The 144,179-nt window shown below is 45.2% G+C and overlaps 2 protein-coding genes across 2 annotated transcripts; both read left to right on the top strand.

Moving 5' to 3' along the window:
- Positions 1-47,066: 47,066 nt before the first annotated feature.
- Positions 47,067-61,709, top strand: SMARCD1 (SWI/SNF related BAF chromatin remodeling complex subunit D1). The gene is made up of 13 exons (XM_088469130.1): positions 47,067-47,366; positions 49,244-49,431; positions 52,356-52,398; positions 52,496-52,618; positions 52,701-52,823; positions 55,164-55,280; positions 56,926-57,027; positions 57,120-57,281; positions 57,370-57,467; positions 57,545-57,680; positions 60,176-60,298; positions 60,372-60,473; positions 60,567-61,709. Exons 1-13 carry the CDS (start codon positions 47,211-47,213, stop codon positions 60,618-60,620), a joined length of 1,527 nt encoding a protein of 508 aa, XP_088325256.1. The 5' UTR covers positions 47,067-47,210; the 3' UTR covers positions 60,621-61,709.
- Positions 61,710-77,217: 15,508 nt separating this feature from the next.
- On the top strand, positions 77,218-140,545 carry GPD1 (glycerol-3-phosphate dehydrogenase 1). The gene is made up of 8 exons (XM_088469246.1): positions 77,218-77,404; positions 86,131-86,308; positions 110,000-110,140; positions 117,156-117,294; positions 117,384-117,496; positions 128,763-128,996; positions 131,974-132,080; positions 139,729-140,545. Exons 1-8 carry the CDS (start codon positions 77,361-77,363, stop codon positions 139,823-139,825), a joined length of 1,053 nt encoding a protein of 350 aa, XP_088325372.1. The 5' UTR covers positions 77,218-77,360; the 3' UTR covers positions 139,826-140,545.
- Positions 140,546-144,179: the final 3,634 nt, after the last annotated feature.

The following is a 144,179-nucleotide window of genomic DNA, read 5'->3' as shown; positions in this document are numbered from 1 at the left end:
AGACTAATACAGAAGTGTGTGCTGAGTCTCCTACAGAAGTGTGTGCTGAGTCTCATACAGAAGTGTGCTGAGACTCATACAGAAGTGTATGCTGAGTCTCCTACAGAAGTGTGTGCTGAGACTCCTACAAAAGTGTGTGCTGAGACTCCTACAGAAGTGTATGCTCATACAGAAGTGTGTGCTGAGACTCCTACAGAAGTGTGTGCTGAGACTCCTACAGAAGTGTATGCTCATACAGAAGTGTGTGCTGAGACTCATACAGAAGTGTGTGATGAGACTTATACAGAAGTGTGTGCTGAGACTCCTACAGAAGTGTGTGCTGAGACTCCTACAGAAGTGTATGCTCATACAGAAGTGTGTGCTGAGACTAATACAGAAGTGTGCGCTGAGACTCAGACAGAAGTGTGTGCTGAGACTCATACAGAAGTGTGTGCTGAGTCTCATACAGAAGTGTGCTGAGACTCATACAGAAGTGTGTGCTGCATCTCATACAGAAGTGTGTGCTGAGACTAATACAGAACTGTGTGCTGAGACTCCTACAGAAGTGTGTGCTGAGACTCCTACAGAAGTGTGTGCTGAGACTCATACAGAAGTGAGTGCTGAGTCTCATACAGAAGTGTGCTGAGACTCATACAGAAGTGTGTGCTGAGACTCATACAGAAGTGTGTGCTGATTCTCATACAGAAGTGTGTGCTGAGACTCATACAAAAGTGCGTGCTGAGACTTATACAAAAGTGTGTGCTGAGACTCCTACAGAAGTGTGTGCTGAGACTCCTACAGAAGTGTATGCTCATACAGAAGTGTGTGCTGAGACTCCTACAGAAGTGTGTGCTGAGACTCCTACAGAAGTGTGTGCTCATACAGAAGTGTGTGCTGAGACTCCTACAGAAGTGTGTGCTCAGACTCCTACAGAAGTGTGTGCTGAGACTCCTACAGAAGTGTGTGCTGAGACTCATACAAAAGTGTGTGCTGAGACTCCTACAGAAGTGTATGCTCATACAGAAGTGCGTGCTGGGACTTATACAGAAGTGTGTGCTGAGACTCCTACAGAAGTGTATGCTCATACAGAAGTGTGTGCTGAGACTCCTACAGAAGTGTGTGCTGAGACACGTACAGAAGTGTGTGCTGAGACTCCAACAGAAGTGTGTGCTGAGACTCATACAAAAGTGTGTGCTGAGACTCATACAGAAGTGTGTGCTGAGTCTCCTACAGAAGTGTGTGCTGAGACTCATACCGAAGTGTGTGCTGAGACTCATACAGAAGTGTGTGCTGAGTCTCATACAGAAGTGTGTGCTGAGACTCCTACAGAAGTGTGTGCTGAGACTTATACAGAAAGGTATGCTCATACAGAAAGGTATGCTCATACAGAAGTGTGTGCTGAGACTAATACAGAAGTGTGTGCTGAGTCTCCTACAGAAGTGTGTGCTGAGACAGACAGAAGTCTGTGGTGAGACTCAGACAGAAGTCTGTGGTGAGACTCAGACAGAAGTGTGTGCTGAGACTAATACAGAAGTGTGTGCTGAGTCTCATACAGAAGTGTGCTGAGACTCATACAGAAGTGTATGCTGAGTCTCCTACAGAAGTGTGTGCTGAGACTCCTACAGAAGTGTGTGCTGAGACTCCTACAGAAGTGTATGCTCATACAGAAGTGTGTGCTGAGACTCCTACAGAAGTGTGTGCTGAGACTCCTACAGAAGTGTATGCTCATACAGAAGTGTGTGCTGAGTCTCATACAGAAGTGTGCTGAGACTCATACAGAAGTGTGTGCTGCGTCTCATACAGAAGTGTATGCTCATACAGAAGTGTGTGCTGAGTCTCATACAGAAGTGTGTGCTGAGACTCATACAAAAGTGTGTGCTGAGACTCCTACAGAAGTGTATGCTCATACAGAAGTGTGTGCTGAGACTTATACAGAAGTGTGTGCTGAGACTCCTAAAGAAGTGTGTGCTGAGACTCCTACAGAAGTGTATGCTCATACAGAAGTGTGTGCTGAGACTCATACAGAAGTGTGTGCTGAGACTTATACAGAAGTGTGTGCTGAGACTCCTACAGAAGTGTGTGCTGAGACTCCTACAGAAGTGTATGCTCATACAGAAGTGTGTGCTTAGACTAATACAGAAGTGTGTGCTGAGTCTCCTACCGAAGTGTGTGCTGAGACTCAGACAGAAGTGTGTGATGAGACTCAGACAGAAGTGTGTGCTGAGACTCATACAGAAGTGTGTGCTGAGTCTCATACAGAAGTGTGCTGAGACTCATACAGAAGTGTGTGCTGCGTCTCATACAGAAGTGTGTGCTGAGACTAATACAGAACTGTGTGCTGAGACTCCTACAGAAGTGTGTGCTGAGACTCCTACAGAAGTGTGTGCTGAGACTCCTACAGAAGTGTATGCTCATACAGAAGTGTGTGCTGAGACTCCAACAGAAGTGTGTGCTGAGACTCAGACAGAAGTGTGTGATGAGACTCATACAGAAGTGTGTGCTGAGACTCATACAGAAGTGTGTGCTGAGTCTCATACAGAAGTGTGCTGAGACTCATACAGAAGTGTGTGCTGAGACTCCTACAGAAGTGTGTGCTGAGACTCCTACAGAAGTGTATGCTCATACAGAAGTGTGTGCTGAGACTCCTACAGAAGTGTGTGCTGAGACTCCTACAGAAGTGTATGCTCATACAGAAGTGTGTGCTGAGACTCCTACAGAAGTGTGTGCTGAGACTCCTACAGAAGTGTGTGCTGAGACTTATACAGAAGTGTATGCTCATACAAGAAGTGTGTGCTGAGACTCATACTGAAGTGCGTGCTGAGACTTATACAGAAGTGTGTGCTGAGACTCCTACAGAAGTGTGTGCTGAGACTCCTACAGAAGTGTATGCTCATACAGAAGTGTGTGCTGAGACTAATACAGAAGTGTGTGCTGAGTCTCCTACAGAAGTGTGTGCTGAGACTCAGACAGAAGTGTGTGATGAGACTCATACAGAAGTGTGTTCTGAGACTCATACAGAAGTGAGTGCTGAGTCTCAAACAGAAGTGTGCTGAGACTCATACAGAAGTGTGTGCTGAGACTCATACAGAAGTGTGTGCTGAGTCTCATACAGAAGTGTGTGCTGAGACTCATACAAAAGTGCGTGCTGAGACTTATACAAAAGTGTGTGCTGAGACTCCTACAGAAGTGTGTGCTGAGACTCCTACAGAAGTGTATGCTGAGACTCCTACAGAAGTGTATGCTCATACAGAAGTGTGTGCTGAGACTCCTACAGAAGTGTGTGCTGAGACTCCTACAGAAGTGTGTGCTCATACAGAAGTGCGTGCTGAGACTCCTACAGGAGTGTGTGCTCAGACTCCTATAGAAGTGTGTGCTGAGACTCCTACAGAAGTGTGTGCTGAGACTCATACAAAAGTGTGTGCTGAGACTCCTACAGAAGTGTATGCTCATACAGAAGTGCGTGCTGGGACTTATACAGAAGTGTGTGCTGAGACTCCTACAGAAGTGTATGCTCATACAGAAGTGTGTGCTGAGACTCCTACAGAAGTGTGTGCTGAGACTCCTACAGAAGTGTGTGCTCATACAGAAGTGTGTGCTGAGACTCCAACAGAAGTGTGTGCTGAGACTCCTACAGAAGTGTATGCTGAGACTTATACAGAAGTGTGTGCTGAGACTCCTACAGAAGTGTGTGCTGAGACTCCTACAGAAGTGTGTGCTGAGACTCCTACAGAAGTGTGTGCTGAGTCTCCTACAGAAGTGTGTGCTGAGACTCATACCGAAGTGTGTGCTGAGACTCATACAGAAGTGTGTGCTGAGTCTCCTACAGAAGTGTGTGCTGAGACTCCTACAGAAGTGTGTGCTGAGACTTATACAGAAAGGTATGCTCATACAGAAAGGTATGCTCATACAGAAGTGTGTGCTGAGACTAATACAGAAGTGTGTGCTGAGTCTCCTACAGAAGTGTGTGCTGAGACTCAGACAGAAGTCTGTGGTGAGACTCAGACAGAAGTGTGTGCTGAGACTCATACAGAAGTGTGTGCTGAGTCTCATACAGAAGTGTGCTGAGACTCATACAGAAGTGTATGCTGAGTCTCCTACAGAAGTGTGTGCTGAGACTCCTACAGAAGTGTGTGCTGAGACTCCTACAGAAGTGTATGCTCATACAGAAGTGTGTGCTGAGACTCCTACAGAAGTGTGTGCTGAGACTCCTACAGAAGTGTATGCTCATACAGAAGTGTGTGCTGAGACTCATACAGAAGTGTGTGATGAGACTTATACAGAAGTGTGTGCTGAGACTCCTACAGAAGTGTGTGCTGAGACTTCTACAGAAGTGTGTGCTGAGACTCCTACAGAAGTGTATGCTCATACAGAAGTGTGTGCTGAGACTAATACAGAAGTGTGTGCTGAGACTCAGACAGAAGTGTGTGATGAGACTCAGACAGAAGTCTGTGCTGAGACTCATACAGAAGTGTGTGCTGAGTCTCATACAGAAGTGTGCTGAGACTCATACAGAAGTGTGTGCTGCGTCTCATACAGAAGTGTGTGCTGAGACTAATACAGAACTGTGTGCTGAGACTCCTACAGAAGTGTGTGCTGAGACTCCTACAGAAGTGTGTGCTGAGACTCCTACAGAAGTGTATGCTCATACAGAAGTGTGTGCTGAGACTCCAACAGAAGTGTGTGCTGAGACTCAGACAGAAGTGTGTGATGAGACTCATACAGACGTGTGTGCTGAGACTCATACAGAAGTGTGTGCTGAGTCTCATACAGAAGTGTGCTGAGACTCATACAGAAGTGTGTGCTGAGTCTCATACAGAAGTGTGTGCTGAGACTAATACAGAACTGTGTGCTGAGACTCCTACAGAAGTATGTGCTGAGACTCCTATAGAAGTGTGTGCTGAGACTCCTACAGAAGTGTGTGCTGAGAATCCTACATAAGTGTATGCTCATACAGAAGTGTGTGCTGAGACTCCTACAGAAGTGTGTGCTGAGACTCCTACAGAAGTGTGTGCTGAGACTTATACAGAAGTGTATGCTCATACAAGAAGTGTGTGCTGAGACTCATACAGAAGTGCATGCTGAGACTCATACAGAAGTGCGTGCTGAGACTTATACAGAAGTGTGTGCTGAGACTTATACAGAAGTGTGTGCTGAGACTCCAACAGAAGTGTATGCTGAGACTCCTACAGAAGTGTATGCTCATACAGAAGTGTGTGCTGAGACTCCTACAGAAGTGTGTGCTGAGACTCCTACAGAAGTGTATGCTCATACAGAAGTGTGTGCTGAGACTCCTACAGAAGTGAGTGCTGAGACTCCTACAGAAGTGTGTGCTGAGACTCATACAGAAGTGTGTGCTGAGACTCCTACAGAAGAGTATGCTCATACAGAAGTGTGTGCTGAGACTCATACAGAAGTGTGTGCTGAGACTCCTACAGAAGTGTATGCTCATACAGAAGTGCGTGCTGAGACTTATACAGAAGTGTGTGCTGAGACTCATACAGAAGTGTGTGCTGAGACTCCAACAGAAGTGTGTGCTGAGACTCATACAAAAGTGTGTGCTGAGACTCATACAGAAGTGCGTGCTGAGACTTATACAGAAGTGTGTGCTGAGACTCATACAGAAGTGTGTGCTGAGACTCCAACAGAAGTGTGTGCTGAGACTCATACAAAAGTGTGTGCTGAGACTCATACAGAAGTGTGTGCTGAGTCTCCTACAGAAGTGTGTGCTGAGACTCATACCGAAGTGTGTGCTGAGACTCATACCGAAGTGTGTGCTGAGTCTCATACAGAAGTGTGTGCTGAGACTCCTACAGAAGTGTGTGCTGAGACTTATACAGAAAGGTATGCTCATACAGAAAAGTGTGCTGAGACTAATACAGAAGTGTGTGCTGAGTCTCCTACAGAAGTGTGTGCTGAGACTCAGACAGAAGTCTGTGGTGAGGCTCAGACAGAAGTCTGTGGTGAGACTCAGACAGAAGTGTATGCTGAGACTCATACAGAAGTGTGTGCTGAGTCTCATACAGAAGTGTGCTGAGACTCATACAGAAGTGTATGCTGAGTCTCCTACAGAAGTGTGTGCTGAGACTCCTACAGAAGTGTGTGCTGAGACTCCTACAGAAGTGTATGCTCATACAGAAGTGTGTGCTGAGACTCCTACAGAAGTGTGTGCTGAGACTCCTACAGAAGTGTATGCTCATACAGAAGTGTGTGCTGAGTCTCATACAGAAGTGTGCTGAGACTCATACAGAAGTGTGTGCTGCGTCTCATACAGAAGTGTATGCTCATACAGAAGTGTGTGCTGAGTCTCATACAGAAGTGTGTGCTGAGACTCATACAAAAGTGTGTGCTGAGACTCCTACAGAAGTGTATGCTCATACAGAAGTGTGTGCTGAGACTTATACAGAAGTGTGTGCTGAGACTCCTACAGAAGTGTGTGCTGAGACTCCTACAGAAGTGTATGCTCATACAGAAGTGTGTGCTGAGTCTCATACAGAAGTGTGTGCTGAGACTCATACAAAAGTGTGTGCTGAGACTCCTACAGAAGTGTATGCTCATACAGAAGTGTGTGCTTAGACTAATACAGAAGTGTGTGCTGAGTCTCCTACCGAAGTGTGTGCTGAGACTCAGACAGAAGTGTGTGATGAGACTCAGACAGAAGTGTGTGCTGAGACTCATACAGAAGTGTGTGCTGAGTCTCATACAGAAGTGTGCTGAGACTCATACAGAAGTGTGTGCTGCGTCTCATACAGAAGTGTGTGCTGAGACTAATACAGAACTGTGTGCTGAGACTCCTACAGAAGTGTGTGCTGAGACTCCTACAGAAGTGTGTGCTGAGACTCCTACAGAAGTGTATGCTCATACAGAAGTGTGTGCTGAGACTCCAACAGAAGTGTGTGCTGAGACTCAGACAGAAGTGTGTGATGAGACTCATACAGAAGTGTGTGCTGAGACTCATACAGAAGTGTGTGCTGAGTCTCATACAGAAGTGTGCTGAGACTCATACAGAAGTGTGTGCTGAGACTCCTACAGAAGTGTGTGCTGAGACTCCTACAGAAGTGTATGCTCATACACAAGTGTGTGCTGAGACTCCTACAGAAGTGTATGCTCATACAGAAGTGTGTGCTGAGACTCCTACAGAAGTGTATGCTCATACAGAAGTGTGTGCTGAGACTCCTACAGAAGTGTGTGCTGAGACTCCTACAGAAGTGTGTGCTGAGACTTATACAGAAGTGTATGCTCATACAAGAAGTGTGTGCTGAGACTCATACTGAAGTGCATGCTGAGACTTATACAGAAGTGTGTGCTGAGACTCCTACAGAAGTGTGTGCTGAGACTCCTACAGAAGTGTATGCTCATACAGAAGTGTGTGCTGAGACTAATACAGAAGTGTGTGCTGAGTCTCCTACAGAAGTGTGTGCTGAGACTCAGACAGAAGTGTGTGATGAGACTCATACAGAAGTGTGTGCTGAGACTCATACAGAAGTGAGTGCTGAGTCTCAAACAGAAGTGTGCTGAGACTCATACAGAAGTGTGTGCTGAGTCTCATACAGAAGTGTGTGCTGAGACTCATACAAAAGTGCGTGCTGAGACTTATACAAAAGTGTGTGCTGAGACTCCTACAGAAGTGTGTGCTGAGACTCCTACAGAAGTGTATGCTGAGACTCCTACAGAAGTGTATGCTCATACAGAAGTGTGTGCTGAGACTCCTACAGAAGTGTGTGCTGAGACTCCTACAGAAGTGTGTGCTCATACAGAAGTGTGTGCTGAGACTCCTACAGGAGTGTGTGCTCAGACTCCTATAGAAGTGTGTGCTGAGACTCCTACAGAAGTGTGTGCTGAGACTCATACAAAAGTGTGTGCTGAGACTCCTACAGAAGTGTATGCTCATACAGAAGTGCGTGCTGGGACTTATACAGAAGTGTGTGCTGAGACTCCTACAGAAGTGTATGCTCATACAGAAGTGTGTGCTGAGACTCCTACAGAAGTGTGTGCTGAGACTCCTACAGAAGTGTGTGCTCATACAGAAGTGTGTGCTGAGACTCCTACAGAAGTGTGTGCTGAGACTCCTACAGAAGTGTGTGCTGAGACTCCTACAGAAGTGTGTGCTGAGACTCCTACAGAAGTGTGTGCTGAGTCTCCTACAGAAGTGTGTGCTGAGACTCATACCGAAGTGTGTGCTGAGACTCATACAGAAGTGTGTGCTGAGTCTCATACAGAAGTGTGTGCTGAGACTCATACAAAAGTGCGTGCTGAGACTTATACAAAAGTGTGTGCTGAGACTCCTACAGAAGTGTGTGCTGAGACTCCTACAGAAGTGTATGCTGAGACTCCTACAGAAGTGTATGCTCATACAGAAGTGTGTGCTGAGACTCCTACAGAAGTGTGTGCTGAGACTCCTACAGAAGTGTGTGCTCATACAGAAGTGTGTGCTGAGACTCCTACAGGAGTGTGTGCTCAGACTCCTATAGAAGTGTGTGCTGAGACTCCTACAGAAGTGTGTGCTGAGACTCATACAAAAGTGTGTGCTGAGACTCCTACAGAAGTGTATGCTCATACAGAAGTGCGTGCTGGGACTTATACAGAAGTGTGTGCTGAGACTCCTACAGAAGTGTATGCTCATACAGAAGTGTGTGCTGAGACTCCTACAGAAGTGTGTGCTGAGACTCCTACAGAAGTGTGTGCTCATACAGAAGTGTGTGCTGAGACTCCTACAGAAGTGTGTGCTGAGACTCCTACAGAAGTGTGTGCTGAGACTCCTACAGAAGTGTGTGCTGAGACTCCTACAGAAGTGTGTGCTGAGACTCCTACAGAAGTGTGTGATGAGTCTCCTACAGAAGTGTGTGCTGAGACTCATACCGAAGTGTGTGCTGAGACTCATACAGAAGTGTGTGCTGAGTCTCCTACAGAAGTGTGTGCTGAGACTCCTACAGAAGTGTGTGCTGAGACTTATACAGAAAGGTATGCTCATACAGAAAGGTATGCTCATACAGAAGTGTGTGCTGAGACTAATACAGAAGTGTGTGCTGAGTCTCCTACAGAAGTGTGTGCTGAGACTCAGACAGAAGTCTGTGGTGAGACTCAGACAGAAGTGTGTGCTGAGACTCATACAGAAGTGTGTGCTTAGTCTCATACAGAAGTGTGCTGAGACTCATACAGAAGTGTATGCTGAGTCTCCTACAGAAGTGTGTGCTGAGACTCCTACAGAAGTGTGTGCTGAGACTCCTACAGAAGTGTATGCTCATACAGAAGTGTGTGCTGAGACTCCTACAGAAGTGTGTGCTGAGACTCCTACAGAAGTGTATGCTCATACAGAAGTGTGTGCTGAGACTCATACAGAAGTGTGTGATGAGACTTATACAGAAGTGTGTGCTGAGACTCCTACAGAAGTGTGTGCTGAGACTTCTACAGAAGTGTGTGCTGAGACTCCTACAGAAGTGTATGCTCATACAGAAGTGTGTTCTGAGACTAATACAGAAGTTTGTGCTGAGACTCAGACAGAAGTGTGTGATGAGACTCAGACAGAAGTCTGTGCTGAGACTCATACAGAAGTGTGTGCTGAGTCTCATACAGAAGTGTGCTGAGACTCATACAGAAGTGTGTGCTGCGTCTCATACAGAAGTGTGTGCTGAGACTAATACAGAACTGTGTGCTGAGACTCCTACAGAAGTGTGTGCTGAGACTCCTACAGAAGTGTGTGCTGAGACTCCTACAGAAGTGTGTGCTGAGACTCCTACAGAAGTGTATGCTCATACAGAAGTGTGTGCTGAGACTCCAACAGAAGTGTGTGCTGAGACTCAGACAGAAGTGTGTGATGAGACTCATACAGACGTGTGTGCTGAGACTCATACAGAAGTGTGTGCTGAGTCTCATACAGAAGTGTGCTGAGACTCATACAGAAGTGTGTGCTGAGTCTCATACAGAAGTGTGTGCTGAGACGAATACAGAACTGTGTGCTGAGACTCCTACAGAAGTATGTGCTGAGACTCCTACAGAAGTGTGTGCTGAGACTCCTATAGAAGTGTGTGCTGAGACTCCTACAGAAGTGTGTGCTGAGACTCCTACAGAAGTGTATGCTCATACAGAAGTGTGTGCTGAGACTCCTACAGAAGTGTGTGCTGAGACTCCTACAGAAGTGTGTGCTGAGACTTATACAGAAGTGTATGCTCATACAAGAAGTGTGTGCTGAGACTCATACAGAAGTGCATGCTGAGACTCATACAGAAGTGCGTGCTGAGACTTATACAGAAGTGTGTGCTGAGACTTATACAGAAGTGTGTGCTGAGACTCCAACAGAAGTGTATGCTGAGACTCCTACAGAAGTGTATGCTCATACAGAAGTGTGTGCTGAGACTCCTACAGAAGTGTGTGCTGAGACTCCTACAGAAGTGTATGCTCATACAGAAGTGTGTGCTGAGACTCCTACAGAAGTGAGTGCTGAGACTCCTACAGAAGAGTGTGCTGAGACTCATACAGAAGTGTGTGCTGAGACTCCTACAGAAGAGTATGCTCATACAGAAGTGTGTGCTGAGACTCATACAGAAGTGTGTGCTGAGACTCCTACAGAAGTGTATGCTCATACAGAAGTGCGTGCTGAGACTTATACAGAAGTGTGTGCTGAGACTCATACAGAAGTGTGTGCTGAGACTCCTACAGAAGTGTATGCTCATACAGAAGTGTGTGCTGAGACTCCTACAGTAGTGTGTGCTGAGACTCCTACAGAAGTGTGTGCTCATACAGAAGTGTGTGCTGAGACTTACACAGAAGTGTGTGCTGAGACTCCTACAGAAGTGTGTGCTGAGACTCCTACAGAAGTGTGTGCTGAGACTCATACAGAAGTGTGTGCTGAGACTCCTACAGAAGTGTGTGCTGAGTCTCATACAGAAGTTTGTGCTGAGACTCATACAGAAGTGCGTGCTGAGACTTATACAGAAGTGTGTGCTGAGACTCATACAGAAGTGTGTGCTGAGTCTCATACAGAAGTGTGTGCTGAGACTCATACAGAAGTGTGTGCTGAGATTTATACAGAAGTGTGTGCTGAGACTCCTACAGAAGTGTATGCTGAGACTCCTACAGAAGTGTATGCTCATACAGAAGTGTGTGCTGAGACTCCTACAGAAGTGTGTGCTGAGACTCCTAGAGAAGTGTGTGCTGAGACTCCTACAGAAGTGTGTGCTGAGACTCCTACAGAAGTGTGCTGAGACTCCTACAGAAGTGTGTGCTGAGACTCCTACAGAAGTGTGTGCTGAGACTCCTACAGAAGTGTATGCTCATACAGAAGTGCGTGCTGAGACTTATACAGAAGTGTGTGCTGAGACTTATACAGAAGTGTGTGCCGAGACTCCTACAGAAGTGTATGCTCATACAGAAGTGTGTGCTGAGACTCTGACAGAAGTGTGTGCTGAGACTCATACAGAAGTGTGTGCTGAGACTCCTACAGAAGTGTGTGCTGAGACTCCTACAGAAGTGTGTGCTGAGACTCATACAGAAGTATGTGCTGAGACTCATACAGAAGTGTGTGCTGAGACTCATACAGAAGTGTGTGCTGAGTCTCATACAGAAGTTTGTGCTGAGACTCATACAGAAGTGCGTGCTGAGACTTATACAGAAGTGTGTGCTGAGACTCCTACAGAAGTGTATGCTGAGACTCCTACAGAAGTGTATGCTCATACAGAAGTGTGTGCTGAGACTCCTACAGAAGTGTGCTGAGACTCATACAGAAGTGTGTGCTGATACTCCTACAGAAGTGTGTGCTGAGACTCCTACAGAAGTGTGTGCTGAGACTCATACAGAAGTGTGTGCTGAGACTCATACAGAAGTATGTGCTGAGACTCATACAGAAGTGTGTGCTGAGTCTCATACAGAAGTTTGTGCTGAGACTCATACAGAAGTGCGTGCTGAGACTCCTACAGAAGTGTGTGCTGAGACTTATACAGAAGTGTGTGCTGAGACTCCTACAGAAGTGTATGCTGAGACTCCTACAGAAGTGTATGCTCATACAGAAGTGTGTGCTGAGACTCCTACAGAAGTGTGTGCTGAGACTCCTAGAGAAGTGTGTGCTGAGACTCCTACAGAAGTGTGCTGAGACTCCTACAGAAGTGTGTGCTGAGACTCCTACAGAAGTGTGTGCTGAGACTCCTACAGAAGTGTATGCTCATACAGAAGTATGTGCTGAGACTTATACAGAAGTGTGTGCTGAGACTTATACAGAAGTGTGTGCCGAGACTCCTACAGAAGTGTGTGCTCATACAGAAGTGTGTGCTGAGACTCCTACAGAAGTGTGTGCTGAGACTCCTACAGAAGTGTGTGCTGAGACTCCTACAGAAGTGTGTGCTGAGACTCATACAGAAGTGTGTGCTGAGTCTCATACAGAAGTGTGTGCTGAGACTCATACAGAAGTGTGTGCTGAGACTCATACAGAAGTGTATGCTGAGACTCCTACAGAAGTGTGTGCTGAGTCTCCTACAGAAGTGTGTGCTGAGACTCCTACAGAAGTGTGTGCTGAGACTCATACAGAAGTGTGTGCTGAGACTCATACAGAAGTGTGTGCTGAGTCTCATACAGAAGTGTGTGCTGAGACTCATACAGAAGTGTGTGCTGAGACTCCTACAGAAGTGTGTGCTGAGACTCCTACAGAAGTGTGTGCTGAGACTTATACAGAAAGGTATGCTCATACAGAAGTGTGTGCTGAAACTAATATAGAAGTGTGTGCTGAGTCTCCTACAGAAGTGTGTGCTGAGACTCCTACAGAAGTGTGTGCTGAGACTCCTACAGAAGTGTGTGCCGAGACTCCTACAGAAGTGTGTGCCGAGACTCCTACAAAAGTGTGTGCTCATACAGAAGTGTGTGCTGAGACTCATACAGAAGTGTGTGCTGAGACTCATACAGAAGTGTGTGCTGCGTCTCATACAGAAGTGTATGCTCATACAGAAGTGTGTGCTGAGTCTCATACAGAAGTGTGTGCTGAGACTCATACAAAAGTGTGTGCTGAGACTCCTACAGAAGTGTATGCTCATACAGAAGTGTGTGCTGAGACTTATACAGAAGTGTGTGCTGAGACTCCTACAGAAGTGTGTGCTGAGACTCCTACAGAAGTGTATGCTCATACAGAAGTGTGTGCTGAGACTCATACAGAAGTGTGTGCTGAGACTCCTACAGAAGTGTGTGCTGAGACTCCTACAGAAGTGTGTGCCGAGACTCCTACAGAAGTGTGTGCCGAGACTCCTACAAAAGTGTGTGCTCATACAGAAGTGTGTGCTGAGACTCATACAGAAGTGTGTGCTGAGACTCATACAGAAGTGTGTGCTGCGTCTCATACAGAAGTGTATGCTCATACAGAAGTGTGTGCTGAGTCTCATACAGAAGTGTGTGCTGAGACTCATACAAAAGTGTGTGCTGAGACTCCTACAGAAGTGTATGCTCATACAGAAGTGTGTGCTGAGACTTATACAGAAGTGTGTGCTGAGACTCCTACAGAAGTGTGTGCTGAGACTCCTACAGAAGTGTGTGCTGAGACTCCTACAGAAGTGTGTGCTGAGACTCCTACAGAAGTGTGTGCCGAGACTCCTACAGAAGTGTGTGCCGAGACTCCTACAAAAGTGTGTGCTCATACAGAAGTGTGTGCTGAGACTCATACAGAAGTGTGTGCTGAGACTCATACAGAAGTGTGTGCTGCGTCTCATACAGAAGTGTATGCTCATACAGAAGTGTGTGCTGAGTCTCATACAGAAGTGTGTGCTGAGACTCATACAAAAGTGTGTGCTGAGACTCCTACAGAAGTGTATGCTCATACAGAAGTGTGTGCTGAGATTTATACAGAAGTGTGTGCTGAGACTCCTACAGAAGTGTGTGCTGAGACTCCTACAGAAGTGTATGCTCATACAGAAGTGTGTGCTGAGACTCATACAGAAGTGTGTGCTGAGACTTATACAGAAGTGTCTGCTGAGACTCCTACAGAAGTGTGTGCTGAGACTCCTACAGAAGTGTATGCTCATACAGAAGTGTGTGCTTAGACTAATACAGAAGTGTGTGCTGAGTCTCCTACCGAAGTGTGTGCTGAGACTCAGACAGAAGTGTGTGATGAGACTCAGACAGAAGTGTGTGCTGAGACTCATACAGAAGTGTGTGCTGAGTCTCATACAGAAGTGTGCTGAGACTCATACAGAAGTGTGTGCTGCGTCTCATACAGAAGTGTGTGCTGAGACTAATACAGAACTGTGTGCTGAGACTCCTACAGAAGTGTGTGCTGAGACTCCTACAGAAGTGTGTGCTGAGACTCCTACAGAAGTGTATGCTCATACAGAAGTGTGTGCTGAGACTCCAACAGAAGTGTGTGCTGAGACTCAGACAGAAGTGTGTGATGAGACTCATACAGAAGTGTGTGCTGAGTCTCATACAGAAGTGTGCTGAGACTCATACAGAAGTGTGTGCTGAGACTCCTACAGAAGTGTGTGCTGAGACTCCTACAGAAGTGTATGCTCATACAGAAGTGTGTGCTGAGACTCCTACAGAAGTGTGTGCTGAGACTCCTACAGAAGTGTATGCTCATACAGAAGTGTGTGCTGAGACTCCTACAGAAGTGTGTGCTGAGACTCCTACAGAAGTGTGTGCTGAGACTTATACAGAAGAGTATGCTCATACAAGAAGTGTGTGCTGAGACTCATACTGAAGTGCGTGCTGAGACTTATACAGAAGTGTGTGCTGAGACTCCTACAGAAGTGTGTGCTGAGACTCCTACAGAAGTGTATGCTCATACAGAAGTGTGTGCTGAGACTAATACAGAAGTGTGTGCTGAGACTTAGACAGAAGTGAGTGCTGAGTCTCAAACAGAAGTGTGCTGAGACTCATACAGAAGTGTGTGCTGAGACTCATACAGAAGTGTGTGCTGAGTCTCATACAGAAGTGTGTGCTGAGACTCATACAAAAGTGCGTGCTGAGACTTATACAAAAGTGTGTGCTGAGACTCCTACAGAAGTGTGTGCTGAGACTCCTACAGAAGTGTATGCTGAGACTCCTACAGAAGTGTATGCTCATACAGAAGTGTGTGCTGAGACTCCTACAGAAGTGTGTGCTGAGACTCCTACAGAAGTGTGTGCTCATACAGAAGTGTGTGCTGAGACTCCTACAGGAGTGTGTGCTCAGACTCCTATAGAAGTGTGTGCTGAGACTCCTACAGAAGTGTGTGCTGAGACTCATACAAAAGTGTGTGCTGAGACTCCTACAGAAGTGTATGCTCATACAGAAGTGCGTGCTGGGACTTATACAGAAGTGTGTGCTGAGACTCCTACAGAAGTGTATGCTCATACAGAAGTGTGTGCTGAGACTCCTACAGAAGTGTGTGCTGAGACTCCTACAGAAGTGTGTGCTCATACAGAAGTGTGTGCTGAGACTCCAACAGAAGTGTGTGCTGAGACTCCTACAGAAGTGTATGCTGAGACTTATACAGAAGTGTGTGCTGAGACTCCTACAGAAGTGTGTGCTGAGACTCCTACAGAAGTGTGTGCTGAGACTCCTACAGAAGTGTGTACTCATACAGAAGTGTGTGCTGAGACTCCTACAGAAGTGTGTGCTGAGACTCCTACAGAAGTGTGTGCTGAGACTCCTACAGAAGTGTGTGCTGAGACTCCTACAGAAGTGTGTGATGAGTCTCCTACAGAAGTGTGTGCTGAGACTCATACCGAAGTGTGTGCTGAGACTCATACAGAAGTGTGTGCTGAGTCTCCTACAGAAGTGTGTGCTGAGACTCCTACAGAAGTGTGTGCTGAGACTTATACAGAAAGGTATGCTCATACAGAAAGGTATGCTCATACAGAAGTGTGTGCTGAGACTAATACAGAAGTGTGTGCTGAGTCTCCTACAGAAGTGTGTGCTGAGACTCAGACAGAAGTCTGTGGTGAGACTCAGACAGAAGTGTGTGCTGAGACTCATACAGAAGTGTGTGCTTAGTCTCATACAGAAGTGTGCTGAGACTCATACAGAAGTGTATGCTGAGTCTCCTACAGAAGTGTGTGCTGAGACTCCTACAGAAGTGTGTGCTGAGACTCCTACAGAAGTGTATGCTCATACAGAAGTGTGTGCTGAGACTCCTACAGAAGTGTGTGCTGAGACTCCTACAGAAGTGTATGCTCATACAGAAGTGTGTGCTGAGACTCATACAGAAGTGTGTGATGAGACTTATACAGAAGTGTGTGCTGAGACTCCTACAGAAGTGTGTGCTGAGACTTCTACAGAAGTGTGTGCTGAGACTCCTACAGAAGTGTATGCTCATACAGAAGTGTGTGCTGAGACTAATACAGAAGTTTGTGCTGAGACTCAGACAGAAGTGTGTGATGAGACTCAGACAGAAGTCTGTGCTGAGACTCATACAGAAGTGTGTGCTGAGTCTCATACAGAAGTGTGCTGAGACTCATACAGAAGTGTGTGCTGCGTCTCATACAGAAGTGTGTGCTGAGACTAATACAGAACTGTGTGCTGAGACTCCTACAGAAGTGTGTGCTGAGACTCCTACAGAAGTGTGTGCTGAGACTCCTACAGAAGTGTGTGCTGAGACTCCTACAGAAGTGTATGCTCATACAGAAGTGTGTGCTGAGACTCCAACAGAAGTGTGTGCTGAGACTCAGACAGAAGTGTGTGATGAGACTCATACAGACGTGTGTGCTGAGACTCATACAGAAGTGTGTGCTGAGTCTCATACAGAAGTGTGCTGAGACTCATACAGAAGTGTGTGCTGAGTCTCATACAGAAGTGTGTGCTGAGACGAATACAGAACTGTGTGCTGAGACTCCTACAGAAGTATGTGCTGAGACTCCTACAGAAGTGTGTGCTGAGACTCCTATAGAAGTGTGTGCTGAGACTCCTACAGAAGTGTGTGCTGAGACTCCTACAGAAGTGTATGCTCATACAGAAGTGTGTGCTGAGACTCCTACAGAAGTGTGTGCTGAGACTCCTACAGAAGTGTGTGCTGAGACTTATACAGAAGTGTATGCTCATACAAGAAGTGTGTGCTGAGACTCATACAGAAGTGCATGCTGAGACTCATACAGAAGTGCGTGCTGAGACTTATACAGAAGTGTGTGCTGAGACTTATACAGAAGTGTGTGCTGAGACTCCAACAGAAGTGTATGCTGAGACTCCTACAGAAGTGTATGCTCATACAGAAGTGTGTGCTGAGACTCCTACAGAAGTGTGTGCTGAGACTCCTACAGAAGTGTATGCTCATACAGAAATGTGTGCTGAGACTCCTACAGAAGTGAGTGCTGAGACTCCTACAGAAGTGTGTGCTGAGACTCATACAGAAGTGTGTGCTGAGACTCCTACAGAAGAGTATGCTCATACAGAAGTGTGTGCTGAGACTCATACAGAAGTGTGTGCTGAGACTCCTACAGAAGTGTATGCTCATACAGAAGTGCGTGCTGAGACTTATACAGAAGTGTGTGCTGAGACTCATACAGAAGTGTGTGCTGAGACTCCTACAGAAGTGTATGCTCATACAGAAGTGTGTGCTGAGACTCCTACAGTAGTGTGTGCTGAGACTCCTACAGAAGTGTGTGCTGAGACTTACACAGAAGTGTGTGCTGAGACTCCTACAGAAGTGTGTGCTGAGACTCCTACAGAAGTGTGTGCTGAGACTCATACAGAAGTGTGTGCTGAGACTCCTACAGAAGTGTGTGCTGAGTCTCATACAGAAGTTTGTGCTGAGACTCATACAGAAGTGCGTGCTGAGACTTATACAGAAGTGTGTGCTGAGACTCATACAGAAGTGTGTGCTGAGTCTCATACAGAAGTGTGTGCTGAGACTCATACAGAAGTGTGTGCTGAGATTTATACAGAAGTGTGTGCTGAGACTCCTACAGAAGTGTATGCTGAGACTCCTACAGAAGTGTATGCTCATACAGAACTGTGTGCTGAGACTCCTACAGAAGTGTGTGCTGAGACTCCTAGAGAAGTGTGTGCTGAGACTCCTACAGAAGTGTGTGCTGAGACTCCTACAGAAGTGTGCTGAGACTCCTACAGAAGTGTGTGCTGAGACTCCTACAGAAGTGTGTGCTGAGACTCCTACAGAAGTGTATGCTCATACAGAAGTGCGTGCTGAGACTTATACAGAAGTGTGTGCTGAGACTTATACAGAAGTGTGTGCCGAGACTCCTACAGAAGTGTATGCTCATACAGAAGTGTGTGCTGAGACTCTGACAGAAGTGTGTGCTGAGACTCATACAGAAGTGTGTGCTGAGACTCCTACAGAAGTGTGTGCTGAGACTCCTACAGAAGTGTGTGCTGAGACTCATACAGAAGTATGTGCTGAGACTCATACAGAAGTGTGTGCTGAGACTCATACAGAAGTGTGTGCTGAGTCTCATACAGAAGTTTGTGCTGAGACTCATACAGAAGTGCGTGCTGAGACTTATACAGAAGTGTGTGCTGAGACTCCTACAGAAGTGTATGCTGAGACTCCTACAGAAGTGTATGCTCATACAGAAGTGTGTGCTGAGACTCCTACAGAAGTGTGCTGAGACTCATACAGAAGTGTGTGCTGATACTCCTACAGAAGTGTGTGCTGAGACTCCTACAGAAGTGTGTGCTGAGACTCATACAGAAGTGTGTGCTGAGACTCATACAGAAGTATGTGCTGAGACTCATACAGAAGTGTGTGCTGAGTCTCATACAGAAGTTTGTGCTGAGACTCATACAGAAGTGCGTGCTGAGACTCATACAGAAGTGTGTGCTGAGACTTATACAGAAGTGTGTGCTGAGACTCCTACAGAAGTGTATGCTGAGACTCCTACAGAAGTGTATGCTCATACAGAAGTGTGTGCTGAGACTCCTACAGAAGTGTGTGCTGAGACTCCTAGAGAAGTGTGTGCTGAGACTCCTACAGAAGTGTGCTGAGACTCCTACAGAAGTGTGTGCTGAGACTCCTACAGAAGTGTGTGCTGAGACTCCTACAGAAGTGTATGCTCATACAGAAGTATGTGCTGAGACTTATACAGAAGTGTGTGCTGAGACTTATACAGAAGTGTGTGCCGAGACTCCTACAGAAGTGTATGCTCATACAGAAGTGTGTGCTGAGACTCCTACAGAAGTGTGTGCTGAGACTCCTACAGAAGTGTGTGCTGAGACTCCTACAGAAGTGTGTGCTGAGACTCATACAGAAGTGTGTGCTGAGTCTCATACAGAAGTGTGTGCTGAGACTCATACAGAAGTGTGTGCTGAGACTCATACAGAAGTGTATGCTGAGACTCCTACAGAAGTGTGTGCTGAGTCTCCTACAGAAGTGTGTGCTGAGTCTCATACAGAAGTGTGTGCTGAGACTCATACAGAAGTGTGTGCTGAGACTCATACAGAAGTGTGTGCTGAGACTCCTACAGAAGTGTGTGCTGAGACTTATACAGAAAGGTATGCTCATACAGAAGTGTGTGCTGAAACTAATATAGAAGTGTGTGCTGAGTCTCCTACAGAAGTGTGTGCTGAGACTCCTACAGAAGTGTGTGCCGAGACTCCTACAGAAGTGTGTGCCGAGACTCCTACAGAAGTGTGTGCCGAGACTCCTACAAAAGTGTGTGCTCATACAGAAGTGTGTGCTGAGACTCATACAGAAGTGTGTGCTGAGACTCATACAGAAGTGTGTGCTGCGTCTCATACAGAAGTGTATGCTCATACAGAAGTGTGTGCTGAGTCTCATACAGAAGTGTGTGCTGAGACTCATACAAAAGTGTGTGCTGAGACTCCTACAGAAGTGTATGCTCATACAGAAGTGTGTGCTGAGACTTATACAGAAGTGTGTGCTGAGACTCCTACAGAAGTGTGTGCTGAGACTCCTACAGAAGTGTATGCTCATACAGAAGTGTGTGCTGAGACTCATACAGAAGTGTGTGCTGAGACTCCTACAGAAGTGTGTGCTGAGACTCCTACAGAAGTGTGTGCCGAGACTCCTACAGAAGTGTGTGCCGAGACTCCTACAAAAGTGTGTGCTCATACAGAAGTGTGTGCTGAGACTCATACAGAAGTGTGTGCTGAGACTCATACAGAAGTGTGTGCTGCGTCTCATACAGAAGTGTATGCTCATACAGAAGTGTGTGCTGAGTCTCATACAGAAGTGTGTGCTGAGACTCATACAAAAGTGTGTGCTGAGACTCCTACAGAAGTGTATGCTCATACAGAAGTGTGTGCTGAGACTTATACAGAAGTGTGTGCTGAGACTCCTACAGAAGTGTGTGCTGAGACTCCTACAGAAGTGTGTGCTGAGACTCCTACAGAAGTGTGTGCTGAGACTCCTACAGAAGTGTGTGCCGAGACTCCTACAGAAGTGTGTGCCGAGACTCCTACAAAAGTGTGTGCTCATACAGAAGTGTGTGCTGAGACTCATACAGAAGTGTGTGCTGAGACTCATACAGAAGTGTGTGCTGCGTCTCATACAGAAGTGTATGCTCATACAGAAGTGTGTGCTGAGTCTCATACAGAAGTGTGTGCTGAGACTCATACAAAAGTGTGTGCTGAGACTCCTACAGAAGTGTATGCTCATACATAAGTGTGTGCTGAGACTTATACAGAAGTGTGTGCTGAGACTCCTACAGAAGTGTGTGCTGAGACTCCTACAGAAGTGTATGCTCATACAGAAGTGTGTGCTGAGACTCATACAGAAGTGTGTGCTGAGACTTATACAGAAGTGTGTGCTGAGACTCCTACAGAAGTGTGTGCTGAGACTCCTACAGAAGTGTATGCTCATACAGAAGTGTGTGCTTAGACTAATACAGAAGTGTGTGCTGAGTCTCCTACCGAAGTGTGTGCTGAGACTCAGACAGAAGTGTGTGATGAGACTCAGACAGAAGTGTGTGCTGAGACTCATACAGAAGTGTGTGCTGAGTCTCATACAGAAGTGTGCTGAGACTCATACAGAAGTGTGTGCTGCGTCTCATACAGAAGTGTGTGCTGAGACTAATACAGAACTGTGTGCTGAGACTCCTACAGAAGTGTGTGCTGAGACTCCTACAGAAGTGTGTGCTGAGACTCCTACAGAAGTGTATGCTCATACAGAAGTGTGTGCTGAGACTCCAACAGAAGTGTGTGCTGAGACTCAGACAGAAGTGTGTGATGAGACTCATACAGAAGTGTGTGCTGAGTCTCATACAGAAGTGTGCTGAGACTCATACAGAAGTGTGTGCTGAGACTCCTACAGAAGTGTGTGCTGAGACTCCTACAGAAGTGTATGCTCATACAGAAGTGTGTGCTGAGACTCCTACAGAAGTGTGTGCTGAGACTCCTACAGAAGTGTATGCTCATACAGAAGTGTGTGCTGAGACTCCTACAGAAGTGTGTGCTGAGACTCCTACAGAAGTGTGTGCTGAGACTTATACAGAAGAGTATGCTCATACAAGAAGTGTGTGCTGAGACTCATACTGAAGTGCGTGCTGAGACTTATACAGAAGTGTGTGCTGAGACTCCTACAGAAGTGTGTGCTGAGACTCCTACAGAAGTGTATGCTCATACAGAAGTGTGTGCTGAGACTAATACAGAAGTGTGTGCTGAGACTTAGACAGAAGTGTGTGATGAGACTCATACAGAAGTGTGTGCTGAGACTCATACAGAAGTGAGTGCTGAGTCTCAAACAGAAGTGTGCTGAGACTCATACAGAAGTGTGTGCTGAGACTCATACAGAAGTGTGTGCTGAGTCTCATACAGAAGTGTGTGCTGAGACTCATACAAAAGTGCGTGCTGAGACTTATACAAAAGTGTGTGCTGAGACTCCTACAGAAGTGTGTGCTGAGACTCCTACAGAAGTGTATGCTGAGACTCCTACAGAAGTGTATGCTCATACAGAAGTGTGTGCTGAGACTCCTACAGAAGTGTGTGCTGAGACTCCTACAGAAGTGTGTGCTCATACAGAAGTGTGTGCTGAGACTCCTACAGGAGTGTGTGCTCAGACTCCTATAGAAGTGTGTGCTGAGACTCCTACAGAAGTGTGTGCTGAGACTCATACAAAAGTGTGTGCTGAGACTCCTACAGAAGTGTATGCTCATACAGAAGTGCGTGCTGGGACTTATACAGAAGTGTGTGCTGAGACTCCTACAGAAGTGTATGCTCATACAGAAGTGTGTGCTGAGACTCCTACAGAAGTGTGTGCTGAGACTCCTACAGAAGTGTGTGCTCATACAGAAGTGTGTGCTGAGACTCCAACAGAAGTGTGTGCTGAGACTCCTACAGAAGTGTATGCTGAGACTTATACAGAAGTGTGTGCTGAGACTCCTACAGAAGTGTGTGCTGAGACTCCTACAGAAGTGTGTGCTGAGACTCCTACAGAAGTGTGTGCTGAGACTCCTACAGAAGTGTGTGCTGAGTCTCCTACAGAAGTGTGTGCTGAGACTCATACCGAAGTGTGTGCTGAGACTCATACAGAAGTGTGTGCTGAGTCTCCTACAGAAGTGTGTGCTGAGACTCCTACAGAAGTGTGTGCTGAGACTTATACAGAAAGGAATGCTCATACAGAAAGGTATGCTCATACAGAAGTGTGTGCTGAGACTAATACAGAAGTGTGTGCTGAGTCTCCTACAGAAGTGTGTGCTGAGACTCAGACAGAAGTCTGTGGTGAGACTCAGACAGAAGTGTGTACTGAGACTCATACAGAAGTGTGTGCTGAGTCTCATACAGAAGTGTGCTGAGACTCACACAGAAGTGTATGCTGAGTCTCCTACAGAAGTGTGTGCTGAGACTCCTACAGAAGTTTGTGCTGAGACTCCTACAGAAGTGTATGCTCATACAGAAGTGTGTGCTGAGACTCCTACAGAAGTGTGTGCTGAGACTCCTACAGAAGTGTATGCTCATACAGAAGTGTGTGCTGAGACTCATACAGAAGTGTGTGATGAGACTTATACAGAAGTGTGTGCTGAGACTCCTACAGAAGTGTGTGCTGAGACTTCTACAGAAGTGTGTGCTGAGACTCCTACAGAAGTGTATGCTCATACAGAAGTGTGTGCTGAGACTAATACAGAAGTGTGTGCTGAGACTCAGACAGAAGTGTGTGCTGAGACTCAGACAGAAGTCTGTGCTGAGACTCATACAGAAGTGTGTGCTGAGTCTCATACAGAAGTGTGCTGAGACTCATACAGAAGTGTGTGCAGCGTCTCATACAGAAGTGTGTGCTGAGACTAATACAGAACTGTGTGCTGAGACTCCTACAGAAGTGTGTGCTGAGACTCCTACAGAAGTGTGTGCTGAGACTCCTACAGAAGTGTGTGCTGAGACTCCTACAGAAGTGTATGCTCATACAGAAGTGTGTGCTGAGACTCCAACAGAAGTGTGTGCTGAGACTCAGACAGAAGTGTGTGATGAGACTCATACAGACGTGTGTGCTGAGACTCATACAGAAGTGTGTGCTGAGTCTCATACAGAAGTGTGCTGAGACTCATACAGAATGTGTGCTGAGTCTCATACAGAAGTGTGTGCTGAGTCTAATACAGAACTGTGTGCTGAGACTCCTACAGAAGTATGTGCTGAGACTCCTACAGAAGTGTGTGCTGAGACTCCTATAGAAGTGTGTGCTGAGACTCCTACAGAAGTGTGTGCTGAGACTCCTACAGAAGTGTATGCTCATACAGAAGTGTGTGCTGAGACTCCTACAGAAGTGTGTGCTGAGACTCCTACAGAAGTGTGTGCTGAGACTTATACAGAAGTGTATGCTCATACAAGAAGTGTGTGCTGAGACTCATACAGAAGTGCATGCTGAGACTCATACAGAAGTGAGTGCTGAGACTTATACAGAAGTGTGTGCTGAGACTTATACAGAAGTGTGTGCTGAGACTCCAACAGAAGTGTATGCTGAGACTCCTACAGAAGTGTATGCTCATACAGAAGTGTGTGCTGAGACTCCTACAGAAGTGTGTGCTGAGACTCCTACAGAAGTGTATGCTCATACAGAAGTGTGTGCTGAGACTCCTACAGAAGTGAGTGCTGAGACTCCTACAGAAGTGTGTGCTGAGACTCATACAGAAGTGTGTGCTGAGACTCCTACAGAAGAGTATGCTCATACAGAAGTGTGTGCTGAGACTCATACAGAAGTGTGTGCTGAGACTCCTACAGAAGTGTATGCTCATACAGAAGTGCGTGCTGAGACTTATACAGAAGTGTGTGCTGAGACTCATACAGAAGTGTGTGCTGAGACTCCTACAGAAGTGTATGCTCATACAGAAGTGTGTGCTGAGACTCCTACAGTAGTGTGTGCTGAGACTCCTACAGAAGTGTGTGCTCATACAGAAGTGTGTGCTGAGACTTACACAGAAGTGTGTGCTAAGAATCCTACAGAAGTGTGTGCTGAGACTCCTACAGAAGTGTGTGCTGAGACTCATACAGAAGTGTGTGCTGAGACTCCTACAGAAGTGTGTGCTGAGACTCCTACAGAAGTGTGTGCTGAGTCTCATACAGAAGTTTGTGCTGAGACTCATACAGAAGTGCGTTCTGAGACTTATACAGAAGTGTGTGCTGAGACTCATACAGAAGTGTGTGCTGAGTCTCATACAGAAGTGTGTGCTGAGACTCATACAGAAGTGTGTGCTGAGACTTATACAGAAGTGTGTGCTGAGACTCCTACAGAAGTGTATGCTGAGACTCCTACAGAAGTGTATGCTCATACAGAACTGTGTGCTGAGACTCCTACAGAAGTGTGTGCTGAGACTCCTAGAGAAGTGTGTGCTGAGACTCCTACAGAAGTGTGTGCTGAGACTCCTACAGAAGTGTGCTGAGACTCCTACAGAAGTGTGTGCTGAGACTCCTACAGAAGTGTGTGCTGAGACTCCTACAGAAGTGTATGCTCATACAGAAGTGCGTGCTGAGACTTATACAGAAGTGTGTGCTGAGACTTATACAGAAGTGTGTGCCAAGACTCCTACAGAAGTGTATGCTCATACAGAAGTGTGTGCTGAGTCTGACAGAAGTGTGTGCTGAGACTCATACAGAAGTGTGTGCTGAGACTCCTACAGAAGTGTGTGCTGAGACTCCTACAGAAGTGTGTGCTGAGACTCATACAGAAGTATGTGCTGAGACTCATACAGAAGTGTGTGCTGAGACTCATACAGAAGTGTGTGCTGAGTCTCATACAGAAGTTTGTGCTGAGACTCATACAGAAGTGCGTGCTGAGACTTATACAGAAGTGTGTGCTGAGACTCCTACAGAAGTGTATGCTGAGACTCCTACAGAAGTGTATGCTCATACAGAAATGTGTGCTGAGACTCCTACAGAAGTGTGCTGAGACTCCTACAGAAGTGTGTGCTGAGACTCCTACAGAAGTGTGTGCTGAGACTCCTACAGAAGTGTGTGCTGAGACTCCTACAGAAGTGTGTGCTGAGACTCATACAAAAGTATGTGCTGAGACTCATACAGAAGTGTGTGCTGAGTCTCATACAGAAGTTTCTGCTGAGACTCATACAGAAGTATGTGCTGAGACTTTTACAGAAGTGTGTGCTGAGACTTATACAGAAGTGTGTGCCGAGACTCCTACAGAAGTGTATGCTCATACAGAAGTGTGTGCTGAGACTCCTACAGAAGTGTGTGCTGAGACTCCTACAGAAGTGTGTGCTGAGACTCCTACAGAAGTGTGTGCTGAGACTCATACAGAAGTGTGTGCTGAGTCTCATACAGAAGTGTGTGCTGAGACTCATACAGAAGTGTGTGCTGAGACTCATACAGAAGTGTATGCTGAGACTCATACAGAAGTGTGTGCTGAGTCTCCTACAGAAGTGTGTGCTGAGACTCATACAGAAGTGTGTGCTGAGACTCATACAGAAGTGTGTGCTGAGACTCATACAGAAGTGTGTGCTGAGACTCATACAGAAGTGTGTGCTGAGACTCATACAGAAGTGTGTGCTCATACAGAAGTGTGTGCTGAGACTCATACAGAAGTGTGTGCTGAGACTCATACAGAAGTGTGTGCTGAGAGTCATACAAAAGTGTGTGCTGAGACTCCTACAGAAGTGTGTGCTGAGACTCCTACAGAAGTGTGTGCTCATATAGAAGTGTGTGCTGAGACTCATACAGAAGTGTGTGCTCATACAGAAGTGTGTGCTGAGACTCATACAGAAGTGTGTGCTGAGACTCATACAGAAGTGTGTGCTCATACAGAAGTGTCTGCTGAGACTCATACAGAAGTGTGTGCCGAGACGCATACAGAAGTGTGTGCCGAGACTCATACAGAAGTGTGTGCCGAGACTCATACAGAAGTGTGTGCTGAGACTCATACAGAAGTGTGTGCTGAGAGTCATACAGAAGTGAGCTGAGACTCATACAGAAGTGAGCTGAGACTCATACAGAAGTGTGTGCTGAGACTCCTACAGAAGTGTGTGCTCAGAGCCGGATTTAGACCTCATGGGGCCCTAGGCAAAATACCAGTTTAAACAATCCTATGCATATATTACAGTAGGTATCGCTCGAGCAAAATACACACATCAAATTATATACACACATCCTAGATCTATCTATCTGTGTGTGTGTGTTTTTAACTTGTTCCAATGACACTACTGTAATATATGCAGTTCTTACAGTAGGTGTAATCAAAAATTTTAAGTGAACTGTCAAGGACCTCCTTTTGCAAACCTGCAATGTAGAGTGGGAGGAATGGGGGCCAAACAGAGGTAGACGGGAGTTATGGGGGACAAATGGAGAGAGATGGGAGGAATGGGGGACAAACAGAGGGAGAGGCGAGGAAAGGGGGGACAAACAGAGGGAGACGGCAGGAATGGGGGACAAACATAGGGAGAGGCGAGGAAAGGGGGACAAACAGAGGGAAATGGCAGGAATGGGGGACAAACAGAGGGAATCAGGAGGAATGGGGGACAAACATAGGGAGAGGCGAGGAAAGGGGGACAAACAGAGGGAAACGGTAGGAATGGGGGATAAACAGAGGGAATCAGGAGGAATGGGGGACAAACATAGGGAGAGGCGAGGAAAGGGGGACATACATAGGGAGACGGGAGGAATGGGGGACAAACATAGGGAGAGGAGAGGAAAGGGGGACAAACATAGGGAGACGGGAGGAATGGGGGACAAACAGAGGTAGACGGGAGGAATGGGGGACAAATATAGGGAGAAGCGAGGAAAGGGGGAGAAACAGAGGGAATCGGGAGGAACAAATGGAGAGAGATGGGAGGAATGGGGGACAAACAGAGGGAGAGGCGAGGAAAGGGGGGACTGACAGAGGGAGACGGCAGGAATGGGGGACAAACATAAGGAGAGGCGAGGAAAGGGGGACAAACAGAGGTAATCAGGAGGAATGGGGGACAAACAGAGGGAAACGGCAGGAATGGGGGACAAACAGAGGGAATCAGGAGGAATGGGGGACAAACATAGGGAGAGGCGAGGAAAGGGGGACAAACAGAGGTAATCAGGAGGAATGGGGGACAAACATAGGGAGAGGCGAGGAAAAGGGGGACAAACATAGGGAGAGGCGAGGAATGGGGGACAAACAGAGGGAAACGGCAGGAATGGGGGACAAACAGAGGGAATCAGGAGGAATGGGGGACAAAGATAGGGAGAGGCGAGGAAAGGGGGACAAACATAGGGAGACAGGAGGAATGGGGGACAAACATAGGGATAGGCGAGGAAAGGGGGACAAACATAGGGAGACGGGAGGAATGGGGGAAAACAGAGGTAGACGGGAGGAATGGGGGACAAACATAGGAAGAAGCGAGGAAAGGGGGAGAAACAGGGAATCGGGAGGAATGGGGGACAAACAGAGGTAGACGGGAGGAATGGGGGACAAACATTGGGAGATAGGAGGAATGGGGGACAAACATAGGGAGAGGCGAGGAAAGGGGGACAAACAGAGGGAATCGGGAGGAATGGGGGACAAACATAGGGAGAGGCGAGGAAAGGGGGACAAACATAGGGAGAGGCGAGGAATGGGGGACAAACAGAGGGAAACGGCAGGAATGGGGGACAAACAGAGGTAGACGGGAGGAATGGGGGACAAACATAGGGAGAGGCGAGGAAAGGGGGACAAACAGGGGGAAACGGCAGGAATGGGGGACAAACAGAGGTAGACGGGAGGAATGGGGACAAACATTGGGAGATGGGAGGAATGGGGGACAAACAGAGGGAAATGGCAGGAATGGGGGACAAACAGAGGGAGACAGGAGGAGATGGGGAGAAACAGGGAGATCGGAGTAAAAGGGAACAAACAGAGGCAGATGGGAGGAAAAGGGAAGAACATGGTGAGACGGGGGATGAACAGATGTAGACTCATAGAATCAGTGAATATATATATATATATATATATATATATATAAATATATATAAAACAGTATTTTAATATACATACAGTATGTATATAGACAGTGTGTATTTGTGTGTGTGTATATATATATATACATACATACACACATACTATATACATACTAGATAGAGCTGTGTAGTTTAAAAGTATAACTTTCCAGTTAAACTTACCCAGCTGGATCATGTTTTTGCACCTGGCAGAACCCCAGTGGTCGGAACAGGAGGATGTTGCTCTTTTTTGCCGGAGTGGGCTGCTTGCTTCATTGCGGGTGGAGGTGGTCGGAGGCTTGGAGCTGGAGTGGGCTGCTTGCTTCATTGTGGGGAGGAGGTGGTTGGAGGCTTGGAGCTGGAGGAGGCTGCTTGCCATACTGCGGAGGAGGGAGGGGGCAAGTGGACGAAGCCATTTACAGCAAGAATACTGCGGAGCTGAGTGGTTAGAGCCGGAGGAGGCTGTTTGCTTCATTGCGGGGGGAGATGGTCGTAGGCTTGGAGCCGGAGAAGGCTGCACTCCCATGTGTGACTACGGAAGGGGGCGGCTGGCTGCGGCTCGCTAGATGCTGCGGGTAAGAGGCGCTGGCTACGCTACACTGCAGGGGGCGCAGAGGAGACCGCAGAGGAGGCTGACTTTTATGTCTCGTGCATAGTAGCGGCAGGGCCCCGGATCGTGCTGCTGCTGCTGCGTGTCTCCCCTCTCCAGCCCGGTGCCAGTAGCAGCAGCAGTTCAACTTCAAAGCACACCTCAGCGGATTCACTTCAGGGCCAGATTTCGAGGGGTGAGGGCCCGGCCACGGGCCCCTTGGAACCTGACGGGCCCTACGCGGGTGCCTAGGATGCCTTATGGTAAATCCGGCCCTGTGTGTGCTGAGACTTATACAGAAGTGTGTGCTGAGACTCATACAGAAGTGTGTGCTGAGACTTATACAGAAGTGTGTGCTGAGACTCCTACAGAAGTGTGTGCTCATACAGAAGTGAGTGCTGAGACTTATACAGAAGTGTGTGCTGAGACTCATACAGAAGTGTGTGCTGAGACTTATACAGAAGTGTGTGCTGAGACTCCTACAGAAGTGTGTGCTCATACAGAAGTGTGTGCTGAGACTCATACAGAAGTGTGTGCTGAGACTCATACAGAAGTGTGTGCTGAGACTCATACAGAAGTGTGTGCTGAGACTCATACAGAAGTGTGTGCTGAGACTCATACAGAAGTGTGTGCTGAGAGTCATACAGAAGTGTGTGCTGAGACTCATACAGAAGTGTGTGCTGAGAGTCATACAGAAGTGTGTGCTCATACAGAAGTGTGTGCTGAGACTTATACAGAAGTGTGTGCTGAGACTCATACAGAAGTGTGTGCTGAGACTCAAACAGAAGTGTGTGCTGAGACTCATACAGAAGTGTGTGCTGAGACTCATACAGAAGTGACACATGCAAGTTGGGAAATGTCTAAAACGTGCTGCATTTAGCACTCTCTTAATTAGTCACAATGGAGATTAAACACATTAGTTTGGTAGCCCAATGAGCACCTTTCTGTGGGAGATTCAGCGCACAGAGATAATATATAATACCTGACCCGAACACAAGTATGCACTGATAGTGATGTTTGTGTGATATTGGTCTATACTGTGAGATACATTATATGAATGTGTGGACTTTTAGCTCCTAATTTTGAATTTGATCAACTGGCATTGACCTTGTATCTGTACATATAACCAAGTTTATATTGATACTTTTACACTCCCAGGATTGACATGTGATTATTTGTTATATTTATGTTATATTTTCTTGTGCATGTAATATTAGACTTTTATTAAATATTAATTTATGGTATACTACACACCAACAGGTCCTGTTGTTTAGTTTGGTACCCGCATAGGAGAGTTAAGTGGTATATCCCTTCACTGACAGCAACTTTCCAATATATATATATATATATATATATATATAATGTAACAAACAAGGCGGCACTCTGGCGTCTTAAAGAGATGCAATGGACCCCAAAAGTAATATCAACGTTTCAGAACACTTTACTTGGGTTCTTTCGTCAGGATACAAAAGATACAAAAAAGAAACATACCTTTATGCTTAACACCACGTGAACACGCCAGCACAACTTCCGGTCAGGAAGTTGAATGACATCAATTAAGTGAACACCCATCACCAAACATACTCAATATATTCAAATAAATACATCACTAAACATAACAAACACAAATCAAAAAACATAAATTTTACCTTATGACATATGGTTATTAGAGGTTCGATTGCTAGGTAAAAAACAGATTTCAAAAGAGGATGTCAGAAAACAATTATTATTTGCGCTCAATATTAGCTGCAACTGACAATTAGCGTTAATTAACCATCCACTCCATTAATCATATGATATTGGTAATAGATAACATATCAATTAATTAAACAAACCCTATATCATCCCACACAAAAAGTTTATTTAAAGAGAAATATGTAAATTTATGAAAATATAAATAAAAATTAATGAAAAATAAAGAATACAAATACACTATGTGGATAAGAAAGAGAACCTAATTATAAATGCAATTATAAATGCGGAAACAAGTGTTTTCCGCATTTATAATTGCATTTATAATTAGGTTCTCTTTCTTATCCACATAGTGTATTTGTATTCTTTATTTTTCATTAATTTTTATTTATATTTTCATAAATTTACATATTTCTCTTTAAATAAACTTTTTGTGTGGGATGATATAGGGTTTGTTTAATTAATTGATATGTTATCTATTACCAATATCATATGATTAATGGAGTGGATGGTTAATTAACGCTAATTGTCAGCTGCAGCTAATATTGAGCGCAAATAATAATTGTTTTCTGACATCCTCTTTTGAAATCTGTTTTTTACCTAGCAATCGAACCTCTAATAACCATATGTCATAAGGTAAAATTTATATTTTTTGATTTGTGTTTGTTATGTTTAGTGATGTATTTATTTGAATATATTGAGTATGTTTGGTGATGGGTGTTCACTTAATTGATGTCATTCAACTTCCTGATCGGAAGTTGTGCTGGCGTGTTCACGTGGTGTTAAGCATAAAGGTATGTTTCTTTTTTGTATCTTTTGTATCCTGACGAAAGAACCCAAGTAAAGTGTTCTGAAACGTTGATATTACTTTTGGTGTCCATTGCATTTCTTTAAGACGCCAGAGTGTCGCCTTGTTTGTTACATTTTGTGCTTTTCCATCCCTTTTTTTGAGGGTTGGTAATTTAGGAGGGCACCGGCGCAAGGTGTTTAGGAGCATGAGAGTGCCGGCTTTTTCTTTTCCTATATAGATAAATATATATATAGTCAGGTGCATAAATATTGGGACATTGTCAGAATTTTCATATTTTGGCCTCTATTCACCACCACACTGGCTTTGAAATGAAACAAACAAGATGTGCTCTAACTGCAGACTTTCAGATTTAATTTGAGGGTAATACTATCCAAATCAGGTGAACGGTGTAGGAATTACAACGGTTTCTATATGTAAGTCCCACTTTTTAAGGGGCCAAAAGTAATGGGACAAACTAAACAATCCTAAATCTAACTTTCACTTTTTAATACTTTGTTGAAAATCCTTTGCAGGCAATTACAGCCTGAAGTCTGGAACGAATAGACATCACCAGACGCTGGGTTTCATCCCTGGTGATGCTCTGCCAGGCCTCTACTGCAAAAGTCTTCAGTTCCTGCTTGTTCTTGGGGCATTTTCCCTTCAGTTTTGTCTTCATCAAGTGAAATGCATGCTCAGTCGGATTCAGATCAGGGGATTGACTTAGCCATTGCATAACATTCCACTTTTTAGCCTTAAAAAACTCTTTGGTTGCTTTTGCAGTATGCTTCGGGTCACTGTCCATCTGCACTGTGAAGCGCCGTCCAATGAGTTCTGTAGCATTTGACTGAATATGAGCATATAATATTGCCCGAAACACTTCAGAATTCATTCTGCTGCTTTTGTCAGCAGTCACATCATCAATAAATACAAGGGAACCAGTTCCATTGGCAGCCATACATGCCCACGCCATGACACTACCACCACCATGCTTCACTGATGAGGTGGTATGTTTTGGATCATGAGCAGTTCCTTTCCTTCTCCATACTCTTATCTTCCCATCACTCTAGTACAAGTTGATCTTTGTCTCATCTGTCCATAAGATGTTGTTCCAGAACTGTAATGGCTTTTTTAGATGTTTGGCAAACTCTAATCTGGTCTTCCTGTTTTTGAGGCTCACCAATGGTTTACATCTTCTGGTGAACCCTCTATATTCACTCTTGTGAAGTCTTCTCTTGATTGTTGACTTTGACACATATACACCTACCCCCTGGAGAGTGTTCTTGATTTGGCCAACTGTTGTGAAGGGGTTTTTTCTTCACCAGGGAAATAATTCTTCTGTCATTCTCCACAGTTGTTTTCCATGGTCTTCCGGGTCTTTTGGTGTTGCTGAGCTCTGCGGTGCGTTCTTTCTTTTTAAGAATGTTCCAAACAGTTGATTTGGCCACACCTAATGTGTTTGCTATTTCTCTGATGGGTTTGTTTTGATTTCTCAGCCTAATGATGGCTTGCTTCACTGACAGCTCTTTGGATCTCATACTGAGAGTCGACAGCAACTGATTCCAAATGCAAATGTCACACCTAGAATCAACTCCAGACCTTTTACCTGCTTAATTAATAATGAAATAAATAGGGAATAGCCCACACCTGTCCATGAAATAGCTTTTGAGTTACTAGTCCCATTAGTTTTGGCCCCTTAAAAAGTGGGAGGCACATATAGAAACCGTTGTAATTCCTACACCGTTCACCTGATTTGGATGTAATTACCCTCAAATTAAATCTGAAAGTCTGCAGTTAAAGCACATTTCAAAGCCATTGTGGTGGTGAATAGAGGCCAAAATATGCAAATTCTGACAATGTCCCAATATTTATGCACCTGACTGTATATATATATATATATATGTATATGCCATATATATTTATTTACATACATCACATTATACTTGTTAGCTACTGCAAGTTAGCATAAATAAACACAGCATGACAGGTATAGACTTGAAAAGGGAGGGGAAACAAAAGGATATCAACAATAAAAATAGATATCACAACTTAACAAACTCATGCTCAATAGTTGCTGTATACAGGCACATAGTATAACCAGGGTCGGACTGGTGGGGTCCCTGGTGGGGTCCCTTATTTGTAGCTCCACCCACTCCTGTGGGCGGGTGGGGCTAAGCATCACCTGCAACCCAGCCGGCAGTACTCCTCGCCCAGACTTGTAGCTGTTGCTCCACAACTCCAGCAGGTATACATGTATACAAAGTAAAGAGACTTTTGATGTAGGTGCTAACAATTTTAATATTTAAGCTTGCAGCCTGCCATCAAAAGTCTGGTAACATGTACTATATGGGTAAAGCCGAGCACAGGCATTTTACTTTTGTTTTGTTAAAAAAAATGTGCCTAGTACGATCATGGCTGCTTCCAAATAAGGCCTAGTTGGGTGTGGCTCACAAACCAGCCTTTGGGCCTGATTCAGACCCACTCGCGAGCGGCTGTCCGCTCGCAAGTGGGTCGATGTTATGGACTGAGCATGCGCACGACGGAGGGAGCTCCGTCGTGCGCATGCGCCAGACGCGACGATCGAAGGAAAGTCCTTCGCTCGTTGTGTCCGATCAAAGGGGGCGTGCTGTCAATGTTGATTGACAGCACGCCCCCTTTGGTGGGCGTGCCGGGGGCGTGCCTCCCGTCAAAAGCCGGCCCACTGACATCACTAGTGATGTCAGTGGGAGTGATTTTGGCTCTAATAGAGCCAAAATCACTCCGGAGCTTGCGGTTGAAAACCTCAACCGCAGGCTCCGGCTCGCAGTTTCGATGGTCGCGATGGTCACGACCATCGCGGCCATCACAATGCACGCTCGTATAGCCTGTGGGTGGTGACCCACAGCTATACGAGCGTCCAGGAGGACGCTCCATTTTCATGGAGCCCGGCCCTCATTCAGAGCATGCGCTCTGCTCAGAGCGTACGGCTCTGAATGAGGGCCTTTGTCTAGATGTTACCCTCCGTAACTGAGAGGGCAGTGAATTTATCTGCAATTTAATGAGATGTTGGGCATATATGCTAGTGTAGAACGCAGAGAATTGGGGTCCCTTGACGGTGGGCTGCAAGCTTAAATGTTTTGATCAAAATATGAGCAGAATCCCTATGCTTTTATTTGATACTAGATACATACAGATTTGCAGCATATTATTGTTAGGGACAATCAGAAGCCACAAAATGCAAATAGGAGTGATGTAGAAATTTGTTCGGTCATTGTCCAAATAATCATGGAGGTTACGACCTCTTTTGTAAGCCGTCATAAGACTCTTACCCTTCCATACAGGAATGAAGGAGGTGAGCCAAACAAGTATTTTCACACTTATTTCTTAGTTTGGGATGTATTGCTCTTTTCCAGGAATTTTGATAACCTTCTTTTTATGAATTCTATGAATTCAAATGATGCGCCTGCACAAAGAATTTTGGAACGATATTGTTACGTTCCTCCTCTAATTTGGTTGGGTCACTGGTAACGCTTCATGCCCTTAGCATCCAAGAAAAAGGCAGTTCTCTCTTGAGGTAAATTGGATGATGACTGGAAGCCAGCAAAATATTGTTGCAGTCCATTGGTTTTGAATACAAATGTTGTCAGTTGATTACCTCAATGACCACATCCAAATAGTTGAATTTATATTTGTCAAACAAAAAAGTGAGCTGGAAAGGATGATTTTTGAAATTATGATTTTCAAAATGAATAAGTTCACCTCAGGGACCAACCACAAGAGGAAGAGATCATTGATGTGTTTAGTATATAAGGGGATGTTACCAGAGGCACCACTAGGGTTGATGTCACCCGGTGCTGTAATGCACGGTGACACCCCCGCCCCACCAAAAAAAAGAATTTGAGACCAAGGTGCGCAGCTCCGCAAACTCTTCCCCTTTACCAGTCCAGCAGTCACACTGTGTTCCTCCCAGAATGCCAGGCGCACCCGGCGGACGTGATGATGCCACACCCGATATTCTGGGTAGCAGCGCTTAAAGTGGTCCTAGAGAAGTGGTGAAACTACCCCACCTTCCTCAGTGATTTATCAATAAAAGGACAGTGTGCGCCTAAGGCGTGTGGTGCAAAAAAGGGGCATGATCTCGAAAGAAAGGGGCATGGTCATACAATACTATCCCAAATTCAAATTATGCAACACAGTAGCACAATCTTATCCACATTACTCCGCACATAGTGCCCCTAAATCACATTACACCATAGTGTCCCTTATTTATGTTCTGACACACACAGTAGTGCCCATTTTACACAATGACCACATTATTGACCCTTACACACAATGCCCACAGTAGTGCCCTTATTCAATGCCACCTGTAGTAGAGCCCCTTATGCAATGCCCCCTGTAGCTGTGCTCATTATGTAGTTCCCCCTTTATGCAATGCCCCCTGTATTATAGCAATTTATGGAATGCCTCCTGTATTAAAGCCTCTTACGCTGTGCCCCTTATGCAGTGCCCCCAGTAGTGCTCCTTATACAATACCCCCAGGAGCTCCTTTTATGCAGTGCCCCCAGACAGTAGTGCCCTTATACTGTACCCCCAGTAGAGCTCTTATCCAGTGCCCCTTTTCCAATACCCCCAGGAGCTCCCATTATGCAGTGCCCCCTGTAGTGCCCTAATACAGTACCCCCAGTAGTGCTCTTATGCAATGGCCCCAGTAGTGCCCCTTATACAATACCCCCAGGAGCTCCCCTTAAGCAGTGCCCCTATACAGTACCCTAGTAGTGGCCCCCTCCCCTGTGCAATACTACTTACCTCTCTTCACGATGTCCAGGCGCGCACCTCCGTCTTCTTCTTCCTCCGACGTGCTGCATGCGTGATGACGTCACCGCGGCCGGCGTCCAACACCACATACAGGCAGATTCTCTGTGCTCTGTGTCTGGCGCTGGACGCTGGCCGTGGTGAGAAAGCATGAAGTGACCCCCAGCGGCGGCGTGCAGGGCCAGCCCTTTTGGGGTCGGCGGGGGTGTGGTGGTGCCAGGGAAGGGGGTGTGGAGGGGGTGCAGGGCACGGGTGTGTGGGCTGCTTTCTTTGGTGTCACACCCTTGAAGGGTGACACCCGGTGCGGGCCGCACCCCCTTGTGACGCCACTGGATGTTACTACTTACATTATGATTACTATAAAACTCTTCTACAACATCAAACATGAAGCAATTGGCTAGCAAAGGGGCAATACTGGACCCCATTTCATAGAGGGTACAAAATAATTGGACATTGTTGCCTCAGGGGTTCATAGACGGCCCTAGAATATATTCTCACGTCTTGCATGACTGTTTGCAGTCTTTTTAGCCTATCTGCAGTTCTGTTCTGATACAATATGTTGATGATTTGTTGTCGTGTTCATATTCAGTTGAATCTTTCTTGACCAACACTAATCTTCTGTTATTGCATCTTTCAGAAACAGGTCACAAGGTTGCTAAGGGCAAATTACAGCCATGCCAGACGAAAGTTTAAAACTTAGGAAGCTGTCTAACCCAGGGACTATGGCACCCAACAGAGTACAGGCCATACTAGACATGACCCTGCCACAAAAACACCAGCAAATGCAAACATTTCTTGTGATGTGAGGGTTATATAAGTAATGGATCCCGAGTTTCTCTATTCTGGCGCTACCATTGCAGGAACTGGTGTCCTCTACCAAGCCTGATTGAGTTCAGCACACTGAGGAAACTGCACAGGCTTTCCTAGCACTCAAGGAAAGTATCCTGCTTTGGGAATGCCAGACAATGGAAAGCCACTTGACCTATTCTGAAACTGTTTGTGCAGCAGAAGTCCACCTCACACAATGTCATGGTGACAGAACAGTAGCCTATTATAGTGCACAAGACACTGTAGCTTATTCGCTCCCACCTGTTTAAGGACAGTGGCAGCAGTTGCTCATCTAGTAAAGATTAGTGAGGATATAGTATTGGGTCATGATTTGATTCTCCACAAACCTCACACAGTGTCTACACTTTTACATTCGGTTCATTCAAGAAATTATTCCTCTGCTAGATACACCAAGTGAGAACTTGCCCTTATGGCTCCAGCAAACATCACTATCAAAATTATATAACAAGCTAAATCCTTCAAATTTCCTACCGTATCTCATAAGGCACAAAGGGTGGAGGATGTGGAAGGAAATTTAGAAGAAGTTTATTTTGACATTTGTGCAGACATGCATGACTGTATGGAGTATCTAATCAGACTGTCTCAGCGAGACCTGACATCAGGTTGTCACATACTTAACCTTTTACACTGCTGAGAGCTGTCACAAATAGATACAGGAGACTTGTGCACTGGTTATGCAGTAGTAGGTAACAGGGGCACCATAGCGGCCAAACCATTAGGACCGCCAAATATGGCTCAAGTCTAGAACTAACAGCACTTGAAAGAGCCTGCGAGTTAGTGGGAAGAAAAATCTGTAAACATCTACACTGATTCCAGGTATGCCTTTGGAGTGGTTCATGACTTTGGGGCTCTGTGGAACCTGAGAAACTTGTTGATAGCAGAAGGCACAGCCATAGCACACACACACAAAATACATACAAGGACTACTGACAGATATAGTTACCACGGGCGATTGCTGTTATCAAATGCCAAGCACACACACAACACTGACCCAGTCTCCTTATGCAACAGAAGAGCAGATAAAGCTCCAAAGAGAGTGGCAGCTTCACCTAAGACTAACACTGACAACAACTGAAATAAATTGCTGGTATTTCTCAGAACAAACAATCAGAATTCAAGAAATATGTTTCCTACAGGAAAAGGACTCTGGAAGTTGAACGAATATGGCAGGATGTCACGGGCTTATGGAAAGATAGAACAGGTAGACTGGTAGCTCCGAAAGCATACTTTCTGAGCTTGGCAGTGCATGGGTTGATGCATTTGGGTAAAGAAGGTATGTGTAGATTAGTCAATGTGTCCTGGGTTTTCCTCCCATGCTGGAAAGAAGACTGCTTCATGCCTAACTTATCTTACTAACCAAACTGTCACACATCTCTCCCACAGATGGACCTTTCCAGGAAATTCAGATTGATTTCATACAGTTACCTCCTTGTAGGAATTTAAAGTGTGTATTGTTATGCATTGATGTGATCAGGAAACCCAATTCTAGGGTGATGTTTTTATTTTTAGACATGTGTAAATTTATAGGCATTAATAGCAAACTACACACTCCCTACAAACCATGAGCAAGTGGGAGAGAGTTAACAGTACTATAAAGAATAATTTGGTTAAAGTGATGGCTGAGATTGGGTTAGCATGGCCAGAAGCATTGCCACTAGTATTGCACAGCATCAGAACCGCTCCTAGACCACCTAACATGTCACCATTTGAGAGCGTGTTTCGAGAAACTTGAATTGCAGTGAGAGTAGTCTGAGCTGAAAACTGACTTATTCTTTTACTCTACCATGGAGCACAAATTTTTTTTTTACCTTTTTTTCAATTTAAATTTTTTTACAGTACCCCGTATTTTTGACGTCAAGGCCGTAGAAATTGATGATGTGGAGATGGAGGATGGATTGGTAATTCACTCAGTTCAGCCCCACACTCAACTCAGGAGTCAATAATGATATACCCACCCTGGAGTTCAGTGGCAATATGAAGGGTAATTGTCTCAAGAGTACTGCATTTGTAGATATTGTAGCCCCATAATAGAAGGTACATCCAGCGGTGTCAGTCTAACAGTTGCCTTGATTTTGGAAGACCCTCTAGATCATTAACATGCTATAGGGAAGGGGGGAATGGTTTTAAATTGGGTTGATTGCTGGTTGTGCTTCCAGGTACCTCAGGGACAAGAAAATGACAGATTAGTCCCATTAAATGTCCTTGAGCTTCCTGAATTACAAGAGGGAAGGCCAAAAGGTGGAAATTATAATGTTACTAAATCCCTTAGTTTGAAACTTTGCCGATAGTCAGCAGACAGGTCTTTGATATGCATAAATTTCACCAACACCAAGAAACCTGGTTATTGGGAAGTAGTGTGGCTCAATCACACTAAGGCCTACTCCAAGAGGGCTGATGGAAAACCAATTTATATTTACCGGTTAAATCTTATCAAAGGTACATCTGGTTTCCAGAGAATGGCATACGTGAGCAACACTAGAAAATTGTCTGTTGGTAAAGTGCAAACCGGATACTGTATAGCGACTATCCAGGCAAATACTTGTTTTGGAAACTATGGGCTTGGGTAGAGTAACTAGAACTTTATGTATTCTAGGTTAATCTGTATCCTATAGTCTCCCCGAGGAATATTAAAGCCTATAACTGGTTATCTCCGAACTCATTGGATGGATAGTCCCTGAGATCAAGACTTTATCACATAGAAAAGATGCTCAGTATCTACCCCATCTCCTTATGTATACACACAGTACAAAAACATATATAAAAGCATTGTACACCGTGGTGAACCCCTTAGCTACAAATTTAATATCAGAGTCTACAGGGTTTCAGGTTCTACTTACATTGGACATAACCAGGACTGCCTGGGGAACCCTGAATTTTACTTATATAGAGGCTCTAGCAAGATTAATTGATAACATAACTAACATGTATGATGACACGTTCAGTTATACGGGTAAGGAGCTGCAGGCCTATAAGAAGGAATTAGTACAGCATGGGATGGTTCTCAACTATTTCACAGCTGTCACTGGAGGATACTGTGTAACCTTAGCAACAGAGTTTGGTGTCAAGTGTTGCACTTACATTACTAACAGTACCAATGACCCTAAAGAAATAATTGACCATACAATGGATGAAATCTTACAACTAAAATGGGAGTTGCATAGAAATTATGTTTCTCTTTCTGCAGAGGGAGAAAAGTTAATAGGTTGGGTCTCATGGTTAAATCCCCTAAATTGGTTCTCAGGTTTTGGTGATTAGGGGCGGGATTTTCAATGCAGTTTTCAATGTGATACATTCTGCCCCTTATCACATGCATATCGGCATTTAGTAACACTGTATGCTAGACTAATTATGCAAGGGAGAGCTCTTCCGATAAGAGCTGTCCTTTGCAAAAAGAGGACTTCTGGGTTTATTAGGCGAGGAGTCCTTTTGCACATGCGTGGCTGCCGGCTAGTGCATCTGCAAGCCGTATGGGAACAGACAGGGATCTTTCTGATCCCTCTCAGGGGAATTCTACAGTAAGAAGTTCATATTCTTCTACATGCAACAAAATCTATAGCTGGTGTTACCTATTGGGCACAAACTCTGCATAGATTAGCTTTCTGAGGTTTGGTACATACCGGCACATTGCAGCCCTATAACATTCTATAGGGACCCCAGTGCTAGTGGGCCACAGTGGATATCTGAAATCTATTGCAGACCACTTTAATGTATACAGGGTCTGCAGCAAGCCTCTGAAAACTGCAGTTGTCGGAGATTTCATTGCATTTTTGATGTTAGTACATTCTGCCCAAAGTGAAAGAACTAGTGTCAGCTTTGGGTAAGCTCCTTATTCTTATATTTAGTTTGCTGTTAATACTGCCCATGTTTTAGAGGTGTGTTTCCTGCTGTGTTGAAGTGTGGAAAAAGAGTAACCATGGTAACAACTGAAAGTAATACCACTGATAGTAGGCCTATGATACTAAACAGAAAGACTTTTGCTATCTGTGCCAACAATAATATACGGCAAAAAGCCTGGGGATTTGGTTCATATTTTGATAAAAAAAATTTAGCTTGCAGCAGGCGTCAGGGTACCCCAATTCTCTGCAAGTTCCTACAATAGCACATATGCCCAATATACTAGTAAATTGCAGTTAAATGTACTCAACTCTCAGGTACAGAGGGTAAAATGTAGACAAGGGCTATGGTACTGATGGGGGCGACCAACAGGAGTCCTACATTATGATCCCACATTAGAGCATATAGGACCTCATTCAGAGTCTGTCGCAAGCGCTGAGCGCTCGCAACCGACTCAATGTTTTGGTCCTGCGCACGCGCAGATACCGCACTGCGCGTGCGCAAGCCCCGGAGCGAGAGAGAAACTCTCTTGCTCCGGAGCTCACTACAAAAGGGGCGGCTGTTGATGTTGATCGTTTTGTAGGCGGGGCGGGGGGTGGTTACACAAACGGAGGCGTTCCTGACGGAACGCTTGCCGTTTTGTGTGCGGCCGCACTGACATCAGCAGTGATGTCAGTGGGGAGCTTCCTGCTCGATCAGAGCAGGAAGCTCCCTGGGGCTTGTGGTTGCCGACACCCAACCTTACGGTCTCGTCTCAAGACCCGATGGTCACGATGGTCTTGACCATCGCGATCATCACCCTGGTCGGTCGCTAAGCTGTGGGTGGTAACCCACAGCTTAGCTAGCGACCAGGAGGCCGCACAGAAAAAAAAGAAGCGCCCTCCCTCATTCAGAGAGAGCGATCGCTTCTTGCGACCGCCTCTGAATGAGGGCCATAATGTGATAGTTTATAGAGACTATCAAAACGTGGATTGTTAAAGATAAATTAAACTATTGCTCTTTAATAAAGTCTCTGCAGGAGGAGGTGAAACCAGTCAAAGAAACAATTTGGGCACTTTTGCTATTTGATTCCAGGTCACTTACTGCTGCAGTTATTAGTTGCCCACTCCTGGACTGAATATTACTGCCAGAGACTTTGTACATCATTGCTGCAGCTGGGATATACCACTGTCTGTGATTGCTACTGGAGGACTTTATATGTGCATGCAGCAGTCATAGAGGAGTTTACATACGCTGAGCAGCGCTGTGTCACATGGCCACCACTATGTATGTGCGAGATCGGGGAATGTCATTCAGATGGAGGACATTCTGGTAACTGCACATCCACACTAATTGTGTCTGGGAAAAAACTGTTTTAATACTACTGACTGCAGTTATGATTGGGACTGATTAGTTTCTCTTATTTACTGTGAGTGGCATCGCATACAAAATAACTTTATATATATATGTTTTTGTGAAGCTCCAACTTTTGATTAGTTTATCTGAATTTGCTACAGTAGCAGCTTTAATCCTAATATCACTTTATGTCTGCAGCAGGGGTGTTTTATATACAATACAGTTTATATTATATTCCTTAACTTAAATTTATATTTGTATGATGTCCATGTGTATTTGATCAGTGAGATTATTATCTGTATATAGACTCTCATTCTACATTACTAAATACATGTTTATTTTTAACATAGTGTGTACTGATATCATTATTGTATTTGCCATAGCAGTTCCTCATCAGGTGCAAAATTAAAATATTGGTCAAACAAATCAATCTTAACTGCTTATAAATTGTTTTCCCTGTGTGCAGTGCTATCACCGGGACAAGCGATCGCATGTTACCGCAAATGAGGTCGCTAATGCAATCGCAGCTGCGATCCCTTAAACGGGATGCAGTCAGGAAGCTGATGGTCGCAATGCCGACCGCCGGCTTCCTGGCTCTCAAATCCGGGCACGGTACTAATGACAGGCATCGAAAACCCGACGCCTGGCATTAGACCTATGCCAGGAGCAAGATAAACCGATCGAAGGTAAGCCGGGCGCGGACAGCCACGGGGGGGGGGGAGGGTTAGGTTAGGGGCTCCCGGGGTGGACTTAGGTTTAGACAGCCCCCAGGAGGGTTAGGCTAGGGGATGGGGGGGTTAGGCACCTACCCAGGAGACTTAGGTTTAGGCTGCGGGGAAGGGGGGGTTAGGTTTAGGCACTTGGGGGGAGGTTAGGGTTAGAAACCCCTTAAGGAGGGTTAGGAGGTAGAATAGGGTTAGTTGAACTTACCTTTTTTAGCTTCGGGATCTATACCCCTGCCGGGCTTCCGCTGTCAGTATATCATACTGGTTCCCCGTAAACAGCGGCTGTGCAACAATATGCTAATGCTGTAGCCTCCTGGAAGTGTATTCAGACACCCACCAGCTGCTTCGCAGATCCAAACAACTGCGTACAAAGAGGCAGCTGCTATTGCAGATCATTCGATAATCAACAATCTGCATAAACCTATGGTTGCGCAGAATTGCCAAGGGAACTGATACGCTAGCATCATATTTTCTGCATATGGGAACACAGACGTAGGCAGATACATGCCCCGAAAACGGTCACGACACGCCTAGGTTTGTGCTGCCACTCCCCATAAATGCCCAATGAGTCTCTGAATGTCAATCACTTTGGTATTAAGGCCCTGATTCAGAGCCGGACGCTCTGACCAGAGCGCTCGCTCTGAATCAGGGCCCACCTCCATAATTATGGAGCGTCCTCCTGGACGCTCGTATAGCTGTGGGTCACCACCCACAGCATATACGAGCATGCAGGATGATGGTCGCGATGGTCTTGACCATCACCACTGCGAGCCGAAGCCTGCGGTTGAGTTTCTCAACCGCAAGGCCCGGAGTGATTTTGGCTCTATCAGAGCCAAAATCACTCCCACTGACATCACTAGTGATGTCAGTGGGGCCGGCTTCTGACGGTAGGCGTTCCCTTGGCAACGCCCCTGTCTGGGAGGCACGCCCCCGGCACGCCCACCAAAGGGGGCGTGCTGTCAATCAACATCGACAGCACGCCCCCTTTGATCAGACACAACGAGCGAAGGAAAGTCCTTCGCTCGTCGCGTCTCACGCATGTGCACGACGGAGCTTCCTCCGTCGTGCGCATGCGCAGTGCAGACCATCGACCCACTTGCGAGCGGACAGACGCTCACGAGTGGGTCTGAATCAGGCCCTAAATCCTCACTGCCATCACCTGTGTTGAAAAATTAGGAGGGAAATCCAGGAAGAGAGCATTCTGTCCCTCCTGGAATGGCTCATGATGAGAGGTATGCCTGCGGATTTGCACAAGGACTGTTTCAGTGGGAACATGTTATAATCGGGATGCAGTTAATTTACCGACGGACGGGATGTCGGCTGCTGGAATCCTGATCAGAGTGAATAGACCGATGCCGGAATCCATGGCTAGAGATGCCGATGGCCAGCATCCCGATCATAAGTATAGCGGGACCATGTAGGTGTCAGCTGCGGCCCCCCCGCAGGCCAGTGGTTCCCAAACTGCGCACCGTGGCACCCTGGGGTGCCTCAGGACACTTGCAGGGGTTCCTCAGGTTGGTGGCCCAGCGTCAAATCAAATAATTTATGGTCAATGAAATGTAAATATGTAGACAAACAGAGGGCCTGATTCAGAGCCGGACGCTATGATAAAGCACTCGCTCTGAATCAGGGCCGTCCCTCTTGTTTTTCAGAGCGGCCATCGGGCTTGCGACGAGACCCTTGTGGTAGGGTCTCGTTGCCGCAAGCCCTAGAGTGCTTTTGACTCTACCAGAGCCGAAAGAACTCCCACTGACATCACTTGTGATGTCAGTGAGGCAAGCCCCAGACGGTAGGCGTTCCCATGGGAACGCCTACCGTGCTGTCACTCAACATCGACAGCACGCCCCCTTTGGTACGAGACCCGGAGCGACGGTTTGCTCGTCGCTATCCAGGTCTCGCGCATGCGCACGATGGAGCCGGCTCCGTCGTGCGCATGCGCACTGTGCCACCTTCGACCTGCATAGCGCTCACGAGCGGGTCTGAATCAGGCCCAGAGTCTCAAACCTGCCCACAAAACAAAAATCGTTTGTTGGACAGTCAGAATGGACGATGGACTACAAACTGCAAACATGAACGTGCATGAACGATCATCGTTCAGCTTAAAAAGATGAACGATTTCAAACGATTTAACGATAATGACGTCGTTATAGTTAAATCGTTCAAAAAAAGTTATGTGTGTACGCACCTACAATCTGACAGAAAATCGCTCATAAAATCGTTGGTAACAAAATCGTTGTGTGTGTACGCAGCTTTAGGATGATAGGTAGGCACAACTTACTCCACTTTACAGCTGCATACACACACAACGATTTTGTTCCCAACGATTTTATGTCAGATTTTTTTTAAAGTGTAATGGTGCATACACACGTAACGATTTTTTGAACGATTAACTATAACGACGTCGTTATCGTTCAATCGCTGAAAAAATCATTCACTTTCTGAGTTATAAAGATGAACGATTATCGTTCATGCGCGTTCCCGTTTGTAGTTCATTCTGACTGGCCAACTGAACGATTTTCATTAAGGGAAGTTACAAAAATCGTTTGTAGTTCAAGAAATCGTTCATTACACTTTAAAAAATCTAACAGAAAATCATTTATAAAATCGTTCATAAAATCGTCCAGAAAATCGTTACGTGTGTATGCAGCTTAATGAACTATTTTTTGTAACTTCCCTTAATGAAAATCGTTCAGTTGGTCAGTCAGAATGAACTACAAACGGGAACGCGCATGAACGATAATCATTCATCATTATAATGGAGCATACACACGGTCAGATTTGTCAGATCTGTCAGATGAACGATTTGAACGATGTGAACGATTATTACCAAAGATTTGAACGATTGAACAATTTTTGACTGCATTAAAATGAATGGAAATCGTCCAAGTCTGATTGCAAACACATCAGATGTCAGATATCGTTATCTGACCATCGGGAACGCGCACCGTTCAAATTGTTCATCTGACAGACCTGACAGACATGTCAGATTATCTTTCAGATATGAACGACTGAACGATTTTTTTAATCGTTATCGTTTAGATCTGAAGGAAAAATCTGACCGTGTGTATACACCATAATGGTGCATACACACGGTCAGATTTGTCAGATGAACGATTTGAATGATTTTACCAACGATTTGAACGACTTCTGACTGCATTGAAATGAATGGAATCGTCCAAGTCTGACGGCAAACACATCAGTTGTCAGATATCGTTATCTGACCATCGGGAAGGCGCATAGTTCATCGTTCAGACATGTCAGATTTTCCTTCGTATATGAACGATTGAACGATTTTTTAAATCGTTATCGTTCAGATCTGAAGAAAAATCTAACCGTGTGAATGCACCATTATTACTCAGAAACTGAACTATTTTATCAATGTCTGAACGAAAACGACGTCGTTATAGTTAAATCGTTCAAAAAATCGTTACATGTGTATGCACCTTACTGCTTCACTACATTTTTTTCGGAATTTCTCTGTAACAATCGTTTGACTTAGGGATGCTGGGAAAACAATGCTAATGCTCAAGGGCGCCGTGGGGCAAAAAAGTTTGTGAACCTCTGGGTTAGGCACTAAGGGGGGAGGGTTAGGTTTAGGTACTTATCGTTAGGGTGAGGGGTAGGGGTTAGGGTGCAGCAAAGGAGGGTTAGGGGGTGAATAGGGCAGGGGAACAGTACTTACCATTCCCCTGTCAGGATTGTAGGCATCGGGATGCCGCTGTCAGTCTATTGACAGCCGGCATCCCGACTGTCGGGATATCATACCCATCCCCTTATAATCGGCTATATCAGGAGGAGCTCTACGCTACAGCAAGGTTACTGAATGAGCTGCTGGGAAACAGTAGAGGGCGCTGGTCTCTACCACCCACCACAGTGTTATCAGTGCGCATGTGCAGGAGCTCTATAGAGTAACTATAACGGCGTTCATTCATTATATTCCTATGGAAGGATTACCTTACTACCAACAGGAAATTATTGTTAATAAAAATAAGTCATAGCGGCCATTGTTGATTTGGGCTCGTGCAGTATGCCGCAATAACAGAGAGACCAGGTGTTATATAAGCCAGGGGAGCAGAATGACGTGAAGCTAGGAGTAACTACCGCTAAGGAGAGTGTGCGTGTGCTGGGGCGCGTCCATGCCGCTGAACAGTTGACACTTAATGGATGATAATTGGGGTTTGCCATTGTCCAATATGTCTGCCAGGAAAGAGAAATGAGACGTTCAAACGCCATTCCCGGCATGCCAGGTTTTCCCGCACCCAAAATGGCGCCCGCAGACTTCCGGCCTATCATTCATGCCGGCTGCAGAGTGTAATAACGCCGCTGTGCGAGCTCCCCCGGCCCCCCCTGTGTGACACGGTACTTCCGCTTCCTGCCCCATTGTTGCAGAGCGATGGCGGCGCGGGCTGGTTTCCAGTCGGTGACTCCGGGGGGATCCGGGCCCGTGGCGGCCGCGCTAGGCCCTGGAACGCCCGGCCCAGCTGTGAGAATGGGCCCCGCCCCGGGACAAGGGATGTACCGCTCCCCTATGCCTGGAGCAGCTTACCCGGTAAGAGAGCGCAGGATGGGGGGGGGCATAGCCCTGAGATCCTGGCCTTATCCGTGCTCTGGATCTGCCTGTGTTTGCTGTGTACACACACGCCGGTCCCCTGGTCCCAGCATTACATAACAGTGTAATGCTGCAGCTCATTATATACAGCATGCGGATTACCATGCATCCTCTCTGCGACTGACAGTCATTATATTCTGCATTAGGACGGTGTGCTGTATGGGGTTATGCACATAATATTGATGTTTTGGGGGGAGCAGTAATACGAGGACTGTTTTGCTTATTTCTATGAACAGAAACTTAAATACTTTTCAGTAAAAATGATGTAATGTGGTAAGACCATAATGCCCATATTTAGCAAGTTAAGTAATATGTCAACAATAGTAGTAATATGTCAGCGGTGGCCAGGGACAAGACAGTGGCCAGTATCCCACTATTTGTATAAATGGCTATTACTTATTTGTAAGGAGCCACAAAACTCTGTATTGTCAGATAGAGGTGACTATACTACAAAATCTAAATCACACAAACAAAATGAGAAACCATTAATAAAACAGAAGCAGTAGTTATACTGTCCAGTAATGTGCCCTTACTAATAATGATGTCCAATATAATGTGGGTTGGGTATGAAATCCCGGCTGTTGGGATGCCGCTGGTCAGAATACCGGCAGCGGCACACAGACAGGCAGAATCCCTACACCTATAGGAAGTAATGGTAAGTATTTTTCTAACCCATACCCTAACCTCCCCCTTAGTGCCTAAACCTAACCTGACCTACCCCTCCCCGCACTCTAATCCTAACACTTCCTACCTGGTGCCTAACCCTCCCCCTAATGCCTAATCCCGCTACCTGACCCTAACCTCCCCCTAACACCCCGATACCTTCGAGATGCCGGTGATCGGGATACTGGAGCCGGGATCCCGACCGTAGGCATCCCGCACGTTGACTGCATCCCCTATAATACCAGTGCATAATTATTACTAACGCCCAATACAATGTCAGCAATACCATAAGTGCCAAGTACAATTCCACCAGTAGTAATACTGACTGCAGAAACAGTGTCCAAGAATGAGAGTTCGTGTTCTCAATCTCCACATCCAGCCTGTTCTTTCCCAAATAGTATTGTGGTCCTGTGTGGCCCACATCGTATCACATAACAATGGTTATTTCCCATAATGGTTAAAGTTTGTGTCCCTGCCAGTGGCTATACCGATCATATTAAATAACACTGGCCTTGAATGCCGCTTGATTAGCACCCATTAGATTTTGATTTCACATGAGAAATGTATCCTATTCTATTACTTCTATAGCAGGAGGGATGCCATTTGGGAACCAGTAGTCTAGAGAGAGGTGTTTGTATATTTATTTTCCTTAGTACCGTATATGTATTCCTTTGAAATTTGGATATTTTAATGCCTGTATATACTGTTTTTTTTATTTTATTTTTTTATTTACATAAAGAGGTTGTAACTTTTCTGTGTAGCCAGCAACTTCCTTAAGCTGGGTACACACCAGGACGACAGATCGGCCGTCCTATCTAAGATTGGTAAGTGCATGCACACTTGCCAGTATCTGCAACTGGGTTGGTTACATGTGCCCGCCCAGTTCAGCTGTCAGTCACTGGCGGCCTCTGCAGCAAGTGTAAGGGGGCTGGCTGACCGCCCGTAGACACAGCACGATACACCAATATATCTGCAGATATATTGGGCTTCGGCTGTGCTGCACAGCGAATGCAATATGTCTGCGAATGGCGTTGCTCAGACATATTGTCTGTACACACTGGCCGACGCGCACACGATATATCGGCCAGTGTGTACTCAGCATTAGTTGTTCCTTCATTGCACTGTATGTTAACTCTTATCCCTGTTTATTTCAGCGCCCCGGGATTCTTCCAGGCAGTCGAATGACACCTCAGGGACCAGCTATGGGACCTCCCGGTTATGGAGGGAGCCCTGCTGCTCGACCAGGTATGGCTCAGTCAGGCATGGACCAGTCCCGCAAGCGACCTCCTCCTCAGCAAATTCAACAAGTGCAACAACAGGCAGCTCAAAATAGGAACCACAGGTAATGAGAAGTTTCTTTCTTCTTCTTCACTGGTCCACAGGGGGACACAGGGACTACGCTGGGGTATAGGCTGGCAGATGGAGTCTGGGCACCAAACAGTTAATTTCTTCAGAAAAGGCTACAACAATTAATCCATTTAATGAAGTAAGCTTTTTGCTGCTGTTCGGAGTTTGATGTTTTTTATTTTCATAATGTTTCCGATATATAACGTTCAGTTCCGTCTTTATGATGCTGAAAACTAATCAGACTTATTCATATTTGAAGTAGTTATGTTTCTTCATGTGGCTGTCCTAAATGGGAGTCAAACACAATGCAAATTATTTTCCTACGCAATGTACCATTGTCACAAATTCAGTTATACCCCTTTTACACCGGAGCTAAAACCCGGGTTTTTGAAGGGTTAACCCGGGCAGCTCCCTGGTGTAAAAGGGCAGAGGGTTGGATCGCCGGGTCGAGTGACCCGGCAATCCAACCCAGGTAACTAGCAGGGTTTAACACGGGCGTAGCCCGTGAAACCCTGCTATGGTAACAGCGCACTCCGGGTCACGATGACCTGGAGTGCGCTGCTAGCCGGCCGATTGGTCCGGCTTCAGTGGCGCTTGGAGATGACGTCATCTCCAAGCGTCCACTTTCACTCCGCAAAAGCCGGATCTATGCAGACCCGACTGCGGTGTGAGCGGCGCTGACTCGGGAATATCCCGAGTCAGCGCCGGCAAAATTCCGGGTCTGAACCGGATAGGAACTTTGTTCCAACTCCGGGTCAGACCCGGAATTTAGGTGGAAAAGGGGTATTAGTTTTGCTAACACCATTTTTGGACCTGATGTATGATCAGTGCCACTCTGGATAAATGCAGAAGGGCAGCACAGCAGTGAAAGAGGGATTAATGATGGTAGGTGAGAGGGTTAATGATAGAGCAACCGTTTATTGCAGAGGTTCCCAAACTCCGCCATTACAGCACAGGTTTCATCCATGCTTGTGTCCAGATGGTCAAATCAAATTGACTGAGGTACTAATTAAGTCACCTGTGCTCAGGCATGGATATCCTTAAAACGTGGACTGTAATGGTGGAGTTTGGGAACCTCTTGTTTAATGACTGTGTGTAAAAGATGCAAATTCGAGGGTTTAATAATGATGGAGAGTTGGGGTATATATGATGCTAGAAAGATGTGTTATAAATGACTGGGGATGAAAGGGTAATTAAAATGACTGGGTGATGAGTGGAACACATTGCTGAGGGCATTATGCACAGAAGCACTTAAAGAAGGGGATTGGGTGGGCAGTGAGAATGCTGAGGTGTGGGTGGGTTTGATAAGTGAGAGGGAGTATAAAGGGTTTGGGTGGGAGACACCAGCCCATTGAGAGGGGACAGAGAAGCAACATGAAGTGGATGGAAGGTGCTGTAATGTCTGTAATACCCCTTTTACACTGACCTGAAAATCCCGGATTGATGCACGTGAACGCGCATTAACCCGGGATTAAATGGATCCACCTGGGTCCAGGGACCTGGGGATCCAACTCTGGTAGTTTGCAGGGTTATTCCCTTATCTCCCTGCAGTGTAACAGGCGCGATCCGGGTCACGATGAATCGGATCATGCCGCCTGTTTGGCCGGCTTCAGTGGCGCTTGGAGATTACCTCATCTCCAAGCGTCCACTGCAACCAGCGCCGGCCGAAGCAGCACAGAGCAGCGCGCCATTTCCACCCTCCCTGCCTCTGGACCGCTGCGGAGTGTGGTAAGAGGGTCGGGGAGGGAGGGCAAGAAGCGCTGCTCACCTGCGCTGGAAGTGCCGGGTCAGTGCTGACCCTGCTCCTGTGTGAACAGTGCAGCGCCGTGGTGTAAATAGGTCTGTCCTGGGTCTGATCTGGATTGGAAACATGTTCCAAATCCCGGGTCAGACCTGGGACTTTTGGTAAAAAAAAAAAGGGGTATAAGAGGGTTGAGCTGTGTGTGGAAGTGGTGGGGTTATCTGTAATTAGTGGGTACAATGTAAAATAGTTTTACATCTTGCCTGGCTCCTAAGTTTGTAGGCTGGCTTTCCGTTTATTAAAAATGTGTTGGGTCCTGCTATATTAAAAATAAGTAATACATATTCAAGATTATGCCAAAGGTTACTTTCATGAAATTAGTGTATGTGTGATGCGTTTGTGATTGCCATAAACTGAGTGGGCTTTATGTTGGTGGTGTGTATCCATTAGGCGATGGGGTAACTACAGTACGATTACAACATCGTAATCGTACAGTCGTTCCTCATCCCCTGTAGTGCCTACACTGAACAATATGTCATTCAGTGCAGGCACCCTCCCTCATCCCCGAACATGCCCAATCTGTCGTTATGGCAGATTGACCGGCATGGTCAGGTGATGATTGATGTCGAAAACGACCAGTGGGAGCGCACATCTCTGGTCGTTTCCGACATTTTCATGCACAATTAATGAGCGATTGAACTATTACGATGTCTTAATCGGTCAATCGCTCTGTTTAATCGGCAATTGGATCTGCAGCTTTAGTCCAGAATCTAAACTTGTTAATCTTAAAATGGACAACTAACTCAAAAATATGAACTTTCTTTTGTGCAACCTAGAAAACATGTCAACACTTGGTAGTTTGCATGGATAGCTTGTTATAAGTTAAATGTTAGCTTTCTAGGCATTTGCATTCAATTATTGATGTATGATTACGAAGTTTGTTCTGAGCAGCTGCTATTCTCAGTAAATGTTACTAAATGAATGTTACATGATTATGAATGGGTTTCTCCACTACAGTATGTCATCAGTTTGTGTTGCGTCTCTTTAATGAGAGTAGTCTTAAGTGTTCAGATTTATCCGTTTGGACCTCCCGTCACACAAACCACTGTATATTTGTATTGATCAGAAAAGTAGCTTTGAATAACTTGGCTGATCAAATTTGTTTTTCAATTTTAAAGCACTAAAAAAAAGAAGATGGCTGATAAGATTCTACCTCAGAGGGTGAGTGTGGAGCAAATGCTGTACCAGTACAATGTTTGGGGCGTCCTGTACTGTCCTGTTATTGCTTTGACTTTACTCCCAGTTTTTCTTCCCTCAGATTCGGGAACTTGTACCTGAATCTCAGGCTTATATGGATTTGTTGGCTTTTGAGAGGAAATTGGATCAGACGATTATGAGGAAACGTCTTGATATTCAGGAAGCATTGAAAAGACCGATCAAGGTATACTAGACTTTAATAGCTGACCGTGCTGTGAGATTTTATTGAGCGATTCCTGTTCTTAAAATATTTTATATCTCTGCAGCAAAAACGGAAACTCCGGATCTTTATATCAAACACCTTTAACCCTGCAAAGTCTGATGCAGAGGATGGCGAGGGCACTGTGGCCTCTTGGGAGTTGCGTGTAGAAGGTCGGCTTCTTGAAGATGTAAGTTCTGACCAGCTAGCTGCCAATACATGCCGGGGATTGCTTGGGTTACAAAGCGCCCTTTCATCACGATAAGTCTGCTCGTTGCGATGTCATTATGTACCTGAGGAGAATGCTGGTTAAAACGAGTGTCTGCTCATTGTTCAAGCACTAACTATCTGATCTGTCCTTTTATGGGCACATCTACAAAATATACTCTTGATGTACAACTTACAGATGCAAAACTTTTTTTATTTAATTATGTAAGATTAGAAACACGATCTACATGGATCAGTCTTTGTGGCTAATTTCTTTACAAAGTGCTGCTTCTATGTGGTGTTAATCTCCTCAGATTGACCGCTACAAAACTGATCACCTAGGGTAAAGCAGCATTGTCCTGCATTGCCTAGAAGAAGAAAAAAATGCTAAGCAAATGCTCATCCTCTTGTTCATAGATGCAATAAACCACTTGACATTCATGCAGCGTGTAAGTCATGGGTGATGTACATAGTGCTTGCCAGTGCGGATCATGCCATAGGACAGTAGTTCCAAAACTTTTTTGAATCACGGCGCCCTAGAGTAACAGCAATGTTTTCACGGCACCCCTAAGCCAAATATTTGTTATTGAGAAATTCAAAAAAAAAATTTCGGTAAAGTAAATTGTGCTTACCTGTCATATTTAGGTTCAGTTCTGTGGTGGTGGACAGGTTTGTGCTTCTGCTTGTCCATAAATTTAAATTACATTGACCGTAAATAATTTTAGTTTGTGCTAGACCACCAACCTGAGGCACCCCTGCAAGTGTCCCGAGGCACCCTAGGGTGCCTATGCACACAATTTGGGAACCACTGCCATAGGATATGAGCTGCTGCAAATTTGTCGATCACTGTAAAGCAATTGTCTGCAATCAAAAGCTCAAAATCTTTTGTGGTTAGCATTGTAGCTCCATAACGCTTGAGGTCCTGAGTTCAATATTCGCCTCCACCCACACTCCAAAAACATTACATGTAGATTAACATGCTTCTGACAAAAAACTTAACCTTTAGGCAATATAGATGGTAAGCTCCTCTGGGGCAGGGACTGATGTGATTGACTGAAACATATATATATATGTATGTATGTATATATATGTATATGTATATATATATATATATATATAATACAGGTTGAGTCTCCCATATCCAAAATGCTTGGGACCAGGGGTATTTTGGATATTGGAATATTTGTATAAAATAATGAAATATCTTGGGAATGGGACCCAAATCTAAACACAGAATGCATTTATATTTTATATACACCTTATACACACAGCCTGCAGGTCATTTTATACTATATTTTTAATCATTTTGTGCATCAAAAAAAGTTTGTGTACATAAATGAATTTCATGTATGTTTCATATATACCTTATACACACAGCCTGAAAGTTATTTTATACGATATTTTTATTAAGTTGTGCTTTAAACAAAGTTTGTGTACATTGAACCACCAGAAAGCAAAGGTTTCACTTTCTAAGTCATGCTAAAAATGTTGCGTATTTCGGAATATTCCGTATTTCGGAATAGTTGGATATGGGAGACTCAACCTGTATTAATAAATAATAGGCTACCCTATCAGAAAGTTCATTATAGCACCTCTGGCAAGTGCAGTGGACTGATTGCAGTGTCCATAGTAGGGTGGGCAAGGCGCCTGTCAGAAAAGGGCACCTCAGCCCGCGTGCATGAAAAGGGGTGTGGTCACTCAGAAAAGGGGGTTGGCTTTGAGCCGCACACCTTTTTATCACTGTAGGGTGTGTGCCCAGAACTCACTGAGATGCTGGGCTGCCCCCAAGCTCTCCCTGCAGTGTGAATAGATGCTTTGTGCATATTCACTTGCTGGTGAGTATTTCACATGAACTTTTTAGCAGGGTGCCGCCACAAGGGCTGGGCATATTTTAGTGCTTTCAAACCAGGCAGGGCACGGTGCACCGCGGAAACAACAGGATTGGTCAACCTACATTGTGTGTGTGTTCTGTCTTTTATGTGCCTTGCACATTTATACCATTATATATCATTTGTCATCCGGATTCTCTGTTAGTGTGGAGCATTCGTTCATTTTCTATTCACTCTCCTACGTGCTATATAAACTGTTCTGACATATTGTGGTGGAGATCCCGCTGATTTAAAGTGACTAGTTAGTCACTTTAAATCAGCGGATTCCCACCAAAATATGTCTCTGCCTTTTATGGAAAGTTCTGGGATTGTAGGGAATCTCCCTTCAACCACCTGGAAGCTGTAGCTATAAAATGAATTGCTTGTTTTTATATTCCCCTCTCTGTTCCAATTGAGACGTGAATGGTAAATGATGGTATAATTCTGTCTTTCAGGCAGCTTTGTCCAAATATGATGCTACCAAACAGAAGAGGAAGTTTTCATCCTTTTTCAAGTCTCTGGTCATTGAACTAGATAAGGACTTGTATGGACCCGATAACCATCTGGTGGAGGTATGTGATAGATGTAAAATGTACAGTGCACAGCCATAAAGCTTCTCTACACTACAAACTAAATGTCATTTTCCAAAATATAGTGGACAATGGTGCCTATAGCAACCGCTGGTAAGGAGCTAATTTGTTGCTATGGGCAACATTAACTCTTTAGACAGTTTGATACATCACCCCCAGAACTTTGCAGGTCAAATTTATATAAATGCAGTCTGTATAATTTTCGGTTTGGCTACCGGTCAACATGATAATTAGGTCGGCCATTCTGTAGACGTGTATTTAGGTCAACAGTTTTATTAAATGGTTGCCATTTAGCAAGTCGACACTAAAATGACTACACGTGTTCTGGTTTTTTGTTTGTTTTTTTACATGATTGTCAGGGTTAGGCTAAAATAGAAAAAAAAATGTGTCGACCTTTTGGTTAGATCGACCATTTAACCCTGTCAAATTAAATACATGTCTACAGAATGGTTGATGTAATGAGCATGTCGACCTTTTCATTGTCGACATTCAAATCCACTTGACCTACTGAATGTTGACCTCTAAATTGTCGACCTTGTATATCACACCCTTCCGTATTTGGAATATGAACAAAGCAATGAATTGTACCAAATGTTAATAGAATTAAAGAATTCCGATATTGAAAGGGAAAAAAAAAGGTGGTGAAGGAGGGAGTTAACAACATTGAGGACACCTTTGAGCAGTAGAGGAAAAATATGTAAAGGGTAACATAAGGGAAAGGTGAATGGGTCCATGAACTTCTGTCATTGTAGTTTGGACGACCTACCTGACGACTGGTAAGTGTATACACACTTACCAATTGTCTGCCTGATGTGCCAGGCTTGACAGCTCAACCGGGTGGGCATTTAAATTTTCCCAGTTGAGCTGTTAATCACCACTGGCTCCCTGCTGCGTGTGTACACACCAGCATATGATCGACAGGACAGGATACAAGTATTCTGAGGAACTCCACTGACCTAAAGAAGGGAACAGACAAAAACCGTATTGTACCAGTGATAAATCTCGCCCACTTACATATTTACACCTAACATTCTCCCACAAAAATAGCCCATCTTCATTGTAATTTAACCTGCTTCATGCTTTACACACTTTTCATTTTCTGTAGTTTACTGTTTGCTAAATTGTTATTTTATTAGATGGCATATTTGTAGTACAGATAAAAAGTGGAGTTTTATTATTCTGAATTAAAGTTTTATCAGTTCATTACCTCCAAATAATAGTTTTCTTTCCTTTCTTGTATATAAGATTTGTCTAGATCACGGGTTCTCAAACTCTGTCCTCAGGACCCCAAACAGTGCATGTTTTCCAGGTCTCCTCACAGAATCACAAGTGAAATAATTAGCTCCATCTGTGAATCTTTTAAAATGTGTCAGAGAGTAATGAATACACCTGTGCACCTGCTGGGTGACCTGGAAAATGTGACCTGTGTGGGACCGAGTTTGAGAACCTCTGGTCTAGATGTCTGAACTTTTACGTGTGTTAATATTTTTAGCTTTTATCTTATACAACTTGGATTCTTGGTGACATGTCCTTTAAGAATTATACATAGTTTAGGAATTAAAATAACAAAAATGAACTTTAGTTATTTGAATCTTTTGCTAACTTTACCGATAACCTGTTTGCGCAGTGGCACAGAACGCCGACCACACAGGAGACAGATGGATTTCAGGTCAAACGTCCAGGAGACGTAAATGTACGCTGCACTGTGCTGCTGATGCTGGACTACCAGGTATATACATGGTGTAAAACTAATCTGGGCATTTTGGGATCTGCTGTAACCAGACAAACTTGCCTTCATTGCTGGCTTCTCTTTTTTGATAGCCTCCTCAGTTTAAGCTGGATCCCCGGTTGGCACGTCTTCTTGGGATCCACACCCAGACTCGCCCAGTTATTATCCAAGCCCTGTGGCAGTATATTAAAACACACAAACTTCAGGACCCACATGAACGAGAGTTCATAATCAGCGACAAGTATTTACAGCAGGTACAAGCCTATTACGTGTGGAGTCAGTAGCACTTTCCCCATTTGTTCATTGTAATGTTCTCACCATTGCATGGATTTCCCGTTGCAGATCTTCGAATCTCAAAGGATGAAGTTTTCCGAGCTTCCTCAGAGACTCCATGCCCTCCTCATGCCACCGGAGCCCATCATAATTAATCACGTCATCAGGTAAGGAGAGATCCTGAGGTTCCTGGTCTTTATAACATTGCTGTGTTCCAGCCTAATGTTCCATCTATTGCCAACAGTGTGGATCCCAATGACCAGAAGAAGACGGCATGCTATGATATTGATGTTGAGGTTGATGACACTTTGAAAACCCAGATGAATTCCTTCCTGCTGTCCACATCCAGCCAGCAAGAAATTGCAGCGCTGGATAACAAGGTCAGGCATAGGTCCTTACAGTTGTAGCGGAATTAGATAAAATTACTTCTGGATTATATAGTTGTGTTTGGAATTTGTTTAATCTTTAATGTATTAAACGGTTTTGGCTCGTACCTCTTTCCTACAACTTCTAAAATACATATAGCTTTGTCTGGGTGGAGTCCTTCATTGGTTTAGAAAAAGATAGGGCTCCATCCTATTAGCCATGAGTCCCCTCGCAGGCGCGAAGAACTGCAGCTAAATGCCGCCCTTACGGTACCTCCGGAACTGCTGTTTGTTTTTTTTCGTAGCCCCTGTTATGTGAAGATAGGCTGTTTTTTTTGTTTTTTTTTATGCACATGCTGAACGCTATAAACTACTACATGTAAAATATGTGTGATTAGTTGATTTGGGAAAACCAGTACTCTTGATTTCTTGCTCTCTAATTAAAGTGTTTAACATGTCTCCCCTTGAGGCGTCGTTAGCGTGTTCTGTAGTTTGAGCAACCTTCACTAATTGAATATTTTGTACAGTTTTTAATATGTATGTATATGTATGAGTCTGTCTGCTTCCTCCCAGAGATGATCAGCACTGGAAAGATTGCACTGTGCAGCCATCAGATTCATGCTCCTAAGCAACTTTTCCCATGTGTGCTTTTTAATATAAGTATTGCTGCTTTTGGTTTACCAACTGTTCTGCTTAATATACACAAGTAAATATCTGTTGCAGCCAGTGGAGTTAAACTCGAATTTGACACTTCCTGCCCTGGGTAGTGTTCAAATAAATTTGTGTTCAGATATTTTGAGACATTAAACAGATTACCTGTCCCAATTTGCAGTTTCATACGGCTGACTACAGTGATCGTACGAAGTCCATCATTTTGTGAGTCCCTGGGAACCATAAATCACGTTTTGCGGTCTTCCTTCAAGGTTTCTGGGGCCCATCATAATGTGACACTTAGAGCAGCCAGTCATCTGTCCCCAGGACCTTCCCTGCATCCACAGCCTGACAATGATTGTCTGGATGAGGGCCTCATTATTTGATTGGAGCAGGGCCTGATTCAAATTTTCCAGTCGCCCTAGGCCAGAGCCAGCCAACCCTAGTCCTCGAGAGCTACCAACAGTGCATGTTTTCTAGGTCTCCTCACAGAATCACAAGTGAAATAATTGGCTCCACCTGTGGCTCTTTTCAAATGTTAGTGAGTAATGAATACACCTATGCACCAGCTAGGTGATCTGGAAAACGTGAACTGTTAGTAGCTCTCGAGGACGGAGGTTGGCTTCCCCTGCCCTAGGCTCTCCCTGGCTACTGCCCCAATGCAGGTACTCTCTTCTCTCTGGCACCTGGTTATTCCTGTACCACTAGTGCTGTACAAACTGCTTCCTTATGGTGCCCTTGCGCTGTTCTCACAGTCTGGCTCTGCTTCCATACTCAGCCACTGTACTCTAACCAAAAAAACATCATGCCCTGCATTTACTCGAATGACAATATGTCTTACCTACATCACAAATAACCCTTCTGGTATCAGATCAATTGCAGCTTTTACCCCTAACTGTGCCCATGCAGGAGATGATCTGGATGATGGAAGAGGGGTGGTTGTGGTGGAAATGAGAGGCTGTCAGGAAGCACCATGCACACACAAGAGCTGGCATACACCTTCCTCCCTGTACCTTCTATTGACAACCTCCTTCTGCAGCGGCACCATTACAGAATCCTTGCCTATGGCAGCCAAAGTCCCAGTGCTCCAGTGCATCCTGCTGGTTTAAGTAATTTTCTTTGTAAACTAGTTCCCCCATCTACATTGTCGAATAAAGACCCACTATAATGCGCAAGTGCCAATGCTGTAGTGTATTGCACAGTAACTGTAGCCTAGCTTTGATCAGTCTAGCGGTCACCCTTTCCTTAGTCCTGGAACGACTGCCGTTATTGGCAGTCCTTTGGGTTTGATTCAATTCAATTGAATAGCGGGGAGGAGCTCCCGGAACTATTCAATTTAGCGCTACGTCTGAGAATGGCCGTTCTTGTGGTGTTTAGTCGTGAAAACCTGCATTCTCCGATTAAACTGCCCGGCACGTTGCTGTTTCCAAGGCGATAAGGGCAGAAAACAGCATCACGACAGGAGTTTTGTCGGATTTCTGCTCGTATCCCAGGAGGGGTGCGAGAAGAAATCCTTAGTCCGGCTTAACAGTGCACTCAATTAAATAGCTCCGGCAGCTCTTTCCCGGCGCTATTCAATTCATGTTGAATTTAATTGAGCCCCATAAGTGAAAAGCAGAGCAAGTTCTTATCGAAAAGATCAGATGTAATATTGTGTGTTGTTATTATGTGCATATTCACAGTTCCCCTTGGGTTTTATGATTCTGATTAGGAATCATGGGAGCATTGAAGTGTTGAATGGAACGGTAGATGTTTATGGATGTTAGATATTAGGTTGTAACAGTCTTTGCCGTTTTGGTTACGCAATAGTTTGTCGTGACATCCATTTCATCTGGGTAGTTAATATACGTTCTTTTCAGATCCATGAGACTATTGAAACGATTAATCAGTTGAAGATTCAGAGGGAATTCATGTTAAGTTTTGCCCGTGACCCTCAAGGATTCATCAATGACTGGCTACAGTCTCAATGCCGTGACCTCAAGGTGAGTGAGACTGTCGCTGGGTGTAAGAGTGTAATAGTCTTTCTCCTTTTCTAAACCTCTCCTCTGTCCTCAGACTATGACCGACGTTGTCGGCAATCCAGAGGAGGAGCGCAGAGCAGAGTTTTATTTCCAGCCGTGGGCTCAGGAGGCTGTATGTCGATACTTCTACTCGAAGGTAAACATGCGTTATACAGACATCTGAAAAACATTCTGTTGTATTTGCACATTTGCTGTTTTTGTAACCTATTCGATGGTCTCCCCTTTGTAGGTGCAGCAAAGACGCCAGGAGCTGGAACAAGCTCTGGGGATTAGAAACACATAAAACTTGGCCAAATAAAATCTGCCTATGGATGTATTTTATGGGGTGTTCTTCATTTCAAACATTTCAGCATCTTCTTGAGGCTTTAAGAAGATGCTTTAGAGTGTTATCGAGGCCTCTACCAAATGACTGACAAGTGGAATAAGGACACACTAATAGCGCTATTTATACTGGTCCCAGATGATATATTTAAGGCCAGGAAATATTTTGAGGGCTGACTTCTAATATACCCTGAAGGATCAAGTATTTTTATCCTCTTCCCCCTTATGTGTTTTTGTTTTTTATGTTCTATTCGTCATGTTTAACCTACTATTCTCTCTTCCCCAGAAAAAAAATATCAACAAAAAATAAAAATTTAGGCCTTGTCTAGTCACTCTTACTGTGCTCCTGATGTATATGTAAAGCAGCTTTTCATGTTTATTCATGGACATACTGCATAGACCTTTAAAGTGTATATTATGTATACTGTGGAGGAAGCCATTTTGTGGGCTGGGCCAGTGTTCATGGATGCAGCCTTTCAATTCTTCAGGAACTAACATAAAATAAGACCCCACAAAATGGCCACCTCCACTGTGTTTAAGCAGAGCTTGTACACTTTAACAAACTCTATTAACTAAGTATAATTTAAAGAAGCACTGATTAACTCGTCTTCAGGACTGCCATTTAGAGTTTTTTTCAAAGACCTATTTATCTTTGCAGTCTTACATAGATATACTGAATAAGATTAGAGGCCCACATAATGTGTGGGTTGGTTTGTTTGTTTTTTTAAGTGGAAAAGGTTACATATTTTTGGACTGAGCAATTGGTCTGTAGATTTCATTAATGAAGGGCTGTTTACACAGCAGAGTGTACAGTAACATATATTATTACAGCATTTGCAGTCTGAAGAATGGGCTCTCAATATGCTGCTTTGCTTTCCAGGGTGCACCCCTAGAAGCTCCAATCTCCCTCACTGAATGTGCTCCGAGCACCTCTATTCTCATAAAATGTAGCCTTTTTTATTTTTAAACGGATTATGGTTTTGATGGACCAAAATATTGTTTTGTATCTTGTAGTCATTGCCAAGTTTTAATAAAAGCAACTTCTGACTAAGACCAGCATCTGTCAATTTAATTGTAGGCGTACCATTTCATTGCTGGGTTTTGGAGTACAACCAAAAGTAAGGTGTATTTATCTTGAACGTAACTTTTTTTTTTTTTCATGTTAACCTCATCTACCTCACATTAAATGTATACTGTTATCAGCCATTTTACCAAGCTTTATTCAGTGTCTTTTATCATGTTTATTGAACCGTATAACCCAAAAGAGGAGCAACCCAACCCCCACCTGCATATATCTGAAGTTCTAAAATGATTTTAGACAAATGTATGTCATGTATGCAGAGTTATGGCAGATTTTCTCCAGAAAGGAAAGCAACCAGTCCTTTCTTGTGTAAAGTGAAATTTCAGAGCCACTTGCAACTATTTTAAGACCACTGGGTTGCAATGTAGCTGACTACATACTTTGCACTTGCCCGATTACATCACACCCATTCCTATATGGGTCATCAGATTTTCTGCCAATCACACCTATATCTGGGAAGACTTATTATGTAGTTTGGTTCTGCACAATATACTACTGATAACCGTATAATGCAGAGGTTTCTAAACTCCGCCATTACAGTCCAAGTTTAAGGATATCCATGCTTGAATCCAGATACTTAAATCAAATTGACTGAGGTACTTAAGTCACCTGTGCTCAAGCATGGATATCTTCAAAAAGTGGACTGTAATTGTCGACTTTGGGGACCTCTGGTATAGTGAGTGTGTGTTACTTTTATCTTCATCTGCTGAGGACCCCTGGAAAAAAAACAACTTTAACAGAAGAGCCCCCCATAGCGGAGCATGCAACCACTGTTTCAGACTTAATGACATTTTCAATGCTCCAATACTAATAGTTACTGTGCTTGGACTTTCAAATCTTAAGTGGGGGACTCGCATAAAGCAGCTACACAGGGTGTTGGAATGTTGTTGTTTGTTTATTATCAAGGGACAAAGTCAGAAAGGGAAAGTGTTCTATTCAAGTGATGCCTTCATCAGTCTGTAATCTCTAAACGGCTTCAGTGTTTTTATGATTATCCTGTATTTTTAAAAATGAATGTCCCTTCTAGATCCTGTAGCTGATCTATTTACATGTTTCCATACACTGGCGACTTACTTTTCCACTGTACCGTAATCACCTTGTTAGGCTAATTGGCCAACTGTGTTTCCTGGCTGGTTGATCTGCGCTCTCCTCCAGTAAAGCAAAATAAAATATTCCAGCTCATTACTCTGTATTCTAAAATAAACTGTAATTGTATATATTTATAGGGCTCGATGCAATTGAACGCAAATTAAACAGCACCGGGAGGACGCTCCCGGAGCTATTCAATTCAGCGGGCTGTTAAGGATTTCTTTAAATCCCTCCTGGGGTGCGAGAAGAAATCCGACAAAAGTACAGGCGCAATGCTCTTTTTTGCCCTTAGCGCCGCGGAAAACAAGGCGCTGGGAATTTGTCGGCGAATGCCCGTTCTCGCGACTAAACACCCTGATTAAGGGTTGGGAGAAGGGGCCTTCTCTAATCTAACAGCGCGCTGAATTGAATTGCTCTGGAAGCTCCCTCCCGGTGCTATTTAATTTGAGTTCATTTGAATCGAGCCTGTAGTGGTTTTCATGAAAACTGTAATTGTATATTTTTATAGTGGTTTTCATGAGACATTCTGTTACATAAGACTGGACCCTGAGACACACCTGCAGCCTTAATTCTTTTACATTGTCCTTGCCTATAATCTGGATAACTATGCAAATTAGGAGTGAATGACTGCAGGCAGGCGTATGCTCATACTCTTTGGTATGGGGTATATCAAGAGCAGACTGACTTACAGAATAAGAAATCTGTGTACTGTAGCTTCCAAAATCACTTGTTTCATAAATCACTGCAGATCAGAGTGGGTGATTCAGCTGTGGATGGATATACTATCGCAGCTGCTAACATGTTAGCAGCTGCGATAGCTGTAATATTGTAATGCAGCAGGAAGTGTTACACCTTCATGCATTACTGATCCGAGCTGCATCCAAGGACGCAGTATCAGATCATCTGCTATACTTTCGGCCAGCTGAGTGACCATGGGGTCCTGCAAGCTGGGCCGCCGCAGATGACTAAAAGAGGCCACAAAATCTGTCAGCCGTCAGACATCCTGGCCTCTCCAATCCCCCCAACGGCGGCGACAGAATCGGTATGTAATGCATCATATACTGACACCAGAAGACCAAAGGAGGCAAATCCCAACTGGGGCTGGTAAGGACCCTAACCCTTCCTTAGTGGTGCCTAACCTTAACCTCCTCCCTTTTAGTGCTTAAACCCCCCCCTCCCCGCACCCTAAACCTAAGACACCCGGCTTACCTTCGTTTGGTATGCCGTGTGTCGGGATTTCGTTGTTGGCTGATGATAGGCGTCGAAATCCCGACGCCTATCTTTAGTCACAAGTCGGGATATTGGCGGGTGGGAAGGAAGTGATGGAAGCTGATGTCTTATTTACCCAGTTCTTGCGGATGCAATACGACCACACCTCAGATGTCTGCAACAAAGACTGCTTTTGTACCTATAGGACAGTCCTGACTATGGATTTCTAGGCATTCTACTGTAGACTCTGCATCATTTGGTGCAGCAGAAATTATCATGGGTAGCATTGTATATCTGTTGTTGAACATAAGGTATAATGAGGTCCTCCTGAAATGACCGTGTCTCTGGTAGCCCCCCCCCCCACACACATTCTCCTGCCTCAGGTGTAAAATAGCCAGATGGTGCTGCTGCAGCCATGATCCATTCATAGCCCCCCAACAACCAGCCATCTAAGGGCACCTATAGTCAAGGTACCAGAAAGGTAAAGAGATCAGATCACGCTTCCAGAGATGATTATCATCCATTAATGGGACATTTCCTGGCTGAGCGGTTCACATGCATACAATCCTGAATGCAAGACATGGAGGAGCTGAGCCGGTAGGTACGTATAGGGATCAGTCACACTCAGACAGTCACCACAATCGCCAGCAGGATGGTACGAAGACAAATGTGTCTGTTGGCGAGTAAGCCGTGTCTTCCAGGTCCGCTGCTGCCTCTACTTTCCATGGAAGGTGTTGCCCCACCCATTACAATGTTTGCAGTCAGCCTTCAATGCAGGGTGGGCAGAGGTTCCGCACTGTGAGCACCACGGGCAGTTTAAGAAAAATGCTGGTGTACGCTATCAAAAAGGCCTTGGGGAGAATACTGGTGTGTCCACACAACTGCAGGCTATGCAGCATACTTCATTAATGTAATCCCTATTGCGCACAATAACAGGAGCAGCAACATTTCCAAACATCACCAATACTAAATGTGAATGAAAAAATAAACAGAAGGAAATTGCGCTCCTTCCAGGACAAGAACAAAATAATGCAACCTAATAAAAATTGTACCATACAGGGGTGGATAATGTCCACCAAAGTCCCAGTGTCCTTTAGTTAATTTTCTCAATAATCAAATTAAATTCTCCTTTTCTACGTTCCCTTTGAGACACCTCTGTCTTAATAGATCTCAAAAAAGAACACAAGAAGAATTCCGCATAGCATAATATTGTTTAATCACCACAAAAAAAAGCAAATATATTTGCACTTCTAGGGGTGAGTAATCCTGTGTACCAGAACAAGGCAAAACATATGCATGTCACAAGTAGGTATGTTCTCTAATGTTTCCTCCAGGCCTGGATACCTTTACTTGGATATGTTCTTATGGTTACTTTCCTCTGGCCCTGCAGTGATTCCACACCATCACCGACGCGTTTCGACCATGAAAGTCTTCCTCAAGGTGATGAGAAGACTTTCATGGTCGAAACCTACTTGTGACATGCATATGTTTTGCCTTGTTCTGGTACTCAGGATTACTCACCCCTAGAAGTGCAAATATATTTGCTTTTTTTGTGGTGATTAAACAATATTATGCTATGCTGAATTCTTCTTGTGTTCTTTTTTGAGGTCTACTAAGACAGAGGTGTCCTAAAGGGAACGTGGAGAAGGAGAATTTAATTTGATTATTGAAGAAAATTAACTAAAGGACACTAGGACTTTGGTGAACATTATCCACCCCTGTATGGTACAATTTTTTTTAGGTTGCATTATTTTGTTCTTGTCCTGGAAGGAGCGCAATTTCCTTCTGTTTATTTTGTCATATGCAGCATCCTTCCCTTCTTTCCCTGATGTTGCAGGAGCGTCACGATTTTTTGCATAGTATTCTGCACCCCTGGAAGAGTAGACAGATCTTCCTAGCGAAGTGGACATGATGGGGAGATAGTATGAAGAATTATAGGGAGGAGGTGGGACTAAAAATGACAAATTTGTACCGTTTGGTCCTGCCCCTTCCCATTGACCTGTGAAGCGCAACATTTTGCCACGAAAGGAAAGGGAACTAATGCTACTGACACGCCGGGCATTGCCCCCAAAGCTGTCGGCTGCATATCCTCTCTGGGCTTCTGGAGAGGAGATAGTTAAAGTTGGCAAGTATACTATGCAAAGTTAAGCTGGGTACACACTAGATGATTTCTCGGACGGTAAGGCAAATTGGACCATCATATCGGCCGTTTAGTCTAGTGTGTATTATGCGCACTCCCACGCGGTGACATGCATGCACAGCCGATGGGGCAACTCAACTGCCGATGCCAGGAAGGTGAATGGTGCAGGGAACGATGTATTGGGCAGTCAGACATCGGCTGGTGCAGTGTGTCAGGCGTTGGATTGGCGGTCGGTTAATGTGTACCCATCTTAAGTGTGTGTGAAGATGCTCCTGGTTTCAGACAAATCTCTTGACGCCAAGGATAGGACTGCTGCAAGTATGCACTGACAATGATAAAGACTACTGAACCAAGCACATGGATAGGGGCGGTGTGGTCGCATAGATACATTTGGGTGAATATCATTTTTTTTATTTTTCCCTTTCCCCCATGCACGCAATGCAGGATATTTATGAATTATTTGCATTCAATTCTACATCAACCCCCCAATATAGTAAAGTGGTACAAATAACTCATTAGGTTTCATCCCAGAAGCCGTGTTATGTTATTCCTCTGCTCGCCGACTCTGACGTGTTACAGCGCCTCAGCAATGTCTGTTTTTATTTTTTTCAGATACTGGTTCCTCTGTATGAATCTAATTCCAGGTGCACGTTTACTGTCCTCTTATTTTGCCTTCCATTGTCATACAATGGAAATGACGTGCTGCACAAGTTATACTTGTTCCACACCCATTATTAGTACAAATAACATCATTGTTAATGAGCTAATTCACACATGCTTTGGCTTAGGTGCCTTGAATATTAAGTGCCACTGTGTCTGTCATTACTTACCGGTAATTCCATCAGTTCTTTTATCACTTGCAGCCAAATGGTCAACATGTTTTGTTCCACTGGTATTGACAGTTACTTTGTGACCTTTTATGCTTAAAGCCCAACTTGTCACCATGTGAGACAGAATTTCAACAGATGTGAAATGCATGGAAATTTTTATATAAAATATATATATATACACATATATATATATATATATATATATATATATATATTGCCACTAGTTTAGGGGTCTGTCCGTTCGGGCTAATCTCTTGAACCACTGTACAGATTTTGATGGGGGTTTTTTTTATGGGGTTTTCACTATTCCATACAGCATTGGTCAAGGAGGTTTTAGGTGTATGAAGCATTCATATGTGACAATAGAGAGACGAACAGTGACAAGTTTAGTGCTAAAACAGCAAGAGAGCATCTGAAACAAAAGGATATATTTACTAAAGTGCAGGTTTTTAGAAGTGGAGATGCTGCCCTTAGCAACCAATCAGATTCTACTTAACATTTATCTAGCACCTTCTAGAAGAAAATAGCTAGAATCTGATTGGCTGCTATGGGCAAGATCTCGCCTTCTAAAAGCCTTAGTAAATATACCCCTAAGGCTTGGAGCAAAACAAGTCACAGAAAAAACTGTTGTGTTGTGAGAGTGACTGACTGATGCTGCTGCAGGGCCAAAGGCTGCGCTCTGATTGGCTCTCTGAGACAGTGAGAGCCATGTGCCCCAGCAGCCTACAGAGAGGAGGGAGTCAGGGACTGAGCATGATCACATCTGAGGCATACAGAGAGCAGGAGACAGCATCCAATGAACCCATGAAGATGCCCTGATCAGTGGCGTAAGTTCATCCCAGACGCCCAGAGGCAAGTTATAATTTGGTCCCCCCTGTCACAGCCGCTGACACTGTAATGTAGCAATTCGCATCCAGACAGGCTATAGATAGACTAAGGCAGCAGCTGACGGGTTTGACATGAAGCTCTCCACTAGTGTATGGTGGCTTCTTAGGTGCTGGGAAGGGGTGCTATGGATTGGGCAGCCGTGACGGTACACTTCAGGTACATAGTTACAGCCCTAAGTGGGATGAATATGTTGTGGACAATGGAGGAGGTGCCCCTTCGAAGCTGGAGCCCTGGCCCTGATGCAAACACAGTAGACAGAAAGGAGCAGCAGCAGTGTGGTTTGTGATGACACTAGTGAGATATAGGGGCAGGAGTGAGAATCGGGGTTGTGGTGAAATGCAGGGGAGTGTGGTAACACGGCGTAGAGTTGCAGGGGGCTGTAGCGTGATGAAATTGCTCCTGTGTGAAGCCGGGGCGGGTTGCTAGTATATACATACATACATACACACACACAGACACATTTTGATTTGTATTTACTTGTTCTGGAATCTAACATATTGGGGCAACCAAGAGATTTTTTTTCTCCTCTTTTTAGGAAAGATTCTGTCCTGTAGAAATGAATGGGCTCTGGCTAGAGGGTGTTACACACAGCGGATTTCCTTCTGTGACAGCTGTTGAAAAGCTGGAGGCAGTGTTCAGGTGCAGCAGCAAAACAGAGGCCTGTTTCTCTAGCACAGGAGCAAATAAACAGCTGCTGAGAAAAAGCTATTTTGATGTGAACTGTTCTGCAGGGTGTGGTATGAAAGATCGACAATAATAAGGTTAACTGTTGGCAGGTACAAAAGGCCGACTGACCAAAGGTTGATAGGTACAAAAGGTCGACTGGTTGAAATGCTCATCATGTTTTTTTTTCTTTAATTAAAGCCTAACCCTCACCCCAATCTTAAAAAAAAAAAAAACATCAAAAACATGTGTTAGGCATTTGTGTGCCGATCATTTGTACCTGTCGGCCATCTGGTGCATTGTCGATCTTCTATCCGGATGCCGCTCTGCCAGCAGCAGTTGTAGGAGATAGACTTACCCTAGCTGTTATACTGGTGTGTATGAATCCCTGGTTTCTTCTTCGGGGTCCACGGCGATTACCATGGGGGTGTAGTTGGTTGGAGTGAGCCATGTACCAAACAGTCAAAGCTTTAGCTCCCAGGATGCACCTGCCCTCCTCCACTGCCACAGGCAGCCAATTTATTCGTTTGGTGCTGGCAGAAGCAGTCGCACCTTTGAGAACAGTGGGGTTGTGTTTAGCTGCATACACACGGGACGATTTTCATGAACGATAAGGATATCGTTCAATGATAAATCGTTCATATAATTAATTTTTATGCAGTGAACAATCGACCAACGACCAACAATGCACATTCCCGCATAATGATATCTATGGACGACCGAACATGCAGGCCAACTTGGATGATTTTGTCAAGTATATGCCTGAAAAGACATGACTTCACTGAAATATCTATCATAGATATCTATCAGTGTGGACACCCACCCAAAATCGTTTGCCCTGCACTACAGAAAAGTTGGAGGGAAATCTAGCAGCGATATCTTTGGTTGTGCAGGTTGTACTGTGTGTATGCAGCATTAGACAGCCCCAAGCTTTTATATTATATTTTAAAGTTTTCACTTTGTTTCTGAGCAAGTCGCACCGAGCGTCCTAATGGATACCTGCATGACTGCTCCTACTAACCCCGCCGGTGCCGCAGCTGGATAACGGGGATGTCAGGTAAGGCAATTCCCTGCTTGCGGGGAATCACGTCTGGATGCAGTCCTTACCTCCGGCTGTGGAGACTAGCTGGAGGCTGCTGTTGTGGGGCGACTGGGGCACCCGCTCCCCCACTACACCACCAGAGCAGTAAAATCTGGCATCTGGGGCCTTTGTTAAGCCGGTAGACCCGGGGGTTAATACAGCAGTGGGGAAGTAAGCTCTCCCCTGACTGCCCCCCCCCCAGCTCAGAGTGTGATTTCTCAGGTGAGTCTTCCCACATCTGAGCTGCTCCTCCTACACCTTCCTCCCTAATGAGATGCTCAGGTTCCTGGGAGGGGATGTAGTTATAATCCCGACGCCGGAGCGCCAGCTAAGGAGTTATGACAGGCGTCAAGATACCAACGCCTATCCTAATCCCGACGCCAGAATACAGAACACCGCGGGCCAGATCGAGGTAAGTACGGCCGACCGTTCTGTTAGCCGCAGGGGGGAGGGTTAGGTTTAGGGCACCACGGGGAGGATTAGGCTAGGGGAAGGGGGGGTTATGGTTAGGCACCCCTAAAGGCGGGTTAGGGGGGGAGAGGGGACGGTTAGAGTACTTACCTCAGCCTGACAGGATTTTAAGCTGTCGGTCTCTCCTTGCCGGGATTTGAGCAGCTGCCGGTAATACAATCCTATTTCCCTGTAATAAGGGTTTTTCTGAATCTGTAGGTCTCAGCAGATTGGGTCTTGTCTCCCTGTATACCTCTCCCTGGAGATAGGCTATACAGCACTCAAATCCTACCAGCCTAGTGTTGCTTGAGTAGTTGATTCAGTGCCCAGTGCAAGTATATTTATATTTATTTGCATTGTATGTGCCTTGTGCTAGCTCTGCTGTGGTGATATACTGCCTTTAACTTTCTGATTGTCAGTTATATCTATCCCTGTTGCTCGTTTTTTAACCCATCAGTACCAGGTGTGTAGGGGTTCATTGTACTTCACATTTACTTGTATTTGTGAAGGGTGTCACATTGCATTATTAGCTATACACTGTATTGTGTGTTGCTTACTGGTATTACTATGTCTTCCAAAGGCAAGGGTAAACAGAGCCGGCCCTAGCCAAATTAGTGCCCTAGGCAAGATTTTGGGTTGTGCCCCCTCCAGTGGGATCCTGAAAAAGGGTGTGGCTGTGGCCCCTTCCCCCATTGTGCTGTGCTCCCAGCACTGATCACAGCACTCATCAACCAGCACAGATCACAGCATCCAGCACAGCACCCCTATCCCAGCAGAGAACACCTCTCCCAGCAGTAAGCACCACAGCACCCCGGCCCTCACCCAGCTCCAGACTTACTTTAGTTGAGCGCAGCCTGCAGAGCCGACAGACTCGAGGTACAACAAGCCGCAGACGGTCGACCCACCTTTTCTGGCTCAGGCTGGCAGGCCGCGTCCCGGTGCACGCTGCCCCAGTGTTAACCACTAGCCACCGTCCCAGTGTTCCACCCCGCAAACCACCACTAGCTGTTCTGCCTCTGCCCACTCACTGTTTGCTGCTGAGCTCTGATCATGGACACTGCGCAGCAGCAGTAGCAGCTGCCAGAGACTCTACAGCCAAGTGCCCCACCCGTGCCTGCCTCAAACCTCTGCTGGCCCTAGAAGGACTTGGATGCTCCTAGGCATTCCAGATGCCCTAGACATTTGCTTAGTTTGCATATGCCTAGAGCCGGATCTGGTTAAACAGGATGTTCCGGCCCCTGTGCTGGTTACATGCATAACCTGTTCAGCAGGCTTGTCCTCTAAGGATATTGTGTAGGATGGTCAGTGTGCTAATTGTCATGTACCTCCTTACCAGCCTACCTTACCAGTACCGGTGCAGGAACCACCTTGGGTGTCCTACTTTGCACTGGTTATGACGAAGTTAGTGGATCGCTTATCAGCCCCAATGCTTCCTCCCAATGTGGGGTATCCACAGCAGCCTACTATATTTGTACCCTCCATACATCCTTCCAGGATTGATGCTTATGCCCACCCAGCTCAGGATATGGCTCATACATCTGCCGCCTTTCAGCAAGACATGTTACAGGCAGACATACCGTTAGCCACCAAAGGACATAGGCGGCCTGTATTATTTCAGTCCGCCCAGCTTTCAAATTCTGACACATCATCTGAGGAGGCAGATGATGCACAGGGTTCTCCTCCAGGGTCCCCCTCGGGTGAGGAGGCCCGTCATTCGATAGTGGATATTTCTTCTCTAGTGAGGGCAGTTAAATAGATCTTGAATATAGAGGATGAGGAACCCGCTCCTAAGCCTAAAGCCCCAGTGTTTAAATGACAAAAGGTGGTTAAGGCTGAGTTCCCTCAATCAGAACAGTTTACTGAGCTAATGGGGGAAGCATGGAATATTCCTAACAAACGGTTCTAGATTCCAAGAAGACTAGCATCTTTTTACCCTCTCACCTAGTGAGTGTACTAAATGGGAAGTCCCTCCAATGGTGCATCATGTGGCACGTTTAGTTAAGAGCTCTACATTGCCTATACCATCCGCATCCTCTCTTAAGGATGATACAGATAGAAAACTAGAATCTGGACTTGAGTCTGTTTACTAGTTTTCTGATGCTATTACTAGGACGGCTAGGGCCACAGCCTGGGTTGCTAAGGCTGTTGAAGGATGGATGAATGCACTGGAAAACAGCATGTCATCAGACGCTAACAGGGAGCAACTGGCCTTATTCAGGAGGCCTCTTAGTTGGAAGAGGCTGCATTGGATACTGGACTCCTTGCTTCTAAAGCACCTGCGACCTTTGTAGTCGCCCGCGGAGTCCTTTGGCTACGATCCTGGACAACGCACTCGGATCTAAGAAGGCCCTCGAATCCTTGCTTTTCTCTGATAACGTCCTGTTTAGCGCAGAGTTGGACAAGGAAGTGGCTACTCTGGCAGCCTCAAAATCTACTTTTTTGTCATCAGCATCAGCATCTACTCCTAAGCCTAATAGTTATTCCTTTAGGGCCTTTCGTCCCCAAGGTAAGGCAAAATGACAGTCATTTCCAAGGTAGCCTGCTTAAGACAAAACCAACAAGTCTAGATCTAACGAAAAAAATCTAAGTGAACATGGCGCTAGTCAGATTCTATATATAAATGTATAAGTATGTAAAATAGCTGCACACACCTAAAGGTCTGTGAGGAACCCCAAAAAACGAGATTACCTAGGTAGTCTCAGACAAGCAAAAGAAGAATGTTGGTGTTGCGCTTATAAATGACCAATTCAAATATTAAATTAATTAATAACTGGCCATGGCAGAAAATAGAGTCAAGGCACCAAATATATGATTAAGAATTTTCTCTTTATATATTATTTATCATTTCCAAGTCTAGATCTGAGCAGACTCGGGTGACCAGATATCCAGCTCTTAAATCTGACAACAAACCCTCAGCCTGATGCCACGGGCCGCCTCCTGGAGGATCCCAGGGTGGGAGGCCGACTTCTGCGGTTCGCCGACTCATGGCATCAGACAACAGCAGATGCCTGAGTCAGAGAAGTGGTCTCTCGTGGATACACTCTCACTTTCCAGAGGTCCTCCCCAGCTATTTTTTTGTATAGGTCTCCCATCAGACCCCATCAAGTCCAAGGCCTTCAGGGAAGCCATTCACTCCCTGCTAAGTTCAGGTGTGGTAATACCTGTTCCTTCGGTTTCTAATCCACTCTCTTTGTGATTCAGAAGCCGAATGGGTCTCATCGGCCTATTCAAGTGCCCAAGTTTCGTATATGGAAAATCAACGGGCTCTTGTTCTGGCAATGGAATCTGGGGATTTCATGGTTTCCGTGGACATTCAGGATGCGTATCTGCATGTGCCTTTTATGCCATCCCACCAACGATTTATATGGGTTGCTGTTCTTCAGTGACATTACCAGTTTCAGGCACTGCCATTTGGTCTGTCAACGGCCCCCAGGGTCATTACCAAGATAATGGTGGTTATGACGGCCTACCTGAAGCATCAGGGAGTCAGAATCCTGCCATACCTAGATGACCTCTTAATCTTGGCACAGTCACAGGCTGTTTTACAACACCATCTCCAACTGACCATTGCCTGTCTGCAAGCACATGGCTGGATCATCAATTGGAAAAGTCCTCGCTCTCCAACTCAGAGGATGGTATATCGGGGTGCACTCCTAGATTCTCAGGTACAAAGGATCTTTCTGCCAGCAGACAAGATTTCAGTACTGCAATTGCATGTGCGCAAATTACTATGCAATTCACTCAGCAATGCAGGTCCTGGGGTCCATGGTATCCACCTTCAATATGGAGGAATATGCACAGTTCCACTCCAGACCCCTTCAACAAATTATTCTCTCCTGGTGGAACAGATCGTATCATATGATCCGGTCCCAGACGATCCTCCTCTCTCCGGAGGTTCGGGGCTTTCCCTCTCATGGTGGCTACAGACGTCCCATCTCGACGAGGGTCACCACTTCCGGATCCCAGAGTGGGAGCTCCTCATTATGGATGCCAGCCTTCATGGATGGGGCGCAGTGACAGGTCACCATATCTCTCTGGGAAGATAGACAATTCAGGAAAGTCACCTGTCTATAAACATCCTGGAACTTTGAGCTGTGTACAGAGTGCTCACTTTAGCACAACACCTTCTCCAGGGCAGGCCGGTCCAAATCCAGCCCAACATTGCTACCACAGTTGCCTATCTCAACCATCAGGGAGGCACGCGAAGTCGGGCAGCCATGCGGGAATTAGCACACATCCTAAACGTTATCTTCTGGCAATCTCTGCAGTATTCATCCCCGGAGTCCTTAACTATGAAAGTGGACTTCCTAAGTTATCAGGATGTACACACAGGGGAATGGGCTCTTCACCCGTATGTCTTCCAGCTCCTGGTGAACAAATGGGGTCTACCAGACGTAGACTTCATGGCCTCACATCACAACCACAAGTTCCCCAGGTATGGGTCCAGGACCAGAGACCCCTCAGCAGCTTTAGTGGATGCTCTGGCAGTGCAATGGAATTTCATTCTCTCATACCTTTTTCCTCCAATTTCCCTCCTCCCAAGGGTTCTCCGGAAATTCAAGCAGGAAAGTGGCACAGTGATACTGATAGCTCCTGTCTGGCCCAGGCACCACTAGTTCACCGAGCTGTAGAGTCTCTCCATAGACACTTCTTTTCCACTTCCTCTATGGCCAGACCTGTTAGCACAGGGTCCTTGTCTGCACTTGGAGCTCTCTTGTCTCTTTGACGTCGTGGCTCTTGAGTTATCCCTCTTAGGAGTCAAAAGTTTCTCTAGCTCTGTGTTCAGGATGATGCTTTGGATGAGGAAGCCTTCCACGGCCTGCATCTGTCACAGAGCTTAGCACTCTTATTTTTAAGGGTGCTCATCCAGATGTTATGACCCTATAGTTTTAGCGGTTGCTGGGTGCTTGGTTTCAATTCTTTATCTAGGACAGAGCTGTCCTATTTATCTGGATTGATTACCTTTCATAAGTGATATCCCGGGTTTTTTCATTTGAATAAAGTGTGCGTGGTTCTTTCCACACCTTCCTTTCATTTTTTGCCTTTGAGTCTTTTGCCTCTCAGGATGCTCTTTTCTGCTCAGAAGTGTCCACACCCTTCGGGAAAACTGCTTTAGGACGTTCCCATTATAATCCCTGTGGACCCCCTATGGACCCCGAAGAAGAAATTAAGAGTCATGGTGAGTACTTACCCTTGTTAACTCTTTTTCTTCGTAGTCCATAGGGTCCACAGGGCGCCCACCCTGACGCTCTTAGCTTCATTTGGGTATTTTTCTCACGGTCACTGATACCCTCATTTTTTGTCTGAGTGTTTCTTGAGAGGAATGTTTTTTCTTCTCCTCTCCTCCTACTCCTGCCTTGGGCTTGCTTACAAAACTGGCTGCCTGTGGCTGGGGGCGGGGTATATTTGGAGAGGGGCCAATGCATCCTGGGAGCTAAAGCTTTGACTGTTTGGTGCACGGCTCACTCCAACCAACTACACCCATGGTAATTCCTGTGGACACTATGGACTTCGAAGAAATAGAGTTAACAAGGGTAAGTTCTTACCATAACACTTAATTTCTCACCACTCCTGCTGGGAACTGTTTCACTATTAGACGTGTCCCTGGAAATACGCTGGCCTCATGTGACCCATACACAACAATCCACCTGTCTCACATCAGAGTGACGTGTGGTGAGGTAATTGGCTGGGGAGGCACACATGTATAAAACCAGTTTGTATAGCAAAACTCTGGAGCATGACAGGGAGTATGCCTACCCCGACTGCACGTCCCAGGGAATGATTACTTTTAAAATGCATCAGTTTTGCATTCTATAAGTAATCAATATATATATATATAAATGTATGAACAGGTGTACTGTACCTATTATGTCTGACATAGGAGTACAGTCAGCGCCGTAGCAGGATGGCAGTGCGCCATGTGCTTCACTGCCGCCCCTCTCGCTCACCCCCCCCCCTTCTCCCCCTTGAGCGCTTGCCTTTTTGTCTGGAAGGTGGGTGGAGGGAGGGGATCTTCGGCGGCATTTCTGGTGTGCACCGCACAGCACTGCAGGTCTCTTCCTGCAGACCTTTCCTGAGGGTTGATGCTTGATCCTATGTGGCTAAAGGACCTCTGTGACGTATCCACCACATGACCGCTGCAGGAGGCTGGACCGCTCCTGCGTTACCATCCACTAGGGCATAGAGGGGGAATAAATATTTGTGGCGAGCGTAGCGAGCCACCGTACCCGAAGCGTGGTGAGCATTGCTAGCCTGCGAGGGGACACTTTTGGCCCCCCGTTCTCATACTTGCCCCTCCCCCTTTCAGCACCGGTCACATGGATGTGACGTCACAGGTCCCCTGCAGCCCCCTATTCTAGTCATAACCCTTTCCTGAGCCGGGCAGTTCGTGGCCGGTGCCGCTAGAGGATTACGCCTTGTGCGGAGGCACCCGGCCGCACCACCCTCCCTACGGCCCTGAGTACAGTATACCTGTTCATTTATAATACAACTTGATTACTTTTAAAATGCAAAACTGATGCATTTTAACATGCAGAATAGGAGTCTGGTAAATGCTTGCACTGGCCTTAACAATAAAAGGTATCATTTAGTGACACATGAATGTAACAGTTTCTGGAAACATTTGTTGACATTGTTCCCAAACCCATGTTAAATCAACGGTGTAATTTGCTCTAAGCAAGGTAAAAACAAAAATGGAGACTGCATAAAAAATAGTTCTTACATTTGGTACAGTGACTTTTTATTTTGCAGAGAACAGTCGCAGACCCCTATCAGACCCTGTATCACAGTTCATGTAAAAATAATAATACAAATAATTGGTGTGTGTGTATATTATATATATATTACAGTAATTCTCTTTCTATTATGATTGAATATACGACGTGTTTGAGCTCTAATACCCACGTTGCCTCTTCTTAGGAGCCATTTAGTGTATACAGTACTAGATGTTCTATTGGCTATATAGGTGCAGCCCTGCCCAGTGTAGCTCCTGGTACATGACCACCAGGCTGAGACTCAGCAGCTGTTGCGCTCTGTGAGGTGACTGGGCAATCACTAGCAAGACGAGGGTTCGGCTCTCCGCCAATCACAGCTCGGAGGGCGTGGCTAGTCGGTACATGTTTAAATGCCAAGAGTTTGGCGTTGGCTGGAGCAAGTGTCAGGGAACTAGTCAGAGCTGGAGTTACACAGGACAAGGTGACAGACAGCAGCAGGGTAACCGCTTTCTACTAGTACAGCTGAGGACGTCTCTGCAGTGACTGTAGCCCGGATACATGCTCATGGCTCTGAAAGTCTGCATCGTTGGATCCGGCAACTGGTCAGTATGTATTATATAAAACACTCTGCGAATGGGGATTTCCTGGTGTAGTGGGAGCTACAACTGCCCCACACAAGAGCATGTGACTGTGTGTACTTGACAGACATGCCTTTGTTTATTGTACATTCAGCAGCAGCAAGACATATTCCACCCATAATACAATCCATGCTGAGCTGTACGTCCCACAAATCCTCTTCTGTGCAGGCATTTGAGCATTGTATCTAGGACATACTAATAAATACCTAATATTGTATTATTTACATTTTAGAATCATTTGTCACCATTGACTACTTACCCCCAGACTACACCCAGCAGGGTGCACTGCATGTTCCCAGTCTGATCTGATAATAGGAAAGTTACCGGTCTTCACACTGATTATTAGCTGTACTAGTATATTCCTCAGCATTGATTTCTCCTCCAAGGACATTTTATGTGCTAGTGACATAACCTCTGTACCATGTTCTGTGCTTGAGTGAGCAAATTCCAACTTCAAACGAGCTGTATCCTCTTACACCAAAGTACAGTGCTCTTTACAGGCTGAAGGGAACCTGGATTTATCTCATTTAAAACTTGGGACTATACCTAGAATTTTAACTTTGAAATTCTGTCAATTGTTATTTTGAAACAACTGAAGAGATGCATTACTATTATTATCACCGCTGTAAAAGTGCAGTGCTTACTTGTCATGAGAACTTAGCATTCAGAGCTGGCCGCTAGCAAGCAGTCGCTCGTTGCAGATGATGATCACTAATGTGCGCATGCATATAGTTTGCAGTGCGCAAACTAGTACGAGCGATTGGAAATTTCTCGCTCGCCCTGAAAAGACAGCCCAGTGGAATGAGTGACAGGAGAGGCCGTTTGTTGGTGGTAACAGGGGCAGGGCACTAATAACGGGGGGAGTGGAGTTGCAGATGTGTCAGTGTTTTCACGCCATTTCTGGGGAGTGCTTAATTAACCAGCAAAGTCATAGTACATGTCATCTGGTTGAATTTTACACTGAAGTGATCGCAGTGCTTTGGTAAGATACAGACAACCGTAAGCGCTGCGGTCAGATCTGAAGGAACCCGATGTACCGATGGCTGTATATACTTCCTGGAGATGATGTAAGCAAGTGGGCGGCTAAAGACCGGCTGGTGGGCGTCTATGCAAAGTGATCGCTAGCCAAGACATAGTGAGCGTGCTTATGCCTTGCCGTGTGAGCGGCTGCCTTGACATCACTTAGCTGAATTTCCATACGCTAGGAGCGAGCGGCCGCAACTAGCGAACGGGTCTGAATCAGGCCCTTAGACTCCAAGTTCCTCGTAATTAGTGTAGCGGTAATTCTCAATATGTACAAATCACCTCTGCAATTCATTCATTTGAAGTCTTCCTGCAAAGTGGAAAAAGAGCTGATACCTCCACAAAAGCCCACACTTGTAGCATAAGGCTTTGCGGCAGTGACCATTTAAAAGTACAGTGAATGTGTATTAATTATTTCCCTGCACTTCCATATTGGTGGGTGGAACCGGTAAAGCCGTAAGTGCCCAGTGAAAAGTTGCCCGTTTGCCGCACTGTGCATATGTGCAATACATCGCAAGAGGACATTGCACAGAACCGCAAAGGTAAGTAAGCATAACAGCATCCCGAGATATTGCAATGTTTGAAGCAAATAGAATAAGCAAACCTTGATGGCAGTCCCTATAATATGCTATAAGATGCAATCCACTGTCCAATTTAAGGGACTATGGGTCTGATGTACTAATGCAGTCAAACACCCCTTTTTTTCGGAGGCTTGCTGCATTCCCCTATATGTATCAATCTCTGGAAAGCTAAACTTTCCCGGGCTTGTACCCGATAGTCAACGGCATCTATAAATGGCTTTACCCATAAAAGCATATAGGCTTCTTCCTGCAGATTTCCTCTGTGAAGGATCCCTCTTTGATTCATCATAGAAAGGAATGGTCATTGATGGTTGACTATCTGCTGGGTACCATCAATGGTTCATCCACCGATGGTCATCTTTGATTTAATACTTGCAGGACAGTATGTCAATGAGTGGGAGCGGGGATTTGCATCTTGTGTTGGGGGGGGGGGGGGGAGATAGGCTGCGTGCCCTGGCGCATAGGGATAGAAAATATTGCGTGGCTCTGTGCCATTGATGATGGAGAAACATTGGATTGCTGCCATCAATGGCAAAACCATTGGCCATCGATGGTTGTTACCCATCGATAGTCATCCCTAATTATAGGTACCCAGTAAATATTTTCCTTACTACAGCAATATCTGACGATGAGAAATGATAACTTTCCATGGCAAATGTTAATAAATATTCCCCTCTGGTGTAAAGTGTGACATCTCTTTATCAGAGCTCAGTGCAGCTGGCAAGAAAGTCTCAAGCAAAAGACAATAATTTTTTTAATTCTTATTGATGTCTAGCAATTTATTTGCTATGATGCATATTAATTATTAAAATATTTTTTTATAAAGCGCCAGCCTATTGTCCTGCTCCTAACAGGCATAATAGTCGGATGGGATGTAGTCAGCATCCCGTCGTGCGGGATGCCGACGGTCTGAGTACCACTGCCGAAATCCCAACAGGTCAGGATCCCGGGACCAGTATCCCGACCACCAGGATCCTGAAGGTAAGTATTGGGGTGTAAGGGTTAGGCACCGGTGAGGGAGTGTTAGGATTAGGAGGAGGGGAGGTTAGGTTTAGGCATTAGGGAGAGAGAGTTAAGGCGGGTATCCACTAATAGATATACAAACGAGAGCACGATTACGACATTCCAGTCATGCTCGTATGTATATATATATATATGTGTGTGTGTATATGTATGTGTGTATATGTGTATGTGTATATATATATATATATATATATATATATATATATATATATATATATATATATATATATATATATATATATATATGTATGTATATGTGTGTGATGTGCCTAGACTGAATGTTCACTTGTTCAGTCCAGACACATCCCTCCATCCCCGCATATGCTGAACCTGATGAGATCGTCAGGCTGACCAGCATGTACAGGCGCTTTCGGGTGTCGGAAGCTACCAGCGGGCACGCGCATTGCTGGTCGTTTCCGACCAAAACATGCCGGATGCTTGCGCGGTTTACAAGCGATTGCACAAGAACGACATTGTTATCGTGCAATCGCTTGTAAAAATCGCCTAATGGATACCCGCCTTTAGGGTAGGGCTTAGAAAAATCCTCACCTCTGTTCTCTATGGGTGTTGGGATTCTGGCTGCTGGGATACCGCTGTCTGTATTCTGACCAGTGGCATTCTGACAGCTGTGATTTCATACCCAAACCTTGTGAGACTCCTCCATATCTGGGATCGCCACAGTTTCTGATATACACCTCCTGCTTCCACCTTTAGTGGGTGTCTATTCATGTCTATAACGAAATGACTACAGGAAAATATCCCAGGGTGGACGCTGGACTAAAATGGGCGGAGCGACTGAGATGGAGCAGAGACCTCCACTTCTCCTCTCCCACTACTGAGGTGCACTTCAGATCATTCTGCTATCTCCAGATGGCAAAATTACTTTGAGAATCTAAACTGAATCAAGAAGTTTCTGTTCTTCTATGAATCTCTCTCTCCCCATACTAGTGTATTGGGAAGCAATTCTAACACTAATCGGGGGCACCACTGGAGAAATCTTAGGCTTCTACAGGGTAACCCCTTCTCTGAATATGAGTGTGCAGTGAAAGGCCTTGTTTTCTGCATGAATAGACCCCATGTTCTGTTCTCCATGACTTAACATCCTGAAGAATATTGTTCTCTACAGATTTACCCATTGAACTGATTGGGTGGCACAGTATTACTGATCACTATATTCAATTTTTCATTTAAGCACGGTCATGAACACGGTCGTCTATTTTTGTTTAACTGTCAGACTTCCCTACTGTTCCAGAATGACTTAAAAAATTCCTTGGCTCTCCCTTATTTCCTGGAGAGTAGGCCATCCTCCCGGTATTCCGCATACTTCTCTAGTGATGTGATTGGATAATACCACTTTGTCATGGCCCCATTCTCGCTGCATAATGACACGTATTGCGGCATATCCGCTGGGGCCTGGCCATGATGTCACAAATCCCTTTGTCTTGCCCAACTTTTCCCTTGGATAGCACTTCTTCTGGTCCAAAAAGTAGGAAAGCCTGGTTTTCATATCTGCATTTATCTTGTATGTCCTGTTTGTACACTGTCTGTGCTGTCTGCATTATTTCCTTTTGTCAAAGTTACCTACAGAACAATTTGTCATAGAAAGCACTGAATGTACTTTTGTCAGTGAGAGAAGTAACAGGATTTTAGTTTTTACAAATAACAGAATACATTTTCTAAACAATATAGTGTGATTTTGTGGTCAAAACAAGTTACAGACAACCTTGAACGTACAAATGTATACTGTAAATATTAGTAGAGAGCTGTTAATGGAAACAAATGTTTTGTGTTCCAGTAAAATGCTCCAGGGCCCATTCATTTGTGCTGGGAAAGGGGGTTCCAAAACATTGTACTAACTACTTTTAGTGATGTGTTTTTAATGCAATTTCCATACACTTTTACATTACTATTGTACCAACAGGAGAGCACACAAGACTTGGGTTGTGCTGTGAAATGCGTCATTAATATCAGATCGCAATAGTGGGAACTGCAGTATTGTTTATGCACTTTTCATGCCTATCAACATGTAAGAAAGTGAATAGAACTGAATGCATTTTAAAAGACATTTAGACAAGATTGATTATATATGACCTCTATACGCAGTTCTGTACAGCAAATAATTAACTGGCATAACAAAGATGCTATAGATTTACAATACACGAATAGCCTTAATATACATATATTACACAAGTCATACTAATGTGAAAAAAACTGAAGTAAATATCTGTATAACTGGTGACTTAAAATTAGTAATAATATCCTCCCTTCAGAGTTCATTTTGAATATAGATAATGATTGTTCAGTGTGTATGAACAACCACCAGCTGCAGATCAGTCGATCCGCAGATATATCTTTTAGGTGTGTACCAAGCTTAAGTGAAATTGGATCAGCTGTCGGATCATTAGTTACATTGTTCAGGTGTGTACCTAGCTTTAGATTCTCTAACTGGTTTGCACAAGATAAACCAGCTCAAACACATTATTGAAATTGTTTGTGTTTAAAAAAAAATAAAAAAAATAAATCATACTACAGTGCAAATTTCTAACTGTTGAAATTCAATTAAATTTCAAACCAGTTTGAGATTTTCAAGCATCTCAGGTCAAAGGAAGAAAACCTATGGCTTTTTTTAACTATTATATTATTGGGTAGGAAGCCGGCAGTCAAAATGCAGACCGTAGGCTTCGCGACATGGGACTAATGATAGGTGTCTAAAAACACCTATCATTAGCCCCACGCCAAAATCGCGACACACCGATCGTAGGTAAGCCGGGCGTCGAGAGTGGATAGTGGCGGCAGGGGGGGAGGAGGGTTAGGTTTAGGGTCTCCCTGGGGTACTTGGGGTTAGGCACACCCCCCCCCCCCTCGGGAGGGTTAGGGTCAGGCACCCCAGGAGGAGGTTAGGGTTGGGCACCCCCCGGGAGGTTTAGGGTGCGGGCAGGGGGGGGTTAGGTTTAGGCACCCCTGGGGGGGAGGTTAGGCACGCCTAAGGGGGGAGAGGGTTAGGGATAGCCTGCTTATCTCCCCTGTCGGGATCTTCATCTGCCGGTGTCGGTATTTCATCCGCCGGGCTGCCGTCCGGCGGTATAACATACCGCTTCCTGTTATTGTTACTTCCCCCACCCTGTATTTCTGTAACATGATTAATAAGGAATAATGGAATAAAATATTTGAGTTTATCTAACTTCTGTTAGTAAGGAGTAAGTCTTTCTTGCAAATCTCCCCATTTAGTTGGAAGGACGATGGTCAAATTGGCTAGAACCAGCTGTCAGACAAAATCGCACGGTCTCGCAGAAGTTGACCTTTGCCCAAACACATAGTGCTAGAAGTCACCAGCGAATTGTGGGACTGATTTGGATTTGTACTCAAACCTGAAGGTTTATGTACAAATCCGATGTTTGGGGATCTGCGCATGTGCAGAACCGCTTCTGTGTGGTCACTCGCAGTCCGCTGTTGCCATGCTGCGGCATTTAGGGGGCGGAGTCCAGGACCGGTCCAAACAGTCCTGTCCCCATTTTTGTAGGCGTGCCAAGCCCAGGGTTGGCGTTGTTGGATGCAGACTTCCTGGACCCCCCAAGCAGACCAGTTGCGATGAACAGTATTATGAGTAAGTGTTTATTTCCTACAGATGCCTCCTGCTGCATTTGCATTTTAGTTTCCCTGCGGCTGTGTAATACCATCCTCGTCACAATCCGGCCCTGTATTTTCAGTCAGGAACAGATTTCTCTAATTCTCAGCCATATTTAGATGACAAAGGAGATTCACAGTTGCGATGATTTTAGGCTACTTGCACATACATAAAATATTGCAAAAAAAAAACACTTATCTAGAATTAAAATGTAGATACCGGTATATCCAAACATATTCTTCCTCCTAACCAGATGATCCTTCTGACATTCGGAAGAATAGTTAGCTGTCCGTCAAATATCGGTTATGGGCACTAATCTAATCAAAACATATTAAGGGCTAGATTTACTAAGTGTTGAAATGTGCGAGTCGCCTTTTCACTGCAAAATTTAAACCAGTAATACTACTAAATGCCAAACACGCCTGGTGTTCCATTTATTATTTTAATAATTGAGATATTTACCTGAAGTCAATTTAATATGACCTAATTGTTTTCTAAGGTGCCAATTATAATTTTATTTTTTAATAATGAGAGTAAATTTTGTCTGAATGTTTTGGGCATGGTGTAATTGAATTAGGTTATGGGATTCCCCTGTTTGTAAATATCTGGGCAGAGATAGACGAATGCAAATGTCTGTGTTGTAGCAAATCCTTTTACTATGGCAAATGGTGAGATAGGAATGTGCGACTTCCTTTGACTACTCTTAAGGTTTCGTCTGCCGTACTCTTCGCGTGTTTTGCTGGCGAAAACTTTTCGTACGTGACCCCGCTTTTCGCACTAGTCAATTCCAAAGACTCGAAAACGGGACTCGGTGAAACGCAAACAGTCAAAGTGCTGTCAGATTTGGGGAAATCCGCCTGACGCCCCCCAAAAGATGCACTAACATTGGGGATCAATGTAGTTGCCCCCGAATAGCCCTACTGAAGCTATTTGGGGTACTTAAATGCTCTCACTAGCTGCTAATTAGCGTCCAGAAATTCTATATTATTATTATTATGAGTGAAAACGAGAGCTTTCTAGAAAATCAATGAATTTCGCTACAGTGCCATTCTAGACTTATATGATGTCATCCATATAGAATTTGTATAATGCAGCCCATATACAGATGTGTCCACATACATCTAGCCTCCTTGCACGTTAAACAGCCCTTCTAGTCTCGCCATGCCGTGGCAGGACTCTGTAGCGTTCATCGTCTTTCCGTGTGACTTTTTTTTTTTTTTTCAAATGCATCTTATTCGCACAACGATGTGAATAGGATGTACAAGCAACTGCTATTGATTAAAATGATATGCGTCATGCCTATATTCTGTGTGACTGCGGGTGTAATTGCATGTGAAATTCTATGTTAGTGTTACAGCCGCTGACACTGTAACTTAGGATTTTTTATGCAGATTCACCCGCAGTTGCACATAGAATATAGGCGTGCCAAATGCTACGTTAGTGTTACAGCCGCTGACACTGTAACATAGGAGTTTGCATGCAGATACACCCGCAGTTGCACATAGAATATAGGCGTGCCACATATTTCAATCAGAAGCGGCTTGTTTGTCCTATTCTCATCGCTGTGCGAATAGGATGCACAACTACTAAACTAAATAGTGTAGTTGTATGAAAATGATGATAGCAAAGGTTAAATTTTTTTATTTTTTTTATTATTATTATTTTTTTTAGAATTTTAATAGTAAAACGAATTGTGTGTACATAACTCAAATAGAGAAAATGCTTTTTATAACAGGTTATTGTGTTTGACTAGCGCAAGTGCAGTGGGAGCCAGAGGCCCCAACCACATCCTCTCTTTACTGCAATAGGCCATTATAGTGAAAGAAGCAGGTGACAACATGGGGGGGGGGGGGACAGACTTTCACATTAGTCCGTGGCAGGAAGAGGGAAGTTTGCCGTGTTTTAATCTCTTCCACTGGGTGCTGTGGTCTGCACACAGGGTACGGAGCTCAGAGAGGCAGGAAAATGGCTGGAATGAATGCAGGGGAAGCTTCTAACACAACTGGGAATGGTTCACTTGGAAGGATTTCCAGAGAGGTGCGGCCATTCTGCAAGAGCCAGATTTTAGTTACCACATTCCTGCTGCATCTTTCCTAGTAAAAGGACCAGTCCTGTTCTTCTCACTGTCAGCAGTCTGTGGTCCTGAGATACTGAGGTGCATTTCCACGGTTCACGAGGAAAGAGGAAGGGAGTAAATAAGAGGGTTTAGTGGGCGAAGGAGGGGGGTGGAGAGAGTAATAAATATACTAGTGATAATTCATTCTAGGACACCACTTCCATTAATACAACAAATATCTGTTTATTTGGCACATGAGAAAATATATAAATTATTCTAATATACAATAAGACTGGTGGTTGCAGTAACTCAGTTGATAATTATGATCTTCTCCTTAGTCGTGTAGACTTTCCTTGGTAACATGTTGCTAATGTCTTCACAGGGGATCTGCCATTGCGAAGATCTTGGGGGATAATGCAGCCCAACTTCCTCAGTTTGATAATGTGGTGAACATGTGGGTTTTTGAGGAATTAATATCAGGGAAGAAACTAACTGAGATAATCAACACTGAACATGAGAATGTGAAATATCTCCCCGGGCACAAACTTCCAGCCAATGTGGTAAGTGTGCAGCTTTACTAATCTAGCCTGTAGGTTTCTAGTAATTGGGTCCATTTGGCAAAGGCATCCCTTTTTTTTTTTTCTTTTTTTTTTAATGTTATTAACGTACTACTTTCTGTACATAAAATTCATCCAAGTAGTTACTTTTGTATCATTCGAGTTTATAACCTGAATATATCTCCCTAATGTTCTGTAATACATTATACATTGTGAACTTGTCACATGGACACTGGCTATAACAATAATTATTGATTTAAAATATAAATTGCGCCTTATTGACAATAATTGTTTAGGGAAGAGTAACCATTTAATGACTTTGTGGAAATAATTACAAATGGCACTAGGACAAATCTCCTGAATCCATCATAAAGAGAGATGGCTAATTTATAATCTCTTCTATAAATAATTATGAGCACTGAGGCATTATATTAATAGGCTATTAAGACATCCTTATTGCCCTATTTGTTTGGATGTTTGACAAATGACTAAATACCACATGATAAAAGCATTAGAGAGCAAGAGATTTTATTTCACTTTAACACTTATTCACTCTTTTTACACTTTTTTTCATGTTCTATTTCACTGGCATCAAGTATTTTAGGAGACATAAATAAATGTTATGTTTTAATTTCAATATATTGGATCCCTGGAGGGTTTTACTGTAACTAACCTTTATAGTAATTCAGTCATTCCGTGAGTACCCTATATGAATACTTTTGTTTCTTATTGTTTTGATATAATATATATGTTTGGGGAAAGGAATGTTATAGTTTATTTAAGGATCTGTGCTGACTGTTGTATGTTCCATGACCCACCATATACCAGGTCACTTTACTAGTAAAAAACAAACTTGTGATTCTGTGAGGAAACACATGCACTACGTGGGGACCTGAGAAATATACCCGCTATGTATCAAGGGGAACTCACAGGGACAGTGGTTGCGGTAATTGCTGTCCCTGCAAGTTATGTCCCCGGCATTTAGGAGACTTCTTTCACAGAAGTGAAAGACTTCCCCGGGAAAGCAGACACTGTGCATGCGCAGTGTCAGCTTCCGGAGCCGTCCGGGGGCTGCGGGAGAGAGAGATCGAAAGACCCTCTCTCCTGCACTTGGAGCCTCCATAGGTTTACAGTACATCTGAAGATTGTGCAAACTACCGGGGCTAAATGCAGAAAAGCTTCAATATTTGGAGTTTAGTACATAGGGGTCAGATCGTAGTCCCCATTGACAATAATGGGGAATGCAGTCTTTTTTTTATGTAAAAATCTACTTGATACATATGCCCCTAAAGGCACATCTAGCTAATTTTTACTTCATTTTTTATTAAAATTATGCAGAAACTGCAATTTCTGAATAATTATGTATTGTCAATGGATGCTCCAGGGGCAGGAGAGAGAGCTTTCGATCTCTCCCCCGGCCGGCTCCGGAAGCTGACACTGCGCATGCACAGTGTCTGCTTTCCCGGGGAAGTCTTTCACTTCTGTGAAAGACTTCTCCTAAATGCCGGGGAAATAACTCGCAGAGACAGTGGTTACCGCAACCGCTGTCCCTGCGAGTTCCCCGTGGTACATTTTTATTGAAAATTAAAATATCCACCGGCAAGTTGGGTACATAATAATCGTGGCAGTACCACGATTATTAGTACATAGACCCCTAAATATCGCAGAAGGTAATGCAAAGTATTCTACTGTACATTTTGTTTTAGGATACACTCAGAACTGTTTTTAAGAGGAGAGTTTATATTCTAAAGCAGTAGTTCTTAAACTCTGTCCTTAGGACCCCAAACAGTTCACATTTTCCAGGTCGCCCAGCAGGTGCACAGGTGTGTTCATTACTCACTGACACATTTTAAAAGATCCACAGGTGGTGCTAATTCACTTATGACTCTGGAAAACTTGAACTGTTTCAGTAACAAAGCATATTTTATCCTGAGGTTGGTGATATGGCAAAGCTGACAGGTTAAAAAGATGTAGAATTTGTATTATGGTCAATGAAAAATATTCTTAACCTTTTGTAAAATGCAGAGTTTGGTTGTTGTAGCTTTCTACGTGCGGCTTGAGAGCTGTCTCTTCACCATGGAAATTGACCCATCTTGTTGATGAAGCTACTATTCTGTGGGAAGGGTTTCTAAGTGCTGCCATTAGCAAACCTTGGTTTGCCTATGGCAGGGGTAGCCAACCCTGGTCCTCATGAGCTACCAACAGTGCATATTTCTACTTCAGGGTCCATAGGGTATCCACAGGATACCTTGGGGTATAGGCAATGGCGGCAGACATCCAGGCACCACAGAGTTACATTTTCAGCCTCCCAGGATGCACTGGGGTCCCTCTCCTATACCCCGCCCCCGAGCCTCAGGCCACTCAGTTTTCGTCGGTGCCTGGCCGGACCAGTCGCACCGTACAGAGGGGGGGGTCTTTTCAAGGCCCCTGAAGATTTCTTCGCAGCTGTGGCTGCACAACTAGAGTGCTCCAGCATAGGACAGTCAGTATTGACGTCCATGCTGTCACTCCTACACCCCGCCGGTACCAGAACGCCGGTACCGATCCGGGGATGCTGGTTGGTAGCTGGGGTCACAGCTAGCAGTGACCCCGGCTACCTGGACTGTGGCCGGATGCACGGGGGACAAGGTAAGCGGCGGGGTCCCGCGGTGGGCACCCGCCGGTAACGGTCCTTTTTGGTCCCCAGGCAGGGGGCTCCCTGGGGACCGGCTGCGCGTGGGGCCAGGTACTGATCCTGCGCCTTCCACTAGACCACCAGGGACAGCGGACAGCAGCATGTGCGGTACAGCGCGGCATCCCAGGGGTTAATAGCAGGCCAGGGGAGAACGCCTTCCCTGTCTCACAGCCGGCGTCTCCCCCGCTGCACAGTGCCATTCCACAGCGGTCTGAGCGGGCTGTGTCATCGCTCCTCCCCCGGGCCCGCCTCCTCTCTGCTCCTCGGTGGCCATTTTCTCACTACATGTGCTGGGAATGACAAACGCTGCTGGAAGCTGTTACAGGTGCCATTGCGGTCCGGGTCCCCCGCATACCTCTCCTTCAATAAGGTCAGTGTATGCAGCACTGTTTCCTACCAGGCTCTGGTCTGTGTAGTTGATCGCAGTGCTTGTATGCAGGATGTTATCTGTGCATTGTATGTGACTTAAATGCTAGCGCTGTTTGCCTGTACTTTCATTTCTGACTGTCAGCCTTTTTCCTATCCCTGTTCTTCTGCTACAGCCCTTGCGGTGCGGTGTCGCAGGGTGTTTATTACCTCACAGTAAACGTGGTTTTTCTGTGTGGGAGGTCACATACGCTCCGTTCACAATCCTCATGTCTGAAAGTGAACGAGGATATCCTCTTCCAGCTATAATGTACTGATATATGTGCAATTAGCGGAGGGATATGTAGACGCTGAGGGTTTATGGAGGGCATGTTGTATTATATATCACGCCCCATTTCTGTCACTGTGCTTGCACAAAAAGGGACCGCCCTCGGCTGCCTAAGATGCTTACAGCCCTTGTGGGCAATGCTCCCTGCGTTTCCCCATAGGGGTTATCGCAGAGAGTGGTGGTCTCATCACATGCAGGGGTCCCTGGGCAGTTGATGGTACCCCAGTGTATCCTGTTTTTCGCCCCCCCCAGGTCTCGCAGGAGCCTGTGTGGGTGAATTTATTGTCCAAATGGTATAGCACCTGATGGACGTTTTGCAGGGGGAGTCACTATTTCGGCCTTCTAAACGGCCTTTCGGGTCTCAGACGGGTAAGGACATGACGTCTGATGACGGTGACATTATTGACTTTTTCAGACACGAGCCCGTTAGTGCAAAGGAGGCGTAGTCTGGGTCTAAAGTCTGTATACCTGGCCTTATACGGACAGTCCGTGCGGCTTTGGTTATTACATATCCCCCGTGGCTAAATCCAACTATGCCTTCTTTAAGGATAAGGGTGTTGCCACTGTAATTCCTCTATCTGGTCAGGTGGATCATTTAGAGGAGGTTCCAGCCTCAAAAACGGTTGACCTTTTGCATACCCCTTTGCGGATAATTATTTTTCCGAATGGGAGTTACCTTTACGGGTAGATTCTCATGTTACACGCCTAGTGAGGAGTGTTACGTGGCCCATGCCCTCCAGGTCCTCCTTGAAGGAGGTTACACATTGAAAGGTGCAAATATATCTAAAAGCCAATTATTCCCTTGCTGGAGGGGCTTCCAGGCCGGCTATGACCGTGTGCTGGGGGGCCAGATTCATGGAGCGCTGGGTAGGTAACTGGATCTCTGCACACTGACTCTCCAGCAGAGCAGGTGGATAGTGGCAAATTCTCAGAGACTTAACCACGTTCATAATGAGACAGTCTTACATATAGCCTACTCCTTTCCAGAATCTCCTCGGCAGCAGTAGCGGCTCGGCAGCAGTAGCTGCTCGCCACTCCCTGTGGTTGCGCTCTTGGAAAGCGGACGCAGATTCCATTTGGAATGCTTTGCCTTTCACGGGACAGGTACTGTTAGGCCCTCATCTGGACACAATTGTGGCCCCGCAGGCAGCAGCTACGTCTGCCTGTCTGCCATCAGCTACAGTCCCATCGGGGTCAGGGGTTTTGTCTTTTCGGCCCTGTGAGGCCAGGGTAAGTCTAAAATATAGCTTTCCAAGACAGTCAGTAGCCAGGAAATCTGCTCAGCCATAAGAACAGGCTTGGATTACAAGACGTCCTACTCCCAAGTTGGACTATAAGCCTTCAGCCTCACGGGACGGGCCTCCTCTCGGGGGACCCCAGAGTTGGAGACCGGCTTCTTCAGTTCGCCCAGTGCTGGTGTCTGACCTTCACGGACACTGGGGTAAGAGAAGTATTTTCTTGAATGTATGTCCTCTCCTCCCGGTAAAAGCCTCTCAGACGGTTTTTCATTACAGGTCTTCTGTCAATTCAAGACTAGGCCCTGTAATTTTTGAGGGTGTTACACTCTATGCTACAGGCAGGAGTTATAGTACCTATTCCGTTGCCCCAAAGGGGAACGAGGTATTACTCCATCCTCTTTCTGGTACGGAAACCCAATGGGTCTTACCTGGACATCCCCAACCTCAAATCCTTCAACAAATTCTTAAGGGTTCCTTGGTTCAGGAGGGGGACCCTGCATTCCATCATTCAATGGCGCCTGGGAATTTTGTGGTGTCGTTGGATATATTCAGGGTGACTACCTGAATGTCCTTATTTTCTTCGAACACCAGTGTTTTTCCTCAGGTTTGCAGTGGTCGATAAGCATTTCCAGTTTTACCAGGGTCATGGCAGTTATGGCAGCCCACCTGCAGATGCAGGGGGTCCGCTTGTTACCCAATCTGGGCGACCTCCTGGTGTTACCAGAGTCTCCAGAGATACTTCAGTGCCGTCTGCAACGGACAATATCTGTGTTGCTACGTTAGGGCTGACTGATACACTGGAAATGGTCCTCTCTGATTCTTCAGAGGATGCTCCATATCCCAACATCTGAGGATCTTTGTGATTGAGGAAAAGATCTCTGCATTACAGGCAAAGGTACGCAGTTGCCTGCAGAGTCGCCGAGTGTCTATTCACTCGGCAATGTGGTTCCTGGGTTCCAGGGTGTCGCTGTTCGACATGGTGGAGAGTACCCAGTGTCACTCTAGAAAAATTGATCCTCTACGGATGGGATGGGTTGCCCCATAGGATAAAGTCAATAGTGCTTTCCCCGAAGGTTTGTCTCTCTCTGGCCTGGTGGCTGCGGAAAGCTTACCTAAACAAGGGGCACCCCCTTTGGGATTGCGTACCGGGTCCTTCTGACAACGGACGCCAGTATCCGTGCCTGGGAAGCAGTGACGGGTCCACACTTGTTCCAGGGCAGGTGGACTCCAGTAGTTTTTGCGCTTTCCATAAACATCTGAGAACTCTGAGCAGTATTCACGGTTCTCCAGCATGCAGGACAGGTCCTCCACGGAAATACCGTGCAGGTACGGTCTGACAACGTCATCATGATGGCTTATGTAAACCACCTAGGTGGTTCCCGAAGTCGGGCGACACTAACAGTGGTGTCTCGAATTCTGGCTTGGGTGGAAAGCTATATCCCTGCCGTCATCGGCAGTGTTCATTCAGAAATCCTCAGATGGAAAGCAGGCTTTCCCAGCCGTCAGGACGTGCATTCAGGGAAATGTCCTCTTCATCAGGAGGTGTTCAATCTTCTGGTGAACAAGTGGAGCCTTTCAGAGATGAGTCTTCTGGTAGACGTATGTTGGTCCAGTGGACCTTCTAAGTTGTTTACCTCGTCCCTCCGTTATCCCTTCCTCCAGTAATAGCAAGGAGGAGCGCTCCTGCTGATAGCTCGTGCGTGGGCCAGACGGCACTATTTCTCAGATCTTTGGAGTGTTTCAGTTAACACTCCGAAACTGTTACCTCTACGACCAGACCTGTTGTCTCAGGATCCTGGCTGATGCCCAGACCTGGGTTGTCTGTCCTTGCCGGTGTGGCGGTGGAGACTGCCCTCTTAAGGTCTAGGAGTTTTTCCAGCTCTATAGTTAACAGGGCCTATGTCCATGCTAAGAGCTCGGAAGATTTTATCTGCAAGAATTTACCATCAGGTATGGCATACTTTCAGTTGTGTCGCCCTACAGGCTCTGCTCCTCGGGTATTCCGGATATCCAGAGTGTTGGCTTTCCTACAGTTGGGCTTAGATAACGGTCTTCGCCTTGCTTACCTGAAGGTGCAGGTTTCTGCCCTGTTGGTTTCATCGTAGGATTGCTACTCTTCCTGATGTCCGCACCTTTGTGCAGGGTATACATTATATTCAGCATCCCTTTGTTCCTCCTGTGGCTCCTTGGGATTTGGCTGTGGTCTTTAGGGCTCTCTGAGGACCGCCATTTGATCCACTGGGCTCAGTGGACTTCAAATGGCTTATGGCTAGGAATGTATTCCTTCTGGCAATTGATTTGGCCGGTAGGATCTCAGAATGGGGGGCTCTGTCATGTAGACCTCCCTCTTTCTCATCTTTCCTAGGAACAGGGCAGTGCTTCGCACTTGCCCTGGTTTTGTACCTACGGTGGTGTCTAGTTTCCACATCAATGAGGAAATTATAGTACCTGCCTTTACTTCCCCAGTCCTTTCTGCTGGTGAGGCCTCTTTGGATGTGGTACGGGCTCTAAGAATTTAAGTTCACCGTACCAGTCCATTTAAGAAATCAGACTCTCGGTTTTGTCCTTTCTGGTTTCCATAAAATAGGTTGGCCTGCCACTGCGCTAACTTTGGCAGGATGGATTCACAGGTCTTCCTGTTCCATCCTCTTTTAAAGCTCTTCCACTAGGTCTGTGGGTCCTTCGTGGGCAGCTCGACGTGGCGCTTCAGCGGTTCAGCAGTGATTGGCAGCCACGTGGTCATCTGTCCATATTTTTGTAAGGTATTATGTTTTTGATACCTTCGCCTCTCAGGATGCTTCCTTCGGGCGGCGGATTCTCCTTACAGCACAGGAGCGTCCCCACCCTTAAAGGATACTGCTTTGGGACATCCCCAAGGTATCCTGTGGATACCCTATGGACCCTGAAGTAGAAAATATGAGATATGGTAAGAACTTACCCTTGTTATCTCTATTTCTACGAAGTCCATAGGGTTCCACAGGACTCCCGCCCTGTCACACCTGTACTGCAGATGGGCTTTGATCTGGTCACCGGTTTCTCCGTCTCCTTCTGGTGAGAATGTGATTCTTGTGTGTTCCAGACTTTCTTCTCTCTCTTTTTTGCTCCTGCTCCGGCCTATGGCTTGTTACGAAACTGAGTGGCCTGAGGCTCGGGGGCGGGGTATAGGAGAGGGACCCCAGTGCATACTGGGAGGCTGAAAATTTAACTCTGTGGTGCCTGGATGTCTGCCGCCATCGCCTATACCCCAAGGTATCCTGTGGAACCCTATGGACTTCGTAGAAATAGAGATAACAAGGGTAAGTTCTTACCATATCTCATATTTTTCCAGGTCTCCTCACAGAATCACAAGTGAAATAATTAGTTTCACCTGTGGATCTTTTCAAATGTGTTAGTGAGTAATGAATACACCTGTGCACCAGCTAAGTGATCTGGAAAACGTGAACTGTTGGTAGCTCTCGAGGACCGAGGTTGGCTACCCCTGGCCTAGGGCAATAAGGGCTAGAGGGCTCCTAAAACCCAGAAGAGATAAAACAGCACCCCAAAATTACTACTCCTCTTGATAAATGCAATCCTTTAAATAAAAAAAAAGACACAACCCACTTTTTATGCATTTACGCTGGAAAAAAATATTTTCAGTTTAACCTAAACTTAAATCGATTTACCGATCAATCTGTCTATCTCATAGAGGGCAGTATGTACTAAGCATCGCATTATGGATGTGGTACATACCGGCGTTAATGATGCAGATTAGATCCCTCTCAGTGAATGTTGAGAAGAGAAACCCATAGGCTTCTATTGGGCAGCACCATCTATAGATGGCATTGCCTAAGTGGTCCAAGCTCTGTGTTTATGTTCTGGGTTGTTTGTGGACCCGGGGTGGTAGCAGGAGCGATCACAGAAGCGGGTTTGAAAATAAAACTAGGTTTTTTAATAAGTGCTTGAGAAGACATAAAGTATGGCAGTAAATAAAAATCCAGGTATACATAAAAGTGCACTAAAGTTCTGTGGTGGAAGTAATGGGTTAATGTCCAAGTAGAAACAATTAGAGCTGTCCAGGTGTGCAGGTAGTGAGACTGGAATAATCCACCAGGTATGCAGGTAGTGATGCAGGAAATAATAAGCCAGGTATGCAGGTAGTGATGGAGGAAATAATAAGCCAGGTATGCAGGTAGAGAACTAAGGCAATGAGCAGGATGTCAGCAGGCTCAGGTATGGGTAAGGGTGGTGGAGGAAGCGGGGTAGTCCAGCGGGAGCTAGGAGCAGACTGGCAGACAGCGAATTCACAGGAACAGAATAAGCACAGAGAACTCCCTCTCAGCTAGGCTGAGATACACGTTGCACTGGCAAAGAAGGAAGGCACTGACCCTTCCTAAATACCCCATGCCATGCTGTTACTGGCTGGAGGGAACATGTGACTCACCAGGATTGGCCAGCCGCATCACATGGCCAGAAGGCAAGATGGCGGCGCCCATGCCAAACGGAACGGAGACACCGCCAGGCCTTACCAGTGCAGAGTGACAACAGGCCCGCACAACAACGTGCGCAGCCAAAGCCCCCCGCCAGACACCAGCTCCGCCACCAGATAGCCCGCGCCACAACGACCTCACAGGTAACAGCCGCCTAGCGCCATGCTGAAGTACCCTGGCCGTGACACTCTGGATAGTTTCACATTCCAGAGCTTGGTACATATGGGAATGCAGCCAGAATCAGAAGATCTCGGTTTTCGTAGTTTTGGCCACGTTTTAGCCATAGTACATGCCGCCCAGTTCCCACTAATAATGCAAAGTTGTCAGTGTCATAGGAATCTCAGATGAGTAATGTGTACTAGGACTTGAGTTTGGCAATTGCATACAATGGGGTTATATAACAGTTTCTAAAAATTATGAAACAGACATGATTTTCAGTGAGTTTGTTGCTAAAATTAAAGTGGCAGTTATAAGCTAAAACCAGCCTTCTAGATTACAGCATTAATTTTAGCACCAGGCTTGCCAATATCACATCTGTTCCGTAACATTGGAACCTATTACATAATCATCATCAATATATTATTTGTGAATAAAATGATTGATCACTTTCCTTGTTAAACCTTACCTCCTTGGCCTAGGTCTAGATATGTCTAGAAGTTATATATTAGATTGGAATGTTAATGCTATTAAATAACAGCAGCTTATTAAAAGAACACTGAAGCTGCATACACACACAACGATTTTTTTAATGATTATCGTTAAACGATATCGTTTAACGATAATCGTTTGCAAATATCGTTCACTTTCTGAGTCAAACGATGAATGATTATCGTTCATGCGCGTTCACGTTTGTAGTTTGTAGTTCAGTCAGACTTGTCAACTCAACGATTTTCATTAAGGGAATATGCAAAAATCGTTTGTAGTTCATAAAAATCGTTCATGACATTTAGTAAATGAACAACTTTAGTAAACGATTTTAGTTAATTTTTTCAAGGGAAAAAATCGTTTACTAAAATCGTTCATTAAAAAAATCGTTGTGTGTGTATGCAGCTTGAGAGATGGCGGGATACCTCCCTCTCCCAGCACTCAAAATGATTATGTAGCTGACTAGAAGTGGTCCCCAATACATACCAGCACACTGCGGAAGTGGCATGTATTGCTGGGGAAGGAGGGATTTAAAAAAAAAAGGGAATCCTAATGTTGGGAGTGGAAAACTTCTTTAAGAGTCCGTAGAAACACACAAAAAGGGTGTGCTGCACTAATATAACATAGGTTTGGCAATAGATATTCTAATATATTATGTTCTGCGCTATAACAGGCCATTTCATCACAAATCTCTTTTATATACCGTATAATGAATGACCCAATATCTGTACAGTGAAACTTGTTTTACTGTTACCCCTGGTCCCATCCTCCCCATTTAGAACTGTGCAAAATGATGCCATGGTAGTCTCACCAGGTTATCGGATCTCCTTATTGCTCTGTAAGGCATGTTATGATAAAGCATTTAATTTCAAGGGAGTCTAATAGATTATCAAAAGCAACAATTCCATTTTATTGCTCTCTAATGCAACACGGCCTTCGCCCTGGGTACATGGAACCTACTTATCAGTCAGAATGCTTTTATGTAGAAAATGTGTCTGCTCAGGTGTAACCACACTAAGGATTCCCAAAAGCTGTTGAAAGTAAACTTTTATTTCTCAGTATCAATTAATCTGTAAATTCAAAAAAAGATACATTTAGAACACACTTAAAAACCTTCAATAAAAATGTAACAAATATTCAGCCTATAATAGCAGCCTAAATATAGTAATAAAAAAACTGCCAATAATCAGAATTGTATCAAAGATGAAGTCCTTATTGAAAAATATATTTTCTACTTCAGGGTCCATAGGGTATCCACAGGATACCTTGGGGTATAGGTGTGACGTCAGTCGCAGGGCACCAAAGAGTTAAGCTTTCAGCCTCCCAGGATGCACTAGGTCCCCCTCCTATACCCCGCCCCCGGGCCAAGGCACCTCAGTTTAGTTTGGTGCCCGGCCGGAGTCGGGTGCACCTGTTGGAGTGGGGGCTAGAAGAGCCCCTGAAGCTTTTTCTTCATGCAGCTGTGGCTGCACATCTGGATGAACAGCATGGACAGTCAGTCCTGACGTCCATGCTGTCTTCCCTACACCCCGCCGGTACCAGAACGCCGGTACTGATCCGGGGATGCTGGTGGGCGTCTGGGGTCACAGCTAGCGGTGACCCCAGATGCTCCGGACCATGGCCGGATTCAAGGGGGACAGAGGTAAGCAGCGGGGTCCCGCGGTGGGTCCCCGCTGATCACATGGTCCTAAGTCCCCAGGCAGGGGGCTCCCTGGGGACTGGCTGCAGCGTGGAGCCAGACGACCAACCTGCGCTTCCACTACCCCCTGGGACAGCGGACCGCAGCAGAGCGGTAGCGCTGCGGCGTCCCAGGGGTTAAATGCATGCCAGGGGAGCGCGCCTTCCCTGTCTCACAGCCGGCGCCTCCCCCGCTGCACACAGCCCTCTCTGCACTGTGCTGACTGGTCCTGTGTCAGCGCTCCTCCCCCAGGCCAGCTTCTCTCTGCTCCTCGGCGGCCATCTTCTCTGCAACGCATGGTGAACGCTGCTGGAAGTCTGGAAGGAAGCATCGTGGTCTGGGTCCCCCCGCATACCTCTCCTCCGCTGTGGCTCAGGTCTGTGTATGCAGCGCTGTGTCCTACCAGGCCCTGTGTCTGTGTAGTTGAGTGATCAGCGCTGTTAGTGCAGAAATTGTTATTTCTCTGCATTGTATGTGACTGTGCTAGCGCTGCCTGTAACTATTCTTCTCTAAACTGTCAGCTTTATTACTGTCCCTGTTCTTTCTACTAAAGCCCTTGCGGTGCGGTGCTGCAGGGTGGTCTCTCGCCTATTTAATACTTAATTGGTGAGAGAGGTCACATACGTGGTGCCATCATGTCTGAAAGTGATTTTCCCCTCCGGCTACAGTGTACCACGTGCAAAGTACCGTTAGCGGAGGGGGAGGGTAGCGCGGAGGGCCTTTGCCGGCAGTGTTTGTCCATGGCGCGGCCTATTACGGTTACAGCACCGGTACAGGAGCCGCCCTGGGCTTGTTTCGCTCAGGCGTTAACAGCTTTAGTGGGCCAGTTAGCTCCGCAGCCCGCGTTTACTCCGATGGGTTTGTCCCAGCAGTCTGTGGTGTCGTCACCCATGCAGGGGTTCCCACGACAATTGGTGGTACCCCACAGTCTCCCTATTTTCCCGCTCCCGGGTTCTCAGGAGCCAGCGTGGGTTAACTCCCTGACGAGTTCTTTACAGCACTTGTCGGATGTGTTGCAAGGGGAGTCTGTGATGCGGCCTCATAAAAGGCCGGTGGCGTCTCTGTCCGCTCCTTATGAGGATGACGAAGGGACGTCTGATGATGGGGAGATTCTGGATCCTTACGATCAGGAACCTTTCCATACTAAGGACGCTGATGCTAAGTCCAAAGTATATATTCCTGGACTTATTTGGGCGGTCCGCACAGCCTTGGTGATTGAGGACGAAGTTCCCCCAGCGGCTAAATCTAAGTATGCCTTTTTCAAAGATGTGAAGGGCGATGCCACAGTCTTTCCTCTTTCGGGTCAGTTGGTGGACCATTTAGAGGAGGCGTGGAAACAACCTGGCAAAAGATACCAGCCGCAGAGACGCCTGGCGGTGGCTTATCCGTTCGCGGATAATTATTTTGCTAAGTGTGAATCCCCTCCACAGGTGGATTCTCACGTGACCCGTCTTGTCCGTAGTGCCACATTGCCGATGCCATCCATGTCCTCCCTTAAGGATGCTACGGACCGCAAGGTAGAAATCTGCCTGAAGTCCGCTTATTCCCTTGCAGGGGGGGCAGCACGGCCGGCTATGGCCATTTGCTGGGTTGCCAGAGCGATGGAGCGCTGGGCGGATTCATTAGAGGCTTCTTTTGAATCCAACTGTCCGGCCGAACAAGCGGAGTTGATTGGCAATCTCCGTGATTCGGCCACCTACATCAACGAGGCGGCTCTAGACATTAGTACTCTGGTGTCTAGAATTTCTTCAGCAGCGGTAGCTGCTCGTCGCACCTTGTGGCTGCGATCCTGGAAGGCGGACGCAGATCCAAGAAAGGTCTGGAAGCGTTGCCGTTTACCGGAGAAGTTCTCTTCGGTCCGGATCTGGATAAGATTGTGGCCACGCTGGCGGCAGCCAAATCTGCTTGTCTCCCGTCGGCCGCTGCTCCTTCTGGTTCTGGACCATCGTCCTTTCGGTCATCTAGGGCCCAGGGCAGGCCCAAACCACAGTCGTTTCCTCGACAGGCTGGCCCTAAGAAATCGGTCAAGCCCCGGAAACAGGCATGGAGTACCAGACGTCCAGCCCCCAAGCCAGATGACAAGCCTGCGGCCTGACGGTCCGGGTCTCCCCTTGGGGGATCCCAGGGTGGGAGGCCGCCTGCTGCAGTTCTCCCGGTGTTGGTCGTTCACTACGACAGACACTTGGGTTCTGGAGGTGGTCTCTCACGGGTACGCCCTCTCCTTCCGGCACAGACCCCCGGCTCGATTCTTCACCACGGGTCTACCATCAGACCGGAACAAGGCTACGGAGCTGCGGAAGGTATTGCACACTATGCTCCAGGCTGGAGTTATAGTGCCTGTTCCATTCTCCCAGAGGGGCCAGGGTTTCTATTCAAATCTATTTTTGGTACAGAAACCCAATGGGTCATATCGTCCGATTCTCAACCTCAAAGCACTCAACAAGTCTTTGCGGGTCCCGAAGTTTCGGATGGAGACCCTACGGTCCATCATTCTGGCGCTGGAACCTGGGGACTACATGGTGTCATTGGACATACAGGACGCTATGGCGGTCATGGCGGCTTCTTTGCGGCTGCAAGGAGTCCGCATGTTGCCGTACTTGGACGACCTGTTATTGGTGGCAGGATCTCCAGAGCTCCTGTTACACCACTTGGACCTGACCATTGCACTGCTGCAACGGCACGGCTGGCTAGTCAACTGGCAGAAGTCCACACTAATCCCGTCTCGGAGGATTCTGCATCTTGGAGCCTTATTGGACTCGGGACAGCAAAGGATCTTCGTGACGGAGGACAAGATCTCTGCTTTACAGTCAAGGGTGCGCAGTTGTCTGCACAGCCGCCGGGTGTCCTTACACTCGGCGATGAGGTTACTGGGCTCCATGGTGTCGGTGTTCGACATGGTGGAATACGCCCAGTTTCACTCTAGACCTCTGCAGCACCTGATCCTGTCCAAGTGGAACGGCTGCCTCAGTCTCTGAAGTTCCAGACGATTGTGCTCACCCCGGAGGTTCGCCTGTCCCTTGCGTGGTGGTTAAAGACGACCCACCTCAACAAGGGACGTCCGTTCTGGGTTCCAAATTGGGTCCTGTTGACAACGGACGCCAGTCTTCGGGGCTGGGGAGCAGTTTCGGGTCCACACTTGTTCCAGGGCAGGTGGACACCGACAGAAGCGGAGCTTCCAATAAATATCTTGGAACTCCGTGCGGTCTTCAATGCTCTCCTGCAGGCACAGCGGTTTCTCCAGGGTCACCCGGTGCAGGTCCAGTCGGACAATGCTACCACCGTGGCCTACATAAACAGGCAAGGAGGAACTCGCAGTCGGGCGGCTCTCGTAGAGGTCTCTTGGATCCTGGTTTGGGCGGAGCGCAATCTTCCGGCCATATCAGCGGTCTTCATCCCGGGAGTGCTAAATTGGGAGGCGGACTTTCTAAGTCGCCAGGACGTTCATCCAGGGGAATGGTCCCTGCACCCGGACGTTTTTCAACTACTGGTGGACAGGTGGGGTCTTCCAGAAATCGACCTCATGGCGTCCCGGCACAACAACAAGTTGCCGGTGTACGGGTCTCGCACAAGAGACGAAGGGGCGTCTCTGGTGGATGCTCTGTCCGTCCGGTGGACGTTCAGGTTCGCATACCTGTTCCCTCCGGTCTCCCTTCTTCCACGGGTAATCCGGAAATTCAAACAGGAAGGAGGGACGCTCCTGTTGATAGCTCCCGCGTGGCCCAGATGGCACTGGTTCTCAGACCTTCAGGGTCTGTCCGTGGACAGTCCTCTGCGGTTGCCGCTACGACCGGACCTTCTGTCTCAGGGTCCTTGTCTTCACCCGGACCTGACTCGGCTGTCTTTGGCGGCGTGGCTGTTGAGACGGCCATGCTGAGGTCCTGGGGGTTTGCCAGCTCTGTGGTGCGTACCATGTTACGAGCTCGGAAACCGTCTTCCGCGAGGATATACCATCGCGTGTGGCATACGTTCTTCCAGTGGTGTTGACCGAGAGGTTATGCACCACGGGAGTTTCGTCTGTCTCGGATTCTCGCCTTCCTGCAAGCGGGACTAGATCATGGGCTTCGCCTTGCTTCTTTGAAGGTACAGGTTTCGGCCCTATCTGTCTGGTTTCACCGTAGGATTGCTACAATCCCGGATGTGCGCACCTTTATGCAAGGTGTTCTCCGTATTCAGCCGCCCTTTGTTCCACCTGTGGCGCCTTGGGATTTGGCTGTGGTCCTGAGGGCTCTCCAAGGACCGCCGTTTGAACCACTGGGCTCAGTGGATATTAAATGGCTAACAGCTAAGACTGTTTTCCTTCTGGCCGTTGCTTCAGCCAGACGTGTTTCTGAGTTAGGGGCTCTTTCTTGTAGACCCCCTTTCTTGGTTTTTCATGGGAACAGGGCAGTGCTCCGCACTCGGCCCGAGTTTCTTCCCAAAGTTGTTTCCCAGTTTCATGTTAACGAGGAAATAGTTGTTCCGGCCTTTAACTCACCGGGTCTTTCCGTGGGTGAGGCCTCTTTGGATGTTGTGCGGGCCTTAAGGACTTATGTTGACCGCACTTCTTTGTTTAGGAAGTCGGACGCTTTGTTGTCCTCTATGGCTTCTGTAAAAAGGGTTGGCCTGCTTCAAAGCAAACTTTGGCAGCCTGGATCCGTATGGCTATTTCTGAAGCTTATCTTCATGAAGGCCTACCGGTCCCTCCTTCTCTGAAGGCTCATTCCACTAGGTCTGTGGGTCCTTCGTGGGCAGCTCGACGTGGTGCCTCGGCAGTTCAGATCTGCAAGGCTGCTACGTGGTCTTCTGTCCATACCTTCGTGAGGTATTACAGGTTTGACACCTTCGCCTCTCAGGATGCTTCCTTCGGGCGGCGGATTCTCCTTTCTGCACAGGAGCGTCCCCACCCTTAAAGGATACTGCTTTGGGACATCCCCAAGGTATCCTGTGGATACCCTATGGACCCTGAAGTAGAAAATATGAGATATGGTAAGAACTTACCCTTGTTATCTCTATTTCTACGAAGTCCATAGGGTTCCACAGGACTCCCGCCCTGTCGCACCTGTGCTGCAGATGGGCTTTGCTCTGGTCACCGGTTTTCCGTCTCCCTCTGGTGAGAATGTGATTCTTGTATGTGTCCAGATCTTTGTTCTCTCTCTTCCTTCTCCTCCTCCGGCCTATGGCTTGGTAACTAACTGAGGTGCCTTGGCCCGGGGGCGGGGTATAGGAGGGGGACCTAGTGCATCCTGGGAGGCTGAAAGCTTAACTCTTTGGTGCCCTGCGACTGACGTCACACCTATACCCCAAGGTATCCTGTGGAACCCTATGGACTTCGTAGAAATAGAGATAACAAGGGTAAGTTCTTACCATATCTCATATTTTTTTATGGCAAAGAAATAATAATCACCAGTCCACTGTGTGGGATGGGATGTAGTTATGTGGTCACAATCCTGACTGCTGAATGCTGGCAAAGGATTCATGATGGGTGTCGAAATACCGACGCCGGAATCCAGGAGGAGGTAAATACAGGCCGCGTGTCCTGTTAGCCTCAGGGGTGGTGGAGGGTTAGGTAGTTAGCGGGGATAGTGTTAGTGTTTTGTTTTTTTTTGTGGGGGGGGGGGGGGGGCAGGCAGGTTAGTATTAGGCACTCCTAGGGGGGAGGATTCGGTTTAGGGAGCAGTAAGGGGGGTTAGGGTTATTCACTCATGGGAGGAGGTTAGGGGAGGGAGGGGGGACAGGGGAGGTTAAGGGTACGTACCTGCTTCTGTCGGGATCTTCATTCTATCGGGCAGCCGCTGTGTCTGGTCGGCATTTCAATCCCATTCTGTGTGGGATATAAAGCATTGAGCGTTTTTTACCATGTAATTGCGTGCTGTTGTGCGCATTTGAAGGCAAAAACATTGCACGAAAAGACGCTTGGCAATACAGTCACGCGGCTAGATGTATGAGGAGACTTCTCTATATGCATGCCATTTGACCACTTCCACTAGACTTGTATGCATACCATCGGACACCTCCATATTACCCTTATATATATGCTATCCGACCCCGCCACATGCTCCTTATATCGTGTTCCCGCTAGGCTGTTTAAGCGGGGCGACTCGCCCTGCCCGATTTTTAAAGGGGCAAAATGCGCCATGCCCTTTTAGCTACAACAGCCTGCCCTGTGCCTTCCCCACCTGCAGGTTGCGGTGTCAAAGTTGTGGTGACTGATCTTTGCCGGGTGAATACATGACTACGGAGATCGGTCAAGTATTTCCTTGTTGGAAGATACTTGCAAACTTTCTAATGTGTTTTATTTACCCACAGGTAAATTAGTCAGACAGAATTGTAATTGTAGCCTGCTAGCTATGGTTTGCTGACCGTCTGCATCATTCGCTGGTGGAAACCGCAAAAACGCGTTTGATAAAACAATGGGAATAACACACTGCACAAAACCCGGATTTATGGATAAACCTTTCGCAAGCTCTATAGAAGCTATACTTTTTACTAATGAATTTCTCTTTGGTAGAGAGAAGGTAAATGCCTTCTTGTAATTCTGTAGGTTTCCTGATGTTTTAAAGTAGTAGTCATTTTACAATTCAAAATCAACCAGGTTTTGCCTATAAAATGACTGCTACTTTAAAATATATATTGCAGTCTCGCATGGGCCTCGCCAATGCTTGAATTCTGCAGCTTATTACATATACCACTGAGCGTGAGCGGTGGTTACCAGAGGGGTGGATATATGTACAGTAGGTCAGAGCCAGGGTGAGCGGTGGTTACCAGAGGGGTGGATATATGTACAGTAGGTCAGAGCCTACTGTCACTTATTTCATACTATAGAGACAGTCTGTCTGTTTTTTTCCTGAATGGAGGAACATGACAGCTTCTCTAGAATGGTGCTATGTAATACAATTTATTGTACCATCTGGTGTTTCTTTACATCCAGTTTTGATATGAATCCTGTAATGACTAATTATTATCCATTTATTATGTTGAATAAGATTGTACGTACTGTTCTACAGACTATTAGGCGGCTGGTTTATGAATGTGATCATAAGCAGATAATGTTACTATTGGTATTAATCTTTATTCCTGTAGCTGGAGTTTTCATTTTTCCACACACGTGAAAATTAGAGGGAGAAATAATGGGCCTGATTCCGATCCGGACGCAATTGCGATTTTACTCTCTGCAATTGCGAATATATGCTAATGACTCATTAGTTTTACCCGAGAATCCTTTGAGTGATAAGACACTGTTCCACTCAGGATTATAGCGTGGAGCCATGGCGCATGCAGAGCCCCCTAGTGCTGAAGTGCCCCAGGCAAGGCCACGCGGGGACAGGTTGAAGTGAAGAGAATGGACTCTGGTATAATATTGAGACACTGGTGCTGGTACAATGTAGGGACACTGATGCTTGTATAATGGACACTATCTCCATAACTGGATCCTATATGTGCACACTGATACATTCCCCTTTACAGCACATGTGCAGATCTGGCCCTATCACGTCCGTCACAGTGCCCCAAACGCTGCAGCATGATTGACATGCTGCTGGCATTTTGGGGCTGCATTGGGAGCGTTCCAGAGAATAGGAGCATGCTGGCCCTGTTTTTGGGGACGTACCGAAGCCAGTGACTACATCCTTGGATGCAGCTTCACTGGCCCTGGCAGTGTGATGCTGGACATCTGAGTAACCTGAGGGTTACTCAGATGTCCGTTGTTCACGCATTTGATCTGATGCTGCGCCTCCTGAGGCTTTTGCATAATTTTGCACAGCCACTGCATACAGAGACGCAGCATCTGCAAAATTAGTGTCCATGTTTGAATCCGGCCCTGTGTACACAACCGCAAAAGAAAAGGAAGTCTGACGCTCTGTAACATAATATATTTGGAGTTTATATCTGCACAATCTTGTGGAATTGTGATTGAATGAATTTGCACTATGGTGTCTATTTGCTAAGCCTTGGATAGAGATAAAGTACCAGCCAATCAGCTCCTAACTGCCATGTCACAGGCTGTGTTTGAAAAATGGCAGTTCCAAGGCTTAGTAAATAGACCCCTATATATCTACAAAGCATCCTATAGACTACACTATTATCCATCCACAATTTTGTGTTTGCCATAGCACATCTTGTGGCTATCAGTATTATTACTGCTACAGACTGTACGTGTATTATAGCACTGGGACTAGGGGGAATCTGTTGCATAAGTTTAACCAAATACACCAGTTATTGATTTCCGGTGGTTTTCTGCAGATTCTGGCAATGGTTTAGCCACATTATTCGTGGTGGTGTTTTAAAAGCAAGAATTATAAGACTGCCTGATAGGTGATAACTCGCAGGTTATGGGGTGCTAGATACAAATATATGTACTCCTTTATATTGGACCATAGTGCAACTGTGTAACCACAAACTGTATTATTGCTACATACTAACTAAGCAGAGTAAACACAGAAGCATTTGCCAAGTGCAGTCTGAACAACACCCACAGATAAGGGTGTAATATACTATGCTGTGTGCACAAATTAGTTGGCATTTTTAATGCAGAACATACAGTAAAAAGCTGCTATAGTATTAGTTGACCCCCACAGAAGGAGCGCAATCACTGTGGCCCCCACAGAAGGAGCGCAATCACTGTGGCCCCACTGAAAAAAAATAAAACTCATTGGACTGGACACGGGTCGTGGCCTGGGTTGCATCTGAGCAACGTCGAGGAGCCCTGTGCTGCCCAGGCCTGAAGTTTTTAGAAAAACTGGCGGTGCGGGTGCACACTGGTGGGCAGGGCTGATCTCTGGGTAGCACCCTGAGAGGGATCCCACCTCCCCCGTGGCGCTAGTGTCCTTCTGCGCATGTGGGCCCTCTGGGTGTTATCCCCGGATAGAGGGACTTCCGGGTTCATAGCAAAGGACAGCTCTTATCGGGAGAACTGTCCTTTGCGATTTAAAACTCCTTTCGAAGTACATAGTGCGGTACATCCCTCCCATACTGGGGACAAATTATTATAACCACCACGTTGGTACTTTGTTGGGCCTTTTTGCCATTAATACAGCTTGAATTCTTCTAGGCATGGATTCTGCTAACTGTCCACACAAACTAAAGGTCCCAGACACTCCCATGAATACATTCCTCTTACCATAAAGTTACCTCTGCCAGCCTGAAGTGACGATGCAAGAAGAATCCAAGCTTTCATGCTGTCGTCTCTATACCCTCACCCTGCCATCTGCATGGTGTAATTAGAAGCATAGTCACGTGGTCTGACAAATCACATTTTTAATCATTTACTGTCCAATTCCTGTGTTCCTCAGCACACTGGAGGGGTTTCACCCTGTTTGCGGCAGATAGAAATGGCGCACGGACAGACCTTCTGCTTCTGTAGTCCATAAAATGTAATGTGAGACTTACTATTCAAATAGATGCCATCTGAATGATCCTTCATTCAGATTATCAGTCAGCGATGCACTGTTGCCATTCTGTGTAACAAGTCTGCCCACTCTCCCTTCCAGTAACTTTTATGACAACAGACTCTGTTGCTGCCCTCAAACATTTCACCAGTTCAGCCATTTTGATAAAGCTCGTACTGGTAGCTCCCAGCGCCAATTATTTCACATTCGGAGTCCTCCAGATTGCGGCGTTCACCCATTATTTCATGAGCGATACAGGGCTCTGTATACCAGGGGTGAAGAGACTTTTGGACTCTAATCTACCTTAAAAACCAAAAACCTTTTGTGATCTACTGAGCCTGAAACAGGGGGCGTGGCATGCAAAAAAGGCGGAATGACCGCGCAGCAAGGGGCGTGGGGTCTGTCCTGCCAAAATCACACATAGTATTCCCAATTCAAATTACGCCCCACAGTAGTGTCCCTTATTCATGTTCCGACACACAGCAGTGCCCCTTATACACAATGCCCCCTGTAGTTGTGCCCATTATGCAATTCCCCTTGTAGTTGTGCCCCTTATACAGTACCTCTGTAGATGTGCCCCTTATGCAGTTCCCCCTGTAGTTGTGCCCATTATGCAATGCCCCCTCTATCAGAGCCTATAATACAATGCCCTTTGTATTAGAGCCCCATTGTAATTCCACTGTAGTTGTGGCATTATGCAATGCCCCCCAGTACTGGTGCCCCCTCCTAGTGTAGAACAGGCCCCACTCCCCTGTGCAGTACTTACCTCTCCATGCTGGGCACCACTCCACACCATCAGCGCTCCCGCTTTCAGTCCCGTAGACTCTGCCGCTGACTGAATCGAACTAGATCCAGCAGGCGCGCAGGCTCCTCATATCGCGGGTGATGTCACCCGCGCACTTCATCACTGGGAACGCTGGCCTCTGAAACGATCAGAGAAAAGAAGCCTCCGATTGCTTCAGAGACCAGTGTTCTACCGGTGGGAGCTCCCCAAGCTATTGGTAGAATGTGATCAACGTCTTGGCCGACCCTGCTGTATACCTTCTCCTTTCTGTTCTTATACAGATTCAGACGTTCCACCTCAGCATTATCTGCAGAATAGCCTGGTGGCCATAATAATTTGGCCACTCATTGTACTGTATATTGTACGGATAGTATAAGAAAGTAAATAACCATCACCACTTCTCGTCTTTTAACAGTAATTTATTGGTCAACTTTTTTTTTTTTTTTTCACTTAACATCATGAATTTATGTATTTTATACAGCTTTCAAATGGATTAATAAAAGCTATGTAAAAATATTTTTTTGTGTTTAGATTATTCAATTCTTATTATGGGGTGAGCGGATTCTGTTCTACTCGGTTCCGTTCGGATTTAAAAAACCGAATCTTATTGGCTATCCAAAACTCGTGACAGCTGATACCCAATAAGATTCGGTTTTTAAATCCGAACGGAACAGAGTAGAACCGAATCCGCTCACCCCGATGTTGGTGACAGAATGCCGATCACTACCCCATAGTATACAGACTGTCCTCCTACATCTAGGGGTAAATTTACTATAGTAAGAGTCTTTAGAAGTGCGTTTTAGAAGAGATGTTGCCCATAGCAACCAATCAGATTCTAGCTATTATCTTCTAGAAGGTGCTAGTTAAGTGTTAAGTAGAATCTGGCTGCTATGGGCAACATATCTTCTAAAACTCACTTCTAAAAACTGACTTTAGTAAATTACCCCCCTAGCCTCAATACACCATGCGGCGTGAGACACCGGAGACAAGAGAGCCACGGCGTGTAGCATTGTAATATATATATATTTTTTTTTAATTTGCGTCTTATTCACACCTCAGACACAGCGAAACTCTGTACCAGTGATGCCGACTTAGACTTTTACCGCTTCGGAATTCATTTTAAATATATATAAAGTCGCAGATGAAGCCCAGCGGAGCTAGGTGTGAAAAAAAAAAAAAAAACAGCAGCCGCTGCGTCATAGCACTTCCTTCATATAAAGATTCAGACTCTGTCGCATGCAGATGTACATGTGTCACACATCAAATGAATGCACTCTGGTTACAATTGTCTCATTGTGACGCACATTCAATCGCATAAGCCACGTCACACTGGCCCTGGCACGTTGAGAAGGGCTGTTTTGCGCTACTGCGGTAATGGAGTAGAACAGTGGTTCTCAAACTCTGTCCTCAGGACCCCACACAGGTCTCGTTTTACAGGTGTAGTCATTACTCACTGACACATTTTAAAAGATCCACAGGTGGAGCTAGTTATCGCACTTGTGATTCTGTGAGGAGACCTGGAAAACATGCACTGTTTGGGGTCCTGAGGACTGAGTTTGAGAACCTGTGGTGTATAAGGACACCTCTGTACTATAACAGCAGCACATAGATCTTGTAAGATAATAGGGGTCATTTACCAACCACTAAAGTGTAAAGCCATATTGAACACGTTTTGGTGTCATTCATCTAGTCCACTTCATCCCATGTAATAAACTGCATCAAACCGTAACACATGTAATATAGACAGTGCCAAAGTTACCTCACTCTCATGATTATTTTAAGACCTGAATAAGCCGAAACCAAATAGTATTTTAAGAAAAGATTGCAATAAAGAGTTGGTCCTAAAGTATCGGCAGGTTTGACATTAAAGTGACATTTTTATTGTTTGCACCTTGGTCATTTTCCAGAGCATCCTCTATCCTACAAAAGGAAATGCAGATTTTTTTTTTTTTTCTTCATTGTTTTTTTTCAAACATGAGGAGGCCATTCACCTGCGCGCACACAAAAAAAGCAGGGCAAGTTGTTGACTTAGACTGGGAAGATGTATCAAACCTTGGAGAAAGAGAAGTAGCAACCAATCCGCTTCTAATTGTCATTTTACAGGCTGTTTTTTACGTTATTCTGATATGTTACATTATTTTTATCTTCTCTAGGTGGCTGTGCCTGAATTGACTGAAGCAGCTGCGGGGGCAGATATTCTGATCTTTGTGGTGCCTCATCAGTTCATTGGTAAATTATGCGAACAGCTAAAGTCTAAAGTGAAGAAAGGTGCATTTGGAGTGTCTCTCATAAAGGTGTGAGTGATAATCACCGTTTCCATCCAGTGTTGGTTTTGTCACATTAACAAAGGGGTAGATGGAGCTACAACTCCAGGCCTCCACATAAGAATAGGCCCTTCGTCATGACAGCGTGGTGATGACCTGCCACCCAGCTTGCCGCATGGTCAGCCATAAATATTAAAATTGTAATTCTATTTTCCTACTGTTATGTATTTAGAGAGACGCTATTGCTGATAGTTTTGCGGTGTACAGCCCCACATGGCACTGACCGCGCCCACACAGAACTAGCCATGCCCACACATCACTGTTCATTTTCTGCCTCAGGCACATGTGGCCCTTAATCCCACCCTGTTTCTTGCAGGTGTGTTATTATTTATTATTATTATTATTATCCTTTATTTATATGGCGCCACAAGTGTTCCGCAGCGCCTTACATAGTACATAGAACTAATAGGTAAACAAGTAACTTACAGTACATTACAGTGCAGGACAAGGACACAACTTATATACATTGCTGAAATAGTGATTAAAGCACTCACAATAAGCTGCCGGGAGATGGCAGTCACGTGTTAGGTGCCCTATGGGGAGTAGAGAGTAGAAGAAAATTTAAAGAGACGCACATGAGGGAAGAGGTCCCTGCTCATGAGAGCTTACATTCTAAGGGGAGGGGCAGACAGACAGGCGTGACACAGAAGGGGAAGATAGGAAGGAAATAGCATGAGGTGGGTTAGGATGAGTGCTGGAAGGCCTTGATGAAGTAGTGGGTCTTGAGAGCCCGTTTGAAGATTTGTAGAGAGGTGGAGAGTCTGATGGGGAGAGGGAGAGCATTCCAAAGGTAGGGAGCAGCACGAGCAAAATCTCGGATGCGGGAGTGGGAGGAAGTAATCAGTTGGCAAGAGAGGCAGCATGCATTAGTTGAGCGAAGTGGGCGGGCGGGAGTGTGAAGGGAGAGAAGGTCAGAAATGTATGCGGGAGAGGATTTGGTGAGGGCTTTGTAGGCGAATGTAAGAACCTTAAATTGGCATCTGAAGGGGAAGGGGAGCCAGTGTAGGGCTTGAAGGAGAGGGGAAGCAGATGTAGAACGTCTGGAGAGGAAGATGAGCCGAGCAGCAGCATTGAGAACAGATTGTAGTGGAGAGAGGTGAGAGACTGGGAGGCCAGCTAGGAGAAGGTTACAGTAGTCCAATCTGGATATGACCAGTGAGTGGATGAGGGTTTTAGTGGCATCCTGGGTGAGGAAGGGTCTAATCCTGGAGATATTTTTTAGGTGAAAACGGCAGGACTGCGAGAGGTGCTGAATGTGCGGTTTAAAGGAGAGGGAGGAGTCTAGGATAACTCCAAGACAGAGCACTTTGGGGCTAGAGGAAATAGTTGTGCCATCAATAGATAATGAAATTGTGGAAAGTGATGTAGTGGAAGAGGGTGGGAAAATGATCAGCTCAGTCTTAGACATGTTAAGTTTAAGAAAGCGCTGGGAATAGGTGCGGAGAAGATAATGCGGACTTATATCATTGTTTTTGGTCGTGCCCAATAGTCCGAGGATTTTGGTTACGGATCAAACGATATGCGGAGTCAGCTTTACTCAATTATGTCCCTTTCATTCCAGAGTGGGCTATTTTTGGCATTATACCTACAGATATGAGAGCTAGCAAAGGAAGCAGAAAACTGTTATTGGCAATTAGCGCGGCTGCTCGTAAAACATTATTGCAGGAGTGGATTTCGACCACCTCCCCATCTTTTGTGTTATTTAAGACAAAGTTATATAACATATTTCGAATGGATTGGGTAGAGGTAGTCTTAGAGAAAGAAAAGAAAGTGGAGAAATTTTTTGATATGTGGGAATCATATATATCTACATTATCCCTCGACGTGCGACGCCAAATATATTATAGTGTGAAGGATACATCTTGGTTTTTACTCCAGACTGTTGGAAATAATACACCAATAGACATCAACTCTGCCACGACCTAATGTGTTTTCATCAGATACAGATGATTATGGATCCTTTTGGGGTGGGGGGGGAGGATTGGGAGAGAGCTCTTTTTTTTTTTTTTTTTTTTTTTTGGGGGGGGGGGGGGTTTCTTTTCTTCTTTGGTAAACACACTGTTACTATATTATGTTCACAACAATTATGATCTATATGTCTACTGTACTCTATGTATATTTATACTTTGTGTGATTGTTATTTTGATGTATCTGATTGTGCTTATGTGCGGTGTCTCAATAAAAGAAATTGTTTAAAAAATAAAAAAAAAAGAGAGCGCTGGGACATCCATGAAGAGACAGCAGAGAGACAGTTGGCGATACGGGTAAGGAGCTCAGGGGTGAGCTCAGGGGTGGAAAGGTAAATTTGAGTATCATCTGCATACAGATGATATAGGAGGTCAAAGGAGTTAATGAGTTCACCTAAAGAGGATGTATATAGGGAGAAAAGGAGAGGTCCAAGAACAGAACCTTGGGGAACTCCTACTGTTAGTGGAAGTGGAGGGGAAGAGGAGTCATGAGAGGACACAGCGAAGGAACGATCAGAGAGGTAGGAGGAAAGCCAGGAGAGGGCAGTGTCACGTAGACCGAGAGAGTAAAGGATTTGCAGGAGGACAGGGTGGTCGACAGTGTCAAATGCAGCAGAGAGGTCAAGGAGAATGAGCAGAGAGTAGTGGCCCTTGGATTTGGCAGCAAGGAGGTCATTGCTGACTTTCGTGAGGGCAGTTTCAGTAGAGTGGAGAGATCGGAAGCCAGATTGAAATGAGTCGAGGAGGGAGTGGGAGGAAAGAAAGGTGGTAAGGCGGTTGTAGACAATACGCTCAAGGAGTTTGGAAGCAAAAGGGAGAAGAGAGATGGGTCGATAGTTGGAAAGTATGTTAGGATCAAGGGTAAGTTTTTTTTAAGAATGGGGGAGACAAGAGCATGTTTGAATGCAGAAGGGACAGTGCCAGATGATAGGGAGAGATTAAGGAGGTGAGCCAGATGGGAACAGCCAGAAGGAGACAGGTGGGAGAGGAGACGGGAAGGGATAGGGTCAAGAGGGGAGGTGGAAGGAGGGGAGGACCGGATGAGGGCCATGACTTCCTCTCCAGAAGCAGGGGAGAAGGATGTCAGAGTAGGTGAGACAGAAGGGGAGGGGTGGTAAGGGCAAGGAGGGGGAGGAGTGCTGAGGGTCTGATGGGATATGATGTCCTCACGTATGGAGTCAATTTTAGATGTAAAGTAGGTGGCAAAGTCGAGGGCAGAGAGCGAGGAGGGAAGGCAAGGAGGGGAAGGGCAGAGTAGGGAGTTAAAAGTGGCAAAGAGACGCCGAGGGTTTGAGGACTGGGAGGAGATGAGGTTCTTGAAATAGGTTTGTTTGGAGAGAGACAGTGCAGCACTGTAGGAAGAGAGAATAAATTTGAAATGGAGGAAGTCAGCCTTAGAGCGTGACTTTCTCCACTGACGCTCTGCAATTCTTGAACACTTTTGTAGGTATCTGGTGCATTTGGAATGCCAGGGTTGTGGTGTGGATCTGCGAGGGTGAGTAGTTATTGCTGGAGCAACAGAATCAAGAGCAGAAGTAAGGGAGGAATCGTACAGGGAAGTAGCTTGTTCAGGACAGGAGAGAGAAATGATAGGGGAGAGAAGAGAGTCCAGCAGGGAGGAAAAAGCAACAGTGTCAATAGCCTCAATAGTACGCTTAGTAATGGTAGCCTTAGGAGTTAGAGGAGGGGAAGGAGAGAGGGATAGGTTAAAAGAGAGAAGGTGATGGTCAGAGAGGGGGAATGGGCAATTGGAGTAATCAGAAATATCACAATGGTGCGTAAAGACCAGGTCAAGTGAGTGCCCACTCACATGGGAGGGTGAGGAGGTCCATTGGGCGAGACCAAATGAAGAGGTGAGGGTAAGGAGTTTAGCTGCAGAGGATTCTGTGGGAATGTCAATAGGAATATTAAAATCGCCTAGGATAATGGAGGGAAGATCTGAGGAGAGAAAGTGAGGGAGCCAGGAAGCGAAGTTGTCAAGGAATTTGGAGGGAGAGCCAGGGTTATATAGAATAATCTATATCATGTTTCACTTATATTTTCACAAGACCAAACATTGCCATTCTGTATTGCCACATTATGCTGTGTATATCTAGGCATCTCATGCATCACGCTGTCTTAAACAATAATGGGCAACAGTGACCCAGGGGAGCTTTAGCCTAAGGCTCACACCTTTTTTCCAAGGTTATGCTTCCACTCTGACCACCATTACACAAGTCAGAGATGGCGCAATTAGCCAGGGCTGTAACTTGGGGTGTGCAATCTGTGCCACCGCCCCGGAGCTCAAGGCTGAGGCGGCTGCACTGTCACTGATCTGGTGGAATTTGTGATTTTGCTGCAGCCTGGAGAGTAACTTGGTGTCACATGTGAATGGGAGGGGCTGGACTAGGATGCTGCAATATGCTTTTACTAGAAGTTTTTTTAATTACTGCCCATTAGCTGATAATTAGGTGTGAGGAAGGTTTGGGGCCTGAATGTCATGTAGGAGGTTTCAGTGACAGGTGGAGGTAGGAGTGTCATGTAGGAGGTTTCAGTGACAGGTGGAGGTAGGAGTGTCATGTAGGAGGTTTCAGTGACAGGTGGAGGAAGGAGCGTCATGTAGGAGGTTTCAGTGACAGGTGGAGGTAGTGTCATGTAAGAGGTTTCAGTGACAGGTGGAGGAAGGAGCGTCATGTAGGAGGCTTCAGTGGCGTGCATGTAGGAGGCTTCAGTGACAGGTGGAGGTAGGAGCAACATGTAGGAGGCTTCAGTGGCGGGCATGTAGGAGGCTTCAGTGACAGGTGGAGGTAGGAGCAACATGTAGGAGGCTTCAGTGGCGGGCATGTAGGAGGTTTCAGTGACAGATGGAGGTAGGAGCAACATGTAGGAGGCTTCAGTGGCGGGCATGTAGGAGGCTTCAGTGGCGGGCATGTAGGAGGCTTCAGTGACAGGTGGAGGTAGGAGTGGCATGTGTGGGCTGTTTGTTACCTGTCTGAGGTGTAGAGGTCATTTACTTTTTTTATGTATTTTTTTGCATTTACGTAAGAGAGTGTGAGTGGAATGAGAGGGAAAAGGTCAGAAGGTGAATATTAGGGAGGCTCCATATGAACCAATAAGTTGTCGTCATTTTAATCTACCTTCTCTTTAATAAAATCCCAGTCATGATACATTGGGCCTAATTCTGAGTCGGACGCAAAGTGGCGATATTTGCGGGAAGCCGCAGAAGCCAGATTTATTAACTTGTGCTAATGTCAGGATCTGTAGGGCTAAGGGGTCTAAGAGGGAAGCCGCTTCAGCCACTGTTTTTTCCATACACAGCTGCTACCGCCATTATTGGTATAGCTATTTGCACTTTCCCCATGCTAGGTGCAAGACCGACATCTGTAAGAAACATGCTTCCCTTAGCTGTGTGTGTGACGGTATAGCACAGAAGTAAGCTACAGTACATGCCGGTTACTCTCCCACGAGATGGATCTTGCGATGGCTGCAGCTGCCACCCAGAAACTCATTTCATGCAGAGAGAGATCCGGACAAGGTTCCTCTGACTCCGAATGGTCCAGAGATACGCTAAAATGTGTTAATTCGCTTCTGCTAAAACTCTATATAACCAGCTGAATCTGCCTCAGAATCTGGCCATTTATGTTTACTGAGATTATTCCTCATTTATTACAACAGTAATAAAACTAGACAGGATATTATCAGACTAAGAGGTATGAGGGCCCTGCTTGCCAGCTTACATGTATACCTATAAGTGAGATAGATGCACATGTGCAAATCAGACAGATTAGCGTTGCTGTTCCAGTGCACATTATAAATTAGGTTCATGATAGATGATGGGCGCTCTCTAGGAATGACTCGGGTGTGGGAGCTAGCGCAATTGCAGCTGTGACGCCATACGCAGCTGCTGTGTGACAATCTGCTAATGCATGCAGCCGCCTGGAAATGTATAGAGATGCCCACCGGCGACCTCACAGATCCAAGAAAGTGCATACAAGCACGCAGCGGTGGTCTCCGATCCTTCACTAATCGACCATCTGAGTAATTCTATGGTCGTGCACAATGGCCGCAGGAACTGAGAGGCTGGTGCTATATTTTCTGCGTATGGGATTGTAGATGTAGGCAGATACACGCCACGAAAATGGGGTGTGATCCTCCGTTACTTCCCACAAAATGGCCTCTGTCTGTCAATCACTTGCGAATAAATCCTTCATACAATAGTAATCACATTTGATTGAATTGCAATCATTACACTAGCGCATTGTGGCTAATGTGCAGTGGGCCGCTAATCACTCCACTGCGTAAATATCAGCTTTGTGTACATCTGAGTCCGGCCTATATATGTGGAGCTCTGAAGGTAGTTAGTATATTTTTAAGTCCTGTAAGAAAGGGAATCCTAGCACAGTCAGCATGAGCAATTTACATAACCGGGGTGAAAAGTAGAAAAGAAAACACTATTGGCAGCAAAGCAATATGTAATAGGGATGTAGTCATTATGCTGGCAATCAGAAAACTGGCACCGGCATCCCAACGCCAGTCAGAGTCACGACACCGGCATCCCGGCAGTAAGTATTGGGGTTGGGGGGAGGGTTAGGCTTCGGGAGGGTTAGGTTTAAGCTGCAGGGAGGGGTAGGGGAAGGGTAGTATACTTACCTCCTTCTGTTGGCATTGTGACCCAGTCGGGATGTCTGCATTGGGGTTTTGACCGCCGGGATCCTGAGCGCTGGCATCCCGTACCCAAACCCTTAATAATTGGTTTAGTATTGAATTAAGTGAGACCCTTCCTGATTAGAATTAAGACAGTTTATAGTGGGGGATCATTGTGCTCAGGAGAGTAATGTAAACAGATGGTAAATTAAGGTTGGTAGTCCTCTCCATGTAATCAGGCTCAGGATTAGTACCATTGTAATGTAAAACAAACCCCAGTGTGGTATAAAATCCCTATAATCCCTATCATGCATATAGCTAAGCAGAGCCTCACCTATTACATATAGATGTGGATTTTCATATGTTATGTGTAATAGTCATTTAATTCTTTCCAGGGTGTAGATGAGGGTCCTGAAGGTCTGCGTCTCATATCGGACATCATACGTGAAAGGTTGGGCATTGAGATGAGTGTGCTGATGGGCGCCAACATTGCCAATGAGGTTGCTGATGGAAAGTTCTGTGAGACCACAATCGGTAAGTTATTGTACCTTTCATACATGGGGGGGATATGAGAAACGTAAGAGATACTGACTGGGACGCTCTGTGTGATTGCTTCTTGCTAGGCTGTAAAAATAAGGAGCAGGGCAAGATCCTGAAGGAGCTGTTTCAGACCCCAAACTTCCGAATCACTGTAGTAGAAGATGCGGACACAGTGGAAATATGTGGAGCTCTGAAGGTAGGAGATATTATTATAGAGTTCCTATATTTGTTTTATTTTATACCTATAAAGTGCAGTAGCCATTTTGTTGGCCCCATTATGCATAACCATACATTGTATATCTTTACTAGGATCCATTGGCATCGCTAATCTATAGACCATTAGTCACGTTCTCTGTTTAACCAGACACTACCAAGTGCCCCTAATTCTGAAAATTCCCAATCTCTCCTATAATAAATGACTCCACAACAAGCAAGCAGTGAAGAGATTATGGTCAGAGCCTTTTTATTTATATTTCTTTCATAACCTTAAGAGGAAGGATCTCCAGTGCAACCAATTGCCCACAATGGGCTTGGGAAACCATGACGATAACCAAAACATCCAGCCCATGTACAGATGTGTCTACATACATCTTACTTCCTTGCACGTTAAACAGCCCTTCTGGTTGCGCCGTGGCATGACTCTGGTAGCGCTGAGCATTTTCATGCAACTTTTTTACTTTCAAATACATCTTGTTCATACACTGATGCGATTGGATGCACAAGCAGCTTCTGCTGATTAAAAATGATGTGCGGCATGCCTCTCCTTTTTGCATGCAGATAGACTACGGGTGTATCTGCATGCAAAGTACCTTGTTAGTGTCATTTCGCATGCAGATACACCCGCAGTCGCACACGGAATATAGGCATGCCGCATATCATTTTAATCAGCAGAAGTGCTTGTGCATTGCTTTGTGGATAAGACTCCTTTTGAAGATCAGAGTTGCAAGGTGCTAACTCGTTATGTTTAATGCGAATTGTAGCACACGGAGGGAAGATATATGTGGATACATCTGTAGCTGGCCATCTGACACTGTCCCAGTGACTATCATAACCTGGATGTAATAACTCACGGATGTCCACATTCTTTTGGCCATGTACTGTATATGCATATTATAGATGTCCATGCCTAGAATTATTATGCAGCCTATATTGCCTGAGTGTACAATCCTCTAATATATATAGTGTCTAATTGGGAAAGATCCCATCATTTCAATGTGCTTACACAACCACATATTTGAGGTTTCTATTCATTGCCTTAGCGCTAGTGGCCTGACTCCTATCCCGCTACTGTATTATTTTGGACCAAACCACCTTGCACTCATTTCACTTGTGGTCAGTGCTTAAAGTGGTCCTAGAGAAGTGGTGGAACTCACCTAAACCCTCCCAGACACCATTCGGCGTTTCTTTAAGAAACTGTACAGAACGTGCCGAAAAAAGGGGCATGGTCACACAATAGTATTCCCAATTCAAATTACGCCACATGGTAGTACAATCTTTATTCACATTACACCACATAGTAGTGTCCCTTATTAATGTATGACACACAGCAGTGCCCCTTTTTCACAATGCCCACATTTGTGCCCCTTATACACCATTCCCACAGTAGTAGTGCTATTAATAAACACAATGCCCACAGCAGTAGTGCCTCTTATGCAGTGCCCATTGTAGTGATGCCTCTTATGCAGTGCCCACAGTAGTGGTAGTGCCTCTTATGCAGTGCCCACAGTAGAGGTAGTGCCTCTTATGCAGTGCCCACAGTAGTGGTAGTGCCTCTTGTGCAGTTCCCTCAGTAGGGGTAGTGACCCTTATTCAGTGACCCCAGTAGTGGTGCCCCTTATTCAGTTCCCCCAGGAGTGGTTCCCCCTGTAGTAATGCCTACTGTAGAAGTAATACCCCCAGTAGTAGTGCCCCAGATAGTAATGCCCCCAATACGAAGCCACTTACACACACAAAAAAAATACTTGCCTTAAGCCCCGCTCCCGCATCTGTGCGGCTGGCTGCTCCTTGGAACTATGAGAGAGACGTCATGACTTATCTCCCATAGTGCACTGCAGGAGCCGGAAGCCGAAGCTCAGGTGTGAGCTCCAGCCTCCGGCTGGCACTGCGGGGAGGGAGCCGGGCGACCACTGGTAACAAAATCTCAGCAGACTCCTGGCAAATGGAGCCTCCCTGTGGCGCCAGGCTAAGGTGGGTCGGAGGAGACTGAACTGGTTCCGTCTTCAAATGGAAGTGACTGACCACAGTTCCGCCCCATTCTGGCCCACTTTAACCCCTGCTTGTAGTCACACTGGGATTCATGTCTGTCGCTTTCCCCATAGAAATTCACCATTGCTCACCCATGATGGTCAGAAAAATAGGCGGTGATCCTGCACAGGACTTTGTATAATATCACATTAGACTATTGTGACTGGGTGGCTTCCAGCACGGACTCCCGATCACAGGTTGGGGTCTCGATCCCCACTTGACCTTGGGATATCGGGGATTCCCGCTTGCCTTCAGTGACTGCCTGTCACTGACTCCACCCACTGCGCCGTGGATGTAACGATGCTGCCACCAAATTCTACCATCGGCGTTTGGAACAGCTTCTTAGGTACACTCAGGCTCCTACAGCTGGCGCCTGGAACCGCTCTACTGCATATGCATCGACTGGCTGCTGCCACACCTCCTGTTTGGTGTCTGCTGTTCCCACCTGATCCAGGCTCTGCACGGTAGCTGCAGAGGGCTTGAACTTCGGAGATGCTCAGCTCAACCCAGAACAGTAGGAGAACGGAATAGCGTTTGGCGCTATTCTGTTCGTCGCAGGGTACAGATATAGTCGAAGTAAAGCCAAAGGCGTTTATTGCTCAAAGTCTTAAAGACCCTCCCTTCCACCTGAAGGGGAATATCATACAGAAATCAAACTGCAGTTCTTCTCCACAAAGGATTTTCAAAGATGTACAATTTTACCAGGCATGAAGACTTGTTTTATGCCACTCCAATACACATTAACACAGAGGGTAAGTCCGCCCTGGGTTCCTCTTAGTCAATCAGGCTATCTCACAAAACATAAATAAATACATCTTACATTTCACAGAAATTAAATCAATTTCCTCGATATCACCCAAAAGCATTTGGCTTTCCTAAGCACACACTGAGTTAGCATATACTGTTTCTGAAAAGGTAAATATAATGCAAATTTCTATTGCTTTCGTCCTTTAACATGTCTATGACTAAAGGTGCATACACACACAATGATTTTTTGAACGATTATTGATAACTATATCATTTATCGTTCAATCGTTGAAAATGTTCACTTTCTGAGTTAAAACTATGAACGATTATCGTTCATGCGCATTCACGTTTGTAGTTCAGTCAGACTGATCAACTCAACGATTTTCATTAAGGGAATATGCAAAAATCGAATACAAGGTACTCTGTAGGAAAGCAGTAGCTAATAGAGAAAGGGATTACTTTTTTGGGAGGATGTAGTTTTATATCCCGGCGGTCGGGATGCCGACACCAAAATCCCGACACCTGTCAGAATCCCTGCGATGGCATCACGACGGTAAGTATTGGGTTTATGGGGAGGGTTGGGCACTATGGGGATAGGTAGGGTTGAGAGGGGGGGGGGGGGGATGGGTTAGGTTGCGGGGAGGGGTAGGGTTATTATACTTACTGTCAGGGTTCCTAACCCTGTCGGGATGCTGGCGTCGGGATCCCGAACTCTGTGTGTGTCCAATCCCGGGATCAGGATCGGCTGGATTCATAGTGAAGCAACTTTGTAGCAGATATTTGTCATAGCTGTAAGAGAAGTATATAGCAGACAGTGGCGGATCTTCTAACCAGTACATATAAAAACTCATTGCTAGTTACTGATACAGAGCAGACATAAGTATCCTAAACCAGGTTGATATTTTACACTGGTGCAGATGCAATTTTCTTTAATATATTAAACATTTAAGCCGGGTACATACTGGAGCGATATTTGCCTATGTCCTTTCCGGCCGAATCGGAATTACATATTTGCCGGATCATTCAGCGTGTGCAGCCAATCTGATGATATCACATGTGGCGCCATGCAAGGTAATGCAGAATGTAACGAGGGATCGTTCTGATGTGTACTGCGGATACAATATGTCTGCCTCCTCTTACTACAGACCTACTTGGATACCAAGTTCCATTTATTTATCTTATCTATTACAAGTCAGTCATTCTAATCCTCTTCCTTTCATTGGGCTTCTCTGCATTTCTTCTTCTCCTTTTTCCTAGCTAACCTTTCAGTCATATACTCATATTGACAACTGTTACCATCGTTAGCTAAGCTAGTTGTTTCCATGACATCTGTTTGTTTATGTTGATTATTGACTATTGAAATGACCACCCCAGGGATAAACCAAATAGAAGTCTTCTGTTTTTACTAATGATTTATTTGTTTGCTGTTCCTTTAGGCGTCATTCCCTGATATCTTGTAACACTAGTCATTATGTTTATTTGTAGTATACTGTAAGTAAAAAGAGTATTTCTGTGTGACTAGAGTTTGGACTGTACAGGAATATACAATGGGGCAAATGTGGAGGACCAGGTTGTGCTTTTCCACGCGTTTCTCCATATAGCTTTTCCACGCGTTCCTCCATATAGCCTCTGGACCGCTGTCTTGTGCACGGAGTGTGTGACCTGAAAAAGGAGTCTGGGTGTATGGAGGGCACACATGCATGGCAGTGAGATGAATGTCTTCCAGTTTTCCTGGAAATAACCTATTGTGCACATATCGTCCTAGTGTGTACCAGGTGTTTGGGTGGCTGTTGACTGGTGAAGTTTCTGTTACTAAACAGAGTTGTTTACATTTAAACTGTTGTCTTTAGTTCTGTTTTCTGCTTGGCCTGTTTTTCCTATTCTTGCCTTTTTATAATTGAGTCCTAGTTAATGATTAAACAATGGTTAATGTTAATTTATCCTCTGCTCAATGTTTTGCTGTCCCAAAACTGCTGTTTTGTATGAATACACTATTCTCACTGTTACAATATCTGAAGGTGTTTTATGTATCGCTGCTGGTTAGCGACGGATATTCCTGTTGGATTTGCACATTACTTTGCACGGACTTGTTGTTAAGCCTTACAATATAAAAGGATTATCCTGTTGGAAAGATTTTAAATTATAGCTTACATTGTATAGTCCTAGAGCGTCTATCTCATTGCTCAGCAGAATTGTGCCTTTATTGTACTAAAGTTAATACCTCTATTCAGCATTCATTACAATGAATTCAGTATATACCTAATTTACAGCGCTCTACTAATGTGTACATTAGAGCTTAATGAAAACACAGATTACCTGTCACTCATACAGAACTTCACATCAAACAAATATGTGAACATACTGCTGAGTGGCATGGAAATGGTACGTATGTGATCCTGCAGGGCATACATGCAAAATGCAGAAGTCCTCCCATAAACAGAGTGGGGCGCATCGTTTGGTGCGCCTTTCCTCTATCTGTTCTCCTACTAATCATCCTCATCAACGCATGCTTGCACCAGCCTTATACTTGCTGCTAAAGAAGGTGCAATTCTTTCTACGACCCGCCCTGACTGAACGTTGCTCCCTGTTACATAACAGTTGTAAGTTTTAGATGAAATGAAATGTGTATAATGGGGCCTATCCACTAGGCGACCTAAAAGACCAAGTCTAGGGTTCAGACCTTCAGGTCGCCGAGGTGCGGTGCCCGCACTGAACGTCATTCAGTGCAGGAGTCCGACCTCCTATCTCTGAACTTGCTGAACCTGACAAACGTAGTCAGGTTGATGGGCATGTTCAGTAGACAGTCTAGGGTCGGCAAGGACCCAGCGTGCACGCGCATCGCTGGTCCTTGCCGGCTATCCATTACCCGACTTTGTGAATAATCGCATTGTTCACAAAGTCGGGTAATGGATAGGCCCCTTAACTCTGCATCACACCTACTTGCGTGCTCTAGAGCAGGGGTGGGGAACCTTTTTTTTTTCTGCCAAGGGCCGTTTTGATGTTATATATAACATTATTTGTGGCCCCCTCCATGTGACTTCAAACTTCTCTAGGACCACTTTAAGCACTGCTGAGCGATACTGTTGTACAGTTTTTTTATTCTCCTTTATGTGTGAGTGCATGTTGTGCTCACAGTGCACATGCAGGAATATTCATGTATTGGAACTTTGTCCTTGAAGTTTTCTGTTACATCATTAAAGTGTAGGAGGTATGACCGCTTTCAGGACAGTGGCAGATGCTGATGACCTATCAGTGCCCTAGTGATGATCTTCGGCCCATTAGAGGCACTCTTCAATGGGGAACTCCACTCTCCAGGGCTGATTCTTAGTTGGACCATCAGTGAATGTAGTTGCGGTCAGCTGCGAAATCCTTATTTACTACCTTACGCTAATACGAGATTCCATTCAACTAATGTGCGTGTGAAAGCGGAAACTGCACTCTCGCCAGTCCCATGCTAAAGCAAGAGGTCCGTCAGAACAGGCTTATCCTCCCCGTACGCACTACCATGTCACTCTAACAGATCAGGGGGTTTCAGTGCCATCGCTTTTCCACCGCCCAGGTCCTGCCTCAGAATAGGACGGACAAATGCAAAGATGCGTAAAGTCTCTTCTGCGCTGTATGCAAAAACTCACTGATTGCGTCCGTGCAGAGAGACCCGAATCGGCCCCTCAGAGGATTCTATTGTCCAGGCTGATCTATCTATCTTACCTTCCACACGACAACCGATAAATATCTACAGCTGATGAAGATGAGCAAATGTCCCCTGGGGAATCCCCCTTTTTAATACAGCTGCTTCTTGGTTAAGTGGAGAGGAGACCCCACAGCTGTAGGTAGAAAATACCTTCTACCATACTCTAATTGCTGAACTGTGTGGCTTGTAGACTACTCTAGGGAAGAACTAATATTATCTGTATATAATGATATAAGTGTTAGAAGTGTGGATAATATTATAATTTACATGCATACTAGGCATACAGTACAAGAATGGAATTTAGTAATGCGTCACAATTCCAGCAGCTTCCAGCGATCAGAAATCCATATAAACATCTACCTGTATTGTAAATTGGCTGCACCTGAGATTTGCACCTCCAAGCCTGACCTTACATGCAGTCATTTCATACTACACCTCAGTGATGTCAGCACACTCATCCATGCTTCTACTAGCTCCATCCCTGAACTGTTCCTATAGTGAGCAGTGTTCTCACCATGGAATTTTGTAAGACTGGTGGCATTAGGAAGTTGCCTGGTGGGGGCAGTGTAATCTGGCTGGACACAGATATATATTTTGAAGACTCAGATATTGCCCACTCTATGGCTGGACACCGTTCCACTGTAATTGTGTCCAGCAAGGCTCATTTACCCTCTCTGCAATCGCTTAGACAGATGTCATTGTTTGCAGACGTAATAAAGCTTACTGGCATCATTCAGTGTTAAATAAAACCGATTAGCAATTCCGAAATAATAATTGCTTACCATGTGTGTAATGTTTAATTATTGTTTTACCTTTCCTCCCCTATCCTTACCATCTGCCTGATTTTGGGTGTAGCGGAAATCTGGTTTATTACAATAATGTTAGAATATCTACTCTGCTGAGCAATGAATTGAAAAGGGCAGCTACCAGCTGTATACATATGAGACATTAATGAAGGCCGGGGCTGTTATCTGTTACGTGGACTTGGCGAAGTCCTAAAAATAGATAAATACAAAATTGCCACTGAACTTGTGTGTGTGTGTGTGTGTGTGTGTGTTTTGCTGGATCTTTTGTGTCATAAAGTGATTGTGAAATAATACTGTCTGGGGCAGCTCATTGGTTAGCATTACTGCCTCCCAGCACTGAGGTTGTAGGTTTGATTCCCATTACAGCCCTAACTGTGTGGAGATTGTATATTATCCATGTGCTTGCATGGGTTACCTCCGGGTGCTCTGGTTTTCTCCCACACTCCAAAAATATACTGGTAGGTTAATTGGCTCTCAACAAAAATTAACCTTAGTGTGTAAGTGTCTGCATGTGCGTGTACATGTGGTAGTGAAGATTGTAAGCTCCACTGGGACAGGGACTGATGCATACCTCCCAACTGTCCTGCTTTGGGTGGGACAGTCCCATTTTTCTGGGACTGTCCACCTGCGGGCTGCAGTGTCCTGCAGTGTAGGGGGTAAGTTGGGGAGAACACACACCTCTGCTCTACTATGCAGAGGGTGAGTAGATGACGTGCATATGCGCACGGCATCTTTACTGTGCGGGCTGTCTCTGGGGGCAGCCCAGCATCTCCGGGACTGTTGGTCATGCCTCCAGAGTGACGTCACGAAACGGGTGTGCGAGGCCAAGCCCGCCCGCGCTAAGCCACATACCCTCAGCAGTAGGCCCTGCCCCCTTTTCAGCGGTGCGCGTGTTATGTCCCTCTTCCAGTTTTGTTAATCTTGGGAGGTGAGCTGATGTGAATGGCCAGATATTCTCTGTAAAGCACTGCGGAATATGTGTGCGCTATATAAACAACTGGTAATAAATAATTAAAGATGGCAAACATTATTTCCTAACATCGCACATAATTGTAAATGTGCACTAGAACCAAAAGACAATTGGAAATGAGCTTTTATCTGTCTATTATATCTTGGATGGTTGGATTGGTTGCTACAGTTTTATGCAAATTTGCACCTTTAGGGTCTGTTTCTGAGGTAGATACTGCCGTGTCAGTGTATGCGTCTTTTGCCAGTGTGTATGTGACTCTATGCTAATACCGGACACCGGTACAAGCATGTGTCTGTATGTGCAAGGACTGAGACACCCACTTTGAGCATCTATAGATCCTGAGATCCAGCATTATCCCCATAGTAGGTGCAGATCCGGTCAACACTGAAAAAGGGTGGACCTGTTGTAGTTGTGTGGGGTGTTTTTTTTTTTTTTTCTAGCCCTAACTCTCCCCTTGGTGCCTAACACTAACCCTCCCTCCTGGGGCCTAACCCTAACCGTCCCCAGTAGAGCCTAACCCTCTGGGGTTTTGCCCTTGTCAACCTTTAGTGGTTGACATTCTCTGTGTCAACCTTTGGTGCCTGTTGCCCTATGGCCTGTCGAACATCTGTCGTCTATTTAGACATTGTCTATTTACTAGAACCCAAAAAAATTGTGAACATCAGCATTACGTGTGACTCTTCGTCAATGGGTGGGATGCAGCAATGTGAGAAATGTAGTCAAAACTGCATATTGACTGCATTTCTCATATGCACCAAGCCCGGGAATGCATCGCTTGGATGCAGTGGGTAACGCCATCTTCAGATGACGTTACCCCTATAGAAGCTTATGGGCGTCTATTCGGAGAGTGATGTGAGAGGGATCCAATCTGATCCCTCCCAGCACCCCTCGTGGCGTGTGTCATTCTCTGCGCATGCACAGGTCTACACCAGAGGAACTTCTGGTTCATAGACCCGGAAGTCCCTCATTTGCAAAGAACAGCTCTTACCGAGAGATCTGTCGTTTGCTGTCTCCTTCATGCATACCAGTGTAATTAACGCCGGCATGCATGCGAAGAGTGGTGGGATGCATCACATCCCAAAACCCATGCGTCCCACCCAATAACTAAAGTTGATTTTGCACCCAATGAATAGATGAGAGATTGCATCCATTACTTTTCACAGATAGACATGGCATAAGTACTTGATCTCTGTGTGGTGATGTTGTGAAGGCTGCATTTTATCCTGCCCTAATGATCATGAATACATTTAACAAGCTCTGGAGAAGCAGGGAAGGGCAGCAGGCAATGTACCGGAAACACATGCTGCTCTAAGGGGTATATTTACTAAAGTGAGGGTTGTTGCCCATAGCAACCAATCAGATCCTAGCCATTATCTTCTAGAATCTAGAAGGTGCTAAATAAATAAGTAGAATCTGATTGGTTGCTATGGCCAATAACTCCACTGATAAGGTTATATTTACTAAAGTGAAGGTTTTTTATCAGTGGAGTTAGTTTGCATCTGTAAGTAAAAGATGTTGGATAGCTTTATGCCATTCATGACAGAACGGATGCAATATTCACAAGAACACCATGGTGACATTTGTTTTGGCATTCTGTGCTGGCATTTATAGGGTACACCAATTCGACTTTGTTTTTGTCATAACACCTTTGTCTCTGTCTGGTTGTGCTGGAATGTGTTATCTGTGTATGATGGCTACACCTCTCCCCACAGCTTTGCACAGTAGTTAGATCTCGCTGCTGATGTCTTTTGCTTCATTAACTCAGTCTGGGACAACAGCAATAATTAAGTGATAATGCAGCTTCATTATTTGCAGCGTAGTGGAAAGTGACAGCCGTCCAGTCTGAGGGAAGCCTGTTCCAATAATTCAGCTTTACATTCCGGCAATAGAGCAAGAATCCATTTGTGCAAAATTGTATCCATACAAAACAAATGACTACACCCTATTTCAGTGGTTCCCAAACTGTGCGCCACGGCACCCTGGGGTGCCTCAGGACACTTGCAGGGGTGCCTCAGATTGTGGTCCAGCACCAAATCAAATTCTTTATGGTCAATGTAATGTAAATATGTGGACATACAGAAGCACAAACCTGTCCCCATCACATAACTGAGCCTAAGGATCAGTGCCAGATTAAGGTCCACATGGGCCTGGAGCTGAAATTTATGAAGGGCCTATTGTGTGCCAGCACAGGGGTTGTGACCAACACCACAGGGGTCAGACTAGTAATGTGGCGGGCATGACCAATGTTGTTGGGGTATTGCACTCCTCCATATATATATATATATATATACATATATATATATATATATATATATAATATAATAATTCTTGCCCAGGTTCATAAGTTTCAGCTCCAGGCCCATGTGGTGTCTTTAAAGCTATGTATGCCACGATATCATATGTTTATGCTGCGCAAGCGTCTGAATTGAACTGCGCATATGGCTTGATTGGTTACAGACGCTGTTGCAGTGAGAATTTGAATGCAGAGTGATTGACAGACAGTGGGAGGTAATGGGGTGTGGCTAGTCATATGTGGACATGACGTGAGCGTTTCGAGGGTGTGGCTCAGCCAGCGACTGCGTTTATATACGCAATTACACTGGCCCCAGGGGCTAACTTCAGACAGACATTCTGAGCAACCCTGGTGCGTTTTTTTTTCGTATGCAAGTGACAGATTAGAGACTCAACCAGTGGGAGTTTCTGTACAGATTTCACAGACTGCGGCTTTAGCACATATTTGCAGTACTGCTGTGTACAAAGAGGCAGGTGCGAATGAAATAACGTTCACCTCTGAATCAGGCCCTCAGAGTGTGTGTGTGATATGTGTGTGTGTGTGTGTGTGTGTGTGTGTGTTCTCTATCTTAAAGAAAAAAGCAAACACTTAATTGAGACTAGGCCATAGCCACAATGAGGATCTTGTTCTTTTGTGACTCATCATAATATACAGTCCTGGTTTTGGCCAGATTTGGACTTATGGAGGCTGATTGTGTCATTCTGTTGGCAGAACATTGTCGCTGTTGGAGCCGGCTTCTGTGACGGGCTTGGCTTTGGAGATAACACAAAAGCCGCAGTCATCCGCCTAGGGCTGATGGAGATGATCGCCTTTTCCAAGCTGTTTTGTGCTGGACCGGTTACATCTGCCACTTTCCTGGAGAGCTGCGGTGTGGCTGACCTCATCACTACATGTTATGGTGGCAGGAATAGAAAAGTGGGCGAAGCATTTGCCCGCACTGGGAAGGTAAGAATGAGTAGGTCCCTTTTTTGTTGTTGCGGCTGCTTTTTGATCTAGGTCACATAAGGGCATCACTGGAGGTATAGACCAGCATTAGTTACATTGCTAAAAGGTGCCCGGTCCTGTCACAGAATGAGACTGAATGCTAGCGAGCCAAAAGAAAACTTTTTTTTTTTTTACTGCGTATATACCAAGGTATGTAATGTTTCTCCCTATCCCCCAGCAATTGCATTATCTTTCTGTTTTGTGTCCAACAAGTCACTGGTGAGTAATCTGGTTTCCTGTGATGTACACCAGCTTTCATAGTAAAGGGACTATGGATTCCAACTGTATAAAAAGTAGGGATGTGCAGGCTCTGATTAGTTTGGATTTTTCCCGCCAAATAATCAGGTCTCTGAAAGTGGCAAAACGTCATCATTCCTGGACTTTTGTCCAGGAATTATGATGATTGTCCATGAAAGATGACGTTTTGCCACTTTCTGAGACCCGAAAATCAGAACTAATCCGGGCCTGCACATCCCTAATAAAAAGGTGGTGTAGTCTATTGCCATTAATCAGACAAATCTAATTCGGGTCTACAGGTTTCAGCATGTTTTTGCATCTATCTGTACATGGGTCATTCCATGGTAACTCACGTTACAAAGTGACATTGCAAACCATTAGCAATTCCTGTATACAGTGTGTTTTTGTTTTTTAAAAGCATGACCTGTCTTAATTTTATTAACTGAAAAAAAATAATTTCACAGAAATTCCTTTTGCTGTTGATAGCCATGCCTATACTTGCTATGTCAATTTGTAATGTGAGTTACCATGGAAAGACCCACATCCTTTTTCTTAAATAGCATTGGATTTTAGGCACCATCTCTGCTTTATTAACTTTATACTATATTATTACTAACACTATGGCATCACCTCAGCAGTATCATGTTCACCAAGCCATCTCCTATGTGGTTGGGGGAGCAGACAGTACACGATATATGGGTAACGAAGCAACAAAGAATCTCTCTTGTAGTTATTAAGGGCCGCTGAGACAGAATTGATAGACTTGCACAATATAGTCACATGATTAGTATGAACTTTGCTAATTACAAAACAGACTTACTATTTGCTTCTGAGAGAATTGCATATAATTAATTTCACAAGGTTATTATATTGTGTAACTATTTCTTCTTGTTTAAGAAATTAGATGAAAGTTCATGTAAATGTATATCAGAGTTACATCCGTTTAAAGAAGTGGTTTGCTCAGCTGTATTTTACAATAGGCTGCTAAACTTAACTTATTCTAATAACACTGAAAAGTATGCAACCTATCATGTACACAGATACCATACCCAGCTTATGGTTACCATGAGGATCACCAGTTGTTTTTCATCTCCGAGTTTTGAACCACAAAAACAAAAACCGGTACTAACCCAGCACACGTCCTGGGCCATTAGCATACTAATTAGCTTTGCTAGTATGATGAAGAGCCTGACCTGCATGCTAATCAAGACCACTGCCAGGCCCCTGCTCCACCTCGGCATAGTACATCATGTGGAGCTGTGGGCAGGCTGGAGAGGGACAGACCACTGCTGGTAGCAAACTGAGGCCGCTCTCGATCTGTACTGCTGCTCGGGAAAGCGAGGGGAGGGAGTTTTATTCTATTAAAGGCCTTTTAATAGCCTGTCCGTAACAGAAGAGGACCTGCCACAAATGTTTAATGAAGTTAGCTTCAGCAAGCACACTCCTCTTCTGTATATTTTGTATTTTATTAAAGATTGTTCCATGTCAGAAGTGTTTTGAGATATAAAAAGATAGATAATTGAGAATCATTCTCTAAATACTAAGGGGTAGATGTATTAATCCTTGTAGAGAGATAAAGTACCAACCAATCGGCTCCTGGGTGGGACGTAAAGGGTGAAATGTGGTCAAAACTCAGAAACAGTTTTTGGAGATGTGGCCGCATTTCCGTATTTGCCAAGCTCTGACATGCTGTACTTTTTAGATGGCGTTGCCCAATAGAAGCCTATGGAATGTACTACATCCCTGATACGATGCTTGGTACATCCTGCCATTTCATTAAATAATGACCGGAGCTGATCGGTTGGTACTTTCTCCAAGGCTTAGTACATCTCCCACCAAAAACTCCAATGTATAAATATTAATAATACAAACCATAGCAACGTCATAATGATTATATTGTGAAATGTCCTTTTTGATTTGTGTGGGAATGTTACTGTAGCTACCTGGGCTGTGCTCAGGAAGCAGGTCTCTCTTGCATTAAGGAACGTAAGCACTGATGGTGATTACTTTACAGATAGGTTGATCTACAATGAAGAAAAAGGGATCTGTAAAAATAACACTGACACGCCTGGATGGTATTGGAGAGCCAGTAACCATAATAAATGGAGATAGCTGCCAGTGTAGGTATAGACATTAAACTTTACACTTGAAATTTTTATTTTCCAAGTAAGCATTCTTGAAATCACCCTAATTGTAAAAATATAAAATGATCTTCTGTTTTATTCTTTGTTTCTTACAGCTGTCCCATAAGCGCGCCTTCAGGTTCTCATTTCCAGTTGTTTGATATTGTTTGTTTTTCTGGAACCTAAGTGTGTTATGTAAACATAAAGTGGGCTAATCTGGTTACTGGAAATTCTGCAGCTTTGTATATCCACATGCTGAGATGAATCTCAGTAATTGCATCTGCCCACAAGGTTCAGATCCACCGGGAAGCACCACACTGGTAAATACAGAATGTGTGGTGCAGTCACCTGCTGATCTGTAGAATACTGATGTATAGCTCAGAGGCTGTTATTATAGAGTTGTAGGGCAGACACCTGACTGTTGCTTGTGTGTATGGAGGGGCATCTTTAGATCTTTAGTATGATTGCATGAAGGATGACCTTTTTATGATGATTTTTGTGCCATTGCCGTGTCACTGACACAGCCACTTCCTTGCACTGTGGATTATAGACCTAACCATTGATGCTTTCTATTCCAGTCTATAGAGCAGCTGGAGAAAGACATGCTTAATGGACAAAAACTTCAGGGACCACAAACCTCAGCCGAGCTCAATCACATCCTCAAGAGCAAAGGCATGGTGGGCAAGTAAGTGAATAACTGGGTGGGGAGGGGGTGCTCTTGCGGAAAGTATGGCTTTAACACCTTACAGATGTGCCCACATACATCTATCCTCCTCCGTGCGTTACAAGTCGCGCCACACAACGCGGGAGTTCAGTGTGACTCTGTAGGGCCGAGCGTCTTTTTGTGCATATTTTTACCTTCAAATACGTCTTATTCGCACAGCAATGTGACTAGATAGCACAAGCAGCTTCTGCTGATGAAATTGATATGCAGCACGCCAATGTTCTGTGTGTGACTGCGGGTGTATCTGCACGCTAAACACTACATTAGTGTTACAGCTGCTGACACTGTACCGTAGCATTCCGCATGCAGATACAGCCGCACTCACTCACAGAACATAGGCATGCTGCATATCATTTGAAGGTAAAAAGATGCTCGACACTACCGAGTCACGCCACGGCATGGCGCGACTAGAAGGGCTGTTTAACGCTCAAGGAGGCTAGATGTATGTGGACCCATCTGTACATCAATTACATCACTCATATATTATAGATGTGGGCCTAGGTGTCCTCCGTACAATGGCACTGGGTATAGAATACTAGGTGGCAATTTAGTCTTGAGGTGAGCTTCTCAGTAGAAATAACATGTATTGATTCAATGGTAATGAGAAGAAAACCATTAGATACACCGATCAGCCATAACATTAAAACCACCTACCTAATCCTTCTTAAGTAAAGGGTAAGGGAAAGCCATATACTAAACATAAGAAAAGTAAGCTAAGATCACTGCTAAAACAAGTTCATACACCCATCAGACATCACATAAAACCACCTGCCTAATATTGTGTAGGTCCCCCTTGTGCTGCCAAAACAGCTCTGACCCATCGAGGCATGGACTTCACAAGACCTCTGAAGGTGTCCTGTGGTATCTGGCACCAAGATGTTAGCAGCAGATCCTTTAAGTCCTGTAAGTTGCGAGGTGGGGCCTCCGGGGCTTGGACTTCCAGCACATCCCATAGATGCTTGATCAGATTGAGATCTGAGGAATTTGGAGACCAAGTGAACACCTTGAACTCTTTTTCATGTTCCCCAAATCATTCCTGAACAATTTTTGCAGTGTGTCAGGACACATTATCCTGCTGAAAGAGACCCTTACATCAGGGAATACCATGAAGGGATGTACATGATCTGCAGCAATGGTTGGGTAAGAGATACATGTCACAGTAACATCAACATGAATGCCATTACCCAAGGTTTCCCAGCAGAACATTGTCCAAAGCATCACACTGCTTCTGCCAGCTTGCCTTCTTCCCATAGTGCATCCTGGTGCCATCTCTTCCTCGAGAAATCAATGCACATGCACCGGGCCATCACCATGATTAAAAAGAAAATGGGATTCATCAGACCAGGCCATAATCTTTCATTGCCCCATGGGCCGGTCCTGATGCTCACGTGCCCATTGTAGGTGCTTTCGATTGTGGACAAGGGTCAGTATGGGAACTCTGACCGGTCTGCGGGTACACAACCCCATACACGGCAAGCTTTGATGCACTGTGTTCTGACACCTTTCTGTCATAACCTGCATTAACTATTTTAGCAATTTGTGCTGCAGCAGCTCTTCTGTAGGATCATATCAGACGGGCTAGCCTTCACTCCCCATGCTTGACAGGTGCCATTGTAACAAGATAATCAATGTTAATCACTTCACTTGTCAGTGGATTTAGGGCCTGATTCAGAGCCGGACGCAATTAGCGCTCGCTCATCCCGAAAATAGGGGTGGCTATTCAAATGAACCGTTCGCTCTTTGCGGTCTGTTCACGCCTCTAGGTCTGAACGAGCGAACAAAACTTGCGGTCGTGTTTTGGAAAACTACGCCCCCTGGCCCTCGCAGCCTACGTCATGTCCGCTATTTATTAGATTAATCGAGTACATCGACCAGGGTATGAAGTGCTCGCTATTCTTGTGGTTGGTTTTTGCTACCACAATTTTGCGAGCAGTTCTGGCTATAAAATAGCCCAGTGACGTGGTCAATGACGCTGCTGTTTTAATTATGCACACCCATAAAACGCCCGTTTTGACCTTTATGCACGCCTGCGTTCAAATCTCCACTCCCCGTTTTCAAGCACCTTCCCCTGTTACCACCCACAAACGCCTCTTTCTGTCACTCAAATTATCAGGCATTCGCTATTTTGCGAGCACATGAATTTCGACCGCACTGACTGGTTCGCGCATGCGTATAACGATCCGTACGCATGCGCAGTTGGGCAAACATCGCTCGGAACGAACGAGCGGCTCTGAATCGGGCCCTTAATGTTCTGTCTGATGCTTAGAGAAACTGCTCAATATTGGCGAGTTAGTCTCCTGGCATTTCCCATCTCATACCAATGACCTTTATATACAAATGGGTGCCAAGCTACAGCAGCACTCTAATAGTGTGTAATGTTCTTGCCACTGTGAATGTCTGCTAAGGAGAACAAAGGGGGGGAGAACTTTTTTCTTCTGTGTAATTATACAACCAGCCCAACTACCAACCCAGCTGCCAATATCACCCACATAGGTCAGAGTAAACATAGATCACACAAATATTTTCTCATCAGAATTCTGGATTGCTGCCAGAAGTACACACACAAAATAAAATGAAAGGGTTTAATCATTTTAATGGTGCCATAGAACCATTCTGCCCTTACTTGGCCATTATATTTGATTTCCTTTGATAACCCAAATGTGCGAGTGCTGCATTCTGTAAGTATGTGTTATGTATACTCCATGATAGCACCCTGTATCTTACTTATTACATAACAGCGTCCCGTAATAATAATCCATAGCATGTCCCCTTATGTGTGATCAGTGCAACGTATATGCAGTCAGCAGAACCCATCAATGTAGTATTATGAGGATTAGCAGTATTACTGCCCACAAGGTGCCATTAATACATATACATTTAGTCAGCCAGGGGTCACTGCATTGCTGTTATGAGCTTCTGTAGATAAATCACTAGATATATCATTAATAATTTGTTGAATCTGTGCTGGTTTTATGATGTTATCGCAGCGCTGCACATATGCAGACATAAAACAGACACAATAAAGAGTAAATCAGCAGCTATCACTCAGCCTTCGCCATGGTTACCACATCAATAACTAGCACGGCGTGCACTTGTTTTCCTCCCAGGGATGCCAAGGTCTCTTCTCGCTGGTTCTAAATTTGGTAACAGCAGGGATCAAGATTCATGTCTTGTACAGACAATTCTTAGGGCTATAGTGGGTGTTAATCTGATGCTGTGAACCTATCAATGTGACTGGGTATATTTGTTAGTCGTGCACATTAGACTGTTCCTGTCATTGAAGCTCTCCTTGGCTGTGCAGCCACATTAGCAGAGCTTTCTCTAAATGCAATATCTGACAGTTTCATGCTTCGGTCAAAGCTGTCATACACAGTACTCATAGCGTGATCTATTAGGGCTGTGCTACAAGGGCGATTTGGACAGTATTCCTAAGCAGTGGGAGCCTGTGGGGTTCTTCATATTTTAGCTTATTTTAAAGGGAATTTACAGATAAAGAAGGATTGCAGGGGTTTACACCTCCTAGATGAATCTAATTGTAACACTGCTTTTTCCCTTGTGCTCGGTGTCTCTCATCCACGCTCATTACCTGCTCCAATCATGATCACAGGATTTTCGGGCTGCACCCAGTCAAGGCTCTCCTTCTAGCCTTCAAGCGTTCCATGATAGCTCGCCTCTCCAGGCAGCTTATCAAATTCCAGAACCCCATAACCTCCATAAGCTGTCCTACCCAATTACCACCTCTTTACAGTTATTTATTTTATTACAAGTTATCATTATTATTATTATATGGCGCCACAAGGGTTCCGCAGCGCCTTACAAAGTACATAACTATTTCTTGTGTGCTCATTTGTTTAACAGTACAAACAATACAGGACAAATACATGATTTATTCACATTGCAGCATAACACTTAGATGAGCAGCATAGAGTCGGCAACCAAGTGTTAGGTGCTGTTGTAAATTAAAGTATAAGTAAGGGAAGGAGAAGCACATGAGGTAAGAGGGCCCTGCTCGTGAGAGCTTACATTCTAAAGGGGAGGGGGGCAGACAAACCGGGTGACACAGATGGGCTGGATTGTAAGGAAGGAACATGGAGTAGTGGGTTAGGATGAGCGCTGGAAAGCTTTGGGGAAGAAAGGGGTCTTGAGAGTCCATTTGAAGATTTGGAACCAAGAATCAAAGTTATCAGGGAATTTTGAGCCAAGTCCAGGGGAAGGAAGAAAGGCAGCTACTCGAGGAAGTTGGAAGAACACTTGCAGATGTTTAGTAATCACGTAGCATCACTTGCTTGGTGAGCACATTACAAACTTTTTCCAGGCACTTGCTCTACCCATGCCAGTGATTGGAGCACATCTAGTTAAGAGTATATATGGAAATTGATCTTCCATAGCTGAGTAATAAACACTGAGATTTGAATCTTCCGCACCTTGAAAAATATATCCTATTTAGCTCATAATAGTACAATGTGTGACAAGGTAAAATAAAATTTACTTAGACTAAAATGAACCAGTGCCCGTACTGGCTGAAATGTCATGGAAACTGCTATAAACCTTGTTTGGCATTTCCAAGCAATATTCTGATTTTAATTAAACATCCCTTGGAGATTGGGGAACATTGGATTTACTGAGCAAAAAAAAAAAAAAAAAACAACCAATAAAACTTTTGCAAATAGGGAGTTTTTCCACCACAAGTTCTACAAATTGTCAATGTACTAGAAGTAATAGAGATGGGTGTTGTAGTAGTAAAGATAAATATCTGCAATGGAGTAATTTCCACACATACAGACTATGTGGTAAGCCAAACTGGATGAGTGCTCCAAATAATAGAAGAGGTGTCAGTTCATATTTGTAGAGGTGTCAGTTCATATAAGGAGAGCTCCACCACTGAGTCTTTGTAATAAGCAAAGCAATATTCACAAAGATATAGGGGCATATGTATCGAGCCCTTTTACATATAAAACTGCATTTTCTGCATAATTTTATGTAATGAACCTATGTCACAGAAATCTCCGGCAAAGTGCTAATGAGCACTTGCAGATCATTATTATCTTTGGGGACTACGATCTGACAGTTATTTACTAAACTCCAAAAAGCAAATCTTTTCAGAGTTTAGCCCCGGTAGTTTACACCATCTACAGATGAGTACTGTTATTAATATAGCACACATTCTGCAGCACTTTATAGAGAACCTTTGCAATCTTGCTGGAGCAATTTGCAATATGTTCTTGATCCTTGTGTATCAAATTCATATTACACAACTCTTACCTCTGTGTCTGCCTGTTATTACCCTGTCTTGTTTGGTGACGTTTTGTTCTCAACTGTAAATCGCTATTGAATATGCTGGTGTTACATAAATAAATGTTAATAAATAAAATAGGTGAACAAGCTGTAAGCTCTGTAGGATAATGTCCACCGTGTAGCATGTCCAATATGCTGTTACCATGAGTCGAGTTAGAGGGGGGATCTGGTCTTTCATAGCTCCCAGAAATCCAAGTTACACTAGAAGTATATTTAACAAGGTACATTGCAGGCCTGGAACCTTTTGTTACTTACAATCTATAATAATACTTTATCATCCACTAGTCAAAGTGACCATTTTCAATTTTATATATCATACATACATACATACTCATACACACGCACACTTAAACATCTGCACCTGGAAGCCCTCCTCTGACTGTCAGCTCTTCTGACAGAAAATCTGACCGTGTGTATGCACCATTATGCAGCAGATCTGAACGATACCGATTTTTACAATCATTCATATCTGAAAGAAAATCTGCCATGTGTGACTGCAACGATGAACGATGCGCGCTCCCGTTTGTCAGATAACGATATCTAACGTCTGATGTGTTTTGCAGTCAGATTTGGACGATTCCATTCATTTTAATACAGTCTGAAATCGTTCAATCATTCAAATCGTTGGTAAAATCGTTCATCTGACCATGTGTATGCACCATAACAGTGCAGCCAAGTGCCGGCCGCTGCTGAGTGCCTTTAGCTCCCCGAGGCTATCTCAGAGAGCCCTGATCTGAGATGCCGTGCATGCACGCTAGATCCTATTGTGGCTGCAGCAGTCACTAGGGATTGAGGCAGAGCTGTCTCCATCACACAAAAAAAAAAAACGTATGCCAAGGAGTCCTGTCACCTCCAACTTTGCAGCATTGCCTGTCTGTCCCTAGTCACAAGCAAAACGTGTGCTCGTTCTTTCATCTTTCCCTTTGATCACTGCAGCCTCCTGTGAACTGGCATTTCTCTCACCGAATTATTCCTGCTTCAATCCTCGCTACATCCCGCAGCAAATCTGATAATCCTTTGCGGCCATGCCACTCTGTTACTCCCTACAATGTAACACCCTCTGTACTCTCGCCTCACTCTTCTTACATAAGCTTCTGATGTGCGCCTCACCTATTCTCTCATAACCATTCGTTACTCCCACCAGTCACTACACACTTATCTAACTCCCTAACATGTCTGACCCAGCATTACCCCAACCTATAAACCCTCCATTAGAATTAATTTCTTTACCACAGTCCCACCTGACACCCTGACACCACTCACACTGAGCGCTGCTGCTCCATTCCTCACTAGTAATCTCCTCTTTCTGTTTCAGCTTTGCCTCCTACCCAATAGATTGTAAGCTCACATGAGCAGGGCCCTTCCTACCTTCTGGTCGCTCCTTCTTGTTGTCTACCTTGTATTTCCTTGTTATGATTTCCGCACACACTTGTCCTTCCTGTTGCCTATTGCTAGGGGGAAACATTACACAGAGGATTGACTTTCAAAATTTGTCCTATTTGCTACTGTTGTAGATAGGAGTTAAATCATTGGTTGTACATAGGCACATTTCACAATGAGAGGATGATTGGAATGTTTGCATCACGCATAGCAGGGAACTTGTGCAATGTGCTTGGCTGATACAATGTTTATACCAGGCATAGAGTAACACACCATTGTTAGTAGCTTATGTGGTGCACTGAGCAAACTGCAAACACCGTACTCTCTGCCAGGTAAGTAAACACTTAGCCCGGGGTCGGGGAGGTTTAGGGGGACTTAGGGTTAGGCTAGGGGAAGGAGGGGTTAGGGTTAGGCACTCCCCTGGTAGTGTTAGGTTTAGGGTGCAGGATGGGGGGGTTAGGTTAGGCACTAGGGGTGAGGCTAGGGTTAGGCACCCCTAAGGGAGGGTTGGTGGGGGGATAGGGGAGGGTTAGGGTACTTACCTCAAGGTGTCGGGATTTCGACCAGCCGGACTTCTGCTGTTGGTATTTGATCCGGCGGTTATTCAGCCGCCGGCATTACATACCGATTCCTGTTATAACACTTAGTGCCCCACTAGGGGGAACTTTGTATGCTTACCTGGTAATTTTATAGACAAATGAAATATGGCCTGCAGGGCCCAAGAAACTTCTGTCCCCAGATATGATGCATACATTATATGCAAGCTTCCGTAATTCCATATATTAAATACACAATACAGTCTTAATGCACCATGAGGTATCTAAAAAGGCTCTTAACACCTGTTTTGTATCCATTCTCTGCCTCCTTGTTACTTTGTGGAAAGACCCGTGGGCCTGGCCTCTGGCATACTGACATTGCTATGTTTCCGTTCTAGGTTCCCACTCTTCTCTGCTGTGTATCAGATTTGCTATGAGGGAAAACCTGTGACTGAATTCATCACGTGCCTCCAGAACCACCCGGAGCACATGTAATCTGGCAGCGTGAACTCTGACCTTCAACTTTGTCACCTCCTGGGCCTTTCATTAAAAAAGTTATGCTGTTATAAGTATGTTTTCATATGTGTGCCTATATGTGTACACATACACTGTATGTAGACATATGGAAAAGGAACAACATACTTGATTGTAAAATCTCATTGCCTGGCACTCCAGCGATTAGTTCTATTTGCAGCCATACCCAGAAGCCTCTGCTGTTGCAGTCTAAGGAAGGCATCGCTGGATTGCTCTGTTATAACCTGCGGATATGTTTTTTGTTTTGAGACTTTTAAAGTATGTTCCTAAAGGGAAATTTTTATCATGTTTTTAAGGAAAAAATGAAAATGTATTACCAGCACTGTTCTCTGTTAGTACGTGGCTCTTTATGGTCATATGAATGCCAGATCTGAACCCATAACTGCTTTCAGAGACACCCAGCCTGGCTAATCTCATGTTCTGCACCAGGATAGACTAACCCTAGACAGGGGGGGGCAAAAGAATATTAAATATATGTCCGTATGACAGAGAATCTTTTATTGTCTATTGTCCCTTTGTCTGAATTACTAATCATGTTCAACTTTTGCCCATTATTCAATGGAAAACTTAACTTTGTGCCACATACCTTCATTGTTTTAAACTTCCAAAATAGTCCTCTGGATGTAACCTGTGTATATGGAAAAACTAATTTGAATAAAATGCACAATTGTAAATAAAACATAATGGTCTGAACATTTCTTGATATACCAACATAATGTTTTTTTTTTTTTTTACTGTCCCCTTGTCCATTTCTGCTGATTCTTTACCAATCATTTCACTTGATTAAATCTAATAATTAGGGACGTATTCCATTAGAGGCAAAAAAACACGTTTGACGAAAAGCATTCGCCGATGCAATGTTTTCGCCACATTCCAAAGTTTCGCCCTATTCAATTCCAGCACTTTATCGCCTTTTTTTGCCAAAAGAGTTTTGCACATGCGAAAAAGTTTCTCCACCCAAAGGTAGGAGAAAAGATGTACAAAATCCCTATTTTTGTCTAAAAATGTGGGTACTTGGTTCATAACCCTTTGGACACCCCCTAATGGCTAATTAGAATTAAAAAAAAAATGTAATTCACCCCAAAAAGTAATGTCATTTTTGGGCGAAAAAGGAAAAAGTGTTTGAAAATGGGTATAAAGTACTGGATCTGGTATTTTGGGGTGCTGTATGGATGGGACAGGTGTTTTTAGGATTGCAGGTGGCTGCAGCAGGTGTATTTTTGAACCTTTTTTTTTCTTTCTTTTTTTTTTAATATACTGCACTTAATAGATATCTAAATATACTTGTACCCATTCAAATGAACACCCAATTTTAACTACAATTATTTTTCACAAAGAGATTGCTTTTTATCATTTATCCATACTTATACAGATATGCAAATAACAGCCCTTTGACTCAATTTAAGAAGTTAAAACACTTTTATTAGGTCTATTAATACACTGCTATATTGATTTCCGGGGTCAGTTAGGCTTTTTATGGGGTACAGACCGATTTTCCCCAAAATAAGCAGTCCTGTTCGCTAGTTTCGCCATTCGCACCTCTGCGTTTTTGCCTGTTTTGGAATTGAATAGGGCGAAAAGCGGGAACACTCATTGTGAAAGTACACGATAACTTTGCGTACTAACAGGCGAATGAGGCGAAAAGATTGCAGTGGCAAACATTTTGCCGGCAACGACTTTTCGCCTCTAATTGACCCTTAATAGGAATTTGTATGAGGAAGAATTATACACTGATTACTGTGAGGCTTATTCTCACACTCCCAACTGTCATTTATTCTTCAATTTAATACTGAGGGGGAGTTATTAAACCTGGTGTGGGACTTAGAAAACTTGCATTTTGAATGCAGTACTTCATCTTATTTAACATTCATCTTAGCACTTCAATAGGCATATTTCTGAAATAAAACATTATTTCTATGACCCCACAAGGGTTCTGCAGTGCACAAACATATACAGACAAGTTCTCAAATATGCATATAAATAATTACTGGCCGCAATTCACATAATTACATAAACACACAAGAGAGAAAGGGCCCTGCTAATGAGTTTACATTTTACAGGGGGTATGGGTGGACACACAGAAGAGGGGGACCGAGATGCCATTTTGTAAAAGGTGATGGATACTGCATCACCCCCTTGAAAATCACCTTACAACAACAACATTCTTAATTGCATTAGTTTAATAGGATAATGTAAATCATCTTCATTACAGGAAACCAGTAGCTCAGAGACATGTTCCTAAAGGTGGCCATACACTGTGCGATGCATCGTGTAGTGCGACTGCCGAACCGTCAGCAGAAGGATCGTGCTGTCACGGCCGGCAATCGTGCAGACCCCGCTGACCGCACGATACGCCGGCTCCCCCCTCCTCCATCTGAATGGGATCATACATCGCTTCCCAGATCAGATGAACATGCGGGAAGATCTGGGGATGCGATATACGATCCCACAGGAGCGCGCAGCACGATATCAGGTACCATATCATGCCCATACATGGCACGATATAGCACCTATATCGTGCTGATCAGTCAGATCGGCACGTATATCGTGCCGTGTATGGCCACCTTAAGGCTTTACAGCACTGCACGTTTATTGTGGATTCCTTCCAGGGGCTCAACTGGATTAATCACCAATTTCTCTACTTGTTCTTACACCTGATACACCTATGATTACAGCCCTCAGAAGCTGTACTTGGCCCTATGGCAATATAAATGCAATAACCGGTCACAATAGCTTTTGAGAAGTATAAAATCAAAGTCTTCCCATATATTTTGTAGTGAATAATTTTTGAAGGTGGTAATATTGATGAACCTCCTTCATAGCAAAAACAGTGGTGGTTTATAACAGGGGCTATTGGTACAACTGGCTAGTCCCAGGGCAATTGGGGGTGGGGGGGGGGATCTCCCAAAGTAGTGTGGAGAAAAACATGGACTGGTGACTGCATCCCAGAAACGTTTGCTTTCGGTGAACTGCGTTGTACGTCACAGAGCGTCTGGGAGAGCAGGATTCATAATTTATCTATTCTGCAAAGCACATATCCAAATAGGTGATTTGTAGCTTTTCTACAGCTTGAGCCCATTCAAACACAATCCAGCACATTAAAGGGGCCTATCCATTAGCAGATTGAACGATATATCGTTCAGTTGTTCAATTTATCTGCTATGGATAGGCCCTGAACGATGACAGATGCGCACTCCCACGGCCGATAAATTGAATCTTTCATCGCTCCAACATGTTGGTCAATTATCGCATATCACTGCCAGATATTAGAAATATCTGGCAGTTTATATGCGGTAAACGACGAAAGATATTAGCAGCAGCAGCCACAGAGCAAAAAAAAAAAAAAATCCACTCCCTGAATGATGTCATGCGATATTCTTCGATCATCTTTTGCCAAAATCTGTCATGTTCATGAGAGATCTTCCAGCACAGCCACCGGAATTTTCAATAGATATCTTTTGTCTTTCATCTTTCAGAAAAACATCTGCTAATGGATAGGCCCCTTAATAGTAATACTATTCTCGTTGGTAATTTCACTTTCACACCATGCTGGTAATGGAACAGTAATTTATTAGGAGCCACCATCTATAATTATCTGGGGCTGCATGGAGTGTGGTGTAAGGAAGGTGTATGGCAATCATCAATCAGTCATGTGTTGTAGTGATGAGGCTGCTACTAGGCAAATACAACCCAAATTTGCTACAGCCCTGTAGGCGATCCCAACCAAGTAATTCTTCATAGACAAATCCCATAGGTGAGTAACTTCATTTCTCCAAACTGTAGTGTTTCATGCTTCCAATAACTCGCTTCTATAGCCAGCAGCCAATGCTTCCTGACTCATGATGTTATGCCCCTGAGTCTGCATCATTGGTTTCCTTCTTAAAAAAAAGTTTAGCACACAGATTACTGTGGCAATATGGCATCAATTCTACTACCTCACAGGTTCTCAAACTCAGTCCTCAGGACCCCAAACAGTGCATGCTTTGCAGGTCTCCTCACATTATCACAAGTGAAATAATGATCTCAACTTGTAGATCTTTTAAAATGTGTCAGTGAGTAATGAATACACCTGTGCACCTGCTGTGTGACCTGGAAAATGTGAACTGTGTGGGGTCCTGAGGACAGAGTTTGAGAACCACTGTTCTACCTGTCTATAATTCAGCTTCTTATCTGTTGCATTTCTGATGCCAAGAATGGGTCAACCTGGAAAAAAAAATATACTGTCCGCCAATGCAAGCTGCTAATGTTTCTAAAAGCTTACACGCGCATAGGGATGCCCACTGCTGCCTTCTCATATCCATCTGATGTCACGCAC

The sequence above is a fragment of the Taudactylus pleione genome, unplaced genomic scaffold (genome assembly GCF_031769625.1).
Source record: "Taudactylus pleione unplaced genomic scaffold, aTauple2 ptg000089l, whole genome shotgun sequence".
NCBI lineage: Eukaryota > Metazoa > Chordata > Amphibia > Anura > Myobatrachidae > Taudactylus > Taudactylus pleione.
The sequence above is the reverse complement of the archived record's forward strand: the minus strand, read 5'-3'. Positions and strand labels throughout refer to the sequence as shown.

Excerpts from the sequence above, each read along its gene's own strand:
- GPD1 (XM_088469246.1), top strand. The coding sequence starts at position 77,361 with ATGCTCATGGCTCTGAAAGTCTGCATCGTTGGATCCGGCAACTG. Across the intron at positions 86,309-109,999 it reads ACAAACTTCCAGCCAATGTG|GTGGCTGTGCCTGAATTGAC; the intron begins GTAAGTGTGCAG and ends TATCTTCTCTAG. Across the intron at positions 132,081-139,728 it reads AGCAAAGGCATGGTGGGCAA|GTTCCCACTCTTCTCTGCTG; the intron begins GTAAGTGAATAA and ends TTTCCGTTCTAG.
- SMARCD1 (XM_088469130.1), top strand. The coding sequence starts at position 47,211 with ATGGCGGCGCGGGCTGGTTTCCAGTCGGTGACTCCGGGGGGATCCGGG. Across the intron at positions 47,367-49,243 it reads TGCCTGGAGCAGCTTACCCG|CGCCCCGGGATTCTTCCAGG; the intron begins GTAAGAGAGCGC and ends TGTTTATTTCAG. Across the intron at positions 57,282-57,369 it reads GCGACAAGTATTTACAGCAG|ATCTTCGAATCTCAAAGGAT; the intron begins GTACAAGCCTAT and ends TTCCCGTTGCAG.